We start from the raw sequence: 138,095 nt of genomic DNA, 5'->3' as shown, positions 1-138,095 counted from the left end.
TCTCTATTTAGAGGTCCCAGAAAATAAACTTTGGCAACTGCAAATGTTTTCTGACTCCCTGTCCTCTACTTTTCTGAGCCTGCCCAGGGGTGTTATCTAGAATGTTAAGTATCCGGGGCTGAGCCCAAATTCTTCTCCATCAAAAAACACTTTTTTTCATATCCATGCATTTTTTTCTTGCATGTGAGGGCTAATTGCTTTAAAGAATTTGAAAATTGGACAAAAAGTTGGATTTATCATAAAATTTGCCTCGGGTGTTATCACTGTTTGTAGGACTACCAGACTGATCAAATATAAAAACTTTTGGCTATCTAACATGAGACAAGGCTAGTTTGGTTTCTCTAGCCAAGAGGAGGTACAACTAAGCAATCATTGGCTATGTTTACATGCACATCAAATTTTGATTAAGGTCTATATTTGGGTTGCAGCCATATTCTAAATATGATGTTTATAAGTGTATAGGCATCAGAATATTCCTGTATACATAGTTGTTGTAAGTATGCCTGAGTTGCCATTCCTAAATACCCAGGCTACAGCTAAGCATCTGTTAGCACCCACAATTCCTTGCGGACTGAGCGCGCGCATATATCTCCTTTCAGTGGATTTTCTGAATAAGGTTAATCTGACTCGGGGCAATCGGATTGTGGTATTTAGACGACGCAATACTAATCAGAATATTACCAAATTCCAATATTACCAAAGTCAAGTGTCTTTACTGTCATTTCTACACAGTGCACAGTGGTACATTACACAGTGAAACAAAACAACTTTCGTCCACTACGATGGTGCTACATAAAAAGACACACCAACCACATGACACGACACAGAACTAAATAAGGCCTACACATTTCTACATAAAGTGCACATGCAAACATGTGCAAGCAACACAAGACACTACAGTACTACTAAAACAGGACAATAGGCACAGTGACAGTGTAGCGCTGACCAGTACACAGTTCTATTGTGGAAGTAACAGATACAACAGGTAGTGCAACAGATAGTACAAAGGAGTAACAATATAATAAAAAAATGCTGTGAATGTAAACATAACATATTATGACATAGTATTCAGCAGATTAGCTTATAACATATATGGACATAGCAGTTATTGCAGTAGCAGCCAGGTAAAGAGTTTGATAGTGAAAAGAAATTAAATATGATATTTTTTATGAGTACATTAGCAGCAAAAATGCAGGTTGTCAGTACAGAAATGTACAAAAATGGTAAGGGGAGTGGGATGGTGTTCAGTTCAGCGTGTGTGTGTGTTGTCAGTCCAGTCTCTGAGTACTGACGAGTCTGATGGCTTGAGGGGAAGAAACGGTTACACGGTCTGGCTGTGAGGGCCCGAATGCTTCGGTACCTTTTTCCAGATGGCAGGAGGATGAAGTTTGTGTGATGGGTGTGTGATCCAATATGATGCAATTTCTGAACCACGCAGTTGCTCTGGATGCTCTCAGTTGTTCTTCTGTAGAATGTTGTGAGGATGGGTGGTGGGAGACAGGCTTTCCTCAGCCTCCTCACAAAGTAGAGACGCTGTTGGGATTTCTTGTTCATGGAGCTAGTGTTTCGGGACCAGGTGAGGTTCTCCGCCAGGTGAACACCAAGGAGTTTGCTACTCTTGACAATCTCCATGGACGAACCGTTGATGTTCAGCAGAGAGTGTTCGCTCTCTGCTCTCCTGAAGTCAACAGCCATCTCTTTTTTTTGTCCACATTCAGAGACAGGTTGTTGGCTCTGCACCAGTCCGTTAGCCGCTACACCCCCTTTCTGTATGCTGACTTGTAGTTCTTGCTCATGAGACCCGTTGTGGAAAAATCAACCTTTTTAGCCTAAGTCAAAAACTTCAGAGACAGAGAGTTTAGTAGATGTCAAAAAGTAAATAAACTTTACTGAAAACCAATAAAGTGTGACAGTCTGCAGAAAGTCCGAATTATGCAAGCGCACACAGCATTTTATATACCTTCCTCCACAGTGTATCCATCTTAGGCGGGGTTTTGCCTTTCCTCATTAAAACAGACCAATCTTCTTTGCCACTATTAAATATTCATGTCTATATGTTATCTCATATTTGTGGAGCATATGTGCAGTTAGTTGTTTTTTTCTCAACACGATTTCATGAGATCATGGTTTCTTCTTTTTCTTAAAAAGGTTTCACACAGGCTTGTGTGTCCTGACCTTGAATCCACACTCCCTTTTAGGCCTCATTCTAAGTCGTTATTGGTATCTGGCCTAAAAGTTATCTGCTTCTGTGGAGGAAGATACAGGCTGGTACAGAAAGAACAATTATTGTACAGTAAGACACAGAGTTCATCCAACTCAATCCACACTCAGAATATAATTTGATTGAACATTGTTCTGTGGATTTAGATTATGCTTCTAACTATTGATTATACATATAGATTACGTTTTTTTTTTTAAACTAATATTGATTATTCGATTATGCTTAAGTAATAATTCTAAATGTTGGTTACATATTGAGTACACTTCATTAACATATCCAAATGTTAGTTACACATATTGATTACACTTCATAGATGTTTTCTATAGACCCACCACGGTCGTGTCATCTGTGAACTTGATGATGGTCAATGTTTCATGACCCTTTAATGTAATTAAAACAAACAAACAAACAAAAAAAAACTGCATTTCGAATCTTTATGAACCCTTTGGCTTACCATAGTCGCAGCGCCGCCTCGATTTCGTTTTCGCGTCGTAAACAAGAAATCATTGTCTGATTCTCGCAGTGAGATATTTTTTTTGTTGCTGTTGTTCCAAACATTCTTCAAGAGTCTGACGGACCAGACTCACGTCTACAGCTTTAATTTAACCCTGCTGCAGGTGTCACCTGACTGCAAACTGTAGGGTGTTTTTCCTCCTCTTTTACTTTCAGTCTTGTGTTTATCCGTGCTTCCTGTGTGTGTCAGAAACTCAGTGTGTAATTACAGTTTTATTTCCAGGATTTCACATCAACAGTGTGTTAGGATTACCTACAAAAGGAGGACAAAATGAACTGTGGCCTGCTGACAAACAAGAATGAGCCAGGTAGGATTTAGAGGGGTGTGTGTATTGTTTTTTATTAAACATTCTCTCTCTCTCTCTCTCTCTCTCTCACACACACACACACTTTCAGTAACAGCTTTATCCAGAGAGCACTGAGGTGGTTCCAGAAACTATCCCGGAAGCACTGCGTCATTCAGCAGAGCAAAATGTTAATGTAGGTTTCTGTATTAATAATATGGAAGCTTATATTCCTTGTAAACTTCCTGCTTGCTTTTGGTCCCTTCAGCTGCAGCAGGCACAAGTGTTTGTGTTGCAAAATCCTCCTTCACACATGAACGCACATGTTATTGGTTGGATATGCGACATGTAAACACCCCGAAGGATGACCAAACACTGGAGTAAAGTTGGCTTGACGTTGGAAAGTCGATATTCGCAGAAATTAAGGGACTAAAATTACATCCGACATTGATATACACGTTTCTATCTTCAATAGCAGTTGAAGGGAATGACTTACAGCAGGCGTGTCCAATCTTATCCGGAAAGGACCGGTGTGGGTGCAGGTGTTCATTCCAATCAATCAGAAGCCACGCCTGAGTCTATTGAAAGCCAGGATCAACTGGTTAAACAGGTAGAATCAGGTGTGACACCTGCACCCACACAGGCCCTTTGCGGATAAGATTGGACACCCCTGAATTACAGTCACAAAACCAACTGTAATGTATTCACGAAGGTGTCGACTATGATGCACACTTTTTAGATTTTTGATATTTAATAAAATAGACTAACAAATGTGCAAATATTCCATATATTTCACTACCAAATGGACTCGTACACAAAATATACCCTCATTTAAAGCTCAATAGGATTTGAAGAGAATGACTTACAGTCACAAAACCAACTGTAAAGTGTTCATCTAGGTGTCAGCTATAACACACACCTTTTAGAGTTTTGATAGTCTAGACTGTTCCAACAATTGAAAACATTTGGCGCATCATGGAACAAAGAAAACAGAGATGTTTACTGTTGGTTACCTGACTTCATAGGTCTGGGCATCAGTGTACAAACGTTACACTTTTATTAGTGGCATGAAAGGAAAACATCAAATAACTCATCCAACCAAAGTAGGAAAGAGAAATGTACAATAGCCTACATAATGAAAGATTTCTGCTGCTCTTTGTGTCATTAACTTAAATTTCACCTCACCCTGCATTTTTCATTCAGAGCAGAGACCACAGTGCACCTTCTTGTTTGCGTATTAGATTATTGGAAGGCAGACACCTGTGAATTCAAAGGTTACCAGCATATAGTAGACACTGGGTGAAAGTAACCACATACAGAGGCAAATGTACATCTTTCACCTTCACTGAATTTTGTGTTGTTATATTTAAGTCTGGTCACTTTCCTCATTTTGTCATAGCAGCAAAAAGGGGTCAAAATTTTTAAATGCTATGTAAAGGCAGCTCTGGGGCTCTCTGGCTGCCAAATAATCTGCTGTGGTTAAATACATTTTAAAGACCTGGATAAATGAAAATGATACCATGTGGACACAAACACAAAGCCAAATAAATTTAAATTTGTGTGGAAAATCCTTCACATGGTCAAATACTGACAATTACTGTTCTACTGTTCTGTTCTGAAAACTACAGGCATTTATCTTTTACATTTCTCTTTTGCATAAATCTCAACTAGAAGTAAAGCTCTAGCATTATAAAGTTCCCCAGAAGGAAAAAAAAAAGTAGATACTGGCCATGTAAAGGCTCCCTGCCTATAACCTACTTATGGAAATCATTAATGTCATCATTATCATTAATGAAATTTTTATTTATTTATTTATTTATTTTATTTTTATTTATTTTTTTTTACAAAAGGTCAGTTTACAATAGGAAATGCTGTTTATCATTTTGATGATCTGGATCATCATGAGTCTCTGTCTCATCAGTTTGGGTAAAAGTCACATTTGACTTAGGAGCCAGGTTGCTCCTTCACTTCAATGACCATGCTAACATCAGTGGGGAAATAATCACTGATTTATCCAAAGAGTTTTGTTCTGATGGGTGATTTTTTTTGTTGTTGTTAATGTCTTCATTTAAACATTTAAAACGTTGTCATCTATACAGGGCACCCTTCTGTATTTTGATGATGATATGATGGTGCAGGTGCATTGTGTACATGTTGACAGGCATTGTAAACTTTACAGTTTACATATAAACCATAACTCCTGCCATCTTTGTATGTTTTTGACTCAGTTCCACTGAAGTACATCGAGGTGGATCTGCAGGTTCAGGGGCATGTAGCGACGGTGACCTCCACCCTGCAGTATATAAATGAGGAAGAGAACCACCTGGAGGCTGTGTTTGTCTTCCCCATGCCTTCAGGAGCTGCTCTCTGCCATTTCAGTGCCAAGATTGCAGACCAGGAGATAGTGGCTGAGGTGCAGGAGAAACAGGAGGTGAGCGAAGCTGTGCTTTCCTTAAAATGATAAACTAATGATCTTACCTGCAGTATCCTGTAGACTAGTTAACAGGAATGTCAGTGCAGTATGGATTGTAGATTGTAGGTAATCCGCATGTTTCACACTGAGAGGGAATGTAACATTAACACATGTATTTTGTCTGTGTGTCAGGCGCGGGAGCAGTACGATGATGCAGTGAGTTCAGGTCAACAGGCCTTTCTGCTGGAGGAGAGTGAGGAGTCTGTGGACGTGTTCAAGATGAGTGTAGGCTCTCTGCCGCCAGGCCAGAGCGCCGCCGTCACCTTCATCTATATCACTGAGCTGAGTGTACAGGCTGACCATTCACTGCAATTCTGCCTGCCTGCAGTGCTCAACCCCCGCTACACACCAGCCGGTACTAAACACACACATCCACCACCACACACCTTACTGTCACATACTAAACATACGTTATTGAAAAAATCTGACACACCTCACTGTTACATCTCAATGTAAGTATTCCTGCTGATCAGGCATGCACTCAGCTAATTGGATAATCCATCAGGTAAATGAATCCTATAATCTGTTTTCCTATTATTTATTTTCAGGTTCAGGTGGTGGTATAGTGTCAGAGATAAAATCAAGTTCCTCTGGTATTCCCTACTCTCTCTCGTTTACTGCACACGTGAGCTCTCCAAACCCCATCACTAAAGTGGAGTCCAAATGTCCTCTAGAGCCCCTGATGTTCCTCAACACAGACCACACAAAGGCAAAGGTGTGTGTCTGTGTGTCTGTGTGTGAGCGAGAGAGATATGAGGTAGCATGTATGTGTCCATATGGGGTTGTACATCTTAGAGGTGTAAGGATTAAAAGAACCAGATCAATTTCAACTTTACTGATTCAGTGATTTAGCATTGGGTTTATTAGGCAAGGGGTTTACTGTGGGAGGTGCTGAGGGAGTATGGGGTGAGGGGTTCCCTTCTTAGGGCTATCCAATTGCTGTACTCCCAAAGCGAGAGCTGTGTCCGGATACTCGGCAAAAAATCGGACTCGTTCCAGGTGGGGGTTGGTCTCAGCCAGGGCTGCGTTTTGTCACCAATCCTGTTTGTGATATTCATGGACAGGATATCGAGGCGTAGTCATGGTGGGGAGGGGTTGCTGTTTGGTGACCTGATGATCTAATCGCTGCTTTTTGCAGATGATGTGGTCCTGATGGCATCATCGGTCTGTGACCTCCAGCACTCACTGGATTGGTTCGCAGCTGAGTGTGAAGCGGCTGGGATGAGGATTAGCACCTCTAAATCTGAGGCCATGGTTCTCAGCAGGAAACCGATGGAGTGCCTACTCCAGGTGGGGAATGAGTACTTAACCCAAGTGAAGGAGTTCAAGTACCTAGGGGTCTTGTTCACAAGTGAGGGGACATTGGAGCGGGAGATTGGCCGGAAAATCGGAGCAGCAGGAGCGGTATTGCAATCGCTTTACCACACCGGTGTGACGAAAAGAAAGCTGAGCAGGAAGGCAAAGCTCTCGATCTACCGGGAAATCTTCGTTCCTACCCTCACCTATGGTCATGAAGACTGGGTAGTGACTGAAAGAACTAGATCGCGGGTACAAGCGGCCGAAATGGGTTTTCTCAGGAGGGTGGCTGGCCTCTCCCTTAGGGATAGGGTGAGAAGCTCGGTTATCCGAGAGGAACTCAGACTAGAGCCGTTGCTCCTTTGCGTTGAAAGGAGCCACTTGAGGTGGTTCAGGCACCTGGTAAGGATGACCCCTGGGCGCCTCCCTAGGGAGGTGTTCCAGGCATGTCCAGCTGGGAGGAGACCTCAGGGAAGACCCAGGACGAGGTGGAGAGATCCCCAGTCAGAGCTGGTTAATGTGGCTTGGGAAAGGGAAGTTTGGGGTCCCCTGCTGGAGCTGCTGCCCCCGCGACCCGATAACGGATAAGCAGTTGAGGATGGATGGATGGATGGATGGATGGATGGATGTATTAGGCAAGCAAATACAGGCATCTATCATATCACTTTTTCATGACTAGCATACAATTGTTTAGAAACTTTTTGGCAAGGCTTGCTGGGTGCTCCCATGGTCCAAGCCAGTCATCTGGCCATAAGATCTAGCCCTTGTCTAAGTAACTCAGATCTTAATGCCTGCCTATTTTCCCTGCTTCCAACACATTGACTATGAGAACCGAGTGTTTACTTGCAAATTGTGATGGCTAGATGATGCGTCAGAGCATTTCTTAAATGTCAGGTCTTTTGGGGTATTCGCGTTAAACAGTGGTTAGCACTTACCAAAAGTGGTCCAAGGAAGCACAACCAGTGAACTGGCAAAAGGGTCATTGGTACCCAATGCTCACTGATCAGCATGGGGAGTGAAGGTTAGCCTGTCTATTCATTTCCCACAGAAGAGCTACTGTAGCATAAATTGCTGTAAAAGTTAATGTTAGTTACAATAGAAAGGTGTCGGAACACACAGTGCATCACAGCTTGCTCTGGATGGGGCTGCCTAGTAGCAGACCAGTCCTAGTGCCCATGCTAACCCCTGTCCACAGCCAGAAGCACCCTCAATGGGCATGTGAGTATCAAAACTGGACCATGGAGCAATGGAAAAAAGGTGGCCTGGTGTGATAAATCATGCGGATGGCTGGGTACATGTGCGTCACTTACCTTGGGAAGAAATGGCACCCGGATGCATTATGGGAAGAAGGCAAGCCGGCAGAGGCAGTTTTATGCTCTGGGCAATGTTCTGCTGGGAAAGCTTGGGTTCTGGCATGTGAATGTTACTTTGGCACATACCACCTGCCTAAACATTGTTGCAGACCAAGCACACTCATGGCAATGGTATTCCCTTATGGTAGTGGACTCTTTCAGCAGGGTATTGTGCCCTGCCACACTGCAGAAATTGTTCAGGAATGGTTCCAAATTCACCAGATCTCAGTCCAGTCGAGCATTTGTGGGATGTGCTGGACAAACAAGTCCGACCCATGGAGGCCAAACTTTGCAACTTATAGGATCTACTGCTGTATCTATGTATATGTATACGGCCCCCTCTGAAAGTATTGGAACAGCAAGGCCAATTCTATTGTTTTTGCTATAAATTGAAGACATTTGGGTTTAAGATCAAAAGATGAATTGGAATTTCAGCTTTAATTTCCTGATATTTACATCTAGATTTATTAAACAACTTAGAACTTGGCACCTTTGGTAGCAGACCACCCAGTTTTTAGTTGAGCAAAAGTACTGGAACAGATAATCAAAGTAAATAACACTAGGTGACATTACAGTGCATATCCCTTGGTTGGAATAACTGCATCAAACTAGTGACCCACTGACATCACCAAAGTGTTTCATTCTTTTTCTGTGATACTTTTCCAGGCTTGTACCATAGCATCTTTCAGTTATTGTTTGTTTTGGGGGTTTTCCTTCAGTCTCCTCTTCAGGAGGAGAAATGCTGCTCAATTGAGTTAAGGTCTGGTGATTGACTTGACCAGTCTGGAACCTTCCAGTTTTTCCTCCCAATGAAGTCCTGTGTCGTTGGCAGTGTGTTTGGGGACATGGTCTTGCTTCATGATGAAGTTCCTTCAAATAAGATTGTATGCATTTCTCTGTAAATTAGCATACAGAATGTTTCTGTAGTCTTCTGCATTAATTCTGCTGCTACCATCATGAGTTACATCATCAATAAAGATTAGTGAGTCTGTTCCAGAAGCAACTGTGCAAGCCCAAACCATGACGCTAGCTCCACCATGTTTCACAGATGAGCTTGTATGTTTTAGATCATGAGCAGATCCATTCTTTAATCATACTTTGGCCTTCCCATCACTTTGGTAGAGGTTAATCTTGGTTCCAGAACTTTCTCTGTATTTCTTTGCGAATTCCAATCTGGCTTTCTGAGTTTTACTGCTGATGAGTGGTTTGCATCTTGTGGTATGACCTCTATATTTCTGCTCTCGAAGTGTTTTTTGAATCTATCATCAACTGATGTTGTTTTCCTTGGCCAGCCCTTTCTATGTCTGGTTGTTAGTACACCAGTGGTTTCTCTCTTTTTCAGGACATTCCAAATTGTTGTATTGGCTTCGCCCAATGCTTGTGCAATGGCTCCGATAGTTTCCTTCTTTTCTCCACTTCAGAATGGCTTGCTTTTTTCCTATAGACAACTCTCTGGTCTTCATGTTGGTTTATCCTTTTTAACAACAAATGCAGTCTTCACAGGTGAAACCTAGGGGTCAAACCAAGAGTTTGAATGTCTATTCAGGGCTATTAATTCTTTGAGCAGTCAATTTGACATGGCACACCTGGGCAGCATTAAACACCTGTCAGTTGCATGTTCCAATATTTTTGATAACGTGACAAAACGGGTGGCTTCAAACAAAGACCGCCATGTTTTAAGATGTTTAACACATCTAGATGTAACTATGAACTTCTGATCTGTTGTTTCATATAAATCTTTTGATCACAAACTCAAATGTCTTAGTGTATTTTGGAAAAAAAAAAAATAGAATTGGCCTTGCACACCGTCTATTTTAATAGGAATACCTGTATATCTGCTCATTTATGCAGTTATCTAATCATTCAATCATGTGGCAGCAGCACAATGCGTAAAATCATCACCAAAGAAGAAAAGGAGCAGCATTTGTTGGAAAAAACAGTTTGCCAACTCTTACGCATGAGAATGGATCTGTTGTGCTTTAAAATTGTGTGCCAGCCAGTTGCACATGAAACATTGCACAGGTAGATGAAAGAATGGATTCCACTTAATATCATCAAATTCAGGAAACAACTCAGTCAAGAAATCAAAACTGAAAAGAGGCTGGCTTTGGGACCTAAATCCACCAGGAACACCTTCAAGAAACGCAAGATGAGGCTTTTGAAATGTCCCTCACAGTCTTACACACTGACATATATCATACACACCAAACAGGTCTTGCTTAGTACTTTTACTTTTCTCTAATTGAATTCCATGAAATATAAAGTAACTGCGCATTAAAATTTGCAGATTTTTTTTTCATAAAAAATGTTCATTTTTTGCCACTCACCTGCATGTAATCTTTAATAGGATTCTATTTAAATGCATATTATTATCAGAACACTTTATATAGTGTGTGTGTGTGTGTGTGTGTGTTTAGGTAAGCCTTTGTGCAGGTCATATGTTTGATCGAGATGTCGAGCTGTATCTATATTATCAGAATCCTCATCAGCTCACTGCTATAGTGGAAGCTGGATCTCCCGCAGCACAGCCAGGTACAATATTTCTGTTTAATAAAATAAAACCTTCCCAGAAGACAGCGTTTCAAACGCAATATCAGTTAAACAAAGAAAACCATGTTTTTCAGAATGTCACAAATCCTTTTTTCAAATAAAACACTTATTTAAAAAAACAAACAAACTAATCATTGTGCACCTTTTGAAAATTACTATTAAAAACGAACAAAAGATAAGCTAATATTGGTTGCGGGTGTTAATTTAATGTTTGTAATATAGTTTGAATATCTCAAATTTAACAAAATGGAAGTGTCTTATTTCTTTTCTTGCCTTCTTTTCATTACATTTCTGTTCATTTATCTTTCTTTTTAGGGACTCTCCTGGGAGACCCTGTGGTCATGGTCAGTTTCTATCCAGAGTTTCCTGAGTCAGTGATGTCCTCCGTGTCGTCATGTGGCGAGTTTGTGTTTGTTATGGACAGATCTGGCAGTATGAGCTGTGCCATGCATAATGGACAAGGTGCACAAGAACGCATCGAGTGTGCCAGGGTAAGACTCAACACTTAACTGTTCTGTAGATATTTTTTTCTTTTTTTCATCATAACAGCTTTTTGCCTTGTAAAAATTTAAAGATTTTTTTTTCTTTTCATATGAATTAAGCTTGAATTAAAAAACCAATGATAATACTAAAAAGAATAATAATATTGACTATGTGAATAATGATGTGTTTAGGACACTCTGCTCCTGCTGCTGAAGAGTCTCCCCATGGACTGTTACTTCAACATCTATGGCTTTGGCTCTCACTATGAATCCTTCTTCCCGTGAGTAACCCGAACATGAACCAGTGAATAAGGAGTAGTTCTGTCACTCAGTTCATTATGCAGACACAAACATGGATGAAATGAAATGATACAGGTCTGGGTGGTGGCAGATAGTAGCATTGCTTCTTACAGGGCCATATTTTGAGCTTCATGTCATGTCCATGTGGGTTTTCTCTGGGTTCTCCGGTTTACTCCAACCTCCCAAAAACATGCCAGTTGCTGGATTGGCTAAACTAAAGCCCCTAGAATGTGTGAATGAATGTGTGCATGTTGATCTGTGTAGGATTGGTGTTCCATCCAGGGTGTGTTCCCACCTCATGCCCAGTATTTTTGGGATAGCTGACCTGAATCAAGTGATTACTGAAAGTGAGTGTGTGAGAGTGATCGAGGGATGGTTAGATGTGCTGTGTCTCAATTGTGTTGTATGATTCCCTGGCTTTAGGAAAAGTGTGCAGTACAGTCAGGACACTATGGAGCAGGCTGTGAAGAAAGTAAATGAGATGCAAGCAGACATGGGGGGCACGGAGATTCTGCAACCTCTGGAGCACATTTACAAACAGCCTTGTATCCCCAACCACCCAAGACAGGTAACATTATTCTACATCCAAACCTGCAGTTGAGCAGAATATGTATATTTACCCATTTAACATGTCCTGTTTAGATTTATATTTCTAGTCAAGGCCAGTAGATCACCGCTCTCTCCAAAGTCCCATGTTTCACAGTGAGAAATCTGAAGGGTACTCTTTTTTCACATTCTTGTAGAAAAAAAAGGCGTTTTGAGGGTTATTTAAAGGTTCATTGGATAATTAAGAGTTCTTAATTAAGTATCAGAAGCACTGTTGTAGGGTTCCCTCAGATTGGGACAAACGAATCTTGCTAAAAATGTAAGGATTAGGATTATTGAAGGAAAAAAGTAAACAACTGTTGCTCATCTGTAGTATTTTTTTCACCCTGGATGTTCAATTTCTGTTCTCTCTTTCCAGCTGTTCATATTTACAGATGGTGAAGTAGGAAACACCAAAGATGTTCTTCACTGCGTGAAGAGCAATGCTGATGTCCACAGGCATGTGCTCTTTAAAGCATTAAAACATTCTCTTAAAACATTCATGATGTATACAGTTTATTTTCGGAAAAATTGAGTAGCTAGAACTAGAAGTATAAATATTTAAAGCATTTAAATTATTCCTAATGCATTCAGCTAACTGAGAGGTACAAATATTTGATTACTTTGGGAGAATTATCATGACAGTTTCAGAATTGTAAACAATAATCCCCTAAAGTGGACCAGATTCCCATATAAAAAAGGAAAATGTATCATACCACAACACTGTTGATTTCTTCATTCCAATCACTCAGAAGGTGTTAATTTTTGCACAGTTATGCAGTGTTGTGATTGTTAGTAGTGCCTGGTATCTGTTTTCCTCTCCCCACTTGTATGTGTGTATGTATGTGCATGTGAGAGTGGAGTTGATCTTTTTCTAGAGTAACTTACTCACAGGGACTTGTGTAGCAGAAGCAAATATTATTCAACCCTAACAATAAATGTATTTTAAAAGAGAAAATTTTTTTTAACAAAGTAAACCGTGTAACAGTTTCTACGGTGATGCTTTCTGTAATAAAAAAGGTTTATTTAACATTTATGGATAAAGCAGTATGCCCAATTGTTATTTATTCCGGACTTAGCATGTTTTATAATGAGTTTTTTTCTGATAATTTTCTATATGTAGAACGCTCATAAAGGATTTATAATCCACCTCTTTGTTTAAACAGATGCTTCTCATTTGGGATTGGTGAAGGTGCAAGTTCTGCACTCATCACAGGATTGGCTGAGAACAGCTCTGGCCACGCCCAGTTCGTCTCAGGAAAAGAGCGCATGCAGGCCAAAGTAAGACCGGGTTCTTCTCAAACAGCAACAAAGAAACAAATAGAAATAACAGAAATTTATACCTTAGCCTAGTGGCATCAACTAATGAATCTTTTCTCACTTTAGTAATCACAATTTGATTGAAATGATTTGGTGGTTCATTTACAGCATGTACATCAAATAATTATACCTGTCCTTGAGAGATAAATTTGAAATTTCCATGAATATTCTTTGTCGTTAATTCCCAATGCTAGGTAATGCAGTCCCTTCGCTATGCTTTGCAACCAGCAGTGACTGATATCACTGAGGATTGGACTGGTTTGTGTTTCACCCGTCTGAGCCCCCCGATTAATTCACTTTTCCATGGTCAAAGAGCACTGATTTATGCCCAGTTGAAAGGAGAGGTGAGAGCTTTATCACACTGTTTTATACGAAAACTTTTTTTTTCAGATTCTGAATCTGATAATACTGAATGGAAATTGATTTGCATGCTTTCTCTTCATTTTTATCTTCATCAAGCCATGAAGTTTCCATTATTCATGCATAATTTAATACATTTAAAAAAACTAATTGTTTAAATTGTGATTACTTATCACCTATTGTTCTACTCTCTCTGTCCCTAGGAATGTCAGAACCCAGACACTAAGGGGAAAATATCAGTGCGGTACCGCCTAGGAGATCAAGAGGTAACGAACACCGTCCACTTCTCCCTGAAGCTGGCTGAGGAGAGCGGGTAACTGCTACAAGTACTCTGTAATGTTTAAAGGAAGCAATTTTGTCTTTTTGATTGTCTCATTTCTGATGTAATCTTATAATAAACCCTAGCTTGGGTGGCTTTAGCTTTCATACACAGTCATAAATATCAGCTTGGTTACAGCACTCAAAATTAGTCAGAGCTACTATATCTTATAGCAGCAAAGTCTCTGGCAGTTTAGTGCGATAAGCGGAACCAGCTAGCAGTGTAAGGAGGATTTGAATCAATTCAGGGTTATCTGGAAATGAAATGAGCAATATGTAGTTAAGACATGTGGATTTGTGGTATTAACTTAAATATGTTGTTGAACTTCATGTAGACGATTGGAAACTGATAAATCTGAAACAGAAACACTTCAGATGATGGAAGACACGTGGTCAAGTTTATCGTGTAAATCCTAACTAATTACAGCAAGACAGAATAGTAAAACGTTTAATTGTTACTCAGCTTTGTGTGTGTGTGTGTGTGTGTGTGTGTTTGTGCAGACTGGCCATCCACAGGCTGGGTGCTCGCTCTCTGATCCGCACTCTGGAAAGGGACGAGCAGGATGATGGAGCTGATAAAGAGGCTCTGAAGGCCAGAGTGGTGGAACTGAGTAAGCAGTCTGGAGTGAGCAGCTCTCACACAGCCTTCATAGCTGTCCATAAGGGCAGTGGACAAGCTGTGAAAGGACCACTGGTGAAGAGGAGAATTCCTACCCCTAGTCAGTATTCTTTTCACTTTTACTCAACCTGTCATCTAATAATATGAGGATTATTGTGATTAGCATACATGGTTTTAGTGCTTTTAAGCATAAACACACCATACAGAGCACATAAGGAATCTAACCTCCTGTTTTTGTTTTTTGTATGTTTAGTGCTTATGGCATATTCAATGAGCATTAACCGTAAGTAATGGAACACAAGAGTTTGTAAATACTTATGGAACATGAGACTATTATTGTGTTGTATTTCCTTCATGAAATGTGTTGAGACTTGTGTTTACAGTTTGTAAAGATGGGTAAAGATGATGTGGTGCTTTGTATCATATACATGATATGACCTGGATTTGAGCGTACAAAAGCTTCATGTTACTTTAGATTACACATTTTTACCTATCTAGTAACCAGTGGAAGATTAGCGTTAAAGATTTCATCTTTATGCATATGCAGAAATGTGCAATAAAATAAAAATGTCATTGGGCTGGGTGATGTGACGATATAAAATTGATGTCGTAATAAATTCTCTCTGTTGTAATATCTTTTTATTAAATTTATTACGACGAACGACAGGGTAAGGGTTAAACAGTATTACAGAGTATTGTGTCATTGGTTTAACAGTTAAGCATGTTAAATGGTTGAAAGGCTAAAAGTTTGTTATATAAAAGTTACAATGTTAAAAACATTTAAACATATTTAAAGGGTAATGTGTTAAAATGCTGATATGATGTTCCAGGTGGTTGCTAAGTTGTTGCTATGTGTTGGATGTTGCTACGTGGTTGCTATGAACAGTTAAACATGAACAGGTTAAAAGGTCAAAGGCTAGTTTAAAGAGTTAAAATGTTGCTAGCATGTTCATGGTGGTTGCTAGGGTGTTCCTAGACCGTTGCTATTCTAACCCAGACGAATAAAATACACATGAGGGGTTTAAAGTGTATATTTTCATAAATGAAATACATTCTTTATATGTAGACAAAATTTGGCATCTCTTGAATAAGAGTAATGAAATGAATATGAATTAAATTGTGTATACAATGGGTTTCAATGGAAGGATGGGGGAACGAGACTAAAAGAAGGTAAATGGTGAAAGACAAGTTTGGAGCATTGAGTGTGTGTAATAGTATATGAAAGTATTCAGAGAAGAGGCTCTTTTACCTTTGTGAAGCTAATAATAATAATAATAATTATTATTATTATTATTATTATTATTATGTTCTGACTGGAGGCAGCTGATATGATTGAATCTTTTACACATTTTTTTAATTACAGATTTTTTTAGACATCAAATAAAGTATGGTAGTTTATAAACTTTAGTTTCTAAATACTTTTTTGCATGTACATATTATAGAAAATAATCTAACATCTTGTTATCCTGTTATTGGTGCAGGGTGTACGGCTGCACCAATGGCTGCATCAGTGTTTACAGCAATGGCTGTACCAACGTGTGCACCAATGGGTCATCGTTTGAAAGGTGAGTTGTTGAACATTAGACTAAAATCTTAGTTGTCGAACATAAGATTAATTGTGTGCAGTGCCCTCCACTAATATTGGCACCCTTGGTAAATATGAGCAAAGAAGGCTGTGAAAAATTGTGAAAGGTTGTTTAACCTTTTGATATTTTGTTCAAGAAATTCACAAAAATACTCTGCTTTCATCGATTTCAAGCCATTTCAAACACAACACAGGTTTATCAAAGAAAAATATCTTAGTTAAAATATAGGTGTGCAACAATTATTAGCTCCCCTATGAATTCATATGAGAAAAACATATTTGAATTATATTCCCATTGATATTTAAACATTTTTTAGTACACCTGGGTGACTAGGAACAGGAAATTGTTCAACCACAACTTCCTGTTTCACAGGGGTATAAATATGAGATAACACATAGGACAAATTCCCTTAGACATTTATAACAATGGGTAAGACCAAGGAATATAGCTGTGATGTGCGGCAAAAGGTTGTTGAGCTTCAAAAACTGGGAAGTGGCTATAAGAAAATAGCACAAGCATTGAAAATGCCCATTTCCACCATCAGGGCAATAATTAAGAAGTTCCAGTCAACTGGAAATGTTATGAATCAACCTGGAATTGGACGTGTGTCTATATCGTCTCAACACACTGTGAAGAGGATGGTTCTGATATAAATCTTTTCTAGATGATAAACAGGGTTCAGCTTCACCAGAAGTAAGATGATTGAAGAATCAGGAGACCAAGAGCCAAGACCAAGATGGTTTATTATGCGTGCAAAGACACGCTGGGCACTACAACGTTTGTTACCTGACCGCAATAGTTAAAATAATAAAAGACAAAAGCTTATTTAAACCACTTTTGTAGTGGAAATGCCACTTTTTAAAGAAAATTATAAATCTTCTTAACACAATTCTGAAATTATTACACACATTAGTTAGCATGAAGAAACAATAAACCTCAGCTATAATAAACTATAAATAACAAAAAAATCATTTGTATGGATTTGTTTAAAACGCTAAACTATATAATTAATATCTCAATTAACCCAGATATCTTGAGTGGGATAATTCAGAATTTAGGCTGAATATCAGATTCTAGTATTTATACCTGAGTAGAAGAGTTCAGAATTTTAGCAACATTCAGGAACATGCAGTAATGTAACTTTTGCTAATTGATAAGGGATTATTTTTGAGACATGGATAGAAGAAAGCTGAGTCAATGAAGGTGTATTTCATTAACATTTAAACAAATGTCAGTTAACCTATTTTGTTAATATTATTTATGATTTAATAATGTTCAATGGACTGCCATCCAATCCAGGGTGTATTCCTACCTCACACCCAGTGTTCTCAGGGTAGGCTTTGAATCCACCACAATCCTGACCACATAAAAGTGGTTACTGAAAGTGAGTGTAAATGCTGAAGTTCATGGATTGTTAATGTTAATTAATGCAGTAGATAATGCTCGCTATGGAAATCTTAAAGTAGCGTGTTACTGTATCCACTATCTTCACTGTTTCTGGATTTCATCTTATAGTGATGTTAACTAGAAATTTTTATTCATAGATTAAATAAACATTTGTCAGTGCACTTGTATTTCATTAACATTGAATCAGAATCAGAAACACCTTGATCACTATATTGTCTTATTCAGAATGAGGTCAATAATTAGAATACTGCTGTCCATGTAAACATAGTCAGGGATGCACGTATTATATTCAGAGTGCATGATTAATGAGGAAGAATGCTGATGTTTTTTTGTTGTTTCTTTGTTTGTTTATTTGCTTCTGTACAGTGATGTCTGCATGTGCTCCAGTTCAAGCTAGTAAGTTACTGAATATAATAGTTTGTAATTCATACACCATACAGATCCACAAAAGTAAAGTAAAAAGAAAAGTATTATTGATTTTTTTAAAAAATACAGACCCTACAAGAAACTGTATGTAGGGATGCAACAATATAAACTTTGAAGTTTATTGTTGAATATGAAACTAATATTTTACCTTTTTCCTTTCTATTTTTTTTATTATTCTATTTTTTTTATCTGTTATTTATCTTCACTGTCTTGGTGGATTTCATCCAGTGGTAGAGTGTAAGTGTACACAATGTGTTTTTCTCTGACTTTGCTAGTGAAGTTGAATATAATACGCAGATTATTGGAAGTGTGAATGTTTAATCAAGTTCAGTTGATGAGCTGTTACCTTCTCACTGCAGTGAAGTAATTGTTCAAATTAGGCAAGGAATGGAATACAACAATGTGTCCTGTTATACAAAAATAAACAATGATGAGGTCTAATGCAACATGTAGGGCCAATTACCACCCCGAAGTAATTATTGTCCGATAACATGCCTCAAAGTGGTTTATTCCTCATTTACCACAACAATTACATCTTTTAATTTATTATTGAGCCAAACTATATGCGTTTTTAGCATTTAGTTATGTTAATATTGTTTTGTAATATTGAATATACATATATTACTGTGATCGTTTCAGATTACAGCATTTATGTTATAGCAGTTAAAAAGAGTTGTTCTCTTACAATTCTCTTTTTTCTGTCCCTCCGAGTTAATACAACAACAAAAAATGCAGCTTGTCATGTTATTGATGAATCAGAAAGCACAAAGCCCTCTGTCCTGAAGACTTCCCATGTTGTAAAACTGACCGTTACAAAGCGCCGAAACCTAAGTCTCGTCAATCCGTCCATCATATAAGCCATTGTGAATGAGTTGTTAATGTAGAAACATTAATGAATTAGAAAGAGTACCACCATTTTAATTACAGCAACAACTACTGTCAGAGCTGCTCTTACAGACAATTAATCAACATTTTCTGACCAGTCAGGTTATGAATTCATCAGCTCTGTGCTATAAAATAATATAACTGATACAGTGTTCTGTTTTCTATTGTTTTAGCTTCATATAGACATTTTCCTTGCAGTAGTCTATACCAGTAACTCTGTTCTAAATGTTCTTTTCATTAAAAGTAGATACACAGTACAGTGTGGAAAATTAGTATTAAGTTATACTCTCACTTATTCTGTGGATATTGCAGTGCTACTGTACAGTGATTTCAAACATGATCAGGATAATGTCATGATGGTAGGATGATGGTTCCTTTTGTAAAACAGATGTGCTTTATATTCTAAATGTTTCATTCAATACTTAAATGTTTTTTGGTAAAGTTAAACATTTTCTTTATTTAAGGTGATGGAGGTTTTGACATGAACCCAGGTAATGTTCAGCAGTAACTCTGAAACCTCTCTCATATACCGTATGCATGTTTGTGTTTTAATGAACCTTTCTCTTTTTTATTACTAGTACTTAGTTCGTAATAAGATCTATATGTTTGTATATCTATACCAATGTCTCTGTAGACACCCTTGAGGCTCCAAAGGACCCGTTGTTGCAGCTCGTCTCCCTCCAGAAGGCTTTGGGTTGCTGGGAAATGGAGTCTACACTTGCAGAGGTGTTTGGGAGGACAGAAAAAGAGCTGATCGAGCAGATTCCTGCACAGGTTAATACACACTAAATATTTCTGTGTAACGTGTAACCCTGTTGGAAATTTACCCTTAAAGCCTTATTCATTACTAGTCATTACACCCCCCCAAACACCCCCCCCCAACCAAAAAAAAAACCCATTTCAGGATATGTAATGAGGCTTTAGATTACAAGTAAATATTCTTTTGTATTCTAACAGCAAACTTTTCTTCTTACTCCTGGCACTTTTGTTAACTGGATTCCAGTATAACGTCCCCTCTGAAAGTATTGGAACAGCAATGCCAATTCTTTTGTTTTTGCTGTACACAGAAATAAGTTTCTTTTTTTGCTCAGATATGCCCTGTTAGATGGATTGTTTACACAATCAATGTGTAACAACTGTGAAGACTGCATTTGTTGTTAGAAAGGATAAACCAGCATGAGAGCTGTCTATGAGAGAAAAACAAGCCATTTTGAAGCGATTTAGTCATCGCACAAGCATCAAACAGGTTGGCCAAGGAAAACAGCAGCAGTGGGTGACCAGAAACCTGGTGAGAGCTAGGAAGAAAAACCCAAAAACAACAGTCAGTGACATCACCAACAACCCCCACAGGACAGGGGTGAAGGTATCATAATCCACCTTTGAGAGCATAAATATAGAGGTCATACCACAAGATGCAAACCATTCATCCGCAGTTAGAATGAGAGAGCCAGATTGGAATTCGCAAAGAAATACAGACATGAGACACAAAAGTTCTGGAAATAAGAATAACCTCTACCCAAGTGATGGAAAGGTCAAAGTGTGGAGAACGAATGGAGCTGCTCATGATCCAAAACATATGAGCTCATCGGTCAACAGTCAACTTGTGGTGGTAGCAGCAGAATGAGTTCAGAAGTCTACAGAAACATTCTGTCTGACAATTTACAGAGAAATGCATCCAATCTAATTGGGGAAATCTAACATGACTTTTAAAATTATTTTGGTGCTGCTATGTGCAGTAGCATGTGCAGTGCTATTGTGCATAGCAGTGGACCTCTTCTGTGTCCCACAACGTTCCCCTGCCACTCATGGTACACATGTGTTGTGGAAACTAATGATATCATCATCGGCTAAAACATAAGCAGGTTACTTTACGTCCTGATCAAGTGGGGACCCGAGTACAAGTTTCACAATTCCAGTGCAACCGAACTCGGACCACCTCCTACAGGTAGTTTCAGGTCTGGTACCATGGTGCGCTTCCTGGTCTGCATGACCGCTTTCACATTAACAATTTTTCACACTAACAATTGGGTGGTCTGCCACCAAAGGTGCTATGTTTAACACATTTAGATGCAAATATGAAGAAATGAAACCTGAAATTCGGATCTATCTCCTCGAATTCATCATTTGATTTCAAACCCAAATGTTTTCAGTGTATAGCAAAAATTAATATTGACCTTGCTGTTCCAGTAATTTCAGATGGGACTATAAGACTATAACCTTTAGATTACCCAATCAAATGTGTGTGTATTCATGTATGTGTGTGTGTGTGTGTGTTAGGTTCTGTAAACTTCATGGATTTAAGAGGGACTTGTTTTCCCTGATCCAAAACCACAGCATTCCCCATGAATGCATTCAATTAATTTATTTAGGAAAAAACAAGAGATAATGCACAGAACTGAAATGTCAGTATTTCAGAAGTAAACACCCCAGAGTCAGTACTATTAGCGGCAGCTACAGCTAACAGTCTTTTTTGGTAGCTCTCCACAAGGTTGGCACATCTGGATCTTCCTCCAATCTATTAATTTTCTATCCATTGTACATAGACATGGATTCATCCATCATTGGTGCAGTGCTGTGAAAAAGTATTTGCCCCATCCTGATTTCTTCTGTTTTTGTGTGTATCTTATACTAACTAGATTTAGATCGTCAAAGGAAATACAACATAAAACAAAGTTTATTGAAAACTGTATTCAAAAATACATTTTATATTTTATTATTTTTTTTTATTTTATTGAAGCAAAATCAGCAACACCTATCAACAATGTGAAAAACTAATTACCCCTTAAACTTAAAATCTGATTGTGCCACCTTTAGCAGCAATAATTGCAACCAAACGCTTCTGATAACTGGAGATCACTGTGTAACTTACTTCTAGTACTAGGGCTTACTCCTATGCTTTGGATCATTGCATTGCTGCATAATCCAGTTGTGCTTGAGTTTCAACTTATGGACTGAAGACCTAACATTCTCCTTTAGGATTTTCTGGTAGAGAGCAGAATTCATGTTTCCCTCAATTATTGTAAGTTGCCCAGGTCCTGAAGCAGCAAAGCATCCCCACACCATCACACTGCCACCACCATGCTTGACCGTAGGTACGATGTTCCTTTTGTGGAATTCTGTGTTTGGTTTATGCCAGATGTAACGGGCCCCCTGTCTGCAAGTTACACTTTCAATTCATCAGTCCACAGAACATTCTCCCAAAAGGTTTGAGGATCATCAAGGTGTGTTTTGGCAAAATTCAGAGGAGCCTTAATGTTCTTCTGGGTTAGCAGTGGTTTTCACCTCGCCACTCTTCCATGGATGCTATTTTTGCCCAGTGTCTTTCTGATAGTGGAGTCATGAACAGTGACCTTAATTGATGTAATTTGTGCCTTGCTGGATGAGTTGTTGCTGTGCTCTTGGAGGAATTTTTTAAAGTAGGCCTCTTCTGGGAAGGTTCACTGCTGTGCCAAGTTTTTCCATTTGGAGATAATGTCCCTCACTGTGGTTCTTTGGAGTCCCAGAGCCTTTGAAATAGTGTTGTAACCCTTCCCAGTCTGATGTATTTCAATCACCTTCATCCTCATTATTTTTGGAATTTCTTTAACCAACTTCATGCTCTTGAAAAAGTTCTGTATAAGTGTTGATTTGATTAAACAGGGTTTGCAGTAATCAGGCCTGGTTGTGTCTAGTCCAGCTGAACCCCATTATGAATGCAGTTTCATAGATTTTGGAAGTTAATAACTATGGAGGCAAATACATTTTCACACAGTTACAGTTGGTATTGGATAACTTTTTTTGCTTGAATAAATAACATTTTCATTTAAAAACTGTATTGTAAGTTGTTTTGTCTTAGATTTTGTTTTAATTTCTGAAACAATTTAGTATGAGATATACACAAAATCCAAGAAATCAGGATGGGAGCAAATACTTTTTCACAGCACTGTATGTATGTAAGTTTCCTGTTTGGTTTTGTGTGCAGGTGAAGCCAGATGTCTGGGCTACACTTCTGGCTCTGATTTGGTTACATGGCTTTAAGATCGATGTACAGGTTGAGTGGCAGTTTTTGGCCATGAAAGCAGTGGCATGGATCCGCACTCAGAAAGGTAAACTCTACATTTCTGCAATCAGGCACTGCTTAAACAAAACACATCTGAATTTTACTGCTAAAATCACGCCTAACTAGCACGATATTACCAAATTTAACACGAACATCTTTACAATATCTTACTGTCATGGCGATGATGATGATTGCGTGTGTGTGTGTTTCAGTGGTCAACCAGTCAGAGTGTGTAAGGGTAGGTAACGCTCTACTGGGCTGTCAGGTTAAAGAAGATGCTCTTGGTCTCTGAAGACTTTACCCTCTTACAGCATCCACATAAAAGCCTTGGCATCATTTCTCTTGTCTACATTTTAAAAGAGCTTTACATTAATTAGTATAGTAGGGGAATTACTAGTATGCCATTAAGCACTGGAAACTTGATTGCCTTGTAGCGATCAAGTAAACAGGTGCATAAACATCTTTGCACAGATTTAGTGTCAACAATACTCACTATAATCTTTTAGCTGCCTTATTTTGCCTTATTTAAATCTCACATATTAAACTGTTAATTGAGAGACCTCTTTTACAGCTAGCTGATACATGCTGTTAGTTGGCAAGCAACCTAATATAACTCACCAGTGCAAATATTTGTTTTAGAAATGCAAATTACAAGATGCTTCCATAATTTCGTCTCTCAACATTGAGTGGTTCCATAATTTTTTTTTCAACTTGATCTGGAAAAAAATGTGCAATTAATTAAAATAATTAAATTTAATTTGTTTGTGTATGTTTCATGAAGCCATAATGTCCAGCTATTAAAAATTGTTTTGTGTCATATTTGTGATTTGTTTATTTGCTACGAAGTAAAAAAAAAAAAAAAGAAGCTGTGTGAACATCCTCTAAGTGTGGTGATTACAACCCCTGGCAAAAATTATGGAGAGCCAAACAGATTTTGCTGCAGTTTGGTATACAAGTCTTGGCTGTAGGAAAATTGCCTTTTGTGCTTATTTCTGCTACAATTATTTCCAATTACCAAAATATCTCATTTTGAAAATCTCATTTGACAATTGAATATGAAACACGTTATCATAATACTTAATAAGAAGACATTTTACTGTAGGACTATTTTTTTCTTAAATAATGTCCCCATGACTTTGCCTACATTGAATATAAACAAATTGTACTTTCTGCTTATTTCCTATTCCACACAACGCATACTTACATACCACGTCCCTTTTCTCATTTCTGCTATTTTATATAATACAAAAAGAACCTAAGTAAACACAAAATACAGTTTTTAAATGATAATTTCATTTATTTAAAGGGAAAAAAAAATCCAACAGCAACTGGCTCTGTGTGAAAAAGTAATTGCCCCCTTTACTCAAATAACCAAATGTAATTAGTAATTGGCTTGTATGACAAAATACAAGTGTGACAAATATACAAAGAAATGAGGAAATTAGGAGTGGGGGGTATCATGTATTCAAAACATTGTTGGTAAACCTTTTAACTATTAAAAGATTTAAGAATATAACTGTAAAAGCTTGTGTCTATGGGTACGGAGGAAGATTCAGGAGGCAGGTAGAATTTTTCAGCAGCTTTTCAGCGCACCTTCAAAAACTCAAAACAAAAATCAAACCAACGGAAATGCAACCCAAAAGGGGCCTGTGGCTTTTGCCTCACTCCATGTTAAAGTGCATACTCTGTGTGTGTGTGTGTGTGTGTGTGTGTGTGTGTGTGTGTGTGTGTGTTTGTGTGGGTTGCAAACAAGTGCACTGACGGTAATAAGACACAGTTGAGAATCATCAAATGTTACCTGCCAGTTTAACCCGCCTCCTGTCTGTCTGCAGCTGACGCTCTACCACGACCCTCCTACCACAATGACGGTCAAGAAAGGCAACATAATAATTTAAGAAAAATAATGATCTAATTGAAAATATATAATGAGTTTTAAAGTTGATCATGTTAGATGGAACTGATGAACAGTGAAATTGAATTTAACAAGCTGCAGTCCATACACTACTCAAAAAAACATAAATTCATAAATAATCATTAATAAATATGACTGAAGAATGCAAGACGTACAGTTTTAACATGTTAAAAACACACTGGCATTATTGCTGCTTTATCTTTTATTATTACAAAAATGATTAAGATTATATTACTTGAAAATAAAATGCAATTAATTAAAATTTTATAGCATAACATTTAATTTGAACATTTTTATACATAATATATTAATCAATATATAGCTTCCTCTTATATCCTCTTACTTTAAGGAGAAATTCAGTGTCCTTTTTATTCTCACAAACAAAGGTACAGTAAATAGGAGCACACTGTATCTCTACCTCTTTCTTAAATAATGCTATGTGTGGAACTGCAGAGTTGCACAGCTTCTTCTGTGGTCATTGGCAGGAAGTGTGGTGGAAGGACGCTAGAATGGAAAATTACTCTGTGCTCTTTAACCCACTGCATGTCTGCAACGATCTAAACAAAATGTATTGTTCTCATTCTAATTCAATAATGAACATTTGTTGCCTTATGGTCCGAATTAAAGTACAATCAGCTATGTTGGTAAATCAATTACAAATTAATGTTAATATACAGGTGCATCTAAAAAAAAATTGACTATCGTTGAAAAGTTCATTTTTTCCCCTGTAATTTAATTCTAAATGTGAAATTTTCATAAACTCTAGATTCATTACACATAAAGAGAAATATTTCAAGCTTTTTTTTTGTTTTGTTTTAATCTTGATTACGGCTTACAGCTCATGGAAATAAAAAATCCAGTATCTCAAAATATTAGAATAAAGAATTTATAATATAGAAATGCTAATATAACTGCTAGAATATGTGTTTCACTGGTAGTTGTGAAATAGCAGTTGTCACTACTAGGACAAGCAGATTTAGCCAAGGTCTCTAGCTTCTGTAAAAGAAACATTTCATATTTCATATAACTCGTTTTTAAGTAATAACCACCTTGTAGACTACTCGGCTACTTTAGATATTCTTTTTTTTTTCAGAGTAAAAAAAACAAGCAGTATAATTTATTTTTAATGAACATGGTCTTCCTTTGTCCTGTCAGCTTCATATCTGACCACTCACTTACACATGTATGAAATTAAAAACCTCCTGCTCACATGACTTCTATTGTTACATCCTCTAGTTTCAATCAGATGCCCTATATGAACCTTTCTTTCAAACCTTCTTATTAAAAAAAAGTGCACCTATTCATATCTGTATTTGGATCCATTCTTATGCATTTTTCTTTCTTGTTCAAAAAAGTATGGTAAGCGCATCCGATGTTAGGTGAGGAGGTCTGGGGTGCAGTCGGCGTTCCAGTTCATTCCAAAGGTGTTCAGAGTGGGGTTGAGGTCGGGGCTTTGTGCAGGACACTTTAGTTCTTCCACTAAAACCTTGGCAAACCATGTCTTCATGGAGATCGCTTTGTGCACAGGGGCATCGTCATGCTGGAATAGGTTTGGGGCCTCTTAGTTCTAGTGAAGGGAAAGTGTAATGCTACAGCATATAAAGACAGTGTGGTGCTCTTAACATTGTGGAAACAGTGGAGAAGAAACACACTGGTCAGGTGTCCACATAATTTTGCCAATATACTGTGGGTAGCATTTACAAAGTAACACTAGTATTGAAAAATAATCCAAATACTCAACACCTGCATTAACCATTGTTTTATTTCATTAATTCACATGTTCATTTATCAACATTTAGAGTTCACTATTTAGGAATATGCTGTAATTTAATTTTGGTCATTTGTGTCTTCTTATTTTGACTCATAGATTGAATAAACATCAGTCAATGCAGCTGTATTTCATTAACATTTAAATAAACACCAGTTAACTTACTTTAACATTATTTTTGATTTAATAGTGTTTGTAAATGTTAACTAATGAAGTAGATAATGTTAGCTACAGGAATGTGAAGTGTTAGAGTATTATTTATCTTTTACTTGTTGTGGAGTACAGTTATTAAGTTATTAAGAATGTTGTTATTTGAAGACACCAAGTTCAGCTCCAGTTGGAGGCCGACTGCATGGCCTCCCAAGTTCTGCTACAGAAGTTGACTGAATGGCCTCCCAAGTTCTGCTCCAGCCTGAGGCCGACAAGACAGCCTCCCATGACATGCTCAAGCCAGAGGTCAACAAGATGAGACAAGCTCTACTCTCACTTAAGTTTATGGTGTTTTTGGTCACAGATTAATTCGCTGATCCTTCATGTCAGATACAACTGATCAATATTGAGTAGCCTTGGACAAGTTTCCTACATTAAAGTTTTGCACCCAAAGCACACATAACAGACATTGATACACAAATGCGAATATGTTCTACAAGTCTAAAGTATGTAGAAAGAATAAACTAGTCTTATAAACTCCATAATTTAGCTTAACCGTGTTATGGTGTTTGAGGTTAATATGACCCCCATTTGAACTTTCCTTGATTAAGAAACATGGTTACCTTTATCTCAGTGGCATAATTTTTTTTTTGCTCTACATGATCTATCTATACACACACACACACACACACACACACACACACACACACACACACACACACAAAAAAACAAAAAAAAAAACTGGGCTTGATTTGGCTGTTCTGAAGGTGTGTACAAAAAAAGTCACACTCATGGTGTTGAAAATGAAAATGGGAAATGTGATAAAATACAAGGGTTTTTTTTTTTGTTCATTTGTCAAATAAAATCAATTTCCACACAAAAAAGAAAGGCCTGGTACTAGTGCACAAATGCAATGTAGAACAAACATGCCCTCGCTCACACGCGCACACACACACACACACACAGACACAGACAGAGGTGTGACTACCACAGAGAGCATTTGTATTGAATTTGGGAAATAAAATCAGTCACAAATTCAGAAGACAGATATGACACTTCATATCTGTCTTCTGCACAGACCTAATGCACACGTACACAGTGTTCACTCTTCACTCCTGTTCATTTCTCCATACTGCTGTTGGTTCTATTTACATATTATTTAATGAATTCCTTCTAAATTCTAAAATTAATTATTTATTTTTTACATTTGGTTCATTAAAATAAATAATATGCAACTACAATCTGACTCTAAGTCTTGTCTTTTAGGTGTGTCATTTTTCTGTCAAATATCTGTGGCATTTTGTGAAAACAGACACTTAAAAACATCAAAAACTACAAAAAAGTAACATTTGAAGGAATATTTATTTTTAATGTATTTTATAATGTTTAAATATATATATATATATATATATATATATATATATATATATATATATATATATATATATATATATTTAAATTCACAAAATGTATCACAAAAGTTGGTCACATCGATAAAAATGAATGGAACTCTATGGCCCTCTGCTGGATATATTTGGTAAAAACACTTTCTTTCTGAAACTGTAATTCCTATAGGTTTTTCTCTAACCAGGAGAATTGTGCTCCTAACGCCTAGATCAACATCCAGAAACAATTTATATTTAATTTAGTTCATCATTACAGTGATTTTTATCATAAAAATTTTATATTGCAAGCTAATGGTGTAGTTGAGGAATTTTGTGGTAAATAGGTAAAAAAAAAGTATTTAATATCTCCTAAAACAGCATAAATGTGTAGATGAGAAGTAAACAACTATATATATATATATATATATATATATATATATATATATATATATATATATAAAATTTGTATTATTAAAAATGTATATATTTACAACCACTCAATAAATGTTTAGGTCCAAACACCATGAGTATAAACAGGAAATGAGGAGAATACGAGTGTTAACAACCTAAAACATAATCTGCATAAACAAAAACTTTATTTTTTATTTATCACAACACACAGCTCGGTACTCCTCGGCAAACTTGCTCCTGCTCGTTCGATTCTTTTTGAGTTGGACATGCTGCAGAGCGTGCTACATCGGCTGTGCACCTTGCAACATTAACCCAGAACTAAAGTTCGATTCAGTTCAATTTGGAGAACCGGCTCGACAAAAGAACGATTCGTTCGAGAATCAGACATCACTAGCAGTGACTCCTCGGCAGTGACTCCACGTATGGAGAAAGAACTACTACACTCTCTGAAATCTGATACCCCATGAAATGAATGCTATGTTTTGTAGTTTGCTTACACAACTGATAAAGGACATTTGTTTAAATGTACTGTTTCTCAAGAAATTTAAAGTGGATTATTTTGGATTTTTTTTTAACCAAGTGCCAGAGCACCACCAGTGGTCTTCAGAAAAACATGCAAAATGATATGAAAAGACTCCCTGCTGCACAGACACTTTGAATTACGAATGATGCACATGACTTTGTTGATAACGACACTTACATACTGTTTACAGCACAACAACACATTAATTGTATTGATTCATTACAATACTGAACTGTCACTTCACTATCATCCATTTCAGACTTCTTTTCTACAAGGTTTATGGCATTGACACTTTTTATTAAATTTATTCTAGTTGCAGCGTTGGACCTTGTATTGGTGCTGATGTCAGAGATAGCAGTCTCCTTCAGCATACAGTACAATATGACAATAACGGTCATGAAACCCTTGAAACAGGTATATCATAAAGAAGAAAAAGAAAGAAAAAATGATTTTTTTTTTGTTTGTTGCTGAGATTCTGACATTCTATATTCTGACAAATACATACAGTATATCTCATGTGTCCGTCATGTAATCCTAACAAAATTGATAAATGCAAACTGTAAATAATACTAATGGTGGAAATCCACACAGAGTAAAGCAAATGTTCAATATAAAGATGTATTTAATCAAGCAAAAAATACAACCTTCATTAAGGATCTAGGAGAATTTATTAGACACAGGTAAATTTAACTGACATCATTACATTATATATATTTCATACTTTGCAAAGTCATAGTGTTAGAACAGTGTCTTATATACTGTGGTTGTGAGTGTGTGTGAGATTGGATGCAATTGTGTGTGAATGAGTGTAAGTGTTCTGTGTGTGTGTGTGTGTGTGTGTGTGTGTGTGTGTGTGTGAGTGTGTGTGAGTGTTCTGGGAATTGCAGTACATGGCGGCCATGTTTGGAGGCTGCCATGCAGTATGGGAAATGTAATCACTGGTTTGCTGTGATATGACAGTTAATCTGTCTATGAATCACAGCAGACTAATTTCTGAACACAGCTCTGTTCTGGTAACAAAATCCCTATCAGCAGGGTTTATGATATTTACTACATTAAGAAGTACATTTCACATTTTACGTGTAATTCAAGATTGGAATCATCAAATGCTAATGTTTAGGGGTGGGCAATACAACTGCAATCTTATTTCACAATAACAATACGTTTTCTTAGGTAGGCCTATCAGTAGTATTCAAGTAAGAGATATAATGGAAATTTAATAAAGCAATTACAGTGTGGGGAAATAAGTATTGAATGCGTCAACATTTTTTTCAGTAAATATATTTCCAATGAGACTTTCACCAGGCATAAGTATTAACTAAAGAAATCTGGAAATATAAAGAATTCACAACATTAAAGTCTGTCAGGTTAAATAAGATGCTCTCTGAATCTGAAGACTTTATCCTCTTATCCACATAAAAGCCTTGGCATCAATTCTCTTTCCTACATTTAAAAGAGCCTTACTTTTATTAGCATGCTATTACTGTAAATTTAAGATGATGTTATTAGTGGAATTATTATTAGGGTCATAAGCATTGATTATCGACTTGATTATCCTGTAGAATAAAGTAGCAAACAAATATATAATTATTTTTGCACAGATTTACTAGTTATTTGCAAAGCATTTCTTTAAAATTCAAGGGCTTCATTACATATGTTTGTTTTTAATCTCTATTTAACATTCATTTTGTGATGTATAGTATGTGGCTTTGGCTCAAGAATCCAACAGGATTTGTGGGTCACAAGTTCTCAGGATGCTCTGTTCTCAGTATTGTTTGTCAATGATCAGATGTACTGTATAAAGGGTATTTCAAGTTTGTAAAAAGTAAAGAACAATACACAAAGTCGTACGGTTACAGAAAAAAATATCAATGACAGGCTGCACGCCTGGCAATGATTTGGCTAATCAGTGGGAGAGAGAGATAAAGGAGTGGCTGGAAGTGCCAGGGAGGGAGAGAGAGAGACACACATGCACTTTGTGTTTCGGTTGTGTGTTTTATATTCTGTTTATTATTAAGCTTTATGTTCATGTTCAGACTGTTCCCGCCTCCTCATTGCCTGACTTGTGTGTTTGTTACACTGGTGCCAAAACCTGGGAAGGAGGGGTGACGCACTGGCTGCTGTATTTGTGTCTGTCCAGTGCTAATGCCCGATGTTGTGGGGGATCGCTTGCCAGCTGGCTGAGGACCAGATGACAGCGTATCGGAGCGCTTTCAGAGCTCTCACCGCTGTGGGACCGGTGGCCAAGGAGGATGGAACAGTCGCTGCCGTCTGCTGGGATGCGGAGGAACCACTGCCTTCTGCCTGAAACGGGAGGAGCGGTTGCCGGCAGCCAGGGGATGGAGGACCCGCTTCTGTCCGCCTGGGAACCAAAGATGTGGCTGCTGTCTGCCTGAGGAGGGGAGGAGCCACAGCTGCCCTCTCGGAAGTCCAGTGCCATCGGCCGATGTTGTGGGGAATCGCTTCTCAGCTGGCTGAGGACCAGATGACAGCGTAGATTTTTGTATTTATTGTTTTATTTAATTTGTGATTTTGTCTTCTGGGAAACCTGTAAATATCTCAGGTAGCTTCTGATCAACCGGTTCAAATGTTTTCATCCCTTGGCTCTTAGTGTAATGTGTTGTGTATGTAAACTTGTGACATCAACTGTATACTATATACTATATGTGAATAAATGCTACATGCTGTTTGCCCCAATTTCCCTGTCACAAGCAAACTTTTGGGATAATTTTGAGCCTTCTGAGAGTTTCAGACGGTTTGTTTTTTCATGTAGTGTGCTGCCACCGGCTGTAAACATTAGCCAACGCAGATATAGATTTAATACACATGAACTCATAAAGATTTTTATTTATGTGTGTAGGCTAATTTTAAAATAAATGAAATATAAAATAATCAACAGAATTTTTTTCAAATACTGTAACTAAAGAGGCATAAGTTTGCCAAAGGTGCATAAACACTTCACATTTTAATAGACTAAAGGCAGTTTTCAATACAATGTTTTGTGTTTGTTATTCATTTTCTTTGGATAAAGCACATCATGAGATACAATTAGGATTAAATGAAAAGAGATTGTGGCCTACTGCTATACTGTACATCATTATAATGAGCGATGGACCGAAATGTTTCAGTATGTGTGCGTATACATATGTGTACAATACACTGGAGCTAATACGCCAAACATACAGCTCATATATGGCATACACACACACATACTGTCTCTGCTGCAAAAGGCAACCTTTTCATCACTCTTGATAAGTCATTCTTTGTTGATTTAAACACATATCTAAGGACTACGGGGAGCTACGTGACTCAGAAAGCACAACTAGCTGAATGGAATAAGCCCTCTACTTCAGGTACCCCACACCCCGACCCCAGTGAATTAGCCATGTTTCATTTAATGCCCAGTTTTTGTCTTGTTATACGCTGCTAAGAGTCTTATTAAATTACACAAACATTGTGTCATTATTAAGTTTCAATTATTGCCCTTTTATAATGTTAAATATTTAAAACCTATTTATTAAATTAAACACATCAAGTATCACACCAAGGTATCGGAATCGTATCGAATTTTGTCTATCGTTACACCCCTACAAAATAAAAAATAAAAAGTCAATTTCTAGGTTTATCAGCACAATGCACGCTAGTGGCATCTGGTGGTCAAAAGCATGAAGTGCATCAGCGTTCCCAAATCAAACACGTGTCCCTAAAAGTCGCTTCCGCCATCATTGGTCACGTGTTCATGGCAGAACGAATCAGATTCCAGCACCGATACAGTGTTTGAAGTGTTTGTGCTTTTGACACACTCTTCCAGGGGTGAGTATCAAGGGTGATGTCAGTAACAGAATTACAAAGTATTTGTATAAACGTTTTCTTCTGAATCAGAAAGCAGTTTTAGTATCATGTCTGGAACTGGATTAATCTACGATGAGGAAATGACTCGGTACAAACTTCTCTGGACTGAGTAAGTGTGAGGTCTAGATACACGTAAAATTTTGCCAAAATGTTTTTATAGACGCATTAAAGCCTTTATCATGTGTTGTGTGCAGCCCAACCTGTAAGATCGAGGTACCTGAGCGGTTAACAGTTAGTTACGAGGCACTGAAGTGCAGAGGTTTGGAACAGAGGTGTGTGTGTGTTCCCATTCGTCAAGCAACTGATGAAGAAATCCTGCTAGTTCACAGGTAGGCTGTCCTGCTATTGCAGTGTGTGTGGAATATTATTATTGGAATCTGAATGATGATGATATTATTATTATTATTATTATTATTATTATTATTATTAAGTTGAGAAAAGCATATCAAGATAAATACAATTATTGTTACCAAATCTTTTCAGGGGAAAGTAGCTAAACCCTCTAGATGGCTCCAGATGATATCAAAGCACTAATTTGCATATTCAGTTAATTGTCATGTTTATTTGCATATCAACACTTCACAAGAAAAAAAAAAAAAAACAGATTTCTGACAACACTTAAAGGGGTCGTATGATGCTTTTTAACGCTTTCCTTTTCCTTCAGCGTGTAACGTACCTGTTTTCTGCATGTATAAGATCTGCAACGTTACAAAGCTCATAGTCTCCTACAAAGGGATTTATTCTATCTAACAGAGAACACTGCTCCAGACCTGCCTAAAAACACCTCGATCCAAGTCCAGATCTTACTTCCGCAAACGTCTACGTCACAATTTGAAATATCGGCATAATGCCGCCATAATGTTTTACATTTTTAACTCATAATTTTTTTTAAACTGTATTTTATGTTCTAACTTAAGGACGTAAAGATGTTACAGTGAAGGAGACGAATTAAACTGTTATAACATCGTAGCTGAAAGGTAAGAGAGTTACAAAATCAAAACTTACCGCTGTGAAACGTTCTGCCTAAGTCGTGCTCGTAAAGTTGGTTCTGACTGATCTGCTCGATCATCCGCGTTTTCAGAATCTGACTCGGGCTCGGACTGATACGGTAAAACCTACGACATTATTAACTGTGCTTATAACTGCTTTAGAAGCCTTGGAAGCCGAAGCTCGCGATTATGCTAAGCGGTAATTTGCATTTCTGACACATGCTAGAGGATTTCGGCCAATCACAATGCAATGGGCCAGCTGGCCAATCAGAGCACTCTGGGCTTTTCGGAAGGAGGGGCTTTGAAGAAACCGGAACTCAGTCGGAGCGTTTCAGACAGACTGGGAAAAGAGGTATTGCAGTGTGTGAAAAATAATGTGTTTTTTGAACAATAAAGCATGTTAAACTATTCTATTACACCCAATAAACAAAATAATGAACTTTTAAAATCATATGACCCCTTTAAGCCGTATCCAGATGAGATTTAATTTACATAGGGTCCTGGGCTAATATCTAGTTTTTTTTTTACAGGTGCTTCTCTGTGGTTTTATCTTCACCTGAATCAGCCATGTTGTTGTTTTTCTCTGCCCTGTATGGAGAAAATACAGGTTAAATTGCCTGTATTTTTCACAAAACTCAGTGGTCTTCTGATCGTTTTACTCATGGCATGCACATGCCCATGATTTTCTGTGCAGGCATCACCTCACATCTGGAAAAAAAAAATATATATATGTTTTACTGCTGCGACTTGCTGTAGTAAATTTCATAGCACGTCTATCAGTGACCATCCTCCAGATGTTAAACCCTTCCCGAGTTGCAAAATGAAAAATGGATGCTTCTTGTATACTTTGAGGTTATTATTTTATCGAATTGTTACGTTTTTACCGGAACCTTGGTTCACCCCTAACTGAAATACGTGCCAATGTCTCTTCTCTACCCCATTGCCAATTGCCCCATTACCCCATTGGAAGGTATTTTGTGGCTGGATCGTGATCATACATGCAATCACATGTGAAGTAAGCATGCAGGATCAGGAAGGCTCTCAGTAGGGGTGACTTCCCCATTCCCATTGCGTTTAAAAGAACTGAGCATCCACAGAGATTTTTGCCAAAATGCCAGTAAACTCTATGAAGCATTTGCTAGTAAGAATCATTGACACCTCAAAGCAAGAAATTACTTCCACCAGGAGGAAGCTCAGAGAATATCTGTGATTTCATTTTACGAGGAACTTGTAGCGAAGGCAAGATGAGTGTACTGTTCAATACTGTTTAATACAGTTTTAACTCTACCTCACATCTTAGCTAATGTTCTGTAAAATTTGGCTAGTCATATGAAAGTTTGGTAAGAATAGGTTTACTATCTCAAGTATAACATTCACTAAATGTAATTTAAAACCAGACTTGAGTCAAACAAGGTGTTGAGTTTAGGACAAAGTCCACCTTGTTAACTCGTTAACTCTGTAAATGTTATACTTGCGACATGAAAACACTAAAATGTGACATGTGCAGTATTCATTTCCTGTCTCGTTTTGTGTGCTCTGTGCAGTAAAGAGTATCTTGAAGCTGTGAAACAAACCCCACACATGAGCTTAGATGATCTCTTGACCTTCACTCAGCAGTATGGTGACGTTTATTTTCATCCCGTAAGCCTCAATATTACAGGACACCAGCAGCGATAAAACTTTTTTTTGCTTGTTTTCACAATCATGCTCATGATCCCTGTTATATTTGTAGAATATTTACCACTGTGCTACGCTGGCGGTTGGTGCTGCACTGCAGCTGGTGGACAACGTTATGACAGGGAAAGTGAGGAATGGAATGGCTCTTGTAAGGTAAATGTCAAGGCTGGAATTCTGTGTACTGAAGCTGTTATTTATAATTTGAGTCATTTGTGTTATTTAAGTGTCCTTAGAGTCTCTTCAGTTGTCCATTAAAATGTCATCCGAATAAAAACTACCTAAAATGTCCACCTAAGAATTCACTGTAGAGGATTTAAGATTTACTTGAAGTAAATTTAAATAAATTTGGTTGTGTTTTTTTTTACCCATGTAATACTGTTAATTATCCCTAATTCTTTGTCTCTCTTTGTTATTCTGTCCTGTGTTGTTTTCAGGCCCCCTGGTCATCACAGCCAGCGGAGTGAAGCCAATGGTTTCTGCGTGTTCAACAATGTGGCCATAGCTACACTCTACGCCAAGAAACACTATAACCTCAACAGGTATCGAGTAGACTATGGCATGAGAGATAAAATGGTGTTAGCTTGTGCCACTGGAAATGAGCCTCTGGCTGTAGCCTTAAGTGGTTTTCATGTGTTCAGGGTGTTGATCGTGGATTGGGATATTCACCATGGACAGGGAGTGCAGTACTGCTTTGAAGAGGATTCCAGGTGAGTATGTTTCTACGAAATCAGGGAGTGAAGATCAAACCAGGCACTTTGTCCTACTCACCGCTCTTTTTCTTTCAATTTCTGTCTCACAGTGTACTGTATTTTTCATGGCATCGCTATGAGCACCAGCGTTTCTGGCCCAACCTTGCTGAGTCTGACTACGACAGAGTGGGGAAAGGCAAAGGAGCTGGCTTTAACATCAACCTGCCCTGGAATAAGGTACTGTTCTCCAAACTTCACATTGAGACGATGGTATACCAGATATAGAAGTGAATACCCTCACAATCTGAAATTCCTCTTGGTCATTTAAAAAAAACTCAGTAAAAATGTACCCAATTAATGAACTACTGTCCAGTGCTAAAACAGTAGAAAATGTCATTCTACAGTTAGCAATGATCAATTAGCATTGAAAGTAAATGCACTGACTATTCAGATGCAGTGAGGTTTAGTTATCATTATAGTAATTTTTTACTGACTTGGCATTTAATAAAGCAATTGAATAGTCTACTGTAATACAAGTGATTTGTTGTCATGAGGACACCATGTTTATTTTGTGACCAGTAAACATGTTTTAGTTTCTTCTATTCCCTGTTGTTTTCCCCAGGTGGGAATGACCAATAGTGACTACCTCTCAGCTTTTTTCCATGTTCTCTTACCCATCGCATATGAGGTAACTATTAAAGGACTTTGTAAAAACTCCATTTTCTGAAATGTAAGTGCTTGTATATTTGCACTAGTGAAACTCCTGATCTTATATCATGTTGTTCCAGTTTGATCCTGAGCTGGTGTTTGTCTGTGCAGGATTTGATTCTGCCATAGGAGATCCAGAGGTGAATAATATTTCCAGTTTATTCTATGCCATAATCTCCAGTGATCATATGTTTTAGCTGGACTTTATGTAGGTTTGCAAAACTAACTTCTTTATAGTGTTTTTTTTTTTTTTTTTTTTTTTTGCAGTTTTCTGAAGTTTTTGAAAAGTAAAATGTTCACACTTAATTTGAGTTATCATTTGTTTATTTAACCCATCAGTGTTGGAGGCAATGCAAACCTTGCTCTAATAACGACCTGCTGAACATGGATCGAGGGCAAGAATGAGCAAGCTTAGCTACATTAGTGAGAGAGCTGCGAATGTGCATGATTAAGCATATCGGTCAGGGGTGTCCAATCTTATGCAGGGTGCAGGTTTTCATTCCAACCAAGCAGGAGCCACATCTGATTCCACCTGTTTAATTAGTCGATCTTTGCTTTTAATAGACTCAGCTGTGGCTTCTGCTTGGTTGGAATGAAAACCTGCACTCACACCAGTCTTTTCCAGATTGGATTGGACACTCCTGATATAGGTTAATTAACCTGTGGCTTTTCTGAAATGGAATAAACCTAAAAAAAAAAAATGTGTTTAAAGTATACTTTGAAATATTTAACAAAAAATACCACTTTTACATGTTTTAAATAGTTTTAGGAACAAAATATACTGGTATAGACTACTTTTACAATATATTATTATACATTATATAGTAGTTATTTTATGTATAAATCATGTACTATGTGGCGGGGTCTACAAGGATCACTCAGAATATGCTAGGGGTCCACCGCTGATTAAAAAGGTTGACAGCCACAGTCCTAATTTCCTAAGGTAAAAGTTAAACTTCTGGTGAAAGTGCCAATTGTGTATAATTGTGTTTTTCCAGGGTCACATGTGTGCTTCTCCAGAGATTTTTGGCCACCTTACCCACATGTTGATGTCTCTGGCTGAGGGCAGATTGTGTGTTGTCTTGGAGGCATGTACACTGCTGTAAATCTACATACAATACATGCGCTTGTATTGTGTTTGTATTTACTGTATATAGTCGTATGTAGTAATGTACAGTAGTAATTCCTCCACTTTTTCTGTGTCTTAGGGCGGATACAACTTGACGTCTCTTGCTCAGTCAGTTTGCCAAACCATACAAACTCTGCTTGGCGATCCAACACCAGTGCTGAATGATATTGGTCCCCCGTGTCACAGGTGGGTTTAGCTGCAAGTAACATAGTTTATCATGGAACTGATTTCTGCTTCTGTGGAGATTTGCAAGGAAAGGCTTCATGCTCTGGTCTGTTGCAGGCAGTACTAAAAGCAGATGATTGAATTATTTGCTTCATATTAAAAGCAGAAGAAAATATTAAGCATATCTAACAGCATGTGTCTGAAATAGCATTCATTTCTCATATGTTCTCACTCTGCAGTGCTCTGGAGTCTGTTCATAATGTTCGAGCTGCTCACCAGAAGAACTGGGGCTGTCTCAAACACATGGGTATATATATATTTTTTGGATTTAAACATTAAAATGCAATTCAAAATAAATGCAAAAAATATTTTTAACTAGGGTAATATTGGATGACTGGATGAATATTGGATCATAGGTGCCTCAGCCACTTTATTAGGAACACCTGCGCATTTATGCATGTCAATCATGTGGCAGCAGCACAGTGTATAGAGTTATGGAGATCCAGGTCAAGAGCTTAATGTTCACATCACACATCAGAATGGGGAAACTGTGATATCGGTGACGTTGAATATGGAATGTGGTTTGAACCCATGACACGAAGAATTAAGGCACTTGTGGGAGCAAAGGCAGGTCCTACCCTGTATTAATATGGTGTTCCTAATGAAGTGGCCAGTCAGTATATGTTCAACAAATACATGAATATCTTGCTTATTGTATTTGGTGTTCACAAAAAAATAAAGCTTATCCCTGACTGATCAGTTTGAGCTTTAACTAGTTGTGTCACTCTCTCACGCAGAACTTTTTTATTGTTCCCTTAATATACAATATCGAAACATATTGCAAATGTTTCAAAAGTTGCAATGTTCAAAAGTATGCAAATAACATATATATGATTTAAAGGTTTAATATGCTTTGTAGTCTGCCCTGTCTCAGAGCCAAGCACCAAGCAGTGCCGAGTGGAGGAGAAAGATGAAAAGCAGGAAGAGGAGACAAGTGAACATCTAGTCTGGCCTGAACCCTTACCTAGAGATGCACCTCCTGTGCATACGGCTGCGCTGATCTCTAAAGAAGAACAAGACTTGCTCCCAGAGGATTGTCAGCGCCTGGGTGAAATATCACCAAAGTATATTGAGGAGGCAGAGAAAATCAGGTTATTTATAGAAATTACTCTCTCTCTAATTGTCAGGGCACACACAGACCTGCCGACCTTTACAACTCAGCATTTATGAATCAGTCCCCTCCAAAAGTATTGGAACAACAAGGCCAATTCTATTGTTTTCCTTATACATTGATGATATTTTATGGTCTGCACTTATAGTGCTTTTATCCAAAGCACTTTACACTGTGTCTCATTCACCCATTCACACACACACACACCAGTGGTAGCAGAGCTGCCACGCAAGGTGCTAACTTGCCATCAGGAGCAACTTGGGATTCAAGTGTCTTGCCCAAGGACACTTCGGTATGTGGAGTCATGTGGGCTGGGAATCGAACCACCAACTCTACGATTATTGGACAACCCGCTCTACCACCTGATCCACAGTGACGTTTGGGTGTCAGATCAAAAGATGAGACGATAGATCAGAATTTCAGCTTTCATTTCCTTATATTTACATCTAGATGTGTTAAACAATTTAGAACATGACTTGACAACATGGGTTGTTTGAACCCACCCATTTTTTCTAGTTATCAAATATATTTGAATATGTGACTGACAAGTGTTTCTTGCTGCCCAGGTGTGCCCTGTTAAATTGACTGTTTAAAGAATTTATAGCTCTGAATGTCTACTCTTGGTTTCACCCGTGAAGACTGCATTTGTTGTTTAAAAGGATAAACCAACATGAAGACCAGAGAGCTGTCTATGGGAGAAAAGCGAGCCATTTTGAAGCTGAGAAAAGAGAGAAAATCTATCAGAGCCATTGCACAAGCATTGGGCATAGCCAAAACAACAATTTGGAATGTCCTGAAAAAGAAAGTATCCACTGGTGTACTAACAAACAGATGTGGAACAGGTAAAAAAAACAACCGCAAGAAGCTACAGTACAAGCATGGATAAGCAACACACACACACACACACACACACAAAATTGCAACAGTTTGGTGATGTCAGTGGGTTGCCAACTTGATGCGGTTATTGCAAGCAAGGGATATGCAACATCTAGATGTTTAAATATCAGGAAATGAAAGCTGAAATTCTGATCCATCATCTCATGTTCATCTTTGGTCTCAAACCCAAATGTCTTCAGTGTATAGCAAAAGCAAAATAATTGGCCTTGCCGTTCCAATACTTTTGGAGGGGACTGTATATTCACTGTCAGTCATTTCAGATTTATACGTGAATTGGCTCGTCTGGTCCCCAGAAGCCCGCCACCCCCCCCCCCCCCATTTCTCATTAATAATCCCACGTCTTGATTTTCCCGCTTTAACTGTACACTGATGTGACTTTTTTTTTCCTGTAAACATTTCTACTTTCCTGCATGTAAACTTATCGGTTGTCTACATCTTCAGTAAACCAGACAAGAATTCTTTTTCTGTGTTATTTATTAAAGAAATGGATTTTTTTTGTTTTTTAAACCAGGTGTCCTTAAAAAGAAAATTAAACTTGAAAATGTTTTCTGCTAACAGGAATAAACATTTTCAGGACGTGACTGATGAGAAGACTTTACAGTGCATCCAGGATGTTGTTTCACTTTTGGAGAAAATCAAGACCAGAGAGGTATAACGCTTCTAATCTATATGTGCAAACCAGAGTAATTTGATAAAAACTTTAACCACTTAAACAAAATGTACCTTCCATTAAATCAATAGATGACTGCACGGCTATCGTAATGTATTCATATATAAGTAAATGTTACACTAATGCCTCATGTCTCCTTTTTTTTTTTTTTTTGCTGTTTTTATACTCCATTATATATTGCTTTTTAATTTGCATAACAAAGAGTTTTCCCTGCTTAAAACTGCCTGGAAAGAGAAAAATGCGATGCTACAAAACTATAAACGGACAGTTTTAATGCTCCTTCATCGGCAGGTGCGGAATGGCTTGGTTGTAGTGCCTGATGTGTTCGTATCTCTGAAGTGTGCTGTGGAGCATGCCACAAACTCACTGTCTGAGCGGTATGGACTTTAAAGCATTCTGAACAAGAAATATGAGAATTAAATGTTGCTACTAATAATAAGACAGTATGGTGACCTTGAATCTGTTTATTACAGAAAAGCTTTATGGTTCTGTACACTATTATGTCTGTCTATATGCTTTATTTCAGGATTTTGGTGCTGTTTGTGGGGGATGATGATGTTCCAGTGGACACTAAAGATGGGTGGGATTTGTTTCGCATATGATGTCTCCTTTCACTGTGTGTTCACCTTGTACATTTTGGTTGCATGTACATTCACTGTATGTTCCCCATGTACATCACCATGTACCATGGACTTTATTGTAAGGTATTAAATTTTAGAACTGAAAAAAATTTATATATTTTACTGCTACAGGAGAGTGCTTTTGGTGCAAATCTGCAAAAAAGAGCCTGAAGGAGTGAAGTCTCTCTATCATGTGCCTGTGTGTCTGAACAAGGTGTGTATTAATATACTATTATAAGCCATTAGTGATATCATTCAGATATTTCTCTACATACAGCTTGTAGTAGTATCTAAAGAACTTCATCAATAATGTTACACAATTGAAACTATGCCATTGAGTAGTTAGTCCATTATAAGTGTCTGCAGAGATTATCTTTCTGTTTGTCACTAGATCTGTATGTTTCTTGTTGTTTGCTTGTCCTTTTCTTTCTATTTATTATATCACTTTTGTTAATTGCAAGAAATATGCTATTACTAATATGTTGTCCCGCTGCAGGGCAGAATAGCATGGTATAGCATAGTAAAATCTCTTCCTCTGCTTTCCCCAGGGTGTGTTCTCCAGTGCGAGTGTCATGGCTGCAGTGTTGGGTCTACTCCTGCCCCTAGCGTATGAGTTTAATCCAGGCCTGGTGCTGCAGGTTGTGGCAGAGGGCAGTGGTGGGTTAGATGTGCGTGTCTGGGCACAACTCACCAGCCTGCTGCAGGGGGTAGCACAGGGCGCAACTCTGGCACTTCTCAAGGTATGTTGTAGTAAGGCATACGCTCATTCCCCTTTTTGAAAGGGACCCATGCACACTATATTAACACTGACTGACCGATTAGCTGTTTTCATACCTTGTGACTTAAGTTAGGAATGGACAGTTTATTTAAAATGGATAAGTTATTCAGTTTACTTTCAATAAATCATTTTTGTAGGTTGTAATGAATAGTCAATTATAATATATATATATATATATATATATATATAATGTGTGTGTGTGTGTGTGTGTGTGTGTGTGTGTGTATATATATATATATATATATACATATAATGTATTATAGATGCAGCGATACTAAATTTCTCAGCTGGTACCGATAGTTCTGCCTTTTATGCCTTCTTTGAAATTAGTAATAATTAATTCCAAACTTCTGACAGAAATGCAAATAAAAACTTTATTCTCTCCATTTCAACAAGTTGTTTCCCAGTAACTGGTCTCATAAACAGAAAACATATATTTTATATGGGATCATGTTTTCAGCTATGTATTTTTTAAGTGATGCTTCAATAAATATATAATTTTTTAAGTTTTTAAGAAACCTATGTTGGATAGGTATTGACATGAACTTTTAAAAAATTTCTAATGTAGTACTTTTTTAAATCAGGGCTGTGACAGAGACATGGTGAAGGCTACAGGAGTGTCTCTCTCTGGGGCTCCTGCTCCATTGCTCGGGCCTCTGGATCCTCCTCTGGCTGAGGATGTGGAGGTTATAGAGGCACAGAGACAGAGACTGCAGGAGCGATGGGGCCTCCTGTTGAACACTGGTGAGTTCAGTTTACTTTGACCATGGCTAAACATGTATAACAGTGCATGGTTAATGTGTGTGTGTGTGTGTGTGTGTGTGTGTGTGTGTGTGTGTATGCTCAGTTTCAGAAAGTGGAACACAGAGTCAGGACAGATGAAGACTCCTCCTGCTGCCATTTAAGAACTTCATCAGTATAATTTCTATAAGGAAAGAATAGAGGTTACCTAATTAATGATGTGTGACAGTTTTAATTTTTTAAATGTTTGTTTGTTTTATTTTTATTTTTTTTGAACTGGGTGGTATGTCTGAGAACTGGCTTTAAATGTTCAATGTGTCTAGCGATGTATATGTTGTTGTTATTAGAACACATTTATATGTATGGATTTGACAGATGATGAAATCCAGCATTGCCACTTAATAAAAAATGTCGAGTATTTCTCGATTTATTAAAGTAGAATGATTAACATAAAAACACTGACACTGTGAACAATTAATTTAGTAAATATACTGCTTTTAATCCTTATGTTCTGAACTTAGGTCAAAATGACACATTAAATCTTGTACATATTCCATTGTAATGGGGAAAAATGTTCTTTTTTCAAGCTTTAGAATATATTACACACATTATGTTCAGGCTGTTTAAACATGTAAGAAACCATTTAAAGTTATAACTAATCAGAAATGCAATTTCATTTCTTGTCACATGACACTCGTACCCACTGTCCCCGACCTTGTGACTGGATTGTTAGAAATATCTACAGTATGTCACTAAAAGAAATAAACATATAGTGTGTACTTTAAAATGCATGATATAAATATGGGGCAGCGGGACATTGAGTACTAAGAAAATAATAGATTATGATGGTTTCATATATACAGTGGATATTACAGTGAGATAATTTTCTTTTGGATTGGATTGTGTCATTGCTATTTAGAATTCAGCAAAAAGTTAGTTCAAGGTAAAATTGGTTTATATTAAAAATTCAGGGCCGGAGATTTCTCCTCAGGATATTCAGGATGGTCATTCATGGTCCTGACAGTAGGAGGAGGCAGAGGCAGTATGAAAAGCCAAACAGTCCATAAACATGGCAAATGTGTCTGGTTTGCAGTATTAATGCAGACTTTTATACTTAATTGTTGGCTAATAAACTAATTAAATACTACAATTACTCACATTCACAGTTTCATACTATTTAGATATTTATGGAAATTTTATGGGTAAGAGAATGGTCATCTATGTAATAATAGTAACAGATCGTCTTTAATTGACATTTCAAGTTCAAGAGGTTTTATTGTCATTTCAGCCGTATACAGTTGGTACAGTACACAGTGAAACGAAACAACGTTCCTCTAGGACCATGGTGCTACACAAAACAACACACTAACCACATGAGACAGAGCACTAAATAAGACCTACAAACATTCTAGATAAAGTGCACGTGCAGACGTGTGCTAGCAACGCAGGACAATAGGTACAGTAAGTAACAGTGTAGTGCCGAACTGTACAGAGTTCTAGTGTGGAAGTGTCAGATATAACAGGTAGTGCAGAAGATAGGAGCCAAGGAGTAACAATATGATTTAAAAATGGTATAAATGTAAACATAACATGCTAAGACTGGGTATTCAGCAAATTAGCATATACAAAATGTGATCATAGCCGTTATAGTGGTAGCAGCCAGGTAAAGTGTGTATAGTGACAGTAAATTAGATACTATATTTTTGTAATACAGTAGCAGCAAAAAATGAAACAGTGTCAATACAGGAATGTGCACCCAGAGTTGGGTGGTGTTCAGTTCAGAGAGAGAGAGAGTGTGTGTGTGTGTATATATATATATATATATATATATATATATATATATATATATATATATAATATATATATATATATATATATATAATATATATATATCAGTCCAGTCTCTGAGTATTGAGGAGTCTGATGTGAGGGCCCGAACACTTCGGTACCTTATTCCAGACGGCAGGAGGGTGAAGAGTGTGTGTGAGGGGCGTGTGAGGTCATCCACAATGCTGGTGACTTTGCGGATGCAGCGTGTGGTGTAAATGTCTGTGATGGAGGGGAGAGAGACCCCGATGATCTTCTCAGCTGTCTTCACTATCCGCTGCAGGGTCTTGCGATCCGATGAGGTGCAATTTCCGAACCAGACAGTGATGCAGCTGCTCAAGATGCTCTCAATAGTTCCTCTGTAGAATGTGGTGAGGATGGGAGGTGGGAGATGGGCTTTCTTCAGCCTTTGCAGATTTAAGCATGGCAGCATTTAAAAAAAGGCAAACTTTTGCGCCAAAAAAGTTTTTTTTTTTTCATTCATAAATTATAATAAATTAAAATTTGCAGAACATAGCAATAATAATGTGACTAAGTAAGTTAGGGAGCTATCTTTCAAAACAATGATGTCTTTCCCAAATCAAGCAGCTGTTTTTTTTTTATAGTAACCAGCAATAAACTCAATCATTCACTTTAAGTAACCGCTTTATACTTGTCAGGGTCATGCTGGATCCGGAGGCTCTTCCAGGAACACTGGGCTCGTTAACACCTAGGGGTAATTTAGAGTAACCAATCTACTTACTAGAATGTTTTTGGGAGTTGGGAGGAAACCCGGAATAAACTGGATTTTTGATTTCCATGAGCTGTAAGCCGTAATCATCAAGATTAATACAAACAAAAAAAGGCTTGAAATAGTTCACTTTATGCGTAATGAATCTAGAATACATATGAAAGTTCCAATTTCTGCATTAAATTTCAGAAAAAAAAATTAACTTTTCCATGATATTCAAATTTTTTGAGATGCACCTGTATGTTAGACCTGAATCTTAAAAACATTTGAAGTTTGAAGTGGACATTTTATTATTATTCAAAGCATACTGTTATAACCTTTATTATTATTATTATTATTATTATTATTATTATTATTATTATTATTATTAATTGACAATCCATTTACTTTTTAAGATTAATAATATTTAGACAGAATAAAAATTCATATAAAGTACCATGCCATTTTAAGCAAAATTGGGAAGAAAGAAAGAAATAAAATAATAATGAATACATTTGATAAATTAATAATTAATAATAAATAATTCATGCGTGAACGGGTTCATTCGTTAAGATGGATCTTTTTTTTTTTGGAGAACCCCCAGCAGAGATGCCCTGTGCACAGCACATGGCATATCATCAGTGGCCAGGCCCGGATTAAGAATTCAGAGGCCCCTGGGCACAATGTCTTGTAGATCGAACTCGGGTCGAATGTGTCAAAAACTACTTTCAGGCGCCACTCTCCCTACGGCCTACGCCACTGTAGACGTAAAGTGGCGCGCATCTTTTTAAAATCTTGTGTACCTCAATGTAAAAAAAGAAAAGAAAACAATTTTTTTTTCTTCCCCTCGATTGGGCCCCAAAGTGCGCATGGGTCCCTGGGCCCGTGCCCATAACATCCATTGGATAATCCGGCCCAGTCCGTGGCTCTATAATTATGACAGTGAATTTAATTTGCCTAGACACCTAAATGACCTACTTTGCATAAAGACCCATTATTTGGGAACTGCCCATCACTAGTGTTGAATCCAGACGGGTAGAGATGCTGTAAAGGTTTTAACCATATACACGTGGCTAATATTTGCTCCATGTTTATGGCCCTTTTGGCGTTCCATAGACCAGACCGGTGACCGGATAACGAGTCACTCCTCACTGTTCGTCCTAATGTAGGCCTCTTTCCGCTTGGCCATTGTCTGCGCCGCTGTGGTGCTTTAACGTGGCATTTCTGCTACCAGCAGGTGCGCTCTGAAGTGTCCTGAGCGTGTCGCTTCCGGATTTGAGACACAGCCCTGGATGTGAAGGAAATCACAGCAGTTTGAGAGATGGCCAGATCTGCGGCGCACACGGGAAAGATGAAGAAGGACGAGTCTTTTCTGGGGAAGCTCGGAGGCACGCTGGGTCGCAAGAAGAAGGCAAAAGAAGGTAAATAAATCAATAAATAAATAGAGGTGTAGCCTATATGACACCTGAAATGAGATGTGCCCATGTCGTGTTGTAGAGTAGAGCTACTGTCCATGGTGCTGTTTTATATACACTTCATTTTCAGCAGTGTGTGTGATGTGTCTTATCTGGCATCAGTCATCCCTAGCATTTAAATTATGTTCATTCACAAAATATATGAATGCTATTAAGAGTGAATAGTCACTGATATCCAGTGGAAAAAGTCTGGCACTGGTGCTGATGAAATGAACATAAATAGACACCTATGCCTGGAATGCAAGGATGTTACGATAACAGTACTATTATACTTTTAATTCATATTTTTCTGCCTTTGTTGTAGAGGCATTACTGTTTTAATTACGTGAACAACTTCTGCTGTTGGTGGCGTCTATGCTTATTTAAATACATATTCACATTAGTTTCACTCCCTTCAGTTTTATGATTCACAAATCACCCTACTGTTATGTGTGAACAGCTGCAAAGTGTGTGTGTGTGTGTGTGTGTGTGTGTGTGTGTGTGTGTGTGTTTATCCTGATGAGGACATTTGGTTAGATCTATTTTAAAAACTAAATGTTCCCTTTTGGTTACTGAAGTTAAGATTAGGATTTAGGTTTAGTTGTAGACGTAGCATTAATCAGCTGCTTTAATAGTTATGTCATGGAAGGTCCAAGGATTGTAGGACAAATGAGTGTGTGTGTGTGTGTGTGTGTGTGCGTGTGTGTGTGTGTGTGTGTCATTCTTTTTCGAGCTGTCCCGAGTTGCTTCGGAGCCAGCTCATTCAGTCATGATTGCTAAACACTCATAGTATATAAACAGAACAACTCATTAGCAAACCCTTAAGAGAGGTAGACCAATTTACAAATTTAATTAAATTCAGAAACTTTTTTTTTTAATTAAACTTTTAATTAACAGTCTCAAAAGGTCAAAAGACTGTTTGACAGCCTGTGTGTGTGTGTGTGTGTGTGTGTGTGTGCGTGTGCAAATGTCTCAACACTTCCTCTGTGATTGGTTATTTATTTATATATATATATATACATATTTTAAAAATGAGGAATATTGTAACCATTGTTTTGTCTATCAACAATTAAGTTGCTCAGGAAGTTGTCCTGACGACAGAAACACAAGCATGTGAAGTGGCCAAGGCTGACTGTTGGGCTGAAATAGCGTAATGACAGGTGGTCAGTTTGGTAATACTGTTGACATTCTGTTGTGGACCAGACATATGTGCAGGATTTGCATGGTGTGGAGTGTGTGTTTAACCCCTTAAATAATCATACAAGACCCCCTCGCATAATTTCTAATGTTATTTTAGGCAATTATGAATTGAAATGACAGTACAGGGAAACAAAATGAGGAAAAAAGCACAGACGAATTAAAATGTTCCCCTTTTTTTTTTTTACTTTACACTCCAGTCTCCTGTCTCCCCATCTGTGTAGGTTTTGGGCTCATCGATGCAGAGAGAACCCGCACATGATTAAGAGAAGTGTGCTGGTAGGCATCATAGTAGCTAATAGACTATAGGACCATCACCCCCACATGTGCTTGTTGAACATCCCACTCCAAATTCTTTGCTGTTATAAGAACCTCCACTCTTCTGGAAGGACTTTCCACTAGATTTTGTAGTGTTGCTGACCTCACTACTGCTCTTGTGGCTGAATGAATGCAAATCCCCACAGCCACAAGAGCATTAGTGAGGTCAGGCGTTGATGTCAGGCTAGGAGGACCGGGGTGCAGTTGGTGTTCCAGTTCATCCCAAATGCGTTCACTGGTGTTGAGGTGCAGGACACTCGAGTTCTTCCACTCCTGCTTTGGCAAAGCATTTTGTAGAGCCCCGGTGTGTGAGGGTGTGTTGGAAGACTCGGGAGGCAGGCGGAATTTTAGCCAAGCTCCAGGTTCGTGTTTATTCAGCCCACGCTTTTTAAAAAACTCAACAAATCAGGACAACACAACAGAAACAGGTCAGTCCCGGACTCAGCGCTTCCGCTCCGTCAAGTTCAGGTCCATGCTCCATGGCGTGTGTGGAGCTCTCTCTCTCACTCTCTCTTGCTGGTTACAGGAGTTAATGACATGTAAATAAACTGCAGAATTAAGACACAGGTGAGAATCATCACGTGTTACCTGTCAGTTTGACCGGCCTCCTCTCTGTCCACAGCTGACGCGTCACCACGCTCCCGCTGCCACACATGTCTTAACAGACCTCACTTTGTGCACAGGGACATTGTCAAGCTGGAACAGGTTTAGACCTCTTAGTTCCAGTGAAGGTAGACTAATGCTACAGCATACAGTACAGTAATTCTATACAACTGTGTGTTTCCACCTTTATGGACACATTTAGGGAAGGCCGACATATGGGTCAGATGGTCAGGTGTACACAAACATTTGGCCATATAGTGTATTACTATTTGCATTTTCTGCTGGTAGTTTGGATAAGTGGCTTATGGAGTGAATTGTTTTGTTAGGTAATTTAGTAGGCTTTGATGCTATGAATTTAATGCAGTATGGGGGAAAAAGTAGCCCAGGTTCTTTCACTTTGTTGAAATTTAATCTACGTTTATAGGTAGGCAGCAAGATGCCCATTAAAAAAAAAAAAGGAAAAAAAGAAGGAAATTAAAGGGAATTAGGGATAAAGATATTAAATTAAATTTAAAAAGACAGTTAGGGATAAAGATAAAGAGAATGAAGAGCAAGCTATATATTTAACACAAATGCAAGAAAAACAATTTAAAGACACAGCCTACCTAAAGCAACCCATGAGTGTTCTTTGTGTAATATAAAAATGTTGCATAAAAGTTATCATATTGTAATGATTCTTGCCAGTGCAAATAGAGGATCTTGTTTATATTTCCTAGTTATAACATATGGTATTTGCATGTTTCTTTTTTGTCACCCAACAAGGGTCCCCAAAACAAAATATTGTCCACCAAGTCTTTGAGACCGGGGTTGTATGTGATTAACTGTTTAAACAGAGATGTTAGATGGTATTGTGAAGTTCAATTGTTAATTGAACTGGATTGTATATGGCAACTTGCCACCACTGATACCAACAACATACAGCAGCAGTATGGAGTGATACTGATATGATTCCATGGACTGTATGTTAGATTTTTCATCTCAGCATTTTCCTCTGAAGAACTTTCCTCATATCCCTGTTGTGGACATTAATACTGAGTACTGAGAAGGAACTGTTAATGACCAGGATACCCTCGGGAGAGTGTACGCTCCCTGGCCGGGAAAATGATTTTCTAGGGTGGTACTTCTGGGTGGATAACTTGCATGTGGTTAATGGTGGAAACAATTTGCTTTAAACAAACATACATGTTTGTTTGAAGCAAAACAAAGGTATACTATAGTTCCCTTCCTACTGGGTTTGCTATTTTGCATTGTGGACACACTTATTTGTCTGTCATCTGAATATTTCTTGCTGGTTTCTTTATATGTGTTGTTCACTTAGTCACGCTGTTTGGTCCCTTAATTCCACTGCATAGATTTTTAAATTTGACATTTGATAATGAGTCTTTATTAGTCACATATACATTACAGCACAGTGAAACATTTTTTTTCACATATCCCGGCATGTTAGGAGGTAGGGGTCAGGGTGCAGGGTTAGCCATGATACAGCAGAGAGGGTTTAGGGCCTTGCTCAAGGGCCCAACAGTGGCAGCTTGGCAGTACTGGGGCTTGAACCCCTGACCTTCTGATCAGTAAACAAGAGCCTTAACCGTCAAGCCACCACTGCCCCTCCACCACTGCTCATTTGCTCCATGAGTTTAAAATGATTAAATCATACTGTGTAGTACGTAGACAAAAGTTTGTGGATGCCTGCCGATAGTACTCATACCTGCTTTTTTGACCATCCAATTCCACATTTAGTCCCCCACATTGCTGTTATAGTAACCTCCACTCTTCTGGGAAGGCTTTTCACTAGATTTTGGGGCGTGGCTATGGATATTTGTTCATTCAGCCACAAGAGCATTAGTGAGGTCAGGCACTGATATCAGATGACGAGGCGTTCCAGCTCATCCCAAAAGTGTTCAGTGGGGCTGAGGTCAAGGCTCTGTGCAGGACAGAAGTTCTTCCACTCCAACCTTGACAAACCACATATTCACGGAGCTCGCTTTGTGTACAGGGCATCGTTGTGCTCGAACAGGTTTGGGCCTCTTAGTTCCAGTGAAGGGAAATTGTAAAGTTACAGCATACAAAGACATCCACTTGTGTGCTTCCAATTTTGTGGCAGTTTGGGGAAGGAACACATATGATTGTGGACATGATGGTTAGGTGTCCACAAACCTTTGGTCATATAGTGTATGAAACGAGAAAGAAGACATAGTTGTTGTTATTTTTGTTGCTGTTTTTATTCAAGGTTTGCCTTTTTCTGCAGTTATTTCTCTCTTGCTGGCATTGGCATTATTCTGACAAGTTTGATACAACTCGCAAACCTCTGCTGTTATTCTATAAAAGAGTCGAGGACGAACGTTTACATACACCTAGGCATTCAAACTCAATTTTTCATAACATTGCACATTTCATACTCTCATACAATTCCTGTGTTAAGTTAATAAGAGTATCAGACTTTAATTGTACAAGGTATGCTTAGGATCCTTGTCCTGCTGGAAGTCCCAGTTGTGGCCAAGTTGAGTTGTCAGTAGTTCTAATAATTGCTCATCCTCATAATGCCATCTATTCTCTGAAGATCACCAGTCCCTTTTCCAGCAAAACACCCCCACAGTATGATACAACTTTCCATGCTTTGCAGTTGGGGTGATGTGGTGTATTCGGATTAAAAGCCTCCATACATAGCTCTGAACATTATGGCCAAACAGTTCCTTTTTCATTTCATCTGACCAGAGAATTCCCCTCCAAAAGAAGAAGAAGAAGCTTTATTTATATAGCACCTTTCCAAGCTCAAAGTCGCTTTACATAGTATACTGTATATCAGATACATAAGATACATACAAATACATAGAACAAAAAAATCAGTAATTGAAAATATAATTCAAACAGATAGGTCTTTAGATGGGTCTTGAAACTATGCAGAGAGGTGATGTTACGGAGAGTAAGAGGTAGTAAGTTCCACAGTTTAGGAGCAGCAAAACAAAATGACCTTCCACCTGCAGTGGACAGGCGAAATCTAGGAATGGACAAAAGGCCAAGTTCTGAGAATCTAAGGGACCGAATAGGGCAGTATGGATGAAGTAAGTTAGACAAGTAGGGAGGGGCAAGACCATTTAGTGCCTTGAATGTTAAAAGCAGTATCTTAAATTGAATATGTGATGCCACAGGTAGCCAGTGGAGATCATGCAGAAGAGGAATGATATGAAAAGGTGGAGGGAAGAACCCTTGCAACTGAATTTTGAACATACTGTAATCTTGAAATTTATTTTTTTGGGCAAGCCAATAAATAGGTCATTACAATAATCCAGACGTGAAGTGATTAGGGCATGAACTAAGATTTCACCATCAGTCAGAGTGAGAGAGGATCGAAGACGTGCAGTATTATGAAGGTGGTAAAAAGTGTTTTTAACTATAGAGTTGATATGGGAATCAAAAGAGAGAGTTGTGTCAAATACAACACCAAGATTACAGGCAGAGGAAGAAGATTTAACAAGAACCCCATCAATATCAAATGACATATCCATCCTTTTGACTGAAGTAGCTGAACCAATAAACAATTATTGTTTTATTATCATTCAGTTTTAAAAGTTCAGGGACATCCAGTGTTTGATGTCTCTAATACATGCAGTGATTGAATCAGAAAAAGATGGCTTATCAGAGCTGGTAGTAAGGTAACTTTGGATGTCATGAGCACAACAATGAAATTGAAGTCCATGTGTGCGTATGATGTCATCAAGTGGATACATATTAATGATAAACAGTAGTGGCCCAAGAACGAAGCCTTGAGGAACACCCTGTGTCAGAGGAGCAATGGCGGATTTGAACCCTTCAGTAGGTGCCATATTTTCTGTCATTGAAGTCGGAGGTGAGCCAGGAGAGAGCTGGATCAGTGATGCCGATTCCAGAAAGACGAAAGATAAGTATATCATGCCAGACAGTGTCAAATGCAGAGCTTAGATCGAGCAGAATTAAAATGTTTAATAACCCAGAATCAATGGACAGGAGAAGGTCATTAACCACAGAAGAGCAGTTTCAGTGCTGTGAGATGGACGAAATACAGACTGGAAAGGTTCAAAGAGGCCATTTGCATCTAAATAAGACCGTAATTGCGTGGCGACTACTTTTTCAAAAATTTTACTTAAAAATCTGAAGTTTGAGATTGGTCTGTAATTGTTCATATTTTGACAATCAAGGCCAGATTTCTTAAGAATGGCGGTCACCGCAGCAGTTTTTAGTTCTTCTGGAACAATACCAGATGCTAGGCTACAGTTTATCAGATGAGTTATGGAAGGTGAGACTTCGGAAACACACATTTTGAGTAAAGTAGTAGGTGCAGGGTCAAGCTGGCAGGATGCAGAATTGGACTTCGTAATCAGATCACTTATAGCAGAAGGTGTAGTGGAAGTGAAAGCAGAGAAAGAGTATTTTGAGTGAGCTGTAATAAACTCATCATGTGGGGCACCTGTATGAGGTGTATCTTTGGCAATAGATTCAGTGATTGACTTCAGTTTGCCTGAATAAAAAATTGAGAAAAAATATTCACAAGCTTCTCAGAGCCAGATATAGCATGCGGTGGAATGTTAGTGAGCTTCTTCACCATAGCAAAAAAGTGATTTGGATCTGCATGTAGAGTTCCTCATACTGTAGGAAAGATAGGAAGAACGAGCGGCAGTGAGGGCTCTATGGTACTTATGCAAATGTTCTGTAAAGGCCAGAGAGTGCACAGTAAGTCCAATTTTCCTGCATAGGCTTTCCAAGCGATGACCTTTAGCTTTCATCTCTCAAAGTTCAGGAGTGAACCAGGGTGAGATGTGAGTGGATGGAACCAGTCTAGTTTTAACAGGAGCATGCTTCTCGAGTACTTAAGAGATAGCATTATTATAGAGACAGCAAATTTCTGATGGACAGTGGGATAGTAAGGAGTCTGAAAGAATAGAAGCCCTTATTGACACCAAGAAAGCTGATGGGTTTACAGAACTGATTTTACAGTAGGTGAGCTTTTTTTTTTAGTAGGCAGTATTGATATAGGAAAACTAAAGCTAAATTTGAAAGTGTATGATCAGAGAAAGCAAACTCAGAACCAGTAACAGAGACATTATATAAGCCAGATGTACAGACATTAATATAATATTACTTTCATAATACTCTCATGGCAAACTACAGCCAACCCTCCACCTCTACGATGGGGGCGTGGTTTCGAAAAATAGATATACCCGGGCAGTGTATGGAGGTTTAAATTCAGGAAGTCAATTGGCTCCTGCGAAGTCTCGGTCCGAAGTATCATGTCCAGGTTTGCATCGATGATTATGTCATTTAGCATGGATGCTTTATCAGTCAAAGTGTGAGTGTACAGCAGAGCACACCGCACATCAGGAAATGCAGTTTTGCAGTTGCCAAAGTCACGATCGATGTGTAATGACCTCAAATTTTCATAGCTGATCGCACATTTTTCCTGCTGAGATTTACCAGGAGCACGGGTGTTAGTGTAAATCACAGGAATGCTGTTGGGAGATGTGTAGTGAAGAGACCAAGGTATCTTCCGCGGCCGGTGTAAAAAACTCCAAGTTGTTTACACCATTGATATGTGTCCGGGGCCAAAGGAAAAGCTCATTTTAAAGATCTAAGCTGAGCAGCAGAGTACTGTAGAGCCATGTCAGGAGAAGAGATTTGATTAAAGTCGGCCAAAAGCAGTCCAAAACGACAGAAGAACAGAACTTGAGAGCAGTTACACAGCGACCAATGATCCATTGGGATCCACACAACAACTAATCGATATACATGTGTTAGCCAGAACTGTATCGAAACCACAGTCGCAATTCAAAGAAATACCATACCAAGGAATAGAGACGAATGGAGAGAGCTCGCAGCCAATCAGTGTGACAGGATCACCAGAATCACAAAATCCAAGTCAGTCAAGTTCAGGTCTATCGACTCTCAGCAAGACCATATCCAAAAATAAAAATGTATCAGCCAACAAACAAAAACAAAAAAATAAACCCTGTTTGGTAGAGCCTGGGACCTTATCAGCATGAAGCGGCAGCACAAGCTCACTTAGCGTTCTCACACTGGAAATGGAGCAGGCGCACAGTGGCTTAGTGGTTAGCACGTTTGCCTCACACCTCCGGGGTTGGGGGTTCAATGGCCCTGTGTATGTGGAGTTTGCATGTTCTCCTCCGGGTACTCCGGTTTCCTCCCCCAGTCCAAAGACATGCATGGTAGGTGGACTGGCATGTCCAAAGTGTCTGTAGTGTATGAACGGGTGTGTGCACGGAAGGAGCTTCCCCTGGCATATCCTGGGCAACATTCAGTATCATACTGCTGAGTGGCTAATCCTTCCACCACGATGGTTCCACTTCATAGTGTGTGAACCTCATAGAGGTTCCACTATGAAGTGGAACCTCGACACGAAAAGAAGAAGACCGGAAATGGAAAACCAAGAAGAAAAATGACCTTTTTTATGCTGGTCTTGGAGTCGTGTCTTCTTCCTTGCACGAAAGCCTTTTGGGGCATTGCAGTGTAGGACTCTATTAATGGTAGATGTACATACTTCGGTATAGTATTGGTAGATACTTTTGGATAAATTAAATCTGTATCCTGATTTCTGTAAAGTTGCTTTTTTGTCAGTGTCCATTGTCAAAAGCACTATATAAATAAAACAACTGAATACTTATGTAACTGATGTCTCCAATTTCTTCACCAGTTTCTTTTTTGTTGTCTTGGGGTTCAGCTGAACCTTTCGGACCAAAGTTTCTTTCATCTTGAGAGTTAATTTGTGCTTCCTGAACGATTCAGTGTTGGCGCATGTGTGTGTTTGTGTGTGTGTGTGTGTGTGTGTGTGTGTGTGTGTGTGTGTGTGTGTGTGTGTGTGTGTGTCACTGCTAAACACATATGGTCCTATTAATTGTGATGTGATCAGTGTTGCAAGAACAATTTAACAATAGACTTTGGTCAAACTTTGGGAATATTTAGAGGTACACAGTCTGAGTGGTTTGATATGTTATTACAGTGATACTGACAGTGTTATAGTTTTCCTAGCTCCTGCTATTCTAACGCAGCTCTACTGGCGTTATCGTTATCATAAATAATTCTTTGTCGTTGAGACATAGCATTGGTCTATTGGCATGCTCACTTAATTTCAAGAGCACAACAGGGACAATCTTATTAGTACCAAAATGTGTGAATACAGCACAGCAATACAAGGCGTGATGATGGCAATGCAAAGTGGCAAGGCCCAAATTTAGCCTATTAACACTGGAAGCCTCCAATCAGGCACTTGTTCCCCTGTCTGTTTTGTGGATGCTCATTGTAAATCCCAACAATTAAAGATCCTAAAAAAGATTATACTAAAAATCTACAACTAAAATTACATGAAAGACACAAAGTGTATTTTTGAATTTGAAACAGAATCCTGTTTGGTCTTACCATTCAAATGTGTACGGTTGCTTTTAAAGAACATGTAGCAGCACTCTGGTCTGTACATATAGAACACTAAAATAGAACCTATATTGTGAAACAAGTGTGTTTGAAATGTTAAGTAATAATGTGTTTAAAGGCAAGCAGTTTGGCAAACAGTAGCACCAGAAACACAGACCATGCGCCATTCATTTGAATAGAAATGTAGCAGCAGACTAACAGAGCTCCTAAAGTTGTATTTCCTAATGCACAAGTTAGTTCTCAGATAAGCATGGAGGAACTGTGTGCCTTTGATCTGTCAATCCAAATGTTTCTCACTGACACGCATTAAGTGCAGTTGCATAAATGCAAGTCATCGCTTTCCACATACTTACAGTCACATCCTCCAGTCTTCATTAACTGTAGTGACACAAGTGCCACAGAAGAAAGGTACTAAAAGTAAGTTGTCTATATTTTTATCTTTTACACTAGTATATTTGATCCTCTGCTTTTAACTTTTAAAAAAAAATGCTAATTGTAAAATTTACACCTACTTAATTACCATTATTTGGCAGCACACCTGGTGGTGTTGTGATATTTGTAAAAAGGCAGCAGTAACAGTGCTATAATACAGCACCGTCTGTGCCATGTTGCTCACTTGGTAGTTGTGTGTCAAATCTAGCCAGCCACACTCCAGAAATATCCAGAGATACATTTATGGTGACGCCATGTATGTCCAAACTCAAATACCTTTTAACAAGTCTTGCAGAACCTGTCTTTCTAGAGATAAGCTGTCAATATGGTTTGATTTGGAAGATGCAGCTCTGCATCTATGGGAAGTTTATTTGATATTTTAAGCAGCTTTAACATACCACACTGCAACAAATGATATATCTTAGCAAATGAAGATATTTTGAATAAAGGAAAAGTTATCTAATATTTCTTATTATGAGATTATTATATAACAAATATAAGACCATTAGGGATTATTTCTGGACAGATTTGCTCATTTCACACTTGAAATGGTCTTATTCTATTGGCAGATCATTTTTCAACTTTAGAGACATCAATGCTTGAAATAAATACAATTATCTGTCAGTCGAATAAGATGAGAATTTCAAGCTTGAAATGAGTAAGATATCTAGAAATAGGCTCAATAATCTTAGATTTGTTTATAAACAATCCCTTAAGGAGAAATATTAGTTGAATACATGCTAAGATATCGTTTCTTTGCAGTACAGCTTTTGTTTCGTAGATCTGCTCTAGGTGATACTAAACCAGTAGGTTAGGCATGAAATGGCACAAATCTGATCTGTAGTCAGGACCTGAGTAAATTATCAGTATTCAGTACAAGTTGCAGCTGTATTGATTGGTACTGGCTGTAAGTGACAATGCTCAGCTGCACTTTGCTAATGGAACCTGAACATGGAAACAGTTTCAGACGATTAAGCCTGCATTGCTTTTAGCGATATTTGTAGCTCACCAGTAAGCAAAGGTTTTTATGATTAATTAAAAATGTTAAATTAAATCACGACAACATGCATCAGAGCTAAACAGGATGAATTTAAAAAATGTTATTTAAGAAAAAAAAATGGCTTCCTAATCTAAAAGTCTGCAAACATAGATTGATAAGCAAGATATTAAAGAAGTGTGTAGATTTGTTTTATTGTGTTATTTGGAACTGCTGTTGCCTGTAGACGTAAGAAAATGTCCACTTCAGGCAACCTATTTTCGTGCACATGTATAAAAAACAAAGAAAAACCTGACATTATAGGGAACTGCCAGTCCACCTGTGCTTTCGTATTCTTTAGGATTCAGCCATGTTATGATTTCTGTTCTTGTCCTCTCCCCTCCTCTCCGTCGCCTAGTGAAACAGGAGCAGCAACGTGTAGGGGGTTGTGCATGGACAGAAATAACGCATGCAAAAGCTGGATTCAATGCCATAACCCCACAAACAGCAGCCCACTGAATGCTTGTGTGGACACACACACACTCACACACACTCACTGGTTCATACACCCTTTCTCCCGTCATTTTGTTAAGGGTACCTTCTGGATCCCGGACTGTATTTTACGATATGGCTGGGCTACTATGTGGGACTAAGAGAAAAAAGCAAGGTAGTGTTGTGTTAAAGGGAATCAATGAATGAAAATAATGTGTTTAGCTGTTTGATTATGTGAATGTCCTTCATAGTGAACGCTTTTGTGTTATTAGTCAAAATCGGTCTCTTTGAGTACGTGTGGCGCTGCTCAACAGAATTCAGATGGAATACCTGATCTTTGTTGCTTGTACTGTCCATAAGATCTACTGCATGGACTAGTGTTGCACTCCCTCCTTTAAATTCTGGGATTCTCTGATTATTTGTACCCAGCAAGCCTGGTGTCTCTGTTGTATCAGATTAGTTTGTGTCCAGCGCTAGAGGGTTTAGAAATTATCTAGCCAGTGCAGCCACTTGGGGAGGAAATGGCATAATTATGATAAATGCTTAGGCTGTAATTACAGCGGAAATGCCAATTTTGATCCAACGTACAATTAATGCTCCTCCTGCAAGCCTCTCAGAAGATCCATGTTGTACAGGAAATAAAGGAAGTAGTACGTTCTGGAATAAGTTTTGTAGTTTGTAACTTCAGAACAGTTGAGAGATGAGAACTAATTTAGCTTAATTTCAGTATATCAAAGAGGGTGTGGCTGTGTTTTGGTGCGTAATAAATGTCTCTGATATGAATCTCTGGCTCCACCTTCCCCGTAGGATATGGCAGCAGCGGCATATGAAAGGGAGCCGGTGCACTGTAGTACCAAAGAGGAAGTGAGATTACATGTCTGTCTCTGTGGATAGCCATTAGTGACCTGCTAAGAAAGGGGAAGAGAGAAAAGGGGAAATATGGATGATTTGGGTGTAGGGTGTATTGTGTCTATGGGTTATTCTGAATGGCACAAATAAAATTGCTGTTCTGATCAGGTGCAGCATGCTGGTTAATTTCTTAAAGAGAAAATCTGACAAAAGTTCCACAAATACAGTAGATGCTGGAGAAATCTCCTTTTTTTACTCTGCTTAAATGTGGTTCCAAGATTGTCTCTGATGTTTGTGTCTTTAGTGAGTGACCTTCAGGAAGAGGGGAAGTATGCCATCAACGCACCACTCCTCCCTTCCAGTACTGACCTGCTCCCAGAGGACATGCTGCTAGGTAACACACTCCTCCCTTTTCATCAATTCAACTTGATTTACTGTCTTACTACCAGGAGAGAATCTCTTTTCTTGTTTTAATTTTTACTTTTGCTAATTCTGAATACACTTTGTTTTCAGTACCTCTGTAATAACATACATATATCTACCCCCCCCCCCAAAAAAAAAAAAAAAAGAAAACAACAATAAGAACTTAATAACCACTTTCCCTCAGGATTGTACAGATTATACAGTGAAATTTCACTTTAAATGAGGTGTGTGACAGGTGAGTCGTGTGTATTACACTTTAAAGGACAGGACAATAAATACCACATTGTCCTCTGTATGAAATTATTTCAAATATTTCATATATATTAAAGAAAGACTGACTAATATTTGCTGCCTCTTAACAAGCTGCCTCTTCCCTATTTTCCATTATAGTGTTATTGGTAGGTAATTGAAATGCCAGGGAAATAATTAGTAAACATTTGCTTTAATATTCAACTCAAGTCGGGAATACTCCCAAAATGACAAAAAACTAAAAATAATTCTTTAGTTTCAGTTCTAATAAAATGTATAGATGTCATGTATCGTGACGTGGAGGAAGATAGGACGGATGCAAGCGCAGTTGGAACGGTTTTCTTTATTGAGAAACACAGGCAGGTAAATCCAAAACGTGATCCAGAAATGTAATCCAAAACATGCAAGAGGTCAGGTGATCGGCAAACAGGCATACACAGGGCTAGGCAGGAATCAAGGTCGTGGCCACGGAAAACAGGGTCGATAAACAAAACAAGAAACATAAACAACAGCGAGGGACTGGTAGCGGAGAAACCAGCGTGAACTAAACTAACGAACCTAAACATGAACTAAGACATGGACTAGGACTATGACATTCACAATGAACCACATCTACATCTAAATCATCTAATCTATCTACTCTAATATTCCGCGTTGAGTGTTGGGAGGCACGCGGTATATATGCCGACATGATCAGCCTCGTAACTGCTAACAGCTGAGGGCAATACAGACATACGTGACACCACAACCAATGACAGGACGGGGAGGAGACATAACAGAAACATAAACAAATGCACGTGTCGAAATGTCACTATTGTCCACACGGGAAAAGCAGGTGCTCACGCACCTGCTAGTGCACGCGCGCTCATATGCTCCACAGCGCGCTGCACAAAGGGGGACACATGACACTAGAGTAAATTTCTCATGCTGCCTTATACACTTTGAGCCAGCCCAATGGCTGTGATGCCTTTTTATGTGCAGATTTCTGAATAGAATTGTAAATAATTAAGCTTTATTTGTTTCAGCATAACATCTAAACAAAACTTGAGATCCGAATACAAGCTAATGTCATTGCCAGTGTGAATTAAGTTCTCTTTTGTAACATTTTGACAACACCCAGTGTTACTCAAAATTACCTCTGAGTCACAGGAAAGTCAAAAAAGTTCATCTTTCTCTTTTATGAGCAGAAGTATTGAGTCACTCCCAAAACTTATTTTTGGTCAGGGTGGAAAGTATATGTATGTATACAGGCCTCTCCGAAAGGATTGGAACAGCAAGGCCAATTCTATTGTTTTCACTATACATTGAAGACATTTAGACGAAGAAGAAGAAGCCTTTATTTGTCACATCTACATTACATCACACTGAAATTCTTTTCTTCACATATTCCAGCTTGTTAGGAAGTTGGGGTCAGAGTGCAGGGTCAGCCATGATATTCGTTATTTGATATTCCTCTCAGTAATATGACCTAGAGGAAGCATACAGAAAAGAGAACAGGACCCAAAATGGAACCCTGGGGAACACCATAGGGCATTTGAGCACAGGATGAGAAACACTTCCCTACATTAACAGAAAAGGTTCTCTCCTTGAGATAAGAGGCATACCATTCCAGCACAGGCCTCTGAAACCCAGCTACATGATCATGTCTTTGCAAAAGGATATCATGATCTACTGCGTCAAACGCTGCACTCAAATCAAGCAAGATTAAAATACAGCAACAGCATGAGTCAAGACTGAGTAAGAGGTCATTTGTACCTTCAACAAAGCAGATTCAGTACTGTGAAGTTCCCTGAAACCAGACTGAAATTAATATAAAAATTTTCCAAGACTTTTGAAATGAAAAATAGTTTGGAAATGGGTCTGTAGTTATTCATGACATGCTGATCAAGATGATGCTTTTTTAATAGCATGTTTAAAAGTGGCAGGCATCACCCCATTGACTAGAGAGCTATTAATAATAGCGGTCAAGACCGGACTCGAAGCAGGAAAAGCCCCTTTAAAAATATACAAAGGCAGAACATCAGAAGGGCAGAAAGAGGACTTCATACTAGAACCAATATCAAAAAGCTGTGAAGGAGACACTGGTTGAAAAAGCAACAGAAAAAAAAAAATGCAACAGTCTGGTGATGTCAGTGGTTCACTGGCTTGATGCAGTTATTGCAAGCAAGGAATATGAAACCAAATATTCAGTGTTGTTTACTTTAATTTACTTTAAGACAATGTGTTCCTATACTTTTGCCACCTAAACGCTGGGTGGTCTACCACCAATGGTGCCATGTTTGTATCTGTTGTATCATATTCATCTTTTGATCTCAAACTCAAATGTCTTCAGTGTATAGCGAAAACAATAGAACTGGCCTTGCTGTTCCAGTACGCACACACAAACGCCTTCCACCCTGACCAAAAATAGTTTTGGTCAGTGAGTCAGTACTTCTTCTAATCTGTTTTATATATATATATATATATATATATATATATATATATATATATAAGTTTACCAGCAGTATATTGCACACAGCAGCACACTGCCTCTGCTGGCTTGCCTTCTACCCATAATGCATCCTGGTGCCATCTCTTACCCAGGTTAGCGACACACATGCACCCAGCTGTCAACATAATGTAAAAGAACATGTGATTCATCAGGCCAGCCAGGCCACCTTCTTCCACTGCTCCATGGTCCAGTTCTGCTGCTCACACACCCATCGAAGATGCTTTCAGCGGTGGGCACTCTGATCCGTCTGTGTTCTCTGATCTGAGCACTGTGTGTTCTGACACCTTTCTATCATAGCCAACATTAACTTTTTCAGCAATTTGTACTACAGTAGCTCTTCTGTGGGATCGGACCACACGGGCTAGCTTTCACTTACCAAGCACATCAGTGAGCCTTGGGTGACCATGTTCCTGTCGCTGGTTGTCCTTCATTGGACCCCTTTTGATAGGTAGTAACCATTGCATGCCGGGAACACCCCACTGCCTAATATATCCCACCCCTTAACAGGTGCCACTGTAACGAGATAATCAATGTTATGGTATTTGTTTACTTATTTATTTGCCAAAAACTGCAGCTTTTATTTAAAAACTAAAAGAGCAAAAAGGTTTCCTTTTTCAGGTTAGGGGTAGGTTTATTTGCGATTATAGACTTTCATGATGTCTTATTCTCTTCACAGAGGAGAATGCTGAGAGGATTATGTTAGATCCCGTCTCAAGAGAGAATCCCAAATTTAAAGACCTACAGAAGGTTTGTTTCTCATTCCCTTTGCTTGATTCTTGGCAATTTTTTTTTTGGCAACAATACAAAACCTAGCCAACCTAGACAACAGTAGATGTTTAAGTGTCCAGAACATGTTGTGGAGTAAAAGCATTTCAGGAGTTGTTTTCTCAGCCAAAAGTTGCTTTCTCAGCCGAGCACTGAGGCAATGAGACGTCCAGTTATGATGACGCTGCTCAGTGTTGCCTTAATAATGCTGGTTACTCTTGCATTAAACCCAGGTTCTGGTTGATTGGATCAATAATGAGCTGGAGGAAGAGAGGATCATAGTTAAAGATCTAGAAGAGGATCTCTATGATGGACAGGTGCTGCAGAAGCTGTTTGGTAAGAAAAGATATTGAGAGGATGTAAGAAAGAGCAGATAATTTAATGATTAAATACTTTGGTTGACAGAAGTGGATTTTATATGTCAGTGCTTTAACTTACACTGAGAACAAATGTGTGTGTGTGTGTGTGTGTGTGTGTGTGTGTGTGTGTGTGTGTGTTTTATCTCTAACAGAGAAGCTTTCAGGACGTAAGCTGAATGTAGCAGAAGTGACCCAATCAGAGATCGGTCAGAAACAGAAGCTACAGACTGTTCTGGAAGCAGTGAATGAGCTGCTCCGACCTCAAGGCTGGACAATAGATTGGGGAGTTGATTGTGAGTACAATACAGTGAGGAGTGTGTGTCCTCCTATCTTGATCACCCCAACAATTTCATCCAGATTAATGAAAGGCTAAATGTTGTGTCCTTGTTTTTCCTCCTTCAGCAATCCACTCTAAGAACCTGGTGGCCATTGTGTACTTGCTGGTAACTCTGGCCATGCACTTTATGGCCCCAATCAGGCTCCCTGAGCATGTCTCTGTAATGGTGGTGGTAGTCAAGGTGTGTAAACTTGTCTAGAACGTTGACATGCTCATTCCATTCATTTCCATATGAGCTAAATAGTAAAGCTTTCAATTTCTTTATGTTCTATAGAAAAAGGAGGGCATCTTAAACACATTGCGTATAACAAAAGAACTCACAACTACTACAGAGTAAGTGAAGCATTTGACTTCCCTTAGTGGCATCTAGTGGTCGAATGATGCTTCCTACACAATATGTAACTACAGTGTTACTCCTGTTCATTTGTAGGATGATGATGGGAAGATTTGGTGAGTAGGCAATATGTTGGTAAACATGAGACAGTTATCTCACAAGGGCTCTAAGTACATGTTATTGCCAAAAGTTTGTGGACACCTGACCATTACACCCATAAGTGCTTTTGGAACATCACATTCCAGATTTGCTTCCCCCTGTTTTAATAACCTCCACTCTTCTGGGTAGGATTTCCACTAGAATTTGGAGCTTGGCTGTGGGAATTTCCCATTCAGTCACAAGAGCATTAGTGAGGCCTGGTGCAAAGTCCTGGTGATCCAGTTAATCCCAAAGGTTTTCAGCGTGGTTGAGGTCAGGGCTCTGTGCAGGACACTCGAGTTCTTCCGCTCCAAACTTGGCAAACCATGTCTTCATGGAGCTCACTTTGTGAACACAGGAACAGGTTTGGGTGTCTTAGTTCCAATGAAGGGAAATCTGAATGCTATAGCACCGCATGGGTGTGATGGTCTGGTCGGGTGTCCACAAACTTTTGACCACACAGTGCATGTAAAACAGTTGCATAACTTTACTGGAATATATTAGCTTTATAATAAATAAATAAATAAATAAATAAATAAATGTTGTTTTGTGATTGCAGAGAGGGATGCCTTTGACACCTTATTGGACCATGCACCTGACAAGCTCAATGTGGTCAAGACGGTAAAACACCTTGTCTCACAGCATGTCTCACACCACAGTACCCCTCTATTATATTTAAGATGACCTCCTATAGTATAATGTCTTAATAATAGTAAGTCACTTTAACTTTAAAGTTAAAGGCTTTAACATTTTCAAGTCCAGCCATCACGTGTTACTCTTAATAGACCTTTCAATGGTATAAATTTCTAGATTGATGATGGTTTATCGTCTTTCTCAGTCCCTGATCACCTTTGTAAATAAACACCTGAACAAGCTGAATCTGGAAGTCACTGAGCTGGAGTCACAAGTGAGCCAAACTGATCTTCTCTTCTCTTCTCTTCTCTTCTCTTCTCTTCTCTTCTCGTCTCTTCTCTTCTCTTCTCTTCTCTTCCTTACAAACATTCTGAAAGACTTCCAAAGTATCATACATAGCCTATATCTGTCAACATCTAAACATTAATATATCTATTTGTGCAAGTCATCTGTGTGTTTATAGTTTGCAGATGGTGTATATCTGGTGCTGCTGATGGGCCTATTGGAAGGTTATTTTGTACCACTGTATAACTTTTACCTCACGCCAGAGAGCTTTGAACAGAAAGTGAGTGTAATGCTCCTCATTCGTTCAGCTGCATGGACCACTCTGTACCACAAAAATGGTATTTTTTCAGGAGAGAGGAAATTTAATATTTAGGAAATTTAATATAGAGGAAATTTTACAATTTTTTACAGGTGCATAATGTGGCATTTGCATTCGAGTTGATGCAGGATGGAGGACTGAAGAAGCCCAAAGCTCGACCGGAAGGTACTAAATAATTAATAATTTACTAGGTTAGAACACCAGGGATTAAAATTATTTCTCTTAGTATAAATCACTTATATGAGTCACACAGGGAATTAAACTAATGACAGGCGAATGCTTATAGATCACCTGAAATACATAGCGTCTGACCTGTAGTATGTAGTTTATTCAGTAGATGGCGACACTCACCGTATAACCATCCACACAATGCACAGTTCTCTAGTATTATTTTCTGAACCTGTAGGATATTTATAGTTTGACTAATAAACCATACGGTTAGTCTCTGTCTCAAACTTCAGTGGTCAAACATTCATGTAGATGTGGCTGTCTCCTGGATTAATCTCTAATCTCTAAACATTAGAAATTATGATTCATAAACACTGATTGATGAAACTAAAAATAGGGTAAATCACACTACTAATCTCATTTATCATTAAGGTATGTTATCGATTCTAAGGTATGTTATAGAGTCTCTGTTACAGATTCTTCTGTTTTTTTGCAACGCATAAAAAAACAAAGCATCACCTGTCTCAGAATCACATAAATAAATCCTGTTTGTATGCTCGCTGTATGAACATATGGCCAGTGACAAGATTCGTGAAGAGAAATGCAACGCATTATTGCACTGTTCTCAGGTGCTGAATATAGAGCACAATCATTTCAAGACAATACTGTTCAATCCACTGTTAAAAAGAAGTACCATTTGCATTTGAGGCAGTTTGTCAGGTTGGGCTTGTGATGAAAATTGTAGAAGGTGGTAGATGCAAATGTTCTACAGACAGATTCTAATATCTTTACTGAAAACCTTCAGTGGTTTATGATGCTCAGGGAAAAACTGCACCATCTAGCATTTTGAACATCTGACTGCGCGAGAACTGCTACCAATATGTTATCTGTTTGTTTGTTTTTTGTTTTGTTTTTTGTAGATGTTGTGAATTTGAACCTGAAGGCTACTCTGAGAGTCTTGTATAACCTCTTCACCAATTACAAAAGTGCTGATTGATGGAGAAAAGAGAGTTTGGCTGCAGATCAACACTTATCTTATACCTGAATGATGCCATATGTCCACTGTTTGTATTTAATAACATTTATTTACACATGTTGCCTGTCTTTTTATGCTCTTAAGTATAGATGCAGCTGTTCTGTCAGAAAGCACTAAACATAACTCAAATGCTATTATGCATAACTTATGAAAACAAGGCTCACTGCTCCTAACAGTGTTATGTTAGATTAATAAATGCTTGACGTTTGGATATTTTATGATCTGTATAGTCTGTGGATTATTTAAAATATAATATATGTTATAAATGTATTCTTCTGATTATTAAACGGTTATATTCAATATATGTTTTGTTCTTGTCATTTACTTGTATTTATTATTATTTGTTCAGTTTAGCAGTTATTTACCAATTATATAAGGGTCAATCTACCAAAGCGTCATGAGTACAGGATAAGATCTGTGCTTATCAGCCTGGACACGCACTTTCTCCACTAGACCTGCAGTGAATATGTACAAACAGCTATACCATTCCAGCTTAGCATAGGAAACTCCTGAATACTGAATGAGGTCTTAAATTGGTAGTATAGCTTATATTGATCACTTTTCCATGGTCTTTTCATGGTCAGCTTGGAGAAATGACCAATAGGAAGGAACATCAAAGGAACATCAAGCGTGTTCCAGAATTGTATTGTGATTTGTATGGGTTAATAATAATTCGCCGTCCACACCACACAGAACAAAAAAAAAGCGAGAGAGTTAAAAGTAACTAAAGAAGTGGCTAAGTAAACCCATAAGCACTTCGTAAGATTACACTCAATTACACTGCTGTCAATCTTCATTTTAATTAACTTTGCAACAGGAATAAATGTGGACTCCTCTGCTGCTTTAAAGGAAAACAATCATAAATAAATTCACAATCCTATCAAATCCTATTAAACCACATTTATGTTAAACGCAATAAGTTAATATGCATTCTTCTGAAAGGTTTGTGTATATGAATATTCTACTACAATCTGAAGAAGCAGTGGCTGCACTGAGCAGTGCCATGAACATATTGTTTAGTATTAGACTACAATTTACATGAAAAGGTCAAGCTTTCTTTCATCATTAAATTAAAGTCCATATATCAGTAGGGCAGAACATTCATTCATTCATCTTCATTGATCTCTTTATTCAGGTTATCCTGAGAATCCTGGGCACGAGGTGGAAATGTACCTTGGATGGGATGTAAGCCCGTCATAGGGTACACATAGACATAGGGGAAATTTAGGGGGCTTTCACACTGTCAGTTTAGTCCAAAATAGAAAACATGTAATGTGAATGCTGTCATGTGGACCAGAAGTGTGAAACTCCACACATTCAGCATCCAAGCTCAGGACTGGCCCCCCAAAAATTAGGATTAGGATGGCATATAATTTAATCAAACATCTAACTTTTGCTGAAAGGCAGAATATTTGCAATGTGTTTGTTGCCAAGGACATACTGTACCGGTGCATCTCAAAAAATTTGAATATCGTGGCAAATCTTGAAGATTACGACTTACAGCTCATGGAAATCAAAAATCCAGTATCTCAAAATATTAGAATAAAGAATTTATAATACAGAAATGTCGACCTTCTGAAAAGTATGTTAATTTATGCATGCGATTCTCGGTCAGGGCTTTAATCGTTTTACACAAATTACTGCATCAGTGCTGCGTGGCATGGAGGCAATCAGCCTGTGGCACTTCTGAGGTGTTCTGGAAGCCCAGGTTGCTTTGATAGCAGCTTTCAGCTCGTCTGTATTGTTGGGTCTGGTGTCTCTCATAGATTCTCTATGGGGTTCAGGTCAGGCGAGTTGACTGGCCAATCAAGCACAGTAATTCCATGGTCAGCAAACCAGTTACTAGTAGTTTTGGCGCTGTGGGCAGGTGCCGAGTCCTGTTGTAAAAGGAAATCAGCATCTCCATAAAGCTTGTCAGCAGATGGAAGCATGAAGTGCTCTAAAATCTCCTGGTAGACGCTGCATCGACTCTCGACTTGAGAAAACACAGTGGACCAACACCAGCAGATGACATGGCACCTCAAATCATGACTGACTGTGGAAACATCACACTGGACTTCAAGCAACTTGGATTCTGTGCCTCTCCACTCTTCCTCCAGACTCTGGAACCTTGATTTCCAAATGAAATGCAGCATTTACTTTCATCCTCCTCATGATTGTGGTTGTGTACTGAACCAGACTGAGAGATTAAAGGCTCAGGAAACCTTTGCAGGTGTTTTGAGTTAATGAGCTGATTAGGTCATTCTCAGGTCAACATTTCTGTATTATAATTTTTTATTCTAATATTTTGAGATACTGGATTTTTGATTTCCATGAGCTGTAAGCCATAATCATCAAGATTAAAACAAAAAAGGCTTGAAATATTTCACTTTATGTCTAATGAAGCTAGAATATATGAAAGTTACACTTTTTTAATTAAATTACAGGAAAAAATGATCCTTTCCATGATACTCAAATTTTTTGAGACGCACCTGTATGCTCCTTCTGTTTCACTTCTAGTGACTAATTGCAACAGGGAAATACACACTTCTTTTAGTTGTAAATGGAAGTCAACAGGGCATCTCATCTTTGCAGCCTTAAATACCAATAAATATTCTTCTCATAACCTTTCCTAAAGTCAGACCTATGATGTTTTATATTGTATTTTTATATACATTTTAATACATAATGCATATACATGGGCATATCACTAATTCACTTTAAAAGTATTAACAAAAATAATAACATAATACATAAATTGAGCATTTACTAATATTCATTACATTCATTACTATCTATTTTGATACATGATCCATCCCTATCATCACTTTCTGTCATTAAACGCTATAAGATGTCTGTTATAAGGACAACAAATCTATATAACTATATGTAAATGTGCTCTCTGTATAGAGCTAAGGTGTAAATAACTCTGTTTTAGGTGTAAACACTTGCTTATTCTCTGTTAAAGTAAATACTGTGTTTTTAATCTCTGTTTATTTGGGAGCTAATCGGGTCTTGTCTATTTGCCAGGTAACCATGGTAACCTCCCTGCCCAAAGTACTGTTTCTTCCTTGTCACGGGGAGTCAGACTCTCAACACTTGACTTATAGAGAAAGAGAGTGAGAGAATAAAGACGTGTATAATCTTTCTGAGAAAAGGATGGTATAGGGCAATTTAAAGATGTGTATTATCTAAACATAAACAAACTTCTCACCAAGCACAGAGTCCTCTCTGTGCTTGGTGAGAAGTTTGTTTATGTTTAGATAATACACATCTTTAAATTGCCCTATACCATCCTTTTCTGTGAACAATAGGGGCATAAAAAGGAATTAAACAGACTGCACACACCACTGCTTACAATGACTGATGACTCTTATACAACACTTGGCTTTCTATAGTCCAAAATGTCAGATGTATGTTTCAGTACTTGAAATGTTCAAATGTTGACGTTACCTGACTGCAATAATATATTAAACAGCTACCAAGAACAACAAAACAAAACTGCAGGGTTGTTCAGTTTCCGCCCTGAAACCGTATAACCGAAAGAGGAAGCCGTGTGTCTTCACTGCTTCCTTCCTTAACAAAAGCAGGTTAGCGTTTATTGACTAATTCACGTTTGTTCTTTCTTGCCTTTAAAGTTGCTCAGACAAAGTGTGCAAAACAGGAGGGTTAAACCTGTGATTATCTGCTGGAGTGGGATTTTGATTGTCACAGTGTTGACTTGCAAATTCACGTGCACAAGGGACGAGAGCAGAGAGCAAGGCCAGAGTGCGTGTGCTGCTGATGCGCTGCTGAAGGTAGGCCTGTTTATTCCGATGTGTTTCGAGACGTGGTGCGAAGGCTTGTGTCAACTTGAGGCAAATAGGCCTGACAACCATCACCACACGCAAATAAACAGTTCTATCTCCATCTGTTTCAGAGATGTTTTCTCTGTCAGTTTGTTGTGTCAGTGCTGGTGTGTGTGTGTGTGTGTGTGTGTGTGTGTGTGTGTGTGTGTGTGTGTGTGTGTGTGTGTGTGTGTGTGTGTGTGAGAGTGAAAAATAAAGTGAAAAGACAGAAACTGCTGCAGCCTGCAAATGTTTCCATCCTTCCATCAAGTGATCATTTTAGGCAGAGTCTTCTTGTGTTCTTTGGCTAGCATAGAAACCCCGTAAATTTATTTGTCTTCTTCGTGTCATGACCTTAGTATGAAGAATGAATGAATGCGAGACAGCATCTTATGATAACAAAGTCACAATATACCAGCAATTTAGCAGAAAAACAGATACAAACAGATGATTCAACTGTGAGCTTGGTATTTGTTTGAATTCAATACAGTACATACCAGTGGATGTTTAATTATACATTTTATTTATGTATAATTGATCAGAGAACATAAAATGGATAAAGTGGTGGAATCTGAGCAAGGTAATCAGGGAGCTGTCCAAGGTGAGTAATTTCCTGTGAAGGTTTTACCTTTAATAAGCTACTACCTTATTAATACGAGTGAACAGCGCAGAGCCTTGTGCTGGCCTTTTCATCCTCGGTGTCATTACTAAATAAAACATGAAAAGGTTTCTTGTGTAGGGTGCTGAAGTGTAAAATGTGATGCAAAACTGAACTTATTTCATTATGCAGGAGAAAGAAGAAAGATCATCCAGCCTTCATCTTTAAATGATCCCAAACTAGTGAAGCTTAAAGAGGTGAGATCCTGATTATAGTGTTCTACGTGCCCTTTACTGTAGAGCCATTATATCTATATCTGACCTCTCTCGCTGAACAACAGGTGCTGGTGGAATGGATCAACAGTACTCTGAAGTCAGAGCACATTGTGGTCCAGACTCTGGAGGAAGACATCTATGATGGACTTGTGATTCATCACCTACTAGGTAAGAACATGGCATTCATTCTCAGTGCAACTCTCATCACAGAAACTTTGGCCTGTGTAAAACCTTTTGCATATTTTTGTACTCAGACAGTTTAGGAGGAGTGTATTTAGGGGTAGAGGAGATCGCTGTAACCAGTGCTGCCCAGATGTGCAAACTGGAGTTGATTATGCAGGCCCTCAACCAGGAGCTAGGGCTTGGTGCCGAAGCAGACAGTACAGCTAGATGGAGTGCCAAACGTGAGTAATTATTGGTCTCATCATTTATTAACTGCATCTAATGAAATTTATGTCACTGAATGTCAAAGTTACACCTTCTATTAACTGTATTTAATATTATTTGACTACTTAAGAAGTTATGCATTTAAATGTAAACACCAGTACTGATACCATTATTCATTAGCTGACACGTTTGTCTAAGATGGCCTACATGTAAGACAGAATACAACCCATGCATTTAGCTGAGTAAATGAGGGTCTTATAATGGATTAATTTAATGGAATTATAATTTATAACCTTCCATTCATCACAGAAAGATAAATGGTGAACTACAGCTGCTCTATTCGTTCAGTGAGTTAACCTAGTTTAATATGTACCTGTCTAATAAGCATGAGTGTGTGATTAAGGCTCTCTCTGCTGCTAAGTCATCCACAGTCGAGACCTGCTGGCGACTCTGCATCTGCTGGTGGCCATGGTGAAGCACTACCAGCCTGAACTGGCCCTTCCCCAAAATGTCAGCGTGGAAGTCCTCCTGTTTGAGGTGAATTTTTGAGTATGAACTGTGAATACGTTTCGAATATAAACTATAAAACACCTGTATAGAAATAGACGATTATAAATATCAGAGAAGGGCAAATCATACATTCCAGTGTGCTTGCATTCCAGCTTCAGTGTGCTTGCACAGTCCCATTTTTAATTGCACATAAACTTCAATAAGTACAATAAAGTACTAATGTAATAATGTATGACAAATGAGTTACCTAGTTACTTGCATTAATACAGACTAAGGGAAATGAATCAGTGCATTATTATTTACATTATTATCCTCTTCTAACAATGGACCTCAAAACCAAACCAAACCAAGCTAAAAATTTCCACCAGATTTACAGACGTTTCAGAAACGCTGATTTTCTTTGTACTTATGTGTGTACATTGTTGAATGCCAATTCAACAATATGCACAAATGCCAAACCAGTGAAGTACTGAGCACATGCACTGAACAACTGATTTTCTTTTTATGATGGCCACAACACTCCATAAAACGACAAGTGCACAGACAGCTGTGAGCACAAAATGACTAATCAGTTTAAAGGCTGAAAAACTGAAGAGGAAATTATTTTGACTCACTTCTATGCAAATAAAATAACATGTATTAATATTTATTATTATTATTATAATTATTATTATAAACTAGCACTAAATAGTTCATCAGCTGAGACATTTGTTTACGGCTTATGGCTATGTACAGACAGACCAGCCCATCCTCCATTTACACGGCGCCATTTCTTTTGTCGTAATTGAATTAATTGTTTATTACTCTTTTATTAGTCCTTAATTAAATCCAATAATATAAAATGACTGGTTTGCACAAGATGTTCCCGGTGGTACTCTTAGTCCCTTACCTAGTGAACAGAGACTATTTGATAGAGACTTCAAAGCACTTCTATAAACCCTCATAAAAAAAAAATAAGCAATTTAAACTTGACAGCATAGTTCCATTTATAACAGTGCGGTTCTCCACGCAGTTATACAATATCAATTATATGATTCGATCAAGTTGAAGTTTACATTAGTTAGTATTCTTGTGCATAAACTTACACACACAGGAGTACGAGTAGGATATGACCGTTTTCCCCGCCCTAATTTATGGGATTTTCATGAATATCAAATTTCTTGTGTTAATGCTCATACAAACAATTTACCCATAAATCCATTCGTATGCAGATTGATAAATGAGGCGCAATGTTTCTAATGTATTCTTATGTAGCACATCATATCTGTGCCCTCACCAAAAAGTTATCACATAACTGCGTGTTTTTGATTGTCTGTCCTGCATGTACTATAATTGCATCAGGCAGATCTCATAGATATGTGTAGTGCAGCAGGGGATGGGGTGTGTAGTATATGCTATGGTTCAAGCCTCATGGTTTGTCAGACCACTATGAAGTACATTAACTTACTAAATGAAAACTTTTATTTTGCCAAAGACAATATGGAATAAGATTCTTTTCCTTTATTATTTTTCCGTTTTGGTTTCCACTGGGGAAACAACTAATGGACAGGAAATCTGTTTGTCCTCGGCCCCGGTCTACTTAATTTCCTATATAGCCCTGAATATGTTTTAATGTTGTTAAATTTAAGACACATTTCTTACATTACATTCCTTACTGGTTTTCAATATATAGGTAAACAAAGATGGCATCAAATCTGACAAGCAGATAGAATACATCACTCAACAAAGGTATAATTATAAAATAACATTTACCTAAATGGTAACACTTTATTTAAAGGGTACCTACATATGAACTTCATAACACACTCATAACCATTACATTTAGCTTTTATAAAACGGTGTTAGATGCTTTATGAAAGGCATAGAAACATATATGCTGATGTTATGAATGATTTTGATGCCCTTAAACTAAAGTGATAGGATATTTTCCATTCATTACAATGTCATGAAGCACTATTCCTATACAGTTTATAGCTTCTGCGACTGCATTCACTTAAGAAGCATCTACACCAATATTAGGGATTTTGATAAGCTAATATTCGGGTAGCTGGCAAATGACTGTAGCTAAGCTAACTTTGGCCGTTGCAGTAACTTGCAAAAGTAAGAGAGTTACAGTGAGGGAAAAAAGTATTTGATCCCCTGCTGATTTTGTACGTTTGCCCACTGACAAAGAAATGATCATTCTATAATTTTAATGGTAGATTTATTTGAACAGTGACAGACAGAATAACAACAAAAAAAATCCAGAAAAACGCATGTCAAAAATGTTATAAATTGATTTGCATTTTAATGAGGGAAATAAGTATTTGACCCCTCTGCAAAACATAACTTAGTACTTGGTGGCAAAACCCTTGTTGGCAATCACAGAGGTCAGACGTTTCTTGTAGTTGGCCACTAGGTTTGCACACATCTCAGGAGGGATTTTGTCCCACTCCTCTTTGCAGATCTTCTCCAAGTCATTAAGGTTTCGAGGCTAACGTTTGGCAACTCGAACCTTCAGCTCCCTCCACAGATTTTCTATGGGATTAAGGTCTGGAGACTGGCTAGGCCACTCCAGGACCTTAATGTGCTTCTTCTTGAGCCACTCCTTTGTTGCCTTGGCCGTGTGTTTTGGGTCATTGTCATGCTGGAATACCCATCCACGACCCATTTTCAATGCCCTGGCTGAGGGAAGGAGGTTCTCACCCAAGATTTGATGGTACATGGCCCATCCATCGTCCCTTTGATGCGGTGAAGTTGTCCTGTCCCCTTAGCAGAAAAACACCCCCAAAGCATAATGTTTCCACCTCCATGTTTGACGGTGGGGATGGTGTTCTTGGGGTCATAGGCGGAATTCCTCCTCCTCCAAACACGGCGAGTTGAGTTGATGCCAAAGAGTTCCATTTTGGTCTCATCTGACCACAACACTTTCACCCAGTTGTCCTCTGAATCATTCAGATGTTCATTGGCAGACTTCAGACGGGCATGTATATGTGCTTTCTTGAGCAGGGGGACCTTGCGGGCGCTGCAGGATTTCAGTTCTTCACGGCGTAGTGTGTTACCAATTGTTTTCTTGGTGACTATGGTCCCAGCTGCCTTGAGATCATTGACAAGATCCTCCCGTGTAGTTCTGGGCTGATTCCTCACTGTTCTCATGATCATTGCAACTCCACGAGGTGAGATCTTGCATGGAGCCCCAGGCCGAGGGAGATTGACAGTTCTTTTGTGTTTCTTCCATTTGCGAATAATCGCACCAACTGCTGTCACCTTCTCACCAAGCTGCTTGGCAATGGTCTTGTAGCCCATTCCAGACTTGTGTAGGTCTACAATCTTATCCCTGACATCATTGGAGAGCTCTTTGGTCTTGGCCATGGTGGAGAGTTTGGAATCTGATTGATTGATTGCTCCTGTGGACAGGTGTCTTTTATACAGGTAACAAGCTGAGATTAGGAGCACTCCCTTTAAGAGTATAAAAGATACCTGGGAGCCAGAAATCTTTCTGATTGAGAGGGGGTCAAATACTTATTTCCCTCATTAAAATGCAAATCAATGTATAACATTTTAGACATGCGTTTTTCTGGATTTTTTTGTTGTTATTCTGTCTCTCACTGTTCAAATAAACCTACCATTAAAATTATAGAATGATCATTTCTTTGTCAGTGGGCAAACGTACAAAATCAGCAGGGGATCAAATACTTTTTTCTCTCACTGTATATGAACTATCTTTCCTTTCGCTGCGTACCAAGAAATCAAGAAAAAAAAATCCCACAAAGTGCTCTCTGATAAAGCAAAAAGCAACGCCTAAATGCAATAAAATATTCGCAATGTTTAAATGTTGTAAATATCTACAATTATTGCCTGATAGGTCACAGTGTCACGCCTCCTTTTCACGTAAAACAATTTTCTATTTATTAATTGTATGAATTACTATAGGTCACCAGTGAAAGTTTTCCAGGTCAGTTGTGACTGATTTAAAAAAGAATTTTTAAGAGCAATGCATTTTTCAAATAGAAGATTGGTAAAGTGGCTTCAGGACAAAGATCTCCTGAAAGCTGTCTAACCTGTCTAGGTCTTTGTGTTTAGACCTATCATGCAATAAATAAAGTGAAGGAGGGAGAAATTTCTAATCTTGTTAGAAAATGTCATGTTGCTTCAACCAAATATCTACACATTTTAAAGGGAGATTGACCCTTGACTGGTATAATTGTAGCCATGTGTGATTTTTATTTATTTATTTATTGTTTTCTACAGCTATGCCATATTGTAGTAGAGGGGAGCTACAGTCTGAGTTCAAATGAATAGACTAAATGTAATGGTTTTTTTTCTACCTTTAAAGACCTTTTCTAAATTGTTTTTCATTGTCTATGAGCAAAGCATACAAAACTAAAAACTGATGTAAAATTCAGCTGTTACGAATAAAGAATGCATGATCAAAATGTATCATTTTAGAGCGTGTAAATATATAATAATGTTGGCATACATCACTTAAAATTCATATTACATGGGAATAGTGCTTCAAGACAGTGTAATGAATGGAAAATTTTCTGTCACTTTACTTTAAGTGCATCAAAATCATTCATAACATTGGTATATATGCTTCTTAGTGTAAGTTTTATAAATGGGACGGACCTCCAGAGGCATCGTGTTCCTACAGAAATGGAGGAAACAGTTAAAAAAAATCTAAGTTGACTTAGATATACTTATTTCAACACATCTCATACTACGTCATGAGAGGCTTTTTGTCTCCACCCCTAATCTGAGATATTACATACAACTATAATGCCACCTGAAAAGATTCGACAAATATATATTTTTTAAAATAAATTTTCTAATGCTGCTTAATAATAGATTTGTGTAATGTTTGTGAATGTTTTATGAACTGGAGCCCTTTTCTCTCCACTCCTCTGTGACATATTGCATAAAAGCCTTTCATAAAGTCACTAACATTGTTTAATAAAAGCTTAATGTAATGGTTATGCATGTGTTATGAAGGTCATATGTAGGTACCCTTCATATAAAGTGTTACCAAATAAATGAATATACATAATACTAAAAGTTACAGTCTTCACTTGTCTCATATTATCACTCTGATTCCAGTGAGGATACAGAAGGATGTAAAAGTAAGTCAAGAGATTTGATTTGGGGCTTTTTCTTTTTTTTCTTTATTCTTCATTTGTAATTTGTGCATTCCTAAGAATATTGTTGTCTTTCTTATCAGAAGACGACCCCATAGATGAGCTGCTCAAGCTCGATGAACACAAAATTGCCACAGTCCAAAAGGTAGAATGCTGTTGTACTTGTCACGTATCAAGAAACTCTGGACTCCATTTCCCATCAGCCACTGCACTGCACTAGTTGTCACATGACCACCTGCACCTGATTCACGTTTTGGTTAATGAGCACTCCTGTGTATATATAGTCCGTGTCTGCACGGTTTGTTTGTCTTTCGTTGTCTTAGACCGCTGTGTTCCATGTTTCTTGATCTTGTTAGTTTATGTTTCAGTGTTTTGTTTCATGCCACAGTGTTTTGTCAAGTTGTCTTAGTGTCTTTGTTTCTTAGTACGTTGTTTCAATAAATGTTATTATCTGCACCTGCTTCTGGCTCAACCTCGAATTGTGACAGAACGAAAGACCCACTATCAGAAGCAGCAGATTGCCTCCACGATGGAAGCAGCAGGAGAACGGAGGAGACGCAGAACCCGGAAGTCGACGCCAACCGTCCCCGCTATAGACTCCGTCCACTTCCCACAATGGACATCTATGGAGCTTCCGGACCCATTTGACGGATTTTTCGGTGCCCCAGAGTATTTCCTGGTAGACTGTCAATACTATTTCGCCAGCCTGTTAGACCCTAAGCCAGAGGAGAAGCAATGGCTCCGATTTATGTGGTCCCGGTTCTTTGGACCGGCCCGTCAATGGGTGCAGCTAAAACTGGAGAAGCATTGTAGGAACCTGGACGATGCAGAACAGTTTGTGGGGTATTTCATGTTGCGATTCGGGAGTCCGGAGGCGAAGGAGGAGCTAGAACAACTTCTCAGGGGGGTAAGTCTGGAAGGCGAACCTGCCCTGCCGTTTACCCACTACTACAGGCAACGTCATACAGAGCTCAACCCTGAGATCCAAGCCAAGCCTCCAGTCCCTGAGATCCAAGCCAAGCTTCCAGTCAGGAAAGTCCAAGTCCCAGTCAAGTCTCAGGTCCCTGATATCCAAGTCCCAGTGAAGTCTCAAGTCCCTAAGGTCCAAGTCAAGTCTCACGTCCCTGAGATCCAAGTCAAGCCTCCAGTGCCTGAGATCCAAGTCCAGCCTCCAGTGCCTGAGATCCAAGTCCAGCCTCCAGTGCCTGAGCTCCAGGTCCAGCCTCCAGTGCCTGAGCTCCAGGTCCAGCCTCCAGTGCCTGAGCTCCAGGTCCAGCCTCCAGTGCCTGAGCTCCAGGTCCAGCCTCCAGTGCCTGAGCTCCAGGTCCAGCCTCCAGTCCCTGAGCTCCAGGTCCAGCCTCCAGTCAGGAAGGTCCAAGCCAAGCCTCACGTCCCTGAGTTCACGTTCAGGCCTACTGACCCAAATGACCAAATGCCGCTCACGCACCGCCAATCTCCGCTCACGCCACAGTCCACTGACACGCATCGCCAAGCTCCGCTCACGCCACAGTCCGCCTTGCAACACAGCCAGCAGAGTAACCTGAGCATCTGGGGCTTTCCACTGCAGGGGAGGCACACCTTGCTGCGCAGTCCAGAGGTGAAGGCTGGCCCAGAAATTTTTTTGGGGGGGGCAATGAGGACAGCAGGGCTCCAGCCTGAGGCCTACGGGGAGGTCTCAGCTGTGGAGCTCTCACCTGAGGTCAACATGGCGACCTCAGAGGGACAGGCTGAGGAGGCTGTCCCGCTGCCATGCACAGCCGAGGAGGCTGTCCCGCTGCCCTGCACAGCCGAGGAGGCTGTCCCGCTGCCCTGTTCAGCTGCGGACGTCGCTCAGCCTCCCCGTTCAGCTGCGGACGTCGCTCAGCCTCCCCGTTCAGCTGCGGACGTCGCTCAGCCTCCCCGTTCAGCTGCGGACGTCGCTCAGCCTCCCCGTTCAGCTGCGGACGTCGCTCAGCCTCCCCGTTCAGCTGCGGACGTCGCTCAGCCTCCCCGTTCAGCTGCGGACGTCGCTCAGCCTCCCCGTTCAGCTGCGGACGTCGCTCAGCCTCCCCGTTCAGCTGCGGACGTCGCTCAGCCTCCCCGTTCAGCTGCGGACGTCGCTCAGCCTCCCCGTTCAGCTGCGGACGTCGCTCAGCCTCCCCGTTCAGCTGAGGTCGTCGCTCAGCCCGCCTGTTCAGCTGAGGTCGTCGCTCAGCCCGCCTGTTCAGCTGAGGTCGTCGCTCAGCCCGCCTGTTCAGCTGAGGTCGTCGCTCAGCCCGCCTGTTCAGCTGAGGTCGTCGCTCAGCCCGCCTGTTCAGCTGAGGTCGTCGCTCAGCCCGCTTGTTCAGCTGAGGTCGTCGCTCAGTCCCCCTGCTCCTTGGCAACTAGTGTTCCCCCCTTTTGCTTCGAGGAGACCCACGCTCCTCTCCCTGGCCGCACGGAGACCCGCGCTCCTCTCCCTGGCCGCACGGGGGACTTCGCCCTGCCTTCATGCTCGGCTGGGGACGTCGCTCTGCCTTCCTGCCTTCTGCCTTCCTGCTCCGTTGAGGTCGTCGCTCTGCTTCCATGTTCCTCTGAGATCGTCGCTCTGCCATCCTGCTCCGCTGAGGTCGTCGCTCTGCCTCCATGTTCCGCTAAAGACGTCGCTCCTCTCCCTGGCCTCGCGGATAACTTCGCTCCTCTCCCTGGCCTCGCGGAGAACATCGCTCCCCCTTGAGTCTCATGGAGAACATCGCTCCCCTCTCCTGTCCCGTGGAGGACGTTGCCCCGCTTTCATGCTCTGCCGAGGACATCGCCCCGCTTTCATGTTCAGCTGAGGAAATATCTCAGCCTCCCTATGCCATTGTGGAAGCTGCCTGGCCTCCTGGTTTTGCTGGGGACATTTATCCCAGGGGACCAGGACCACCAGAGGGAGGACGTATAATTTTGGGCGCTCCGGGAGTAGCGCCCTTGGGGGAGGGTTCTGTCACGTATCAAGAAACTCTGGACTCCATTTCCCATCAGCCACTGCACTGCACTAGTTGTCACATGACCACCTGCACCTGATTCACGTTTTGGTTAATGAGCACTCCTGTGTATATATAGTCCATGTCTGCACGGTTTGTTTGTCTTTCGTTGTCTTAGACCGCTGTGTTCCATGTTTCTTGATCTTGTTAGTTTATGTTTCAGTGTTTTGTTTCATGCCACAGTGTTTTGTCAAGTTGTCTTAGTGTCTTTGTTTCTTAGTACGTTGTTTCAATAAATGTTATTATCTGCACCTGCTTCTGGCTCAACCTCGAATTGTGACAGTACTACACACACAATTCAAACAGTAAAACAGCTTAGTTGTACTGTAAATTAACTGCTGTTTCATTTTATCATTATCCACCTTATCTACAGGCCCTCTTGCACTTCATCAATAAGAACATGTCGCCATTAAGGTTGCAAGTGTCTGACATCGAGAAACAGGTAAATCAACACACCTGATCATTTTCCCAAAGAAAGTAAGGCACTAAATAATGGTAAAGCTCTATAAGTAGCCTACAAATACATTTTATATATATATATATATATATATATAACATACTGTACATCACATGCATATTTTAAATTAGGCTAGATTAGATTCCAATTTAATTGTAACCTAGTGAAATGCAGTCTTACTAGAAGTGTAAATACTGTAGCAATGGAGTTTTTGAGTAGTAAAGCTCAATTTAAGTGACAAATTAGATAAAGATGGCAATAAAGTTTACAGTGCAAATGGCATGGTATATAAAGTAGACATGAATCCAATGATATGAATGACTGGAATCCAAAGACACCACAGTACAACTTAACGTAAGGTGCAAGTAAACAAACATGGAATACTGTATATAATTATCATAATTGTATTGATATTTCTATAATCAGTTTGCAGATGGTGTGATTCTGCTTTTGCTGATTGGTGAGTTGGAGGGCTTCTTCATTCCACTCTACGAGTTCTACCTCTCTCCTGCCTGCCACTCAGAGATGGTAAATATCTTAGACACTGTTCTGTTTATGAATATTATATTCACTATGTGTCCCCTTAAAATCACAGTTAATAATAAGCTAGAAAGGAAGCTTTAGGATAGAGTGAAGGGAAATCTGCTTTGTGTTATAATGGGATATTACCAACTCCTTGTTTTTAAAGTGATCAGACAGTTCTACCTTCCTGAGACACAATTATTGTACAGCCATTTCTTGCTTACCTATAACTATAAAAGAGCCTCTGGATTAATACTGAACTGGTAAAAATCACCGCGTTCAACTTAAGTAGTGCAAAATATGTAACACTCTCATTAGCCATCACATCTATAAATAACTTGCTATTTATTTCTATGGTATGCCCAGGGATAATGGCACCTATCCAAGAAGTGAATTATTGAAAATGCAGTGATTGAGATATCAATTTAGTGATGTTCTGAATATGTAGTCATGTGGAGTCTTTACTTTAATAATTCATAATCAGACTGAGCCACTAAACCTGAATCACAAAATTAGGAACTGAATGTCAGGTCAGGTTTTGGCTGTAATATCTTTTAGTTGAATTTGAACTGTAATTGTGCAGAGCTTTGATAATGCATCCCACAGAAGTTTTCTCTCAATTATGCTTAGTGTATGTGTTCACAAATAATCAAACTATACACGATCAAAACACCAGATGACAGTTTTTTGTTTGTTCAATTAAAAATATCTGCTGAAAACTGCTCACAGTGCAATCTTTCATCACCTGTCTTACTTCTAGCTTCATAATGTCACCCTGGCTTTGGATCTACTTAATGACAGGGAAATACAAGTACAGAATGTTGATCCAGAAGGTGAGCGAGAAGTTATATATACTCTGTAGAAGTCTGTATCAGCATGTTAGCATGTAAAAGAGATCAAAATTTGTCAAACATTTGGGGATGCCTTGCCTTTTTAAATAAATAAATAAATAAATAAATAAATGTTCTTGAGAAAGGCTTGATTTTGAATGAACACAAACGTACCATAAAGCTGTAGAAGAGATGTTTGACGACATTGCCTGCCCAATCATGTGACCTTAATTGGTTTGAGAGAGGTGTTCAACTGGTTTAACAAATTCTCTAGGGAATCCAGCAAGAGTCATTTCTAAGGAATAAATACTTGTCATCAAACCTCTAACAGACAGCATATAAATATATATAGTGCTTATATAATTAGCATTAGTATTTAGATATTTATATAGTATTTATATAGTGTTTACTGTATATAACACTACTTTGCACTGACATAAGTGTGTACATGGATATAGATTCACATCCTATCTTACACTCTAAGGCTGGAAGTTTGTGGACATCTGCAGCTTTTTAAACATCCCTTTCCAGATTTAGAATACAGGTGCAATCAATATTATTCAACCCCCATTGCAGATCAGGTTTATTGTCAAAATGTACAACTTTCAGCTGTTTGCAATGAACAAATCAAACAAAAGCAACTGAAATAGTTGAACACAATGAATGCTTAATCTCTGGTGGGATTTGAAGAAGGCGGTTGCAGCACACAAACCCAAGAATATTACTGAACTGGAGGCCATTGCTCATGAGGAATGGGCTAAGATTCCCCAGGAACGCTGCCAGAAGCTATGCATATGCATCTCGTTTGCAGCAGGTCATAACAGTAAAGCTTATAAGCTTTTATAAGTAAGCGTTTATAAGCTTACAAGCAGATAAGCTTGCCATGAAGGGGTAGAATAATTTTGAGACTGGAGAAGTCATAAGTTGCATTTTCAGTTGAATTTGGGGAAACCACTTGAAGCATTCATTGTGTTGAACTATTTCAACTGTTTTTGTATGATTTGTTCATTGCAAACAGCTGAAAGTCTGTACATTTTGACAATAAACCTGATTTGCAATGAGGGTTGAATAATTTTGATTGCAACTGTACAGTATGCAAAGACATCCTATACAATTGCAGATTTCCAACTATGTGGCAACAATTTGCGGAAGACCCCCACATTGGACTGATGGTCAAGGGTTCACAAACCTTTGGCCTTATAGTGTATATTAATATCCTCAGTGACTGTGAGATTCATCATCAGCCAGATACAACTCGGAGCGTAGGGTTGTGGATTAGCATTTATTACTTGTGTTAACACAACAGAGAGTTCGTATCTTAGAGTATGCTGGAAATGCCTATCAAAGAGAAAGGAAATCATTCAGGGATGTGAATAATTTAGTAGAATTCGCTCGCTGCTCAGAGGTCATAATCATTGATCTCAATAACCATTGATTCATCATCTGCGGAAGTTGGCGTGAACAGAAAAATAATTAAAATAAGGACGATCTGCATAGAAAGACACACAGCATGCAATAATAAAATAAGCAAAATTTCTGTCAGTGTGTGCTTGTGTATAATTATGTAAAGAATTGATTATTATGTAATGAATTGGTTTATGATTGTACACTGTTTGTTACGCCTTTACAACACTCCTGGGGGAAAAAATGGGCCAAGCCCAAAAGGAGAAAAATATTAAGCTTTTTACGGTCTTAACAACAAAGAATTGGTCAGGAAATTAGCAAAAATTACACAAATACATAAAGTACTTTAGTATGGAATAGCGTTTCCCTTTGATTTCATTAAATGTTTAGGCCTTGTGGGTGAACTTGCAAACTTTATTATTAAATTATTATTATTTTTTTATTTTAATTTAAATTTATACACCCAGACATGTGTTAGTTTAAATTTCACAGCAAACATTTTAATCATTATCATGATTTTATCTTTGCATACAAGAAGACTATATAAGTGAATTTCCTTGTTTCAAGCTTTTTGCCAAAGAGTTCACTGTTCACAATGAGCAAATGGTGGCACAGGAGGTCTCAGGAGTGCATTTGTTTCATTCTGGCTAATTTCTGACCGATGATTTGTTGTTAAGACCATTAAAAGCTTAATATTTTGCCATTGTGGCTTGGCTCATTTTGTTTTTTGCCCAGGAGTGTACATCTCTATATACTGTTTGTTGTTGTGAGTATATATCTGCCTCTCCAAAAAGAGCATGTGTGCATGATTCACTGCCTTCTGTGGCCTGTTTTCTTTTTCTACAGATATTGTGTCCCAAGATTTGCCGGCTACACTGAAAGTACTGTATGCCTTGTTCAGGAAACACAAATACAAATAATCCCCTGCAAGCCACATCTACAGCCTCTGATGAAAATGACTGTAAAGGTCATGGGATAAGCTTTTAATCCACCTGGAGTACAATGTTGTAACTAATATACATTACGAAATTGTGACAGCAGTTTTAATAAAAGTGAGTGAACACTGGATTGCTCAGCACATCACGCAGATAGTGACAGCATGGTGACCCCCTCCGTTTCTGTCTCCCTTATCTTCCCACACGCTCTCTAATTGAATGGTCACCCTTGAGCTTCTCGCTCGTCCTTAAAGACAGAATGCATTATGGTGTCCCTCTTGCTCTGAAATAAATACCTTTCCATTAAAAGCTTGACATGTGTCCTCCATTCAGTCTGTTTTTGTCAAGAGCTTTGTTGTAAAAACCCTTGTTGCTACCAGCTTAAAACTTACTTGAATTACCTACACATCTGTAAGAATTACTATAAATCATGAAACGATTATTTAACAGAGTAAATACCACGACTAAGATTAGAACACATTAAACAAGTATGTTTTTCATCTGGATTTAAAAACACTTATAGAGCTTGCATTTGTAATGTTCTCTGAAACACTACTGCAGAGTTTAGGCATGACATAAGAAAAACAACTTCCACCAGCTGAGCTAAACTGTTAAAAATATCCTGTAAAATGCAGTTTTAAAAAAACACGGTACCAGTAGAAAGCCATTAAATTACAGTAATTTGCTGTGTACAAAATTACCATGAATAAACCTTAAACTATTACACTAATTAACCTACAGGGGGAAAAAAACCCCCAGATAATTACCATCATTTTCCAGTAATGTTTACAGGAAAACTGACAATTCAAAATAATTTACAATTTTATTAGTTAGTAACTCTCATTTTTATCAATTATTATTGGAGACAACAAAAAAATCTCTAAAGAATCTCCATTTGTCAATTAATGTCTAAACGAGCCAAGAATTTGTCTGCCAAACCCAACTGTGTCAAGTGCTGCACTCAATTCGAACAGCATCAAAATATGCCTGATATTTCTACTTAAGAATGGTTTGAGTGAAGGACACATGTGGTTCATCTAAAGGACAGAATCAAGGTTTAGAGCTTGTTATACCCAATATGACTCACTGAACCATCGTGAATTATGACAGGGGTTCCCAAACTTTTCCAGGGCAAGGCCTCCCCAAATGGCATTAACATTTGACTGAGGCCCCCTTTTTGCAAGATGTCTTTAAAACACATTAAAAATATAGACTTCTGAATATATCCCCCTTTTTTTTAAATTAATAATTACATCTTACATCTTTACATTACATTACATTAGGAATTGATTGTGTGTGTGTGTGTGTGTGTGTGTGTGTGTGTGTGTGTGGTTGTCTGAGAATGACAAAGAGAAAACATACTAGTTGGAGGGATGGGCACACCAAATTGTTGAGGCCCCCCCAGGCGCCCCCTGGCGGCCCCCAAGGGGGCCCCCACTTTGAAAACCACTGTATTATGGCACCATATTGGTTATTATCATTAAAGGATGGGGTAGTATATAATGGCTTACTGCCTGGATTGTAGCCTGTATGGTCTCTAATTTCTTGCTGTAGAAATCTGAGAAATCATTGCTGCTAAGGTGTGGAGGAATTTGAGAATGATAAATATTCCAAACATTTGTTAATTTAGGTACTGCAATATATAAGATCCTAATATTGTTCTTATTACATTCTAGAAAGTTTGAAAATTAAGCTCTTCGGCTAAAATTATTAAAAGATTGCCTCCATGCTATTTGGAAGACCTCCAGTTTATTTTTCCCCCATGTGATGTGAGTGTGTTAAAAATTTGTTAGTAAATTAAATGTGTGAGAAATTCTAGAAATAAGGGAGCTTGAAGACATACTAAACTTGACTACATAACAATGGATAAATAAAATCAGGTCAGGGGGGCAGGGTGGCTTGGTGTGGCTTTGCCTCAGGTCTCTGTGGTTGGGGGTTCAAATCCTGCCTCCGTCCTTTGTGTGAGGAATCTCCTCATGCTTCGGGGGTTTCCTCCGGTTACTCAGGTTTCCTCCACCAGTCCAAGACATACAGGTATTTTTTTATTGTAGGTAGACACACATTTGAGGGTTTTCCAAATTATCCGTGGTGTGTGAATGGGTGTGTGAGCATGTGTGCGATTGTGCACTGCGATTGGCTGGCTCCCATCCAAGGCCCCCACCTTGTGCCCCGAGTTCCCTGGGATAGGCTCCAGGCTCCCCGCAACCTTGTGTAGGATAAGCGATACAGAAAATAGTGGATGGCTGGAAAATCAGGTCAACATGTAAGGATGCAACATTGCAAATGCAGTAGAGCAGAAAATTATCTTTTTTTAAAAAAAAGTTAGCATTGTTAAGCAGAAAAGAAAGTAATTTTATATGTACTGTTATAACATAATATGTGAGCGTTATCTGATGTGAGGGTAATGCTGTATGTGAATACATTTTGATTGCAACCTTTCCCAAGTGCTTAGATATGAAATTACAATCAAATATTTTTAGGGTTTTACTCTCCCACACACAATAGACAGGACTAGCACCTTCTATAACATGATGAATGAGGAGTAGTGATGGTGTAATCAACGTCTGGTTTTCATACTGGTTCCAAAACCATATTTCAAGAACCGTAAGCATCCTCTTGTGAATGCATTATGTCAGAAACACTCATTGTAGTCCCTTGACATAAGATGAAAAGTTGGAGACAAATTTATGATCACTATTTATTGGAATTACCATGTGGTTGAGCAGCCTGTTAAACATCTGAATTGAGAATTCATCCATTAAGCAGAAATAAATACATTGTTTAAAACATTTTGTGGAATAAAAGAATTCCTAAAAATTTTCTTTGTAGTTATATACATCACCTCCCAGAGGGAAGCTTATCGAATTCACTAAAGAAAGGATGGGAAAGATCTCGCTCAAGATCTGCTCAAGTTTTCTGCCTCTGTGGTTTCCCTATAATTTTCTCTGCCTTGTTAACAATCCTAGACATTTTTGTCCTATTCTTTACCCCAGCAACACCATACCCAGTAGAGATGCTGTAGCTTAAAGTGCTTTCAATTGATCTTTTATAAATATACTTTTTGTGTGCGCACACACACACACACACATATATATATATATATATATATATATATATATATATATATATATATATATATATATATATATATATATATATATAAGAATGCTGAGGATATGGCTCTGGTAGGTTTACTGAAAGATGGGACTATAGACGGGGAGTAATCATATTTTAATTATATCAGCAAAATGCTTAAGTACTGTTCACATAGTAAAATCAAGTAGTTAATTTTATGTTCCTTGAGAGACAATTAAAAATTAACAACCAATATATGGAAACTATATATATAAAGTAACAGTCAGTATCTGGTGGCCTCCAGCTGCTTTAAGTACTACTGTGCATCTCATCCTCATGGACTGCACCAGATTGGTCAGTTCTTGCTGTGAGATGTTACTCCACTGTTCCACCAAGACATTTACAAGTTCTCGATCACGTCTGGGGGGGACACATGGTTACATGTAATTTTCCACTGCAAGGACGATCAGCTGTCCTTCCTGTCTCCCTGTAGCACCGTCTTAGGCATCTTACATTACAGACATTGCAGTTTATTGCTCTGAACACATCTGCAGTCCTCATGCCTCCCTGCAACAGGCCTACAGCATGTTCACGCAGGTGAGCAGGAACTCTAGATATCTTTCTTCTGGTGTTTTTCAGAGTCAGTAGAAAGGTCTCTTTAGGGTCCTAAGTCATTGTAACTGTGACCTTAATCGCCTACCACCTGTAAACTGTTCGTGTCTTAAGGACTGTTCCACAGGTGCATGTGAAGCAATTGTTTATGGTTTATTGAACAAACATGAAAAACATCGTTTACACCCTTTCCAATAAAGATCTGTAAAGATTATTTGGATTTTACAAAATGATCTTTAAAATACAGTCTCCTGAAAAAAGGTCTTTCTGTTTTTTGCTGAGTTTATACATAAATGTGTGTTCACGCACATTATGTTTATACATAAATGTGTGTAAAATACCTCGATCCTCCACAGTTTCCATATATTGGTTGTTAATTTTTAATTGTCACTCAAGGAACATAAAATTAACTACTTGGTTTTACTATGTGAACAGTACTTAAGCATTTTGCTGATATAATTAAAATATGATTACTCCCCGTCTATAGTCCCATCTTTCAGTAAACCTACCAGAGCCATATCCTCAGCATTCTTATATAAATAAGAGATGCAATCCTGAATCCGCATCTCATTAGTACAAATGGCAAATAGTATGGGTGATATAACACAGCCCTGTGGCACACTTGTATTTAAGATAAGTTCATTAGACATGTTGCTGTTAATTGGATTACTTAGGAGTCTTTATGTAAAGGGCTACCTTGTTCACAGTTTTTGGTCATAAATTTGATAAAAGCATGAAAGTAGCCCTACTTTATTAAACCAATAAAAACAATACGAACTTTTAAAAACAATGTTAAAAGTAACATTGGGTAATAATATACATGCTAGGTGTTATGTTTGAAATGTACATGAGCACATGTAGTGGTGGTTCTGAATGTGGAGTAGGGTTAGCATAATGAGACTCTAATCTCTGTGGTGGCTTAGTGGTTAAGGCTCTGGGTTACTGATTGGAAGGTCGGAGGTTAAAGCCCTTGGGTAAGGCCCTTAACCCTCTCTGCTACCTGAACTGTATCAGGGCTTACCCTGTGCTCTGACCCCAACTTCCTTACATGCTGGGGTATGCGAAGAAAAGAATTTCACTGTGCTGTAATGTAGATGTGACTAATAAAGATTCATTATCATTAATGTGTTTTACTGCAGTGTTCAGGTGTTTCACAACTCTTCTAGATCTTTCAGATCATTTCAATTCATGTTATTGTACATGGTTTATGTTATTTGTGCTGCTTTATTCTTCTCAGTTTTCAGGATTTCTGTGCGTACATGCATGCATATGCATTTATTCTCTTTCAGTTAGCAGCATCCCATTCTAAAAATATGTTTCCGCACCTATGATTGCCTGTGAGCTCGTGACAACAATGCAATCATTCTGCTTTGTGGAGACTAATTGTAACCATATTATGAGAAAAAGCCAAACCAGTCTTAGACCCATGTCAAATGTCATGACAAATGTCAAAACACCAGTTCATAAAACTAAAGAAGAGGTTAGAAATAGACTTTTGTTGGTTTTAAAATGCACTCATTATTGCAGACATTAAGACATGGCATCGTGGCACACCTATGAATCAAGAGTTTAAGCACACTGAACAGAATATCTTCAACTAGTGTTTTGATAAATCCTTGTTCTGACATTTAAAGCTGCAAAGCTTATAGGAGCTGAAAAATATGCTTGTCTTGCGGCCAAGATTTAAAATTATATTCTCATTTAGACATCTTATAGGGAAATATATGTATATATTTGTTATATCTTATAGCCTAATCAGTTTGAATTTTATAATCAATTTGCATGTTCTAATTATTGGGGGGGGGGGGGGGGGGGGGGGTTCAGAGACATATTCTTTATGTTTTGGTGAGAAACAAAAATGGCATCAGACCAGTACTGAATGTAGTGTTGATAGCAATCCAAACATTTCAATGTCTTTAATACATCTATATCTATATCTATCTATCTATCTATCTATCTATCTATCTATCTATATATATATATATATACCCTGAGTGTATAAGTTATATTGATTTTATATCACTGATAACATAACAGTATGTTCAGTTCTGAGATAATTTTTAATACCACCCACAGTGGCTTCTTGTCCTACTCTACAGTCAAACCATTTTTATGGATTGAGACCTATATAAGATGCAAATATAAACAAATATATAAATTAATAAATAGAGAGAGAGAGAGAGAGAGAGAGAGAGAGAGAGAGAGAGAGAGCGAGAAGAAATTAGGACACTTGTACAATTGTAAAACTTATTAATATTTTCAAGTCGATGATATCTGCTTCAATCAGAAAGAAAGAAAGAAAAAGAGGGTAGAAATGTATCATAAACGCAATTGTTTTAGGTAGAGATAGAGCAGTTTTGGTGACAGGCATCTCAGAAGAGCTGTCCTTAGCACACTGTCAACTGTCAAAAGTACGCCCAAACAAACCTAAGCGAGCAGACAAAGCGTGTAGACATGTGATTCTCCCCGTACATCCCAGGTGCAATGAGGCTAAATCTAGATCTGCAGCAATGTCCTAATTCCAGAACACTGCTGCAAACATGACAGTCTGTCTTAGTCTTAATGATGTCTCACAACCCCAAGAGTCATGAGGGCTCAAAGGGACAGTGGGAGGATTGAGTTCTGGCCATATGGATCAGATAATACTGTCAAAATGATCAAAACAGCAGAGTCCCACACAAGAGTGGCTTTGAAGTGTTGACCATCTGACCTCTCAATAACGAGGTACACTAACATTCTGACAAGACAAAGACACATTTGTGAAGATAAGAATCACTACAGGTGCTTCTCATTTCTTACTTGTGCATCCTTGTTTCCTTTCCTCGCTTCCTTTCCTTGCGTCTTAGTTCGACCCCCTTCGAATGCGAGGGAAGGATGCAAGGATGAGATGTGAGGAGAGAGAACTCGAAGCAAGTCGAATGGAATATCCTCGCTCGCTCAAGCGTCACTTCAAAACAACGTCAATTAATGAGGACTGTGCTCAGCTGGATTACCTCACTGTGCATCAGGGAACGCATTATATTGTTGGAGTTTGGTTAATAACGACGTTCTTAATAAAGCAAAATCCACTGATAGTATGTGAAATGTCTGGGTTATTCAACAATGAATTAATGAACAATACATAATCTTTTGTGCAGCTTTGCATATCCAAACATTCAAGGATCAATTAATTACATATTAATTGTAAGCATATTATTATTTAATTATATTTCACACCAAATTCCTTCACATCATTAAAGGACTTTTTTGTGTTGCTCCTAGCTCCTCTGAAAGCTTCCTCACTCCTTGTTTCTCACCTCCTCATGGTGCAATTAGAGAACTGATATGTCCTTCAAGATGACTGACGTCATTCAATTTCCAGGTCACGGGCTGGAGGATGGAGGAACGAGGAAACGAGGACGCATCAATTTGAGTATAGAGAAGCACCCTATGTCTTCTCCCAACACATTCCTTAATTTCATCTTGGCAAATTCCCAAGGACCACTCAGATCTGCCCTATTATGGAAGTTGGACTTCTGATCTGAAGTTCATGAGTTCAAATCCCAGCACCTCCAAGTTGCCACTGCTGGGCCCTTGAGCAAGGCCCTTAACCTTTAAGTCGCTCTGGATAAGGGCGTCTGCCAAATGCTATAAATGTAAATGTAAATATATGTATTACACAACATCTACCAAATGGGTAGGATGAATTCTAACATGTGCTTCCTCTGAGACACGTGAAGCCAACCAAACATCTTTTCAAACTACTACTCACGCGGCATAACAGGGCAGCGTAACACACGCAGAGTAAAAGTGTTATCTGCCCTCTTCCACATACATGAGCTTACAAACACCCACGATTGACTCCCATGTCACTGTGAGTGACATGGGGAGATAATATGTCATCCCCCATGTCCAATGTCCAATTTCACCATGGTCTCTTGGACAAGGCCGGCTGTGGCATCATCAGAATTCAAACTCGCATGACTGGTGTATGCTTCTGATTCAGTTTAAGAAAGAACAGAGTCACACATCTGTAGCCAGGAACACAGCTGAAAAGATAGATATTTATTTTTCCCTTTAGTGACAGTACAAAGTTAACAACTGCAATACAATTGAAATAGAGGCTGTACAGTTTACCTAATAGCAAAACACAAGCTCACAGGGTGTGTGTGTGTGTGTGTGTGTGTGTGTGTTTGTGTGTTTATGCATGTGGAACATCATACAACCTGCTTTAAGTTGCCAGAAGCTACACTGCTGCTGTGTACAAGTATAGAGTTACTAAGGCAACTGTTGCCAAGACGGGCTGTCTTGAACACACCCCCAACCTACCCCCCCCCCCCCGCCCAAAAAAAAAAACAATGTGAGACTGTTGCCTCTTTGTGGTAAATCAATGACAGTAATTTTATTAATGTTAGTCTACTGACTTGTATGCCCTGGTGTACTCCCTTAAAAATCCATTCAAATCCAAACAGTAAATAATGTTTATAGATTCAATCTGCCTAGCAGTCTGTGTACTAGACCACACAGAATTGCGAATTATCTCCCATCTCCAATTAATTTCCCATCCTGCTGCAGATGTGCTTGAAATTCTCTACCCCTTTCCTGTTATCTACCATTGTTCATTCTGTGTCCATCTCCCTCCTGCATTCCCAGCCAGCTAATCATTGCAATGAACGTCAAGGTGTAACATGAGATGATACCGTTCCACTCTAGAAATTGGAGTAATTGGATTTTGGCTATACTGGGCATATTTGAAGCTTATTTACCATAATTATGGGCTGCAGGATTACAATCACTACCTAATCAGTCACATGTTTCTCACGAGACTTGTTATTTCTTTTTATATAATGTTGCAGTGTATATTGTATTCATGTTCATTATACAGCCCCGTCTTAATAATAGAAAATCAGAAGTGTTGCCATTAACAATTTTAAAAACAATTCAACCATACTGTTTTGCTCATAGATGGGATATACTTTATACTTTTATACATTTTATATTTAATTCAGGAAAGGTGTTAAAGGAAACCCCGTCTTTGAAGACTTGTATGGCTTATTATTAGATTAACGCTGCCATCCACTATATTAATCCGCTATACCAAAACAGATGTTTAGATTTTGGTTTATAAAAAATAATAAATCCTTGCACTCATAGGCCGCCACTGCTGTTTACGTTGCAATGCATTCTGGCTAGTGACGTCAAATGGTTGCAATGGTCTTGATTCTCCAGCAACCCTACTGCGATATAAACATGTCTTCAGCCTTGTCAATTTGGACCCAAGCGTGACATAAGTGAGGAGGCTAATATAGAAGACATTACTCAAAATGTACATCAAAATGAAGACGATAAGAGAGGTGAGGAGGCGAGAGTGGGGCAAAATCACCGGTGTCTGGCAACTGCACGTCTATTCCAACCGAGAGTGTTTGTTGTTTAAGGTACGCATATGGATTCAACTGTCGTTTTATGATGAAACGTATTCTAATAGCAATAATTTTTAGCGATTATCAGCCATCTCGCCATCATATACTTTATCCTGTTAAAATTCCGACGGCCCACCAGCACGCTGTCACCATGTTATGAGCAAATCTATCTACACAGCTTCTGTATGTACGAAGGCACTCGTATCTTTGGATTATCTTTGATTTTATGGAGATGCTAGTGATCCTGATCCTTTCTGCTCTCCGGACCAGCCTGATCCGTTCGGATGCCCTACCTCTGGATGGAGCTCTAATCTACTCCAATTCCAGATGGACATTCTCACAGTGGTTGCTGGGACTATGGTTGCTGCTATGGCCTTGGGACTGCAATTACCACATGCAGTTTTGCACTCAGGTCTCCTTTGAACAGTGGAGTAGTTCAACAAACAGACTTCATAAAAAACCATAATGAACTTTTCTTTACTTTTACACTATCCATGGTTACCTAGTTGAGGACGGATTCCCTTCTGAGTCTGGTTCCTCTCAAGGTTTCTTCCTCTTAACATCTTAGGGAGTTTTTCCTCACCACGGTCGCCACTGGCTTGTTCAATTAGGATAAGTTCACACACTTAAAACCTGTATCCCGTGTTTATATATTTCTGTAAAGCTGCTTTGAGACAATGAGCATTGTACAAAGTGCTATACAAATAAAAATTGAATTGAATTGAATTTGGAAAGCTAAGATTCTTGTGATTCGATTGATTTTGAGATACAATCACAACAGCAGTTACAATCAATGTCTCTGTAAGACCACCAACATACAAATAAACACTTACGAAACGGAGGCAACTCACCTCATAGTAATCCACTGATCCATAACATCCTTACAAAAATATTCTTGTTACATGGGCAAAGGTCCAAACAATCCAATTATGTAAAAATATTTAGTCCACCTTTCACAAGAGACCAAAGCCATGCGTGTACTCCAAATGGTTCAAGAACAGCTTTAATTTTACTTTGGGTATGCCTTGGCTAGGCGTTTTAGGCTAATTTTTAAGGAGTTTTACGTTATGAGAATATACAGAAAAAACGCACTAACTAGATGCTTACAGGTTTGATTCTATTTACAGATATCCCCTGTATCACAGCACACACGCACTACAAAAATTACAGCCAAAAGCAGCACACTGTGGCATTCGTTTCCTGCTCCGGGGGGTAGTAGCTAATTCTTTTGAGTGCTCAAGTGCAACCATTTTACATCATCAACTCAGAGATCATTGCGCACGTCACATAATGGCGGCCTCTGTAGGTTAAAATATGCGTTAAATATTAAGGATTTTTAAAGTAATGAACATATTTCGTGTGTTTCTAACAACGTATTTTAGTAGGAGAGAGCAATTATTACGTGTTAAGGCCTACAAGTCTTCATAGTTGGGGTTTCTTTTAAAGTAATTTCAAATTGGCAGTACTAATGGATTAGTAAATGGATTAAAACATGGATTGTAAATGAAAGTTGGTACTTAAACTCATTAATTAATTTCCTAGACTTAGATTACAAATGAAATGCAAAAAAAAAACAAAACAAAACAAAAAAAAAAACACAGTTTCATAACTGTGAAAGCACTACCTGCTTTCAGAAGACCATCAGATACTCTAGCTAATCTAACAATTAAAGTGAACAAAATTGTCATAAGTGATATTCAACATGTATGATCACAACTGGTTTCATGTTATGGAATGGCATAAAAATCTTTTGCCATCCATGAATTAAAATCTCTCAAATTTCAGCGTGTCGAATGCATCTAAATTAAATATTGCTTTAAAAAAAAGAAGACATTTTCATAGTATACTGTGAAATATCCTTGGGTATTTATTATATGATTTTTCCAAAAATTACAAGTGGGCTGAATGTTAAATAGTAAAAAATATTACCAGGAATCACTGCAACTTCAGTACTGATTTACCAGACTTAAAAAAACAAGACAACACTGCACCTACCATAACGTACAATATGTACATGTACCGTGTGCAGTGTTCAGCAAGCTGTTTTTGCAGCAATGGTATTGTCTTAGTGGTTCCTTACAGGGCTTGCCTCATAATATTCCCTAAAACAAAATACATAAATAATGTAAAAACAAATGCTCCTACCACCACACAATTACAGCAATTAGTCAGGATTAGGTCATATGAACAATATAAATATATTTATATTAAATATAAAGGTGTTCTTGAACACTCCTGCCCTTATGAGGGATACTGTGTTGGTCATGAGTGAAGAACTATTGTTTATTATCCTGGACAGACTTTAATATAGTTCTTTAGATCCTCCTGAAGTTCAGTTCAGTCTCATATCATCATCATCATCATCATCATCATCATCTCCGTTCCCTACAATCCAAGCTATGATGTAGTTCCTTTAATTACCTGGTTCTGGGAAAGAACCAAGTATGCCAACGATTCGTTTGTGTTTCTCTGGGTGATTCTGATGGGAAATCCATACAGAAGAACAGATGATTAGAGATGGTTGTACTTGAAGAGAGACAGCTGGAAGGGGAGGCATGCCTGAACCAGCATTCACTTACAACAGGGTTATTCTCCAAGGACTGAGGCACAAACTTTATTTTCCTCTAAGCATTCCTCTCAGATGTTCTCCCATCATCTGGCGTCTCTTTGAAAAAAAAAAAGAAAAAGGAAAAAGGAAAGAAGACACAATCAGTAAGATTAAAAGCCTAGTATGTGCGGCAATGTACTGAGCATGACCCAAATCTAAAAACTAGATGTGTTTTCACCATTTAACCCTCTTATAACTCCCAGAGGTCTAGACTTGTGTTCTACATAACAACATAACAATTTTATCAGGTTTGCTATAGTTTCTGGATCATTCCTAGAAGTTACTAAATAAGATGCTGTAAGATATTTAAATCATAAGCTGAAAATGTAAAAGTTTATGTATAATTTAAGTTTATTTTTTTTTTTAGTTATCTATGGCTAAGAACATAAAAACATAAAATTGGTACTTGAAGAACCCTTCTACCTTTTCTTCCTTTTCCTCAGTTCAAATCAATTTTATTAGTACAGCGCTTTTAACAATGGACATTTTCACAAAGCAGTTTTACAGAAATATATAATTGCGGATATACATTAAAACTGTATAAATGTATTCCTAATGAGTGAGCCAGAGGTGACGGTGGCAAGGAAAAACTCCCTGAGATGACATGAGGACTCCTCATCCTCATTTGAGTGACACTGGATAGTGATTATAAATAATTTCTCTTCTACAACAGTATACATATATTATAATATATGGTTAAAGAGTGCAATAGTGTCAACAGAAACTTAAAATTATGAGCAACTTAAGAGTATGAGCATCAGAGTCATTTCTGAATTCATTACAGTTTTCATTTAAAGTCTATTGTGTTGAAGTTATCGACTCTTCAATGATGGAGACATGAGTCCTCCTAATCCTCATACCTTCTTCTTATTTGTGCAATATGTCATTTACTGTTTTATTCAGGCACAGACTTTCTGTTTCTGTTAGTTACTTATGAAAAAATGCTGAACCAAATGAAAACCATTAGGGCAGCTCCCATTAGGAAGTATTTTCTTTAGCAGGGACTGTAAGGAGGCATCTATCAGCACAGTAGGTTTTCTTTCACATGTAACATATCACAACCAAGATAATAAATATAAATTACACCCTAACGGTGTTCCAGCTACACCATAACACCATTCACAAACATTTTTGATCACCTCCTTGTTGATATTTCAAGAGTGAGGAGATCCACAGCCATAACAGTTCTATTGTACTCCTCTATTAAATTTTATTTTCTGTCCCAGTACCTTCAAGCACAAAATGAATATTCCAAATATAATAGAAAATAAACTTGTTCATATTATAATTCGAGGCTGGTGGGAATTTTAGCAGTTATCAGCGAAATTCAGAGTATTCAAAAGATAACAGTCTTATTTTTAGTTGAAGGTGTTTTCTGGTCCCTGTTAATTATACACACAATATGCCAAGCACCATTTAAAATAGTCTGATTTTTGTTTACTTCAGTTTACTTCACAGCTTGACCCAAAATACCCAAATCTGGCAATTTAGTGTAACAACCTGCAGAGACAAATACAGTAGAGTAGCGATCCATAAACTGTCATTTGTAACATACTTTTATATTTATGTAACACTGTGATTTCCTGAGGGGGAAATGTTAAGGAAGCAAAAAGTCCTTGATAAAGAAATGTTTTTGTTTTTTAATGGTTTTGTCATCTTGGATCATTTGACCTCAGACATTCCCACAAAACTTTGGACAACACATCTTACAGTGTCTCATCTAATTCATATCCGTTCCTTGTCTTGTCATATCCGTGTCTTGTGTGCAAATCCTAAACTCTCTGTGCATCTGCTCACTACATTAAAGTTCTTTCTTTTTTGTCCATCCCTTCTTTGTGTGTGTGAATATACTCTCTCAGCCACGTTTTCCTTCCACCTACTTCGACTGATCTCATTTGTAAGTTGTTAGATGGAAATTGGTCTTATCAAATTAAAATTCAGACGAATTCAAATATGTGAGGGGGATGTGCTTGGATTTTATTAGACTTAAAATATTTTTTTATTTTATTAATTTTTTTTTTTACATGGAATGTATTTGTGACCGAGAGTCTAAGGCTGTAGATGGGATGGTGCTACTTTCCCCCAAGCCAATCACAGTGACACTAACCAATCACGGGGTATCTGTAAGTTCATATATGTAGAAGAGGGTAGATGGCGCTTTCCTATGAGTAGGTTCAGCTGTTCTGTGAGATAATATGAGCAGCAGTCAGAAAAGATGTGGTGACTGGTTTCATGTGTTTTAGAGTAAATTCAATTATATGAATTGGTTCCCAGCCAGACTTCAGTCAAGTAGGAGAGTGCTTAAGCATTACATTACTCAACATTATTGTAGGAAGCTAGAGTGTACTCAATGTGCCGTCAAGTCACGTCCCTGAAAACATTAACATTTTTAAAGTAAATGAGGAGATTATGACTCTATCACTTACAGCATTCTGTGAAGACAAGATTTTACATACAATTAAGTACTTGTAGCACACTCTTTGAAAAAATGGTAGTCAATTGTACCATTCCTTGTTGCTGTGGCTGTACCCTCAAAAGGTTTAAATGTTTACTCTAAAATGTAGTTATTGTCCTGATTATATATCTTAATTTTTTTTTTTTAAAGTCAACTACAATCACACCTTCAGCTGAAAGATATATAACAAAGGACTAAAGATAAGTGTACCATACTAGCGGTAAGGAAATACACAGCATGGTATCCTTTTTTGAAACTAAATAATCCAATAGGAATAGTTGCAAAAATGGCAAGAAAAGCACGAACACTTCTACAATGACAAGTGAAAAGTGAAGCAAAGAATCAAGAGGCTACTATGGTCAGATAAAACCAAGATAGATTATTTTGGCCTGTAGACCACTGGCATAAATAGTATAAGAAAAAGCTCAAGACAAAACAAAAATGCTAATATGTGAATGAAGGCTAATCAATTAGCATTTGGTTTTCATGAATTAGCAATGTCAGCATTTGTAAATGTTTCTCATTCTATAATTTGCATGATAAATTCCATTAAATGACACACGTTGCTATAACTTTGTTGTTGTATTTTCCTTATTAAAGATGTCTGTACAAGAAGAATAACTGAATAACTGGATACCACCTGTTCTTAGGTCAAAGGTCCATAAGTATCAACCCTCAATGCTCGGGACGTACAGTGCGGGTATTAATACAAGTTTATGGGAAGCTTTCACATTTTCTATTTCCAGTGCTTTTTAGATAGAGTAACCGAACCAGAATTAATCAGTAAAGGATCAGTAAAAAAAAACCTGTTAATATTTTAATTATTTGTTTTTATTATTATAAAAAATAATCAATGGTTATTAAAGAATATGCAGTATATAATTATGATTTAATGTGCTTTCATGCTTTAATTCTTTTTATTTGACCCTCTAAAATAAAATTAATCATAAAAAATTAAATTAGAATATTGTCAATATTAAAAACTAAATACATTTAAAGCTTGGTATAATATTCTATAGTACTAATATTCTCTTGGGGGGGGGGTTCTTCATGTTTTAGAGCACCAGATTTTTTCCAAGTCAGCCGAGACCTGTATTATAGGGTTCATGATATCAAAATCTACAGGTAATCATGATCATTTAAAGCATTTCTCATTTATGCAGACTCCATTTTCCCAACAGAAGCAAAAGAAGCATTGCATGCTGATATTACTGTGTCCAGAAGGAGCACTCCCACTGCCTCGTCCTGTCTGTTTTCGTTGATGGTGTATTTTTAGCTAGAATGATGGCATGTCCCAAGTTCTGACTGCTCCCTCTCCTACAGCCCAGCCAAATAGAGTTTCCTCAGCTTCATGCTGAATCCCACTGGGCTCTTAGATATCTGTAACTTAAGCCAGATCATTTGGCTCTCTGTCCTCAGTTGGGAGACAAAAGTTGCCCTGCATGCCCTACACTAGTCTGCAGAGACAAAGCCAAGGCCTACAGCCAGACTATTCAAATACTGGCTTGCTATCTTATTTACAAAGCAACATATGCCAAATCTTGTTTCATTAACATCAGAGTTTCTTTGTACTCTTGTGAACAGAAGTTATTTACTGCAAACATCCTAGTGCCAGTGTAATATGTAAGCTATATATATATATATATATATATATATATATATATATATATATATATATATATATACATTCATTACATTAACCAGTGCAGAATCTGCTCCATGGTTTAATCCATGATGATCATATATAAGAAAACCATGCCGCACGGTATTTTTCCTTAGATCTTCTAGAAGCATCATCAGAATATCAATCAGGACAAAGTAGTGTGTTTGGTCTATAAATTTGCAACCCTGCCTGGATATTCACAAACTGATTACACCTGTTGCTAGCAACTGTTTGCTAGTTGCTAGTTTGCTATGTTAATTTACTTGCTTGTTGCAGCAGACAAATTAACATCTTAACAATGCATCTCTAACTTTGTCTCAAATCACACACTGAACTTCTAATTCTTGAAATTATAACCATTAGGTTATAGTATGTGAAAAAGTCTAATAGATTTGTATGTAGCAAATAGTACCTAGAAGACACTTTAATTTGAAATTCAAATACTATAAAACAATTCTGTAATTAGATTTAATTAGACTCACGATTTTTTGACTGTTTTTCGACACCTGATTCTTTCATTACCTTCTTCTAACCTTGATTTAAGGTTAGATAATTAAATAATTATATTGTACAGTACATGCAATTTCTATCTAGTGATGCATAACACAGAATTTGCAGTAAATGCCATCTTCATGCAGCAATCTGCCACTTTTTCCCTGCCTCATACATAGTGTGCCCCATGTACACTGTCCATTTAGTAGTTTTGACCAACAGTGACTCTACAGGTATCTTTTTCTCCAAAGATAGAATAGCCTCCTTTCACTCCTTCCATCTCGGTGTGTGTTTACTACAAGCATTTTTAGTAGAATGCAACAGAGTGTCCATTAAAGTCAGATTCCCCTTGTTAGCATTACTAGCCCGTATGAGCTATCACTCACCAGACAGTGTCTGAAGCCAAATAATGCTGACACGGTGAGCTCAGCTGGCAATTTCAGACCCTAGTACAGAGTCGAAGCTGGCCTTAGGGCTGCAGTCTAAAAAGCTTCCTAGTCAGAAATGTTCACTTTCGGTGATGACCGAAGAAGCCTAGAAAGCCTTCCCTAGTGTGACAGGTGTTTTTGCTGTTTTCAAACTTGCATACATCCTGAAAACACCTGTGTGGAGCATTCATTTCCATGCCTTCTAGCTCTGGTTTAATAAATATGCCATGCAAATTTGTGCACTGACCTTCAGGTTATTAGATTAGACATACATTAGCACTATGTTTATTAATTGAATGAGATCTTCCCTCCTGTTCTAAGCGTGCACGTTAGAACTTTTACAAGATTTGGATTTTAATTGCACTGCTGTGGAACAAACCATTTCAATGTCACCATGTAATACATTTTCAAGTTCCAGAATGTGACTGAAAGATAATTTTAATTCAGTGCAGTGATGCAGTGTTTCATGTTGCGACTGCTGGGGCTCTTTCAGTTGCCTTTTTGCTATTGCATATGTATATATACTTAATTTCTATTATTTCACCTAGACTTCACCATGGTGGTGAAAACTGTATGATTTAATTTGGCACCCATATGGTAGAAGGCATCTAACTTTGATTGCTGTCATTGTGCTAGATTAACCTAAGTACCAGAGGGAATTCTTATTTGTTAGAGGCAAGTCTTTGATTGAAGTAATATAGATCAGTCATACTGTATATGCAGGAATTATATGGACCACCACACTGCAAAAAAAAAAAATGATATCTTAGCAAGTATCTTAAGTATAGGTAAATCCAACTAATATTTCTTTTTAAACAAACAGAAAACAATTATGCCTATTTGTTGATATTTTACTTATTTCATGCTTGAAATGTTCTTCTTATAATGGTTGCTTATGTCAAGCATTTATTTCTAGAAAGTAGCAAAATTATCAGACAAAAAACTTTAAGTTTGAAATTTACATCTAGAAAAAACTAAAATATTCTTAATTGTGTTATTTTTTCAATATAATAATCTCATAATGACAAATATTTGATAACATTTCCAGTTTTCAAGATATCATCTCTTAGATGTCTTAGAAATATCTTAGAAGATATTTTTTGCACTACATAGGTTCAATCTTTTTATGAAGCTCAAACAACATGTAATTCATTAGAACAAAATAAAAGCCCTTGACTGCATATAAATGCATACACAGTATCCCAACTAGTAATGTAAATATTAATTTAATGTGAAATTACTAGCATCTACAATGGGAGGAAATTCAAATAAATCCTTTTTAAAACTGTATTCTCAGTTCTAGCAGTCAGTAAGTTGGGAAAAGAGTGAGATAACAGGCCCAAGAGACAGAGGATGTGACATATGACATGTTACCAATTAATATTTGTAATATGTACTCGATGTGAATTGAACTCAAAATAACTGTAAAAATAGAAGAAAAAAACATTACAGTGAAATTCTTTTCATCACATATCCAAGCTCGTTATGAAGTTGGGGTCAGAGATGACACAGCACCCCTGGAGCAGAGAGGGTTAAGAGTTAAGGCTGTGCTGGGGCTTGCACCCCCACCCTGCTGATCAGTAACCAGAGCCATTAACCATTGAGCCACCATTGCCCTGTGAATATATATAAAACACACTATCTGCAAAAGGAGTCCAAGCACTACAAGAGACGCAGGACATTCTGACGAGTGGTGTGGTGTCACAAGTTAATTGCTGATTTTCCACAAAGGGAAATGGGTTCATAATGGGTTCATACAAGAGCTGGACACTCAGTCCCTACTATGACATGTCACTGTCTGAGGAGTGTCTCCTATTTATAGGGATTATTTAGAGATGAGCCTCTCTTGTTCCTTGGCATCACCCTGCACTTTCTCCTTGTTAACATCGCCTCTCACAGTGGTGCAAGTGTAGCGGTCATTTCTCAACACTTTTATGCTTACTCCTTGAGTGAGTATTGCTCCCATGAAATATATCATCCATATGAGTTTATTTATTTATTTATTTTTTAACCACTATAGCAGGGTTAAACAGAATGTTATGTATGCTCATTGTGTATATAACTCATCAGTCAGAACCTGCAAAAAGGGATCTGTGCAAGGGTTCCAGGGACAGATGGTTGCATAAAGGGGGTATTTATTGCCAATACTGCATCATGTGTCACTATGTGACTTTGCTGCAAGGTCTCAGCATGTGTGCACACGCATGGAGGTATCCAGGTGGCAGTTCATAGAACCACAGTTATACACGTATAAATAAGTAAAAGCATCTGAATGATCCCATATGGTATGCTTAGGTACGTTTGTCTCTTTTTAGAAGATGGACACACAAACGTACACACAACACCACCACCATGAACAACAAGAACAACCATTACAACAACAACACCACCAACAACAACCGTTACACTTAATCTGTATGTAAGACTGTGTAAGTTGTACTGTAGTGTTTTCATGAAGGCTTCAGTTCCCATTCATTTTACTTCACACAGGCAGCATGTTGATGGAACACAATGCAACTAACAAACAGCAGAATAATCCTGCTTCCTGTTAACATTCCCAGGGGCTGCCTCTTATTATCCCAATGACACAATACACAGAAACTTGCCATGTAAAGCTATTTCTAGTGCTTTCTCATGCCATACCAGGAAAAGAAATAAATGGCTGGTAACATTCACATACAGAGACATCACATTGGCATAGCTTACTCTGGTCCTTCGAAGTCACTTGCTTCAATTCCCAAGTACGCAATAAGCAATAACATAAGAAGTTAGTCATATTTGAGTCAGTGACCTATCTTACAAGTCTCGACCCCTATCAGCAGATGTTTTCTTCATGGTTCAGGCCAGTTCTATTAATTTCCCTGATAGTCCCTGAGGAATGGATTAGACTGTCTCCAATGACCTCAAGCAGACAATTGAATTGTGTTGATGTACAGTTTGTGTCTATGAAGAACAATCCCCTAAATGAGTTTTCTCTGAAATCCCTGCACTGTACTTGGAAAGGTAACAATGACAGCTGCATGAGACATGGATATCAAAAGTAGGATTAATAACCAATTATATATATATTCTATTTACAAATATACAAATGTTCCATCTGTACATGAACATCTGAACATCTGTTTCTTACCATTGCTATCATGCCACATGAGCATGTGTCTCTCCCCATGTGTACATTATTGTTTGTCTTTGTCTGACTGTGGATTTGATTGTTCTTCCTTGGTTAAAATCATCAGATAATTTATCCCAGAGCCCCAGTAAAGGGTCGGAGATGCAGAAAATGCAGAGGCTGTTGTATAGCATTCTGAGGTGACCTTTCCAGACAGAAAGGCTGTCACCGCATCAATTCGTTAGATAAATATAGTACAACTCTCTGGTAAAAAGTCATTCTGTACCTTTCCACTTAATATTGGACTCTGGTCTTCCAGCTTTCCTTACTCAACATAAAATCACCAAGACATATCAAATCATTCTGAGACATATTTTAATTGACAATCCACTGGGTTTTCTTTTTAGCTTATTTACTTCAGTGACAGAAATAACACAAGACATATTTTGCTTGCTTTAGGGCATTTAGTCAACATCAATGATAGCCTAGAAAAGGAAACTTTTGATAGTTATCTGGTGACTGGCACTAAATTGCAAAAATGTAAAAATATAAATAAATAAATTAGTTGGTCAACATTAACAAACACTTCAGAAAGCTTGGTTGAAGTCTAGTGTACTGTACATTTTTGTACTCACCAGGCGATTGATGTGTTGTGTGCAATGTGTGTCGGACTCTGGGCCTCTGGCTTTAGGCTGTGTCTGGGCTGGGAGTGATAGTGTGGCTGTTGGTAATGTGATAATCCTGCTGGAGCTCCAGGATGAGAAAGCTGCCCCTGACTCTCCTCCTGCTCAGGCCTTTGCCACTGACTACGAGCTTGCTTCAGCCAGCGCCCCCCGAGCCCCCACTTCTCCAGGTACACCCTGAACACTTCGTAGTTTATGGCTGAGTAGTAGAGGAAGTCCAGTGCCAGCAGCACCATGACGAAAAAGCCATAGATCCACACTCCAACCAGCGCTGTGTAGTTACTGAGATAAAACACAGAGGACATAAGGTATGAACAGATGTGTCTATTCAGTAATGGTAATGAATCAGGGCCTTCAAGGCCTAAACCTTGTTTAAAATGGCTGGTTGCCTTGGCTTTGATTATTTTTGTTTACTTATTTTAGCTGCCTGCAGCAATATATATAGATATATTTTTGGCTTTTACAAACTGTTTTCTTGCCAAATCCCAGTCAGTGCACCATTTGGAGCTAGCAGTAAATGGAAAAGACAAGATTTTTAAATGTGAAAGTTAACATTTTAGTCCCACCAAGGGTACGTTCCAGCCCCCCATGTTCCTGTGACAAACCCTGGATCCACCTCAACCCTGACCAGGATAAAGCAGATACTGTAGATGAGTGAATGAATGAATGAATGATCATTTTAGATTCAGACAGTCTTGATTGAATAACAGATGCACTAAGGTAAGTTGATACAAATGATTTTTATCACATGTTACTGGCAACATAATTACCTACGTGAGTAGGTTTTTAAATGATATTATTATTATATAATAATTGATAGCTATTGCCACTGGAAACCACTGCTGTTTTAATCTCAATACTAAGTTAACAGTTGCTTGCTTTTAGTGGCACTGATATTAAGGCTTTGCAAAAGCATCCCCATATATTTTTAGATTCTGTGTATAGCTGATGGGTATTTTTGAAAACTTTTCATCAACTTAAAAGTGTGTATGTTCGTGCACAAAACTGAATGCACACAGGTTCCAATAACTAACCAGACAAACTGGAAAACAATGATAAAATAATATGGTAGATGTAGAAGCAAGGCATTTCATAAAATCTTTTTAAAGCATTTCTGGTTTTGATGAGTATTTGGTTTGCTTCCTAAATATGTTAATTCAATCCCATACGAGGCTGTAGACAAAACCACTTTTTCTCTTTTCAAATATCACATTACAGGATTGTTATGCATGAGCTTGCTTTGACAAATACTCTCCAATGCTGAGCTGATTGTGAGTGGCTGTGGTCTCTTTTTTTAACCTAAGGGCAATGATAAATATCACTGGCTATGTCCTGCTGACCGCAAATGTGAATGAAATGGCTTCTCACCAGGTTTCCTTTCCTCACACAATGCTTTTATAATGCCTGAGAACACAGTAGGTGAGCGCAGTCTGGCGTGACCATTAGTAAAGGAGACATACTGTGTGGGAGACAAGAACAACTTCTAGCCTTGCTAAACTGTGATAATAACTTGCACAAGGGCAGCGTTACTTAATTCGGCATTTTAAAAATGCAGATCTGACTTGTCGGTGACATTGTTCATCTCCGAAAATTTGCAGTTTTAGTTCAACGGCAAAGTCTGCGTAGGAAATGAGATGCTGTTCCAAGAGCAGCGAAAAATATCAGACTCTTTTGAGGTCCAGGTTTATCACATAATCTTGCTTTTCTATCTGTGTGGGCTGCACGGGTTGGTGCCAGGTTGATAATCCCTCTATCTATGCCTCACGCAATCTAAATGTCAGTTACTTGCTCCACCATCCATCTGGAGCCTTTGCTATTTGCTGTGTTCTCAGTGGGAAGAACATAACAGTGCTGTGTAGTCAAGAAGCAAGGTAGGGGCAGCTTAATGTCATTGAAAATGTGTTATCCCATGTTAGCGTATACTAATATTAAAATCATGTCTGGGTAATGCTGGGTAAAAGAAAATAACAATAAAAATATTATAGGTAAATAGAGGGAAACATCACTTAAATGGATGGGGTGCAGAAATCAATCAATTAAGTCTCAAGTAGAATTACTGCTTACAACCAATGTGGCTAGTAAGAAGCAAATATACTCTATGAAGTTTTCTTCTCACAGTCATTGACTTACTTATGTGAAAACCCATCCAGAGTAGATGTGAGGTTGACCTGCATGATGGTTTGAAACTCAGTGTCATTGCAGCAGTACTTGAAGGCAGTGTTGTTGTGGTGACAGCAGAACATGTAGGTCTTGTTGTCTGACAGGCGAGGACAGTGGAATCCAAAATGATACCGGCCCTTTTGGTCAGTGTAGGGTTCACACACTCGAAAATGAGCCGAGAGAGCTGCAGGAAACAGAATTTAAAGTAAGGTTATGCTTCAACATGTCACATGACCATATCTTGGACTTCTGATCAACGTCAGTCATTGTGAAATCAAGCTCTTGGTGTTATGTCATGGTACCGATCCTGCTTATTCCATGATTGTTATCCTGGTTTGACTTGACATTGTTTTAGGTATGTTTTTTTTTTCTTTTCAATTCTGTCCCTGCCTAGTCTAGCCTGAGCTACCAGGGCAGTGATAACTCAGCGGTTAAGATGATGGTGTACTCCTCGGAAGGTCTGTCAGTTCAAATCCTGGCACTATCAAGCTGCCACTGCTGGGCCTTTGAGCAAGGCCCTTAACCCTCAGTTGTATAAATGAGAAAAATGTAAGTCACCCTGGATAAGGTTGTCTGCCAAATGCTGTGAATGTAATGTAGTCTGTTTGCTGATCTCCTTATTTGGGCCTGTTTCACATTATGAATTTGAAAAATTGCCTTCCTTAACTATTTTAAATAAGCCCTGCATTTGCATCCAACCTGTATGTGTCTGAGAGGTTGACGGAGAGCTGTGTTAAAAACCAAAAGATTAACCCTTTCAACTCCTTAGACATATCACTGGGTCCAGATGAGATGAGAAAATCATAACAAGTGTAGGAAGCCAGAGGAACTCAAGTAATTATTACTGAGATGAAAGTGCTGCAGCACCTGCTCTCTTTCATGTGCTGTGTCTGAGCTACGTTAAAGAAAATGTACAGAGAGCAGAAGCCTTACCTGTTCATTTGAATAAAAAAAACCCTAAAAGAAACCAACAAAAAAACATGAGTGTTTCTGTAGGTCCTTAAATAAACAAAAACAAAAATTACCTACTAATCACCTAGATCTCATTCTATGTAAATCTTTTATACAACCCTGGTTCGTTCCAAGTCAAGACTCAACATTTATTATAAAAGAAAGACAAACATGGCCCAAGCACCAAAAATATTAAATCTATTTCTCTAATGTGTAATGAGCACAGTGTGCTTTTGACAACAAACACTGAAAAGGTTAGACTCAGGGAGTATATTTGTTTCCTCCCATGCATTCATGTTCATTCTTAAATGGATTTTGTTGTGTTCAGTCTTTCCTAATTAGTAGCAATCTCATTGATGGACAAAAATATATATATATATATATATTGAGTTAAGAAAGTCTCCCTGTGTTTACAAGTTGATAATATTATGAGGCATAAAGATTAGGACAAGGCATTGGTTTGGTCCAAGAAGCCATGCTCACACAAATGCCCCAATGAGACATGTAGCTCCACAATTATTGCCACCCTTCATAAGCAAAAAATGGATTCAATTGAATTTTATTTGTCTAGCTGTATTTGTATAGTGACAACAGACATCATGACAAAGCGGCTTTACAGGAATCTGGGTATAGATCTGAAATAACAAGCAATACGTGATATGGGCACTAGTTTTATATGAACATCCATCCATCCATCTTCTATACCGCTTATCCTTTTCAGGGTCACGGGGAAGCCTGGAGCCTATCCCAGGGAGCATCGGGCACAAGGCGGGGTACACCCTGGACAGGGTGCCAATCCATTACAGGGCACAATCACTTTTATATGAACATGTTTGTTTTATTTTGTTTATTTGTTTTTAAAATATAAAATTCAGTATGATCATTGGTCTTCTTTCTGGCAAATTTGTTTGTTTGTTGTATTTAAAAGAGTGCCTTGTTTTTGTATTGAAAAGAGAGTTTACACATGCACAACTATCCCCAAGGATGATCATTTATTGCATTTATTGCCAATTGATAGCATTTATTTTAAATACTGTATTCTTTATAGGTGTCAATATTATTGCTACATTTTTGTGTAAAAATGATTTAACATAAAAACAATTGCACTGTTAGAAGAAAGGTACATTTACAACTGTTTGAGTAAAGATTTGTTTGCGTGGAGTCTAGTATACACTCATTGTATACACTCGTTTTTGTTCATTCTCTTGAAGGATGTCAGTCATTCTGGAGTGAAAAACAATACATAAAGTCATAAATAAAAGAGCTCATAAAGTCAGACCCTCATTTACTAGTCTTACCTGCAGAGGAAAATAGGAGCAAGATGATGGCCAAAAGGTTGAAGGATCGACATCTAGTGACACTCATCTTTTTGTCCTCCTCCATGAGAGGATGGCCGGAGGAGGAGGGACAGCTTCAGCTGAGCTCAGACATCATGTCTCGTGTCCAGCTGATGTTGTCATGGCTGCAGCAATCTGACAGGCCACCTGTCAGAGCAGAAGATCCAGCTGGTCAGGATAGATCTGAAGACCAGGGCAGATATTGAATCCTGTCCAATTTTTATTTTTTTTTCCAGGATTCAAGATTCAAGAGTTTTATTTGTTACATCTATTGTGTGGAACAAGGAGTATAATTCTTGTGTCTCAGCAACTCAACACAGGAGGATATAGGGGGAAATATATATATATATATATATATATATATATATATATATATATATATATATATACATATATATATATATATATATATATATATATATATATATATATATATATATATATATACAGACAGGTATTCAAACAAAAAGTAGGCATAAAAAGAATAAAGAAATAAGAAATAAATAGCAGCATCTGAAATTGGTTGAAAAACAGCATCAACAATGGATTGCAGACAGAACGTGACATCGGAGGACGTGAGGAGGTGAATAAATATGCATATAAATAGTGCATGCACGTGCGCGTGTGTGTGTAGTCGAGTACATACTCATGTCGTTGTGATAAATGTTTTGATTCACTCATGAGTCGTAAAATAGCATTAAAGTCTTAATTACTTAACATATTATTAAGCACATAAAAATGCTCATTTAACATTCCCTTATCAAAATGAAAAAATGAAATGCACCTAAACTCTTGTACGCAGCTTTGTGTTTTAGCAAAGGGCATCGGTAGCGTGTATAAGTATGGTCGTTTACATGAACACATTCAGAGAGAAACAGTACTGTAATTCAAAGTGTCTACCTCAGTTCTTGCCTCTGCTATTAAGTCTGGTGATTTCAGTCTAGTAGAGGTCACCAAACCTAGCATTTTGAGCATTCAGAGTTCAGAAAGACCAAGAGAGCTAATAATCCATCTACTGAGTGCTACTGATATGCAACCTCTAGTCTAAATCGCTTTACTTTTTGTATATCTATCCTCATTGAGAACCCAAGGTCAAGTGCATTAAAATCCTTCCAAGTTTATCTTGTGTCTAAGGACCATACATCAGCTTGACCGCTCATAGCTCTGACTAATAAAAGAGAGAGTAATTGCATAGCAGTTGTGAACACCCTGCTTATCCTCCCTATAAAGGAAACAAGACGATACATTTTACCGTTTAATTCTTAAAGTGAGTTCTTCACTACCTGTGTAGAAGCATCTCATATACGCATTTTGATTCTACTGGAAATAATACATTCTGATTTGGCATATGAGACGATGCTGGATTTAACTTGTGAGTAGGTACAAATGCACACTGTTTGGAGCATTCATGAATCTCCCATCAGAGCAGTAACTGTTCTTGGAACACAACTGAATACTTAAATTTAAAAATAGCACCTGTTTTTGGTCCCTATCGTTTTTTTTCTCTCATGTTTACAGGCACTATTGCTCTCATTATTTTAGACCTGATAAAACATGTACTAAAGCATTGTAGGTGTAAAGCAATATGTTTCTGGAGATTTTCTTTCCTCCTTTAAGTTGCTATACATATCTTTATCTTTAAAGACAGAAGTATAATGTTCTCTCCTGGATACCTGTGACAGAACAACCTCTTTTATTCACACAAATGGGTTGCATGTATACAATGATAATGTTATAGTGCTTTAGTTTTTAGTGTTTCTTTTAAACTTAGGAATAAACTCACGAGTCTAGCATATGATACAGCAAATGCAATGTGGATTGTGGTAATGCCACTACACATATTGAATACGAGTTAACCTTTAGCACATATTAGAGCACAGCTTTGGCTGCAAATGCAGACAGTTCTGTGTGTCAAAGTGTCGGATCTACTGAAGCAGACACCCACTAACATATAAACACACAACACACACACACAGCAAGAGAAATAAAGGCAGAAATTCCTAACAGATGTTGTATTAGTCAGGCGAGAGATGTGACAGGAAAAAAGAGTCTAAGGCAGCCTTGTGTTTTTATTAAAAACAGTCTACTATTCGAATAGCATTGGCACAGCAGAGATAGAAAGAAAGAGATGGATTCTATAAACTGCTGCTGCCCAGCTAATAATTTTAGCACGTTTCTAAATGGTTCTAGGAACATCTGGTTATATTAAACGTTCAAGCTGTCAAATTTCAGGGTTTTCTGAAAACATTTTTACATAATGTTTATAAATGTACCTACAACACTGCTGTATTAACATTTTTAGTTATTTATATAACACTATTTCCTCTTACTGAGGACATTGTCTGAGAAAGGTTCAAGAACACAAGCACTTTATTACATTCATTAAAGGAATAATTCAAAAATCTGTTGTTGCAGTGAGTGATTCTGTTAACATTTCAGCTGTGGAATTATACAGTGAAGAACGCTACTATATTTTGAATAGGTTTCCACCCCCAATCCAAAGACATGCGTTGTAGGCTGATTGGAATTTCTAAATTGTCCGGAGTGTGTGTGTGATGGATGGATAGTGGAGAAGTAATGATAATGTTAATGAGTCTTTACATAGTAGAGTGCAGTGAAATTGTTTTCTTCACATACCCCAGCCTGTCAGGAATCTGGGGTCAGAGCACAGGGTCAGCCATGATACAGCGCCCCTGGAGCAGAGAGGGTTAAGGGCCTTGCTCAAGGGCCCAACAGTACTGGGACATTGAACCCCTGACCTTCACATCAGTAACCCAGAGCCTTAACCGCTAAGCCACCACTGCACCAGTAGTCAGTAGTAAGTAGTCAACTACCCAGGTGAAAGAAATACTGGTCAGGTATGTTATTCCATTTGTGAGCACAAAAATTGAAGGTTTCTTTCCCCCCTAGTCTTTCATAGACATAGGATGTTACCTTGGACTGTATTGGAGCAAATTATCCAGTTAGATCCCCACACTGGGTATTCACTGGTCCAACAAAGGGGAAACAAAAATAAAGTTAGCTTCCACTTGTGGTCAGCCTTGGTATGTCATTCTAATTGCTAACCAATTAACATCTAATGTTTTTATATGCTTATATACCCTTAACTGGTAAGGGAAATTGTTTAGTTCTAAATTGCTGCTGTATTTGTTTTTACCATAGAAATCATGCAGGAAAACTTCTGGGTTACCTTGTTCCCTGCGAAGGGAACGAAACATTGTGTGAGCTTACTGCTGTGGGAAGCGCCCTCACGCGTGACCGGTATCTGACATCTGTGTGAAATCATGCCTATTTATATGTCCAAACTGTAAAATTGAACAAATGTGTGCGGCATAGACCACACGGCCAAAGCACACACATCCTGTAAGGGTACAGCCTTTGAGGAGGCAACCCCATTAGTGGAATGAGCTCTTATGCTGAGAGGCAAAACGAGACCGTGTGCCTCATTGTCATAGAGATTGTCTCCACTATCCAGTTGGAGATGTGCTGTTTTGACACAGCATCACCTTTACTGTCGCCACCAAAGCAGACCAGCAACTGCTCTGACTTACGTCATTGGCCCGAGTGGTGGACATAAGTACAGAAAGACCCGGTAACTCTTTTCTATGGTGGACAGAGCCCATGGAGACACATTTGGCAGTAGTTTCCACACTGCCAGATGGGCTTTTAGTGATGTTAATTTTTCCACATTCTGTCACAGGGAAAACATCAGACTTTCGTTGCCCTGTGACAGCTCGCTGACCAGAGAGGACTGAAAACTTGGGATGATATTGGCTAAGGGGAGCCCTATAGTAATACTGGGAGCTAACTGCCCTAACAACCTCATGTCCCCTGATACCTCCCTCCACCTCCCATCAGGACCACTCCTTCTTTGCCTGCTTGGCATTAATCATTCTTAGATCTGGCCTATTAGCAAGCTGTGACTGTGGCCACCACTCTCATTTTCTGAGTGTACAGACTCCCCCTTCTGGCTCCTCGGGGTCAGAGAGGGTGGGTTGACTCTCCATACCGGAAGGAGGAGTCGGAATGCGAGCTCTAAAACCTGGAAGCAGAGAGTCGGCTCTGGAGAACAGAGAAAGAGACAGAGTAGCACAAATCTTTGGTTCCTCCTCCAGATCCATAAGGAATCCCCAGGACCCAGAATCTCTAGGCTCCAAAACCCAACTCCCTTTGGCTGAGAAGAAAGCAAAGCGAGCTGAGAGCAGAGCTGCCTAATTGTGAAGCGTTCACAATGCACGCAGTCAGCCCCCTTGAGAGCTGCGGCCACATCCTTCACCCCCAAACACTTCACAAAGAGATGAGGTAAGATATACAGTGCATCCGGAAAGTATTCACAGTGCTTCACTTTTTCCACATTTTGTTATGTTACAGCCTTATTCCAAAATGGATTAAATTCATTATTTTCCTGAAAATTCTACAAACAATACCCCATAATGACAACATGAAAGAAGTTTGTTTGAAATCTTTGAAAATTTATTAAAAATAAACAACAAAAAAACACATTTTCATAAGTATTCACAGCCTTTGCCATGACACTCAAAATTGAGCTCAGGTGCATCCTGTTTCCACTGATCATCCTTGAGATGTTTCTACAACTTGATTGGAGTCCACCTGTGGTAAATTCAGTTGATTGGACATGATTTGGAAAGGCACACACCGGTCTATATAAGGTCCCACAGTTAACAATGCATGTCAGAGCACAAACCAAGCCATGAAGTCCAAGGAATTGTCTGGAGACCTCCGAGACAGGATTGTATCAAGGCACAGATCTGGGGAAGGGTACAGAAACATTTCTGCAGCATTGAACGTCCCAATGACCACAGTGGCCTCCATTATCCGTAAATGGAAGAAGTCTGGAACCAGCAGGACTCTTGCTAGAGCTGGCTGCCTGGCCAAACTGAGTGATCAGTGGAGAAGGGACTTAGTCGGGGAGGTGACCAAAAACCTGATGGTCACTCTGACAGAGCTCCAGCATGTCTCTGTGGAGAGAGGAGAACCTTCCAGAAGAACAACCATCTCTGCAGAACTCCATCAATCAAGCCTGAATGGTAGAGTGGCCAGATGGAAGCCACTCCTCAGTAAAAGGCACATGACAGCCTGCCTGTAGTTTGCCAAAAGGCACCTGAAGGACTCTCAGACCAAAGATTGAACAAAGATTGAACTCTTTGGCCTGAATGGCAAGCGTCACGTCTGGAGGAAACCAGGCACCACTCATCACCTGGCCAATACCATCCCTACAGTGAAGCATGGTGGTGGCAGCATCATGCTGTGGGGATGTTTTTCAGCGGCAGGAACTGGGAGACTAGTCAGGATCGAGGAAAAGATGAATGCAGCAATGTACAGAGACATCCTTGATGAAAACCTGCTCCAGAGCGCTCTGGACCTCAGACTGGGGCGAAGGTTCATCTTCCAATAGGACAACGACCCTAAGCACACAGCCAAGATAACCAAGGAGTGGCTACAGGACAACTCTGTGAATGTCTTTGAGTGGCCCAGCCAGAGCCCAGACTTGAACCCGATTGAACATCTCTGGAGAGATCTGAAAATGGCTGTGCACCGATGCTCCCCATCCAACCTGATGGAGCTTGAGAGGTCCTGCAAAGAAGAATGGGAGAAAAAATAGGTGTGCCAAGCTTGTAGCATCATTCTCAAAAAGACTTGAGGCTGTAATCGGTGCCAAAGGTGCTTCAACAAAGTATTGAGCAAAGGTTGTGAATACTTATGTACATGTGCTTTTTTGTTTTTTATTTTTAATAAATTTGCAAAGATTTCAAACAAACTTCTGCCATGTTGTCATTATGGGGTATTGTTTGTAGAATTTTCAGGAAAATAATGAATTTAATCCATTTTGGAATAAAGCTGTAACATAACAAAATGTGGGAAAAATGAAGCGCTGTGAATACTTCCCGGATGCACTGTATATTTATTCTTTTCTGAAAAATAGAGAGGAAGTGAAGAGTTTTTAGGAGTGTTCACACAAACAACTGACATGCGGTCTTTCGCTGAAGATAATAAGGCTGATGACGTGGTTTACAGGTGCCGTTTTATAATCACATGACGTGCGAAATGCCATGTCACTTGACCACAGTAGGCCTATAAATAGGCAAGATTTCACACAGACTTCAGATAATGGTCACACGCAAGGGCACTTCCTACAGCATGAAGCTCACACAACATCTCATTCCCTTTAAAAGGGAACCCATTTTTCTTTCTACCTTATCCTTCAGCACTTTCATAAATCCATTATTTAAAAAAAAAAAAAGTTAAGAATTGAATTTTATAATTAGCAAAACAGTGCTCTTGCAGTGCTAGTTATATATGGTTTTTTATATATTTTTTTAGTTACATGTATATTCTTACATATCTATTTTGCTTACAGTGATCTGAGCAGAATATAACTATAAACAGGCTAGGGTTAATGTCCTGCTTTGTTTACTTACTAACCAGTGTGTTACCTTCTCCAGTCCACTTATCTGTACGCTGTTAGTTAAATTTTTCTGTTTTTATAGCCACTGCAGTATAGGTTCTGCAAAATATTGTGAATTAGTATCCTTTCACACTTCCTATTTCTATTGCATGTATGATTTTAATTGGATTACTACTTCCTTCTTTTTTCTTTTCTTTTCTTTTTGGTCTGCTATCAGCCTCAGTTCTGTGTTCCCTTAATTATCACCATGGTAACCAGGCCCTGTAGAACATTCTCTCAGTAATACACTGTTTAGTTGTGGTCTTGGCTGTATACTTCCTTAATTACTTCAGTGGCAAGACAACAAAGTGCATTATAAACACTTTAGCTACATGCTTCTGAAATTAATTTTTGAAAATAATTTTGAAAAACACAAGTTTGATAACACGAATGATTAATATTATTTTTTTCTATATTAACAGCTCATACACAGGGACTCGTACAGCAAACACTCCACATAATCTAAGACTAATAAGAAATGGGCTTATTTAACATTATTTAGCATTGGAAAGACTTCAGGAAAGAGGAGCTTTTCTGGTATCTCTGTAAAATGTCAGGCTGCCTTAATGAGAGAGAGAGAGAGAGAGAGAGAGAGAGAGAGAGAGAGAGGCAGGCCGGTGATGGAATGACTGTTTATCAAAGCTATAACATAATGAAAACAGGGACTAACTTTTCTTGTCAAGGATTAAATTAATTAACAACATTAAATGTAAAAAAAAAAAAAGAAAAAAAAAGGGGTCATTCATTAATAAATTAAACATTGTAATTTTGTTGCATGGTAAATCACTGTGGTATAAGCAGAATAACTGCAGAACTCCAGACACACTCCAGGCTTCAGCATGCATTATTTTTGTATAAAAGCATGGTCTGTCATGTGTTATTCCTTATTTGACTAACTCTGTACTGTTAATAATACTTTTTTTAAGCACCAAGTTACATTGTTATCATGTTAAGAGATGCATTATAGACAGCAAGTATTCAACGTTAAAAGTAGCAGGCTGAAACGGACCCAGTACCATCACCCATGTTAGGCCCGATTGTGACTGCAAGGTACAATTGTTTGTCTCATTTCATATACAATAGACAACATTCCCTAGAAATCATACAAATGAGTGAAAGGCAATATGTTTGTTGGCAGATAGGCTTTACTCCAGAATTATCTATTTGGTGCTAAACAAAGTGGGTTCAGTTAATAGTCCATGGTAGCTTCTCCTATGCATCCATCAAGTTTTTTCAAGGTGTCCATTTTTATTAATTCATTCATTCATTCATTAATTCATTCAGAATCCAGAACACTGGGTGTGAGGTGATAATACGCCCTGGATGAGACTCCAGTACACCTTAGGACACCATGCATACATTTGGACAATAATTTACACCTAGGGGCAACTTTGAGTAGCCAATCCACCTACTGAAGTATTTTTGGGAGGTGAAAGGAAAACAAAGAACCTGGAAAAAACCCAGATGGACGCAGGGAGAACATATGAAACTCCACACAGACAGTAACTCAGGACCTGGAGCTGTGAGGCGGCAATCCTACCTACCGCAACTCTTCCTGTCTTTATGTCCTTTACTTCCTTCCTTCCTGCCTGTCTTTACATTGTCCCTCCATAATAACTGGGCCAATGCGAAATAGATGTGTTCTCAATAGGACAGAGCAGCTGGAAATAGAAGTCATTTTCATTCACAAAATATAAAAACAAATAGCAATTTGTATAGCATAACTTTATGCAACACCTGAACCTACATACTGTACGTAGATCCTCAGCTACTTGCTTCAACTTTTTAATGGGTCTCTACCAGATGCCCTAAGAACCTTTTGGAAAGTTTTCTATCTAATTTGACTGTTAGATGGAAAGCTAACTAACTCTCTTTCAAAACAGCAATGTCTTTCCCAAATCAGGGAACTGTTGTATGTATTTTCAACTGTAGCCAGCTAATATTATTTGATCAGATATACTAAATTTACTCATTTACTCATTTTTTTACATTCCAGAAAGATCATAAAAGGTCACTGGACATCCTATCAGAATCTACTACGAAGCTGGGATGCGGTGGTGTTACTTAAGTGGCATTTCATTATAATGTCCACATCATTTTCCAGGAAGGTTTTCTTTTAATAAAGATAGTGCATTCTCATTTACAAAAACATGCATAAGGCAATACAATTTGATATTTTTAGAATTAATTAAATGATTAATTTTTGGAGAACTCAGCAGAGATATGGTGCCCTGTGTGCAGTGCATGGTCTGTGTGGGTGATATGGAGCATATCTCTGTAATTAAATGCATATTTTGTTTGTGAATTTCAGTTTTGTACAGAAATATGCTAGAAATGTGGTTTTATTTAAGACCTAAATAAGGCAGTGTTTAGACAGGGCAAACCACTGAAGGCAGACCATCCATCCATCCATCCATCTTCAATACCGCTTATCCTTCTTCAGGGTCACGGGGGAACCTGGAGCCTATCCCAGGAAGCGAAGGCAGACCAAATGAAATTTTTTTTAAAAAAAAAGCAAAACAACATGTCTCCTATTCAAGTTTTTTGTTTGTTTGTACATGCCACACCATATTTTCTTTTAGTTGGTTTTATTTCCCAAGATTCATCCATCTGTTTTTTTGTACGGCTTATGCTACACATGGTCGTGGAGATCCAGGAGCCTATCCCAGAGAACTCAGGGCTCAAGGTGGGGGGACACCCTAGATGGGGTGTCAACACATGCAAAGTCCATGCACACAGGCAAGATTTTAACCCCCAACCCTGGAGATGCGAGGCAAATGTGCTAACTAAGCCACCATGCCCCCCATTATTTCCCAATATATAAACATATAATATAATCATATAAATATACGCTATTAGCCTAATTTAAACCAGCTTGACCCTGACCAGACAGCTAGTAAAGAGCACACATGCATCATCATTTTTTGCTTCATGTGGGATCTAGTCTCAAATAGATGACCTTTCTAGCAAGCTGTCAGAAAAATTTAAAGTCTCTATATTTATTTAAGACATATTATCTGTTCAAGCTGAATAATGTCTATGAATTAGATTACAATACTATTTCCTTTAAGGAACATTGCCAGTTCTTCTGTTAGAAACTTACAAACTTAAAGAAAAGTCTAGATGACAACATGGCTAGCTAACATACTTGTATGTGCTTAAATAGAGGGCATATCAAATATTTATATCTAAGAACTAGACTAAAATGTACAGTGGGGGAAATAAGTATTGGGCGCGTCAGCATTTTTTTCAGTAAATATATTTCCAATGAGGCTATTCACATGACATTTTCACCAGACATCAGTATTAACTCAAGATATCTGGAAATATAAAGAATTCACAACATTAAAGTCCATAAATGTGTAATAAAGTGGAATGACACAGGAAAAAACTATTGAACACGCTAATTAAAAGCAGTTCTCCAAGGCAAGGTAAGGCAATGAACCAGCTGAAATCCGTAAGTAATTATACCTCCTATTTGTGCAAATTAATATCAGCTGGGTTAGTAAATTGATGGTCTGTAAAAAGGCTTTTCGTTACCAAGGTGTCACACAAGAAACATCTCATGATGGGTAAAAGCAAAGAGAACTTCGGAACTTGATTGTTGGAAAACATATTGATGGAATCAGATACAGACGTATTTCAAAACTTCTGAATCCTCCATTAAGCACCATTGAGGCCATTATCCACAAAGCCTTCTCCACTAAGTATTAAATAAATTTCAGTTAGCGTGTTCAATACTTTTTTCCCGTGTCGTTCCACTTTATTACACATAACTTTATTTATGAACTTTAATGTTGTGAATTCTTTATATTAATGGATTTCTTGAGTTAATACTGATGTCTGGTGAAAATGTGAATAGCCTCATTGGAAATATATTTACTGAAAAAAATGTTGATGCGTCCAATACTTCCCCCACTGTATATGAAAATGTATCATTGTAAAACTGTAGAATTGTGCTTAAAACTAACTGTAAGTCTGTCTGTGTATTAGAATTTAAGCACCCTGAGAAAAAACACCCACAGTGGAACCATGCACATTTCTATGTGGGCGAACCTCGCTCTAGTCCATGTTACCTAAAGAAAGTCTTAAGTGGACTTTAAGTACAACTTTTTTAGAATTGTGAATAAGGTTTAGAGTTTTACTATGAATATGAGTATTTTAACCCCACAGGATTGTACATAATCAGTTTCTTAAATTCTTAAATAATAATGATTTTTTTTTTACATTCAACACTTGTGAGCAGGAAATCCAAACGTGTCAGTAATTTGGATAAAAGCGTTACCCTAATCTAGTTACAGTATTTACAGATTATAAATCAAACATTTCTCAAACATTTAATATGCTATTGAGTGTTATATTATGATGCATTTTCTCTGTTTCTTTTCTGACTAGATCTCATTAGATCTCATTATGAGCTTGTGTTGCTGGCACTTTGGATTATCAAATCTCCCTCTGGCATAAACTTTAAATATTGCTCGTCCTCCAAAAAGTGCATGTGCTCAATTTGTATGATTAATATTCTATGTGCACGGCACCACACTCCTGTCATAGAGAGAGTACTTTTAAATGAATCAAATGAATACTACATTTCAAGACGTCAAGCATTATCAGATTTATACAGTGACCCCATTTCCAGCTTCATGGTAGGAAAACAGAGAGAAGATACTGATGGCTTATATGAGAGATGCATGTACCTGCATTTTATTCTCGTCTCGCGCTGCCAAGTTGTTTTTTCAGCATGTAATGCAAGTTCTCTATGGATAATGGGGGGATAAAACATTAATTCTGTCTGAGGTAACCAATCAACCATCGTCTTTACAAATGTATGATGGCTGTAACAATTTTAATTTAGCTTAGGACTCAATCCATGGTGTCATTTTGGCATGGGGAAGCTAGGTTTTCTTTTTAATCAACAGTAGTGCATTATCAGTAAATGATTTTTTAAAATTGGATGATTAACTTCGAGTTTAGATTACTTTTTTTTTTACAAAATATTATTTTAGTAGCAAGCAGCAACAGGGTTTGATAGGTGTGGTAGAGAAGCTTAATGATATTCATTGCTATGCAGGTTTCAGGGAGAACGTATGGGGCCAACACACAGCAGGATCCAAATGAGGTAAGTTACAGGGAGAGTGACTGGAGGCAAATGATTTGATTACAAGCTTCTGCTGAGGTTTTGTGCTCTGTTGTCTGTTAAATCTCATCTCCCTAATGAAGGAATCCGACTGACGTATAATATAACATGTTGACGAACAGCTTTCTCTTTTCTCTCAGTCTTATCATGGAAATCCTTCAATTCAAACATACATCCATTCTTATTCTGTACAAATCAGCTGAGTATAACCTAACAGCATAACAGCATATTATTTGCTGTCCTTCAGTATCTGTCTTTCTCTGAATTTGGTGAGATGCTGAAATTGGCAAGTCCAATGCTGCCTTGCATACTAACAAAACATCAGACCAGATTTGGAACTCCCAGTTGAACTTTGAAATGGACCGAGTCAAGCTGCTCTGCTGCTGGGGTGTGTATGACTTATATTTAAATTTTTCATTGGCATTCCCTGTTCAACAAATAACACTCAAGTGGAGCGCATGTGAGTAATATTAGTGCCTAAAATAACCCTAAAGAAATTGCTTTTTCTAATACGCCATCATTTCTGGATTAAAGGTCACCTCTGGCACAGGTTGATACAGGATGGATCCAATTCATAGCACACAACACAACAAAACACAACATAGTGGATGTTCTCCATTTTCATCTCATAACCTTAATCTATGCTTTAATCGAGAAAGAAAGAAAGTGTGGTTCTTGGACTGGCTTTTTGAAGCAAAAACAGTTCATTGATCATCACAAATCCTATCCAGTGTGAAAGCCACTTCTGAAATTTTGCAAAAACAAATGCTTATATTGTGTTTGCTTAGGATTGGTAACATTTGAAAGAGCTGATTTCAATTTGATGTAGCAATTAGAGTAGTCCTCTTATATTCCTTTACATGACTATAGAATTCATAGTTTATACAGCATGGTTTAGCACATCAAACGATCAAACTGAATAATCACCAGTGCTATAATTCCACCTGCTGTTTTCTAAAGTGAATACCGAGAACAGAAACTGAGAACCAAATTCTGTTCTTTATTTCAGCTATATCTGATGAAACGTTCCAGTCAAACTGAGATTCTGTGATAAATTTTAACAAACCTTATTTTACAGGAAATGTATAGAAAGTACAAGTAACAAATATGCTGCAAACTCTTAGAACAATTAAAAAAACAACATACACAGTAGTCTATACATACTAAATTACCAACTCTGAGCATTTTAGAGTTTTTCAAATATTATAAAAAAATAAATGATGGTTCCCCATGGACAACTAACATCTGGCAGGCAAAATAATTACAGTGGATAACTGAATTAAAGCCACACAAGCAGCACAGACTCCCAAGGGCTACAATTTCTCCCTTACAGCACTCTAAAGATCAAGGCTTGGTGCAAACACTCAGTTAATGTTTCGCAAACAAATTTTTACTTCTGCAGTTTGTGTTCCTGTGCTTTCAAATATGTTGAAAGAGAAACAACATATCATCCTACAGCATAAGTGCTAATTTCACAGCCAATCAAGTCTAAACTTGATTAGCTGATTGCAAACAAGTCACGTTAAGCAGAGTATTTTCTTTAGTACCTTTAGCAATATTCATTCCAGAACAAGGTGCATAATGCATATTGAAAGTGAGGTTGGGATAAATATTTTATTCTCACAATGTATTTAAGAGTGCTGATCAGGTTTGTTCTTATTTCTTTACTGTCCTTGACTGTGTGTATGCGTTATAAATATTTAACCAATTTCCTCCGCAGTCTACCACTGAAGAAAGTATAAAAAATCAACAATCATGCACTTGAGGAACATCACAATTTCCTACGGGTTATAATATGGCAAGCCTTCTCTTCCTAATTGGATACTACATGTATTTTGTTATTTTTCCTGTCCATGGCTCCTTATAGCTTCAAAGATGGAGAGCGGTATGGTATCTGAAGAATGCTATTTCATGTGACAGTTTTACTTTTGCTATTATAAAAAGTGTCAGAGGCTCATGCTGCATTTTAATTAAAGCTTGTAACTCAGAATTTCTGACTTCTGATTAGGAAAAAGAAAAGAAAATGCCCCGATCAACTTAGAATTCCTATTCAGAAAGACAGGAAGGTCTCCTCAACCCGCTCACACCATCAACAGTAAATAAAATATCACTTCACTATTATAAATGTGTTTATAGTGTGGCTGCAGGCTTTCATTCCAACCAAGTAGAAGCCACACCTGATCCCTTTCAAAGAGAACTCAACGTTGCATAAGCTCCACACTGTGGGAAGCGCCCTCACGCATGACCGGCATCTGAAGTGTGTGTAACATCATGCCTATTTATAGGCCTGCAGTGATCAGCTGACGTGGCAATTAAGCACGTTGCGAGAAATAAAAACAGTACCTGTGAACCGCGCCGTCAGCCTTATTATCTTCAGCGAGACTGCATGTGTGAAGTGTTTAGGGGTGGAGCACGCCAGGGCAGCCCTCAAGGGGTCTGACTGTGCATGTTGTGAACGCCTTAAAATTAGACAGCTCCGCTCACGGCTCTTCTCAGCAGAAGGGAGTTGGGTTTCAGAGCCTCGTGGATCTGGGCCGGCCGCTGCCGAGGCAGCCAGCCGGCTCAGGTCCTGGGGATCTCGTATGGATCTGGCAGAGGAGCCTTGTTCTCTTGCTCTGTCTTCCGGGCCCAGCTCTCCGCCGAATTTTGGAGCTCGTGTCACGACTCCTCCTTCCACTATGGAAAGCCAAAACACCCTCTCTGAATTTGAGGAGCCAGTAGGAGGTGTTATTGCACCAAAAATAGAGAGACGCTATCAAGCAAATAAAGAGCTGCTTGAAGTGATTACTACGGCGGTTGAAAAATGAAATCTAGGCTGGCCTGGGGAAGAGCAAGTGGCTTGTAGCAGGCTTTCTCTCCAGTAAAAAATATATCTCCCTTGCACAGCAGAAAACTCCCCTTTTTTTCCAGATGAAAATATCACGCTTCTAATGAAAACCATACACTAGCTGTATTTATAACCCCGCGACGTCGGATTTTTCAGCCATCAAGGGAAGTAAACAGCATTGCTATTTAGCTATGCCAAAGGTGGAGGAGGCGCTTGCGAGCCTCCTCTCTCCATCGACAGCAGGTGATTTAGGGAGGCCGGCTTTGCCTTCCAAGTCATGTAAGGCCACCCATTCAATGGGTAGTTTGTTGTTGTGGAGAGGCACCTATGGCTCAACCTCTCAGGGATGGGGTACAAAGATAAGGTCTCCTTGCTGGATGCCCCTGCCCGACAGGTATGACAAAGCAAAACAGCAAACTGTGGCATTCAGCCAGTTCCTTCCCCATCGTGCCGAGTTCAACCGGGTATCCTTGAGTGGAGCCCAGGCCAGCGCTAGTGCAAGGGAGGTACGGAATGTGAGTGTGGCGTCCCACCTCCCCCCACGGAGAGCCAGGGGGACCAGGCAGCAACAATTGCAGCCAGCTAATAGGCCTGATCTAAGAATGTTCATTAAGTCCAAGCAGACAAAGAAGGAGTGGACCTGATAGGCCACAGAGGGATGTATCAGGGGACGTGAGGTTGTTAGGGCAGATAGACCCCAGTATTACTGTAGGGCCTCCCCTAGCCAAGGCTGTCCCAAGTTTTCAGTCTTGTCTGGTCAGTGAGCTGTCACAGGGCAATGCAAATCTGATGTTTTCCTTCCAATGTGGAAAAGTTAATGTCACTAAAAGACCATCTGGCAGTAAGGAAACTACTGCCAAATGTGCCTCCATGGGTTCTGTCTACCGTAGAAAATGGTTACTGGGCCCAGTTCAGAGCTCGACCCCCCGGTTCAGAGGTGTGCTCACCACAGTAGTCAGCATATAGCAGAGCCAGACATTAGCGCAGGAAGTACGATCCCTCTTTGACAAAGGGGCCATAGAACATGTACCACATTCCCTGAGGGAGAGAGGTTTTTACAGCCGGTCTGCAAAAAAGATGGGAGTATGTGGCCAATTTTAGATCTGCATAATCTGAACCGTACTCTTCAGACCTTTCAGGTTCAAGATGCTGATGCTCAAACTTATCGTTCCACAGATTAATTTGAGGACTGATTTTTGACGATAGATCTACAAGACTCATATTTCCACATAGAAATATTACCCAGTCACAGAAAATTCCTGAGGTTCACATTTGGTGGCAACACATACCAATATCAAGTTCTTCCCTTCGGGCTAGCTTTATCCCATTGCACCTTCACAAAGTACATGGATGCTGCTCTGGCTCCCTTGTGACTCCAGGGCATCCGTGTACTAAACTACCTGGATGACTGCTTAATTCTAGCATGATCCAGGGTAACTGGAGCGTCAGCATTTGAGATGTTGTTCTTGCCCACATGAGGAGCTTGTGGCTCAGGTTGAAGCTCAAGAAAAGTATGCTTTCTCCAGTGCAGAGGACAACTTTTATAGGGGTTATATGGGATTCTATTATGATGAGGGCGTTTCTATCCCCAGCACATGTTGGGTCAAACCTATCAACATTGAGCAAGATAAATCTGGGTCTGCGCATCCCCTCCAGTCTCTATGAGAGACTGTTGGGGCTTATGGCAGCAGCGGACAACATCATACCACTGGGCATATTGAGACCATTTTAGTGGTGGCTGAAAAGTCAGGGTTTCGTCCGAGATTGAAATCTCTGAGAGTAATTTGTGTCACATGGTAATGCCTACGTGTTCTGAGAATTTGGAGGTGTCCCCGGTTTCTAGCCTTGGGTCATACTCTAGGGGCATCTCCTTATCTCAAGACGGTAATGACAGATGCCTGGGGCGCGGTCTTAGATGGCTTTGAAACTTGCGGTCTTTGGAACAGCCCTTATCTGGAGTGGCATATAAATCGCCTAGAGATGCGGACCATGTTTCTAGCACTGAAATTCTTTCTTCCTTAAGAGGTCACCATGTGTTAGTTGTGACAGACAACACAGCGGTGGTCTCATATATCAACCACCAGGGAGGGTTACGTTCATGCCCCCTGTTCAGGCAGGTGCAAATAATTCTTCTCTGGGCAGAGGGAAAGTTCTTGTCAGTACTTGTCAGGGTTGGCTCCTTCTACAATCAGGGTCTAAGTGGCCACCATTTTGGCCAGCCATGCCCCTATTGATGGAGCCTCTGTGGGGCAACATCCTTTAACTTCAAGGTCTATTGTGTCAGGCAGTTGAAGCCCATCTGCATACCTTCCTGGGACCTTTCTGTGGTCCTGAAAGGTCTGTCAGCTGCCCCATTTGAGCCCTTAGAGTCAGCCTCTGAGAAGCTTCTGACACTAAAGGTAGCTCTTCTGCTGGCCCTGACATCTCTCAAGCAAGTAGGAGATCTACAAGCTCTTTCTGTTGGCCCTTCCTGCTTTGACTTTACCTCTGGATTAGCCAAGGCCTTCCTATATCCTAGGCCAGATTATATTCCTAAAGTGCCTACATCTGCTGCCCAGCCAGTAGTGTTGTAGGCTTTCTGCCCTCCTCCGTTCCTCACACCAGAACAAGAGAAATTGCACCTACTGTGTCCAGTAAGGGCTCTCGGTACTTACATCCACCACTTATATGACATCAAGAAATCAGTGAAAATTAAATGACATCTATATTTTTATTATATATTTTATAATGTACTATGGTGGAATGAAGTGGTCAATTCTATGTTAGTGCCTGTTAAATTTGAGTGAACTTGAAAATAACACGTGGTGCTACCAAAAATCATGTGGTGCAACTTTGTGTGATAGATACAGTATGTCTTTGAATGGCTCTTTTGGTCCTTTATACTCAAATCATGATTTATACAAAATACATACAGTTCTTTATTACAGTTTAGTTTGGAACGTAATTTTCAACAGGGGTTTCCTGTAATTCCAAAAGATATTTGGGGATGAATATTTTGTTTATATTTTGTGCAATTTTGTGAGAAAACATATTTATTTATCTATTATAACCTGTTTTATAGATGCAAAAAGGAGCAAAAAATTAATTGCATACCACAGACATGATTATCTTGATAGAAGAATAGAACAGTTTGAAGTATGTGAAATCAGAAAACAATTACCAACATATGATATTGAATTTCTACTGTATTTCTAAGCCGCTGATTCTATTAAGTCTAAAATTAAACCTTCACTTCAGTGTAAATGGTTCTAAACTGCAATGGACTTAATAGCAGTGATATGTTAATATCAGCCGCCACATTTTAAGAACTTTTTTCGCAGATTAGTTTCCATATATGACCTGTATGGAGGTGAAAGAAACTATTACAGTGTTTTCACAAAACATCAACATGTTATTTAAATAATAATAATAATAATAATAATAATAATAATAATAATAATAAAAAGCTAGATGAATTTGGTTTTCCATGACAAGGGTGTTTTAACCTTCTTCTGTTTTGTTCTTATCATATCACGCATTTAAAATTGGCTACATAAAATCTAATTTAAGGCTGTGTTAGATTTTATAAGTACAAAGCATTCTTAACATGCATTGTGCTTTTTTTTTAATGAAGCATTTTGAAAGAACGTTTGATGTTAATGGTTTATGAAATGTTTGTCTGAGATTTCAGACTTGGTTTATTCTCTTTGTTGGAAATGTATTGCGTGTTGATATTTTTTAACCATGCATATTCTTTTCATCATTTGGTGACCCCCAGAGGCAATCAGATTTTGGGATGAACTATCCATCAATCACAAGATCTCCTGAACCACCAGACAAAAAAATAGCTCTTAGCATTACTGATCCACCTCCATATATTACAGCGTGCTTTTCTTTGTATGCAGTTCTATTATTTCACCAAACATGCTAATGCTGTGCATGACCAAAAAGTTTGATTTTGGTCTCATCTGATGCCAAATGTAAGTCCAATGTAGCTTGTGTTCAATAGAGGGTTTGTGAGATAGAATCCCTCAGGAAGAGCTTCTTTCTTACAATGTGTCCAAATAGCTTGTTGTTATTTGACAACCACAAGAATCAACTAAACTGTGCAATTCTAAAACAGCCATCATTGGTCTTGTTTTTCTCTCCTGCAATGTCCTCCTCACTGTGTGGGGGAATAGTGTGCTCATGGATCCAATGCCTGGCAAATTCACATGTGAAACCTCTTGTTATGATCCTAATTGTGATTAACAACATTTTAACTGCTCATTTGTGTTGAAAGTTCATTGATTTTTCCCTTGGTAATGGATGACAAAGGGATTTTACATGTGTGCAACCTCACTGGGGGAAAGGATATAATTAAAGGCATCAATAAAACTGTTTCCAAAGTATTTTTCACAACATTTAAAGCACCGTCATAGAATTTATGCACTAATGTTAAACAGAAAATATGATGTTGACACTTGTGAAATTTTATCAATAATTTGCATTTCCATCAGCTAAACATTTCTATCACACACAAAAAAAACCTTGGATGGAAACATGGCAAATGAAAAAGTTTTACAATAATTATGAGCAGGAGTGTCCAATCTTATCCGGAAAGGGTCAGTGTGGGTGCAGATTTTCATTCTAACCAAGCAGAAGCCACACCTGAGTCTACTGAAAGCCAAGATCGACTGATTAAACAGGTGGAATCAGGTGTGGCTACTGCTTGATTGGAATGAAAACCTGCACCCACACCGGCCCTTTGCGGATAAAATTGGAAACCCCTGTTTTAGAGACAACAGAATTATTAAAAAGTAGACCAAAGATAATTACATACATCTCATATTGTTTATACAATAATTTTTGCAGAGTTTTATAAAGGCTGTCAATAATTCTGGAGGGCTCTATATATTTTGTAGATTTTAAATAAACTTTTAAATAGATTTTTATCCCTGGCCCATGTTGATAGCATGTTGGCTTATATTGATATACAGTCATATTTACTTTAGTAGTAAATATGACAGCTGTCATTGTTTACTTTTTCCACCAATAAAAAAATCTATAAAGAAAAAAATTGATCAAATTCAGAAATGGATCAGTATATTAATGCACATCATTGATAACTGATAAAAGCAAAGATGCTGCTGAGAATGAGAATCAGCCTAGAATCAGTTATAATGAACAGTTACTATAATTATCAATCCTTTTAAGCTGAGACTTGAGCCAGTGGTGGCTTGGCGGTTAAGGCTCTGGGTTACTGATCGGAAGGTCGGGGGGTTTAGGCCCCAGCACTGCCAAGCTGCCACTGCTGGACCCTTGAGCAAGGCCCTTAACCCTCTCTGCTCCAGGGGCGCTGTATCATAGCTGACCCTGTGCTCTGACCGCAACTTCAAAACATGCTGGGATATGCAAATAAAAGAATTTCACTGTGTTCTAATGTATATGTGATTAATTAATAAAGACTCATTAGAAGTTATAATTTTGCATAGGTAAATGATTATTAGTTTAAAATATGTTTGCACACTATGAAAGGAACTACTTCTATGGTATCAGGTCATTTCCACAGAAATACATTTTAGATGTCTAGTCGTGTAATTTATTTAATACTGTACTCTTCATAATCCTTCGCCATATTTCCAATACTGTGAATAAAAACCGTCACAAGACAGTTTCAGTGTTCCACTGAATTAAATGTTTTGACATCAATCTGAGATAATAGCCCAAAGGAGCAGTCTAAATGTAAATAACCAGAAAGGATGTGCTACCATTTTCTCTGATAAACTTCCACAGACAGACTGATTAGAGATGCGACAGTTACATTGGGGTTTCTATACCCCAATGTAACTGTCGCAACTGTTGAATTTTGACACTGATAATCTGATGTAATATCAGTCCGGGAGTCATTATGTCATGCTGCCTGACTGTCCAATTCATTTGATTTCCTCCACTGATAAACGGAACTGAGATCAGTGTGGCAACAATATTACTGACAGGAAACAATTAGCGACTCTAAAAGCTACCATAACTCCTAAGCCAGTAGGGGGTTTACAGTAATGCAGTCTTTCTGCGTGAATATTGCTTTTAGAAGGAAATGGAGATATAAGTGGATGACAGTAATGTATTCCCACCCCATAGTATCAGTGCAGGAAATGTTCACAAAAAATAATTGCCATCTATAAATGACACATGAAAATTTAAACATAAACAGTAAACCAAAAACACTTTTAAAAAACGTTTAAAAGAAATTGTCACATGCTGTCTTGTCCAAGCAATGAAATTTGAAGTAGGTATACAGTATATAATATAAATATTATTTATAAATTATATTTATAAATATAATATTCAAAAACTAGGGTGCATGGTGGTTTAGTGGGTACCACGTTCGCCTCACACCTCCAGGCTTGCAGGTTCGATTCGTGCCACTGCCCTGTGTGTGTGGAGTTTGCATGTTCTCCCCGTGCTGCAGGGGTTTCCTCCGGGTACTCCGGGTTCCTCCCCCAGTCCCGAGACATGCATGATAGGCTGATCGGCATGTCCAAAGTGTCCCTAGTGTGTGAATGTGTATGTAATTGTGCCCTGAGATGGATTGGCACCCTGTCCAGGGTGTCCCCCGCCTTGTGCCTGATGATCCCTGGGATAAGCTCCAGATTCCCTGCGACCCAGTAGGATAAGCGGTATAGAAAATGGGTGGATGGTTGGATATTCAAAAAATTATTTGCTTGGAACAATGAAAGAATGAAAGGATTTTGAAAATTATGTTTTAAATAAGAGTCCATCATTCACCGAGGCTGAAGAGGAGCCATTAAATTATGCTCAGCAATTCAAATAGCATGTGTTCCACAGAAACATTACACATTATGCTATCTGAATAATTCAGGATGATCTGTGAATTCTTGTAATGCATGCACAGTATGTAATGATTAAGGCCATAATTATAGGCCTGTGGAATAACATGGCTCCTCTGGACTGAGATTTAATCAATTATCTGAAGCAAGCGTTGTCTATAAAATTGTAGTCTGAATGTGTATCCTTAAAATGTATTTGATCAATTAAAGCCTAGCCCTAATCTTTTCTTTATGCCTCACCATTCACAGTGTCAGATTATGTAGGTGAGTGATGCAGGTGATGCGTGGTTTCCGCCCACACGTTCAGGAGCACTGACAGAGCAGCAAGGAGAACGCTGTGTAGAACTCTGGGTAGAATACATTACACGGCAGTCAGAAAGGCTCTTCAGCCATCTGAAATGAAAGCACAAGGGAAATCATCTAGGGCACGTCTGTGATCACACCCAGCAGGGCAGAACACACTTTCCTCTTTGGAATATTTGTCTGGAAATTTAGCCTTGTAGTCCAACTGGCCTCGCAGTGCTGTGGCTGAAAAACTGCAATCGCCGGAGCGTTCCAAAGAAGTGAGCCAATTCAAACGATGGATGTGGAAACCGTCTGCTAGAGAGATGGCATTTCATTTTTATTGGTTGCTGGCTTTTTTTCTCCGCCTTCCCAGATTCCCCACCCCCCACCCTGCTCAGAACACTAATAAAATACTTCAACTGTCCCGTACTTCATATAAAATGCTTTAAATGTTATGTAGAACCCTACAACTGGAAAATACTCTGTTGAAGGGTACTAAAAAAAAAAACATTTAAGGAATCCCCCGATGGATAACCAAAGAACACTTAAGCAGAGATTTAACCTTTTTATTTTCTTAGAGTGAAATACTGTAACTATAGAAAGTATGTAAGTATGTTTTACTTGAATACTTGTCTACTTTGACTTTCCTTTTTAAATACTGAAGAAGTAGCTTAAATGTCCTCGAATATTACCTTTTTATTTTGCAAGTTTCCTTGAAGTTTTACTGATTTTTTAAATTCTTTTTCCCCCCAGACTTAATCTTATATCATTAATGTGTATCACCTTTCAGTGAAGGTTTCCTGGTGTCCCATTTACAATCTGGTAAAGTTATAGTAGTCCATCCATCCATCCATTATCCTACACAGAGTCACAGGAGAGACCGGAGTCTATCCCAGAGAGCTCTCGGCACAAGGCGAAGGACACCCTGGACAGGTTCAGGGCACAAGGCGGAGGACACCCTGGACAGGTTCAGGGCACAAGGCGGAGGACACCCTGGACAGGTTCAGGGCACAAGGCGGAGGACACCCTGGACAGGTTCAGGACACAAGTGCACACACGTTCAATTATATATTCAAATATATGTATATAATAAGCATCGTGATTCTTTTATACTTCTCACGGGAAGTATAAAATTAGACTGTACCTTCATCAAATATATCTTACTCCCTGTGAATGGATGCTGCTGCACACACACATACACACCTTCAATGACTCATACACACAAAGAACTGAGGATTTCCTGCCAATTTGCATGTTGATGTCCATTAGTTCATATCTCTCTCTCTCTCTCTCTCTCTCTCTCTCTCTCTCTCTCTCTCTTTCTCTCTCTCTTTGTCACCCCCCAAATCTTTTAGAAGCAACTTACCATTGTGTACTTGTCATGTGCCTAACTAAAAAAGTGAATTGTATTATTAGGGGGGGAAGATAACAGAACAAACAGTGAACGTATTCATCAGTACAGGCAGAGTCATCCTTTTGAGTGTTTCTCTCAGTTGTTTTTGCTGATGTGTCCTTTGTTATTATAATTGTTTAATTCTAGATCACTCTTGTTTCTCGTCTCAAAATCCTAGTGCCTCACAGCCCAAGCAGCTGAAGTGACTACTGATGTCAACACTGTCAGAGACACTGTCTTCAATAAATACTTTACCACAGCTAAATCATGCATGATGCCACCGTTGTTGTTTGAACACTGTGTTTCCAGTAGGGCTGCTTTGAGGTTAATTAACAGCGAAACCTCTCAGTTATTAATTAGGTGGAGCACCCCTGGGAGCCAAATGAAAACACTCGTTGTGTAACAATATTTATTTCAGAAAACAAGGGACACATCTTCAACAATTGATGGTTTGTCTGAAGTTAAACATCAGCAACCTGAACAGGTGGGGATATTTTCATCATACTGACACACACACAACACACACCCAGACACACATGCTTTCTCTTTCTATAACACTTTGTCCAGAGGTGAGTGCACTGTATGTGTATATCATAAGTGCACGGGCAGTCATGCTATGATACAATATACAGCCTGTGTGTGTGTGTGTATGTGTGTGTGTGTGTGTGTGTGTGTGTGTGTGTGTTTAGATAGTTGTGAAGAGCAGATGGCCCCATGATTATTGAAAACCATTTTCAGTCATTTTTTTTTTAAACAAAGAAATGCAGATTTTTAAATTTCCATTAGGGTTAGGAATAGTATTACTTAGCTACAGTAATACAGGGTGCATGTGTGTGTGTGTGTGTGTGTGTGTGTGTGTGGTTTCACTGAGCTCTCTAACCTTCAACATGCCTGTTTCCAAGTTACCAGCCCCGATTTGCCTGTCAATCCAACATAATTAGCCGAGCAGCGAAGGCACACTGAGCAGCACACAGTGCACCAGTGATGGTAAAGACTAATAATTTATCTTTCTTCAAATTGAACTGACTGCAAACTGTGGAATGAGATTACTGCGGGAACACAGCGAGAGTTTACAGTAAAGAGAGTAAAAAAGCAGCAAAGTAATGTTTTGAAATTAATTTTGTGATATATATATATATATATATATATATATATATATATATATATATATATATATATATATACTTAATGTAGTTATATATAGTTACAATATAGAAGATAATATCTAATATATAGTTATAGCTATATAATATATAGTTAATTATCATCTTCATGTGTATTATTTTCCTCTCACAACAGCTTTACTTGATCATTTAAACAAAAGGTCAAAACTGCATTCCCTGAGTTCCCCTGCTCTCATTTGTTGTACAACTACTTATATACATTAATTACAATAAGTCGAAACATACTAAAAACAACACTCAACACCAGTTACTGATGTAGGAAATCTTTTCAGACCAGCTTCCAGCAGGGAACAACGGCTTTCCCGTTGTTCCTGAAGAATTCCCTTTTTTGATTAAAAGCAGTAGTCTGTGCTTACCAGCCTCTCTCGTGTTTACTCCACACGCAGGGGAATCCCTCTTCCTGTCTCTCCCTCTCTCCTTCTCTCCGTCTCTGTCAGTTAGTCCTCAGTCGCTCCTCAGTCTCGGGTGCCATTTATTTATTGGACTGGAACCACTGGGCTCTCCTGAAGCCCAGGCTGGTACGAGCGCTTCTTTCAGGAGAAAGGAAGGTGAAAGAGCAACGTGCCAAGTCCTCAGAGTCTAAGTGCTTTAGAGTCGACTGTGAGTGAGTGAGAGAGTGAGAGGCAGATAAAGCTAATACTGAACACACTGAGAGAGAGAGAGAGAGAGAGAGAGAGAGAGAGAGAGAGAGAGAGAGAGAGAGAGTAAAGTGGTGGGAGGGGGATGTGCACTGAACGAAAAAAAATTATTCTCTCCACCATGTGCATGAGTCTCCCACCTCCTCCATGCAAAATGTGTATTTCTTTAAAGGACTACTCTGCTTTCCCCAATCAACACATTTTCTGTAGACTTGAAGGGATAAAGATGGTACTGTGGCACTAGTATGGAGAAAAATGTACAGGATAGTAAGGATTAAGTGTGTGCCCATGTGTGTGTGTGTGTGTGTGTGTGTGTGTGTGTGTGTGTGTGTGTGTGTGCGAACCATTAGACGACAATTTCTCAAAGGCGTTACGCACACACATGTTTGTCTTACAGCACTTCCCTTCACATAATTGTTAATGCAGATAATTAATCCTATGCTACATAAATCTAACCCTTAACCTCAGAATCCAAAATAAACTTTTTGGCTCTTTTTGGATTTTAATAACTGTCAGACATTCCTATGTCCATTGGGGATATTTGGTCTCCATTAAGATGTAAGAACATATGCACACACACACACACACACACACACACACACACACACACACACACACACACACACGCACACACACACCCTTACACTGATAGCCAATTCAGAAGCCCACTATTCTTTTGACAGCAGTTCTAGCACTAGTTTTACAGTAGACTTTCTTGCTTAAGTAACACTCCAAAATAAACAATAAGCACATTATCTTTGGCCTGTCTTCAAGCTACCACTCACGCAATGTCACAGCTGAACACACACAGCTGAGCAAGTTTGGAAGACAGATGCCCACAGTTGTCTAGCATTGCACTGAATACCAGTCAATATCAGCTGTAGCAAGAAAAATAAATAAATCATTAGTTTTTATATCAAATAACTGATTTAGCAACAAAAATGACTGAAATTCAGAGCAGCCATGATAAATGAGACGGTAGGCTACATCTACAGTTGCTATAGTTTCTCAAGTCGCTCAGTGAGGACTGTAGATACAGTAATAATACAGATAATTGTATTTGGTGCTAATTAATGGACTCTGCTTCGTACGAACGCGTTAACTTCTGAAATAATGGTGCACACATCCTGTTTTGCATGCTTCTTGTTGAACTCTTTAGCAAACTTATTTCTAAACCATCTGTCATGTGATCAGGACTTGGGGAGTTGGGGAGTCAGTATATTATTCCATCCATCCATCCATTTTCTGTACTGCTTATACTACACAGCGTCACAGGGAACCTGGAACCTATCCCTAGACAAGGTGATAACCCCATCACAGGGCACAATCACACACACATTCACACCCCCATCTGCACAATTTAGACATGCCATCAGCACATGTCTTTGGACTGGAGGAGGAATACGGAGTACCCAGAGATAATCCCTGAAGCAGGGGGAGAACATGCTAACTCCCCACACATAGATCAGAGGCGGCAATCAAACCACCGACCCTGGAGGTGTGAGGCAAATGTGCTAACCACCGAGCACTAATGCTCCCACAGAACATTATTACGTCCTTTAAATTAATTCAGAATTATACCACAAATTAGATTTGGAAATCCCAAATCTAATTGGTCAAACGGTGCTGATTAGTTTTGTTATTTTTTTTTTTTTTTAATAACTCTGAAAATAGTGCCAGCTTTAATTCAAATGATAAGTTTTATTAATGCACTCGTTCTAATTATTTGTTGTTTCTACAGGAACATGTCATTCACAGGGACTTCTATGGCAAATGACCGACATCTAATGTCATGCTAATAATAAACAGATTAAAAACATGCTGTTATTTAGCAAATACAGTGATGCTTTCTGTAAGGAGATGTGTACATAACATTTATAGAAGGAGTCTGGGGTGTCAGCGTTTGGTAAAGGTCAGTAAGTTTTCTGTCACAGGAGAACGTTCAGGAAAGATGACTTTCAGTAACAAGACAAGCTGCGGTTTTTTAATGGTTTTGTGTTGTTTTTGTCTCATTAACTTCAGTAGAGTTTGAAAAGGAGAGATAGGCTGGTGAGGGAGAGACTGTTACAATGTAACTCGTCTGACAGACATTACACAACATTAAATGTAACTATAAGCATGTAACTAAAAAATGTAAATTAAAAAGCACAGTGTGTTGTTCACTAATAAATAAAAAATAATAATCGTTGGTAATTCTCTGTGGTGTAATAGGAATAAAACACACCAGACCTTTGCGTTGAGCCGTATCACATAACGCTGTTGTCGTGGATTACTGTCCAATCAGCATGCCCCTTTATGTTTTATTATTTACTTATTGGCTACCTTATAGTTAATATTTGATTTAATCAGCCCTGAAGAGAATAACAGCACTGAGCCACCTGTAATATCTACCAAGTTTGTAAACACTTGCTAATGGATTTTGGATGACTTTTCCATAGCATTTCAAGCTCTGTTATATATTCATCAGCTTGTGCATATGGATTCCTCTTTTTCAATTTTTCAGTAAGGCTTAACTACACAGATTGCAACCTACAACCATTTCTCGGTTGATTTGGATATATGTTTGAGGTCATTATCTTGTTGAAGGATCAATTAGAGTGGTGCTTGAAAATTTGTGAACCCGTTCGAATTTTTTATATATCTGCATAAATATGACCTAAAACATCATCAGATTTTTCACACAAGTCCTCAAAGTAGATAGGGAGAACCTTATTAAACAAATGAAACAAAAATATTATACTTGGTCACTTATTTATTGAGGGAAATGATCCAATATTACATATCAGTGAGTGGAGAAAGTATGTGAGCCTTTGCTTTCAGTATCTGGTGTGATCCCTTGTGTAGCAATACCTGCAACTAAATGTTTTCGGTAACTGTTGATCAGTCCTGCACATCGGCTTGGAGGAATTTTTCTACCGAACATTTCTATTGGATTAAGGTCAGGACTTTGACGGCCATTCCAAAGCATTACCTTTATTCTTCTTTAACCATTCTTTGGTAGAATGACTTGTGTGATTAGGGTCTTTGTCTTGCTGTATGACCCACTTTCTCTTGAGATTCAGTTCACGGACAGATGTCCCGACATTTTCCTTTACAATTCACTGGAATACTTCAGAATTCATTGTTCCATCAATTATGGAAAGTCGTCCTGGCCCAGATGCAGCAAAACAGGCCCAAACCATGATACTACCACCACCATGTTTCACAGATGGGATAAGGTTCTTTTGCTGGAATGCAGGGTTTTCTTTTCTCCAAACATAATGCTTCTCATTTAAACGAAAAGTTCTATTTTGGTATCATATATAATGAATGAATAAATAAATAAATGGCCAAGTATAATTTTTTTGTCTTATTTGTTTAATTAGGTTCTCTTTGTCTACTTTTAGGACTTGTGTGACAGTCTTATGGTGTTTTAGGTCATATTTATGTAGAAATGTGGGAAATTCTAACAAACTTTCAAACACCACTGTAAATCTTTACCCTGTTGGAAGAAGCAAGGTTTTG

At 38.5% G+C, this 138,095-nt stretch overlaps 5 protein-coding genes across 10 annotated transcripts; 4 read left to right on the top strand and 1 right to left on the bottom strand.

Annotated features, from left to right (window-relative positions):
* Positions 1 to 2,734: 2,734 nt before the first annotated feature.
* On the top strand, positions 2,735 to 23,835 carry LOC128618102 (von Willebrand factor A domain-containing protein 5A). 3 transcript variants are annotated; one of them, XM_053641514.1, is made up of 22 exons: positions 2,735 to 2,858; positions 2,958 to 3,042; positions 5,247 to 5,449; positions 5,624 to 5,846; positions 6,040 to 6,206; positions 10,557 to 10,671; positions 11,005 to 11,180; positions 11,364 to 11,452; positions 11,895 to 12,039; positions 12,436 to 12,515; positions 13,223 to 13,337; positions 13,571 to 13,720; positions 13,940 to 14,049; positions 14,556 to 14,773; positions 14,927 to 14,956; positions 16,155 to 16,238; positions 18,033 to 18,062; positions 18,321 to 18,329; positions 19,442 to 19,468; positions 19,612 to 19,751; positions 22,939 to 23,062; positions 23,229 to 23,835. In XM_053641514.1, exons 2-22 carry the CDS (start codon positions 3,006 to 3,008, stop codon positions 23,306 to 23,308), a joined length of 2,352 nt encoding a protein of 783 aa, XP_053497489.1. In that variant the 5' UTR covers positions 2,735 to 2,858; positions 2,958 to 3,005; the 3' UTR covers positions 23,309 to 23,835. The 3 variants fall into 3 exon arrangements, with proteins under 3 accessions (XP_053497489.1, XP_053497488.1, XP_053497490.1); XM_053641513.1 differs by having other exon boundaries at positions 18,033 to 18,064; positions 18,308 to 18,329; XM_053641515.1 differs by lacking the exon at positions 18,321 to 18,329.
* A 9,127-nt stretch (positions 23,836 to 32,962) lies between these two features.
* Positions 32,963 to 43,813, top strand: hdac10 (histone deacetylase 10). Its single transcript, XM_053642277.1, has 21 exons — positions 32,963 to 32,978; positions 33,048 to 33,126; positions 33,212 to 33,346; positions 35,551 to 35,647; positions 35,739 to 35,836; positions 36,118 to 36,222; positions 36,322 to 36,390; positions 36,483 to 36,609; positions 36,995 to 37,060; positions 37,161 to 37,220; positions 38,079 to 38,168; positions 38,289 to 38,395; positions 38,614 to 38,681; positions 39,294 to 39,525; positions 41,001 to 41,091; positions 41,404 to 41,489; positions 41,639 to 41,692; positions 41,865 to 41,946; positions 42,281 to 42,472; positions 43,095 to 43,254; positions 43,358 to 43,813. The coding sequence occupies exons 2-21, from the start codon at positions 33,065 to 33,067 to the stop codon at positions 43,390 to 43,392; spliced, it is 2,016 nt and encodes a 671-aa protein (XP_053498252.1). The 5' UTR covers positions 32,963 to 32,978; positions 33,048 to 33,064; the 3' UTR covers positions 43,393 to 43,813.
* Positions 43,814 to 46,864: 3,051 nt separating this feature from the next.
* On the top strand, positions 46,865 to 67,361 carry parvb (parvin, beta). 2 transcript variants are annotated; one of them, XM_053641634.1, is made up of 13 exons: positions 46,865 to 47,208; positions 59,826 to 59,915; positions 63,361 to 63,431; positions 63,683 to 63,785; positions 63,961 to 64,101; positions 64,211 to 64,326; positions 64,420 to 64,478; positions 64,576 to 64,595; positions 65,177 to 65,238; positions 65,456 to 65,524; positions 65,714 to 65,815; positions 65,947 to 66,019; positions 66,943 to 67,361. In XM_053641634.1, the coding sequence occupies exons 1-13, from the start codon at positions 47,109 to 47,111 to the stop codon at positions 67,017 to 67,019; spliced, it is 1,083 nt and encodes a 360-aa protein (XP_053497609.1). In that variant the 5' UTR covers positions 46,865 to 47,108; the 3' UTR covers positions 67,020 to 67,361. The 2 variants fall into 2 exon arrangements, with proteins under 2 accessions (XP_053497609.1, XP_053497608.1); XM_053641633.1 differs by lacking the exon at positions 46,865 to 47,208 and adding an exon at positions 58,642 to 58,847.
* A 3,233-nt stretch (positions 67,362 to 70,594) lies between these two features.
* Positions 70,595 to 85,282, top strand: parvg (parvin, gamma). 2 transcript variants are annotated; one of them, XM_053641636.1, is made up of 13 exons: positions 70,595 to 70,834; positions 71,407 to 71,465; positions 71,655 to 71,719; positions 71,803 to 71,905; positions 71,992 to 72,141; positions 72,546 to 72,661; positions 74,307 to 74,362; positions 77,711 to 77,733; positions 77,832 to 77,893; positions 81,106 to 81,174; positions 81,616 to 81,717; positions 82,472 to 82,544; positions 84,792 to 85,281. In XM_053641636.1, exons 2-13 carry the CDS (start codon positions 71,417 to 71,419, stop codon positions 84,863 to 84,865), a joined length of 942 nt encoding a protein of 313 aa, XP_053497611.1. In that variant the 5' UTR covers positions 70,595 to 70,834; positions 71,407 to 71,416; the 3' UTR covers positions 84,866 to 85,281. The 2 variants fall into 2 exon arrangements, with proteins under 2 accessions (XP_053497611.1, XP_053497612.1); XM_053641637.1 differs by having other exon boundaries at positions 70,595 to 71,465; positions 84,792 to 85,282.
* Positions 85,283 to 92,919: 7,637 nt separating this feature from the next.
* Positions 92,920 to 109,886, bottom strand: shisal1b (shisa like 1b). Of its 2 annotated transcripts, XM_053642014.1 has the most exons (4): positions 109,814 to 109,880; positions 107,535 to 107,748; positions 105,357 to 105,686; positions 92,920 to 96,631 (listed from the first exon to the last, which is right to left on the bottom strand). In XM_053642014.1, coding segments are annotated over exons 1-4 (612 nt in total). In that variant the 3' UTR covers positions 92,920 to 96,630. The 2 variants fall into 2 exon arrangements, with proteins under 2 accessions (XP_053497989.1, XP_053497990.1); XM_053642015.1 differs by lacking the exon at positions 92,920 to 96,631 and having other exon boundaries at positions 105,353 to 105,686; positions 109,814 to 109,886.
* Between the last annotated feature and the right edge of the window lie 28,209 nt (positions 109,887 to 138,095).

This window comes from Ictalurus furcatus, chromosome 14 (genome assembly GCF_023375685.1).
Source record: "Ictalurus furcatus strain D&B chromosome 14, Billie_1.0, whole genome shotgun sequence".
Classification (NCBI taxonomy): Eukaryota; Metazoa; Chordata; class Actinopteri; order Siluriformes; family Ictaluridae; genus Ictalurus; species Ictalurus furcatus.
Note: the sequence above shows the minus strand (reverse complement) of the source record. Positions and strands in the feature narration are given on the sequence as shown.

Coding starts and splice junctions, on each gene's coding strand:
- parvg (XM_053641637.1), top strand. CDS start 71,417: ATGGATAAAGTGGTGGAATCTGAGCAAGGTAATCAGGGAGCTGTCCAA. Junction 77,894..81,105: donor AAATTGCCACAGTCCAAAAG/GTAGAATGCTGT, acceptor CCTTATCTACAG/GCCCTCTTGCACTTCATCAA. Junction 81,718..82,471: donor CTGCCTGCCACTCAGAGATG/GTAAATATCTTA, acceptor TCTTACTTCTAG/CTTCATAATGTCACCCTGGC.
- parvb (XM_053641633.1), top strand. CDS start 58,700: ATGCTTGTGTGGACACACACACACTCACACACACTCACTGGTTCATAC. Junction 64,102..64,210: donor AATAGATTGGGGAGTTGATT/GTGAGTACAATA, acceptor TTCCTCCTTCAG/CAATCCACTCTAAGAACCTG. Junction 64,327..64,419: donor TAATGGTGGTGGTAGTCAAG/GTGTGTAAACTT, acceptor TATGTTCTATAG/AAAAAGGAGGGCATCTTAAA.
- hdac10 (XM_053642277.1), top strand. CDS start 33,065: ATGTCTGGAACTGGATTAATCTACGATGAGGAAATGACTCGGTACAAA. Junction 33,127..33,211: donor TACAAACTTCTCTGGACTGA/GTAAGTGTGAGG, acceptor TGTTGTGTGCAG/CCCAACCTGTAAGATCGAGG. Junction 41,947..42,280: donor TGCCTGTGTGTCTGAACAAG/GTGTGTATTAAT, acceptor TGCTTTCCCCAG/GGTGTGTTCTCCAGTGCGAG.
- LOC128618102 (XM_053641513.1), top strand. CDS start 3,006: ATGAACTGTGGCCTGCTGACAAACAAGAATGAGCCAG. Junction 11,181..11,363: donor AACGCATCGAGTGTGCCAGG/GTAAGACTCAAC, acceptor TGATGTGTTTAG/GACACTCTGCTCCTGCTGCT. Junction 13,721..13,939: donor ATGCCCAGTTGAAAGGAGAG/GTGAGAGCTTTA, acceptor CTCTGTCCCTAG/GAATGTCAGAACCCAGACAC.
- shisal1b (XM_053642015.1), bottom strand. CDS start 109,880: ATGAGTGTCACTAGATGTCGATCCTTCAACCTTTTGGCCATCATCTTG. Junction 107,749..109,813: donor GCTCCTATTTTCCTCTGCAG/GTAAGACTAGTA, acceptor TGTTTCCTGCAG/CTCTCTCGGCTCATTTTCGA. Junction 105,687..107,534: donor CTGGATGGGTTTTCACATAA/GTAAGTCAATGA, acceptor GTTTTATCTCAG/TAACTACACAGCGCTGGTTG.